General features: G+C 41.1%; 1 protein-coding gene and 1 non-coding gene across 3 annotated transcripts; both read left to right on the top strand.

The window, feature by feature from the left end:
• Positions 1-19,667: 19,667 nt before the first annotated feature.
• On the top strand, positions 19,668-19,744 carry Trnas-cga. Its single transcript has one exon. It is a non-coding gene; the product is annotated as a tRNA-Ser (tRNA).
• A 16,289-nt stretch (positions 19,745-36,033) lies between these two features.
• Positions 36,034-117,705, top strand: LOC124551253 (GILT-like protein 1). 2 transcript variants are annotated; one of them, XM_047126251.1, is made up of 7 exons: positions 36,121-36,188; positions 42,793-42,872; positions 77,269-77,460; positions 95,861-96,034; positions 96,467-96,613; positions 106,275-106,337; positions 117,404-117,705. In XM_047126251.1, the coding sequence occupies exons 2-7, from the start codon at positions 42,828-42,830 to the stop codon at positions 117,452-117,454; spliced, it is 672 nt and encodes a 223-aa protein (XP_046982207.1). In that variant the 5' UTR covers positions 36,121-36,188; positions 42,793-42,827; the 3' UTR covers positions 117,455-117,705. The 2 variants fall into 2 exon arrangements, with proteins under 2 accessions (XP_046982206.1, XP_046982207.1); XM_047126250.1 differs by lacking the exon at positions 42,793-42,872 and having other exon boundaries at positions 36,034-36,188.
• Positions 117,706-124,773: the final 7,068 nt, after the last annotated feature.

Here is a 124,773-nt window from a genome sequence, read left to right as displayed (position 1 = left end):
CCAGCCCAGTGTGCAGACGCAGAGGGTCACGCAGCTGACCAGAAAAAAAAGAAGACCAAGGAAGAAGTTTCAAATGTGTGTGGATTCCTAAGGGACCAAACAGCTGAGGTCATCGGTCCCTAGATACTAGTTAAACTAACATACGCTAAGGACAACACACACACACACCCATGCCCGAGGGAGGACTCGAACCTCCCGCGGGAGGGGCAGCGCGAATCGTGTCATGGCGCCTCTAACCATGCGGCCACTCCGCGCGACTTAAAGGAAGAAGGCTTAACAATGAAGTGGGAGAGGTGCATTATCTGGTCAACAGTACCCAGAAACCCCATGTTAAGCGGAACTGGCAGGAACGTACCTACAGCTTTTGGATGGGGGGGGGGGGGGGCGGCAACACTATCATTTAGGAAAGTAAACCTGTCTTCGCCCACTACATAAAAGGTTTTTGCTGTTAACGCCAATACAGTCAATCAAGCAGAAATTAAAAACCCCACAAATACGTTAGCATCCATATTACATGCGGGTAAAACTATAGAGAAACACTAATTGATCCAAGCGTCTTTAAATAAAACATATGTATTGTAGCTGTTGAGGTATTTATTTATGAAAAAGCAGCTAATTGTAAGCTAACATTGGAGGTAATTATATATTTCTGAATATCATTATTTAATCATTTACATTGAGCAATAATATTACTATATTAGTCTTTGCATTTATATTGTGACACTTTGGCAATTTGCTGTAACTTCAGGTCGTAAGTTAATTTAAAAATAAACATTAATTACTTTAATTTAAAGTATTATATTTAGCCTTTTACGTTTTGCTGCTAACTTACTAATAATTTCTTCACAATTAAGTTGCACCGCCAGGGGTGCAAAATTTTTTATCCGCCACTGTTTGTCACATTTACTTTTCAGCCAATCAGCAGTCACCATTTTTGCTGGCAAAAAAGCTACTTCAACATGGACAAAGTTGCAACCATTATTCAATATTAAACTTCATAAAATTATATCACACTGTACAGTCTCAGTGATCATAGTTTCAAGATTAGGTACCACAAAAAGAGCGCTCCAAAACAATCACACGCGTTCTATGTTTATATTGGCCATGGAAAACTTATTTTAGAAAAATTATAAGAAACTTTCAATAAGTGATTGAATAATTCCGTAAGATGAGATTTCACTGCCAATACATGTGCCTGTAACCACATGAAATTTCATTAACATCAGACTAACACGTTTCAAGAGTTTTGAAGTGAGTAGTTCCTAGGGAAAACGCTCACAATCTAGGCTGTTGTTACTATAAATATAAATAGAAAATAGTTATTAAACATTATAACCAAATTCTCTCATATAGTAGCCTAACGCAGAACTAAACTAGAAAAAATTGGTGTAACGTATTTTGCGATAGACCCATTTGTTCACTTGTAATTAAATGTTAAACTAGAAGGTTCTTCTTTATTTTTTACAAAACTGCGGCTCAAAATCATATAACTCTTTTTACAATGGTAAATAGGAGGCTCACCCTTCTTTGCTTCCTCAGTTTTCCTGCATGGTCCCGCTTCTTCATGCTGGGATTCCGCATCAAGTGGTGACATGCCATTCTCTTTCGCAACAAGTGCATCAGAATTCTGTCTCTTTTTAGAAAAAAAACAGAAGGGATTTCTGTCTTGTCCGTTTCATAGTTTTTTTTTTTCAAACACGACTCTTTTAACAACTAAACACACGCACGCACAGTTTAAGCTGGCTTAACACACGACGCCCGAAACTTCGTCACTCTAATTGTGACTGCCCAAGGGCAAGCGACAGAACACACTGGATTGGTTCCCTTCAGTGTGGAGTATCGGATTCTCAACAAAGCCATACTTCGGCCAAACCTAATTATGTAGGTGGAAGGCCGCTTCCACGGCTGCTCCAGTCGGACAGCAATCCACACATACAAAACATTCATACGACCCGTATTTGTTTTTAATTGGTTACTTTATTAGTTTCACGTTTGAGACGTAACAGTCCTTTGAAACCCATTTAAAACACGAATTTTTCGATCCAATTTGAAATAAATAGGAATCACTGATGTAAACAAAAGGTAGTGGTATAGGTAAACCTATACTTATAAAACTGTTACAATGAAATTATATAGGCCCTGTAATTGGTAGGAATATATAGGATTAACGTAATCAGGTGAAATGATCGAGTACAATGGTCAAAGTCATATCTTTGAAACTGAGATGGATTTGTGTTAAAACAGTATCTCAACTAAAGTCTGTGGTATTTAAAGGAAAAACCAACTAAGAGAATCAAAATTCATTAGAAAATTAAAATGTAGTTAGCGAAAATGTTGTAAGTGGCATGTAAACCTAGGCAGTTCTTTAGGTGTTTTGTCAATAATAAATAAAAGACCTATTATGCCACATTCATTGGGAGACTTGGAAACATATACATTGGTAGTAACATTTTCCGAATCATGTATCTTTTGTATTTAGTCAAAATAGTAAAAATACTTCATATTTTGAGCATTTGTACACTCTTCAAATGTTATACTCTTGAAAATTCATCTATGTATTTGCTCTATAAGAGCTAGTGCAACTGTTGAAATGAGTCATTAATTTTGAGGTAACATTTTTAATTGCAATTTTATTAAAAATAACTTTATAACAATACCGAGGATTGTTCGAAATTATATATAAAAGGGCAGCCATGTTGGCACTAGGGGTCAGTACTTCATGATCATTCGATGGAGTAAGATGTGCATCAGTGTCTTACGGGATTTTGTGCAAGAAGCATGTAATTGCTTGCGTGAGTACTTTATGTAAATTCGTGCAGTCAGCATGTCAGACTTGGCAAACTGTATGGAATATGTAAGAAGACTGACCTATCATTACACCAGTGTACATAAAAAGGTTAAAAACTAGGTGATATAATAAAAAGAAGTTCTGAAACATAATGTTCGATTTGGTCATTCTTGGCATAAAACACCAAGTTACAGTGGACATACAGTAACTCAGTGATTGTTGCAGCAGCGGATCGACAAAAAGGAACTGAAGAGTACACCCCACAATATTATATGAATTTTAATATTTAATTTTGCAGTATTTCGTTTGACAATTCCTTTTTTTGAGCTGTATTGAAGTTGCATTATTAGCAAATAGTAATCGAAGTGAAAGAAATTTCACATGTTCCAGGGATAACTGGAATGATAAATCGGAATGGTGTGGAACGAGTCAGTTTACATTCACAACGCAAATTAGTTTATAAATATTGTCACCTGCTGAACTTTTTTATTTTTTTATTTAAGAAAATACATAAAAGTGAGTTAGTAATTCTTACCCACTACATTTTATACACTGAAGCGCCAAAGGAACTGATACAGGCACGCATCTTCAAATACAGAGATATCTAATCAGAGTATGGCGCCTATGCAAGACATGTGTCTGGCGCAGTTTTTTGGATCGGTTACTGCTATTACAACGGCAGGTTGTCAAGATCCAAGTGAGTTTGAACGTGCTATTCTAGTCAGCGCACGAGCCATGGGACACAGCATTTCCGTGGTAGCGATGGATTTTGCCGTAAGACTATTTCACGAGTACACCGTGAATATCAGGAACCCAGTAAATATAAAATCTCCGACTTCCCTGCGGCCGAAAAACATCCTGCAACAACGGGACCAACGACGACTGAAGAGAATCGTTCAACGTGAGAGAAGTGCAGCTCTCTCGCAAATTGGCGCAGAGTTCAAATGTGTGTGAAATCTTATGGGACTTAACTGATAAGGTCATCAGTCCCTAAGCTAACACACTACGAAATTATCATAAGGACAAACACACACACCCATGCCCGAGGGAGGACTCGAACCTCCGCCGGGATCAGCCGCGCAGAGTTCAATCCAGATCCATCAACAAGTGTCAGCGTGCGAACCATTCAATGAAACACAATCGATATTGGTTTTCGGAGCCGAAGGTCCACTCGTGTGCCCTTGATGACTGCACGACACAAAGGTTTACGCCTCGCCTGGGTCCGTCATCACCGACATTGCACTGTTGATGACTGGATATATGCTGCCTGGTCGGACGAGTCTCTTTTGAAACTGTATCTAGCGGATGGAGTGTACGGGTATGGAGACAATCTCATGAATCCATGGACCCTGCATATCAGCAGGGGCTGTTCCAGCTAGTCGAGGCTCTGTAATGGGGTGGGGCGTGTGCAGTTGGAGTGATAAGGGCCAGCTCATACGTCTTAGATACGACTCTGATAGGTGATACGTACTTTAAGAATCCTGTCTGATCACCTGCATTCATGTCCATTGTGCATTCCGACGGTCTTGGGCAATTCGAGCAAGACAATGCGACACCCCACACGTCCAGAATTACAACAGGGTGGCTCCAGGAACGGCCTACACGATATTACGCACGTGTACCAGTTTCTTTTGCTCTTCAGTGTACATTGCAATAATAGAGATTCTTCTATGGAACAGAATGAGTTGTCAAGGAGAAATTTTTCAACTTGTTTCCAAATTTTACTTTGGTGTCTGTCAGAAATTTTATATTACTGGGTAACTCATCAAAGTTCTTAGGTGCAGCCCCAGTCTAACATAACAGTCGCGACATTTCGTCTCGTTTTTGTTATCTCAGCGATAGCAGTGCCCCAAGCGGCCAGCAAGCGACACTTCTGAATACGACACTGCATTGAGTGCGAACAATAACGTTTTATATATAACGTAGTTCTTACAATAGGAAGTGTATGGAATGCCGCAGAAATCAACAACAGGTAAGAAATTACGCCACATTTCTGATCATTTAGTCCCTGGGAGATGCGAAACAGTGCATTACGATTCTCTTGTAACGCACAGACATTTACTGAATAATGTCGCTTTCCATTAATAACAAAAAATTGCTAATGAACACTATAAGATCTGACCTTTTACAGAAAGTCGTCATGTATCTATCTAATAAAGCAGAGTTTTGTTCGCTATACTTTCAGCCAAATTGGTGAATGTGGAACGTAGGAAACCTATATGGAATGTAATACGTACATTATTTAACGTATTAAAAGAGACACCACAATTGCAGCTTAAGGAAAGATCACACTGACATGATAATAAATCGCCAAAAACAATAAAACTGTTTCCCAATGCACGAGAAATAAATTCCATAATTGTTACTAAATCTGAGTCACTAACAGCAAGAATCTTCAAAACATTTGCTTTCGAAGCAAACGTAATTACTTTTACAAAAGTACTCGTGTATTAGAAAGTCGAGTGATACGTAGGAAAGGGCGAATCATAGGACTCCACAAAAAAATTTTAAGTGTCACGGAAAGTGCCTATTATAATAGCAACATACAACAACAGAAATATCTATGCTACTCATGCATGAAATGTGTATATATTCTCTTGCTTTCAGCGGAATAACCTCCAAATAAAGACAGATTCGAAAGTATTTCTTCATGAATGAGTTGTAGCTTATGTAACTGAATAAGTGTTGTTTGGCTGTTTTCACTTGTATTTCACGTCTCTTGATAAACTATTAACGCATGGAACGCAAGAATATAACAACTACTCCGTTTAATAATTAAAAACAAACATGATCCTTACGACGCGTGTAACTTCTTTCTCACCGCTTAGAACGCTCCATTAATTGCAGTGTTGTGCACCATTTTTTGCGCTAAAGCCAACCTTAATGAGGAGTACGAATGTAATTTTTCTTTCTAGCACCGTAATAATTATTTACATCATTGTTTCTTTTGAAGTGCATTTAATTGTGTACAACAAACCTCATGAGGGAATAAATACAGGGTGTTTATAAATGAATATCGGGGTTTTAACGCTTCATAATATTTATTCTATTTAACTTACAGTTATAAATGATATGTCAAATGAAAGAGCAACTCAAACAGATTTACCAAGAACCTTATAAATGTTAAATAAGAGCGAAGTACGCGATTGGTTGAACTTCATTGTACCCAAGCGCTGGATAGGCCGCAAAGGGCCTAATGATAGGGCTTGCTTTGCATGGCCTCCACGTTCACCCGACCAAACGCCATGCGATTTTTTTCCTTCGTCAAGGATCGTGTGTACGTGCCTCCGCTACCAGCAGACCTCCCTCAATTAAGAAACCGGATTGAAGCAGCTGTTGCTACAATCACTGAAGATACACTTATCAACGCTTGGGAAGAACTCGGCTATAGAATTGATGTGTGGCGTGTGACAAATGGTGCTCACGTTGAACATTTACAAGGTTCTTGGTAAAGCTGTGTGAGATGCTCTTTCATTTGACATGTCATTTATAACTGTACGTTTAATATAATAAATATTATAAAGCGTTAAAACCCCGATATTCCTTTTTAAGCACCCTATATACTGTGACGTACTAACCAGAATGCGCAACTCCTTAAACAGATGTCTATAAGATGATTGTGGGTGAGTACCACATATTATTCTTACAGCACGTTTTTGAGCAACGAATTCTTTCTCCCTTCTAGTTGAAATACTTCATTACATTCTTCCTCGTGACATTATTGAATGAAAATATTTCAACTTCTGATTTGTTACCCCCCACGATTTGCTATTATTCTAACAATGGAACCTCCCCATCGCACCCCCCTCAGATTTAGTTATAAGTTGGCACAGTGGATAGGCCTTGAAAAACTGAACACAGATCAATCGGTAAAACAGGAAGAAGTTGAGTGGAACTATGAAAAAAATAAGCAAAATATACAAACTCAGTAGTCCATGCGCAGGATATGCAACATCAAGGAGAACACGAGCTTGGGTGCGCCGTGGTCCCGTGGTTAGCGTGAGCACCTGTGGAACGAAAGGTCCTGGGTTTAAGTCTACCTTCCAGTCAAAAGTTTTATTTTTTGTTTTCAGACGATTATCAAAGTTCAGGCACTTACACATAATCAACTTCGCTCTCCAAAAATTCCAGGACATGTTCAGATTTGCTTGGACATATGCAGGGATGGCCGGTCTACACACGGAAAAATTTGAAAACGTTAAAAACATATGTTTTGACAGAGCACAGGGAAAACTGTGCGACTGTGAAACTGTTGCAATCATTTGTTGCAGTTTATGTGACAAACTCTTATGTTTTCATCACTTTTTTGGGAGTGATTATCACATCCACAAGAAAACCTAAATCGGGCAAGGTAGAAGAATCTTTTTACCCATTCGCTAAGTGTACAAGTTAGGTGGGTCGACAACATATTCCTGTCATTTGAAGCACATGCCGTCACCAGTGTCGTATAGAATATATAAGACGTGTTTTCCTGTGGAGGACTCGGTTGACCTATGACCTTGCGATCAAATGTTTTCGGTTCCCATTGGAGAGGCACGTCCTTTCGTCTACTAATCGCACGGTTTTGCGGTGCGGTCGCAAAACACAGACACTAAACTTATTACAGTGAACAGAGACGTCAATGAACGAACGGACAGATCATAACTTTGCGAAAATAAAGAAATTAAAATTTTCACTTTAGGGAAGAATTGAACCAAGGATCTCTCGTTCCGCAGGTGTTCACGCTAACCACGTGACCATTGCGCTCCTGAGCTAAGATTATGCTTGATGTTGCTTATCTTGCTCATGGACTACTCAGTTTGTATATTTTGCTTTTTTTTCATAGTTCCACTCTACTTCTTCCTGTTTTCTCGATTGATCTGTGTTCAGTTTTTCAAGGCCTATGCGCTGTGCCAACTTATAACTAAATCTGAGGGGGGTGCGATAGGGAGGTTCCCTTGTAAGTGCAAATGTGGCTGAAGAAAGCTGTTTTGGGAGTGTAAATTCTCGTCAATATGAACACCTAATATTTTTGAAGTTTCCGCCCTATTTATTATTTCCTCACGATGTATTACACTTATCGCTGGTGTAGTCGCCCTGGATGTTCGGAACTGAATATGTTGTGATTTTTGTTTTTAATTGAGGGAGAGACCATTCGCAGAAAACCAGTCAATAATACAAATTTTAAGACCTCTGTTTACCATTTCTTCTGTCTCTGCACGTGTGCTTGCATTGATTTCAGTACTGGTGTCATCTGCAAAAAGAACTAATTCTACTTGTTGTATATTAGATGGAAGATCGTTTACATATGTGAGGAACAATTGTGGACCTAAACTGAGCCTTGGGAAAACGAAGCATAATTTCTCCTCAGTTGGAATAATGTCCACAGACTACATTCGTTTAATAACTAAGTATAATTTTGTACATTCTTTCAATTACCTCTGATATTATCCACTTGTCAGCTATACCATCAATACCACAAAACTTCAATTTCTCTAGGGGAATACTGTGATTTGCACGCTCAAATGCCTTAGATAAGTTGCATTATTTAATGCTCATAAAATTTTGTGAGTATAAATGTAAATGGCACATGCCAATGCCCATCTGGCTCGCATACCCAAATCCTACACGCAAAAACTGTACATCACAAAACGGCGCTTATTAAAGAGCATTGAAAAATTACACCCACTGCTGACGTCTATGAAACAACAAGAATTGAACCAACCTGAACTTGCGTGCTGAGACTAAGAACGAGATATGGGAGGCACATCTTATAAAAACAGAGGAAGCATGGAAGACATTATCAACACACCACTGGCTACACACAGATGTCCAAACTACAAATTCACATAAACAGCTAAAACTTTAGTTCAAATCACAGCACTCACTAAACGAAACAATATCACCATACTTACTCATAAGAAAGTGAGCCAACACTCAGTGCATCCAGACTAACAAAACCACAAAACTAATCTTAAGAACAAAAACCCTACCAATCGAACAAGATTCTCAAGCATTGTTACTCCACATGCAGTGAATGTCGATGAAGAGTCAATAAATACTTACCGCCTTTTGCTAACCTCAATCTCTCCAGCTCGTATATCCCACCCATTTATGTAACCCCGCCAATACCTGCAGCCGTAGTTTTTCCTTATAGGTCTTGTCAAGATAGATTAACTCACTACGACATAAATGTTAAGTGTGAGTCCACTTATACAAGTATATACAAGCTTACAAACTACTGATGTGTGTAACTCTCTGGCTACCCTTCCACTTGTATCTGTGTCTGTAAAATTATCCCATACACGTATGACAAGTGTAACTGAAATTCAAATCATCACCCCCTCCTAACAGCCGGCCATAGTGGCCGAGCGGTTCTAGGCGCTACAGTCTGGAACCGCACGACCGCTACGGTCGCAGGTTCGAATCCTGCCTCGGGCATGGATGTATGTGATGTCCTTAGGTTAGTTAGGTTTAAGTAATTCTAGGTTCTAGGGGGCTGATGACCGCAGAAGTTAAGTCCCACAGTGCTCAGAGCCATTTTGAACCCCTCCTAACAGTCAAATAGCTCAATGCCTCACATCGTACCTACATGTATATTTGCACAATATAAGTAAAGTAACAACACCAACAGCATTATCTGTTAACATACAAACCATCAACACACTCATAGCTAATTGTGTAAATCAAATAATACTGCCTATAATCAACAGCAGAATTAACAAAAACGTTTTCAGACTAAGAATATAAAATATGTATCAAAACAACTTACTTACACTTGAATCAACCTAAAAATGTAAATGAAGAACCAAAAATTGAAAACTGGAAATGGGAAATGCTGAAGGTGCAAAAATTGTTCTATAGATTTTTCATTGAAACCATTGCATGTGCCAAGACGAATAACATGGAAAATGTTGGAAGTACCACAAAGGTTTCCTTTTAGTTCACAAGACGTTCAATAGATGGAGGAGAATTGATGTTCGATCGCCAGCAGCCCGGTGAACGCGAAATGTGCCACACCCCTAAAGGCAGTGACTGTTGTAACCTGTGAGTGCTCTGAGCTCTACCATTGTAGTACTTTGAATACTATGTGAACTCATTTTGTGGTGTGATAAATGGCGGCCACAGTTAGAGTAAAAAAACCTTTTATGGTGTTCAACATGGGTGAAGGTGGTTTTTAGGATCTGGTTTATTTAGCTAATACGAATATTAACACCAGCAAACTAAAGATAACCAAACCTTCACTAATATATTTCACTTCAGATAAGAAATTATTGAACCAGACTGGACTGATTTCTCTGTGTTCAAAAAGGGACAGAACTTCAATGATCATCCTTAGGTAATGTACCTCAACTTCGACTGTCAAGCAAACTAAGTCTACCTCTATGTATCTACGTATATACTTCGCTAGCCACCAAGCGGTGTGTGGCGGAGGACACAATTCGCGCCAAAGTCACATTTCCCCCCGTCTGTTCCACTCGCGGATTGAGCGAGGGGAAAACGACTGTCTGAACGCCTCAGTACGAGCTCCAATTTCCCTTATCTTTGAATGGTGATCACTGCGCGATTTGAAAGTTGGTGGTAATAATATATGCTCTGCATCCTCGGCGAATATCGGATTTCGGAATTTAGTAAGCAGCCCCTTCCGTTTAGCGCGTCGTCTATCTACAAGTGTGTCCCACTTCAAACTTTGTATGAAATTTGTAACGCTCTCGTGATGGCTAAATGTACCAGACATGAATCTTGCCGCTTTCCTTTGAACCTTCTCAAACTCTTGAATCAGACCCAACTGGTAAGGATCCCATACAGAAGAAGAATACTCTAAGCCTGCACGAACTAACGAACTGTAAGCTATTTCCTTTGTTGAAGGACTGCATCGCTCCAGGATTCTACCAATAAACCGCAATCTAGAGTTTGCCTTACCCGTTACTTCTGTGATCTGATCATTCCATTTGAGATCATTGCGAATAGTCACACCCAGATACTTGACGGATGTACCCGCTTGCAAAGACCGGGTGTTTATTTTGTACTCGTACATTAATGGAGATTTTCACCTTGTTATACGCAGTAGGTTACACTTACTAATATTGAGAGATAACTGCCAGTCATTATACCACGCATTTATTTTCTGCAAATCCTCACTGATTTGTTCACAACTTTCGTGTGATACTACTTTCCTGTAGACAACATCATCGACAAACAGTCTGATGCCGCTTTCAATATCATCAACCAGATCGTTTGTGTAAATCGTAAAAAGCAGCGGACCTATTACACTGCCCTGGAGCACACCTGAAGTTACGCTTGGTTCTGTTGAAGTCAACCCATTCAGGACGACATACTGCCCCCTCTCTGTTAGAAAACTAGAAGTGAAGAAAAAGAGGACCTACTTGTTATGGTTCTTTTCTTGATGTGAAATACACTCCTGGAAATGGAAAAAAAAAACACATTGACACCGGTGTGTCAGACCCACCATACTTGCTCCGGACACTGCGAGAGGGCTGTACAAGCAATGATCACACGCACGGCACAGCGGACACACCAGGAACCGCGGTGTTGGCCGTCGAATGGCGCTAGCTGCGCAGCATTTGTGCACCGCCGCCGTCAGTGTCAGCCAGTTTGCCGTGGCATACGGAGCTCCATCGCAGTCTTTAACACTGGCAGCATGCCTCGACAGCGTGGACGTGAACCGTATGTGCAGTTGACGGACTTTGAGCGAGGGCGTATAGTGGGCATGCGGGAGGCCGGGTGGACGTACCGCCGAATTGCTCAACACGTGGGGCGTGAGGTCTCCACAGTACATCGATGTTGTCGCCAGTGGTCGGCGGAAGGTGCACGTGCCCGTCGACCTGGGACCGGACCGCAGCGACGCACGGATGCACGCCAAGACCGTAGGATCCTACGCAGTGCCGTAGGGGACCGCACCGCCACTTCCCAGCAAATTAGGAACACTGTTGCTCCTGGGGTATCGGCGAGGACCATTCGCAACCGTCTCCATGAAGCTGGGCTCACGCCCCAACATCGTGCAGCCCGCCTCCAGTGGTGTCGCGACAGGTGTGAATGGGGGGACGAATGGAGACGTGTCGTCTTCAGCAATGAGAGTCGCTTCTGCCTTGGTGCCAATGATGGTCGTATGCGTGTTTGGCGCCGTGCAGGTGAGTGCCACAATCAGGACTGCATACGACCGAGGCACACAGGGCCAACACCCGGCATCATGGTGTGGGGAGCGATCACCTACACTGGCCGTACACCACTGGTGATCGTCGAGGGGACACTGAATAGTGCACAGTACATCCAAACCGTCATCGAACCCATCGTTCTACCATTCCTAGACCGGCAAGGGAACTTGCTGTTCCAACAGGACAATGCACGTCCGCATGTATCCCGTGCCACCCAACGTGCTCTAGAAGGTGTAAGTCAACTACCCTGGCCAGCAAGATCTCCGGATCTGTCCCCCATTGAGCATGTTTGGGACTGGATGAAGCGTCGTCTCACGCGGTCTGCACGTCCAGCACGAACGCTGGTCCAACTGAGGCGCCAGGTGGAAATGGCATGGCAAGCCGTTCCACAGGACTACATCCAGCATCTCTACGATCGTCTCCATGGGAGAATAGCAGCCTGCATTGCTGCGAAAGGTGGATATACACTGTACTAGTGCCGACATTGTGCATGCTCTGTTGCCTGTGTCTATGTGCCTGTGGTTCTGTCAGTGTGATCATGTGATGTATCTGACCCCAGGAATGTGTCAATAAAGTTTCCCCTTCCTGGGACAATGAATTCACGGTGTTCTTATTTCAATTTCCAGGAGTGTATATAGCATTTAATGAATTTCTGTGTAAATGGTGTCAGAGTGTAAGAACTTGAGTGGACATTCAGCGTTTACTTGACTATATAGCGTGGCACATTCAGCCTTACCAAAGTGTTACGTTTTGTGATAGTCCGTGCTCAATATCAAACGCTCCTTTTTCAAATGTGGCCGGCCGTGGTGGCCGAGCAGTTCTAGGCGCAACAGTCTGGAACCACGCGACCGCTACGGTTGCAGGTTCGAATCCTGCCTCGGGCATGGATGTGTGTGATGTCCTTAGGTTAGTTAGGTACAAGCAGTTCTAGGTTCTAGGGGACTGATGACCTCAGAAGTTGTCCCATAGTGCTCAGAGCCATTTTTTAAAAATGTGTTTGGTTGGAATGTTAACAGTAATGTCAAATATCAGAATTTATGTTTCATCAAATACAGATTAATTGTAACTGAACTTCCATAAGGTTATTTTCCCATTTTCCTAAACATTTGTTTTCTGCACATTCAGCGTTTCCCACTTCCAGTCTTCAACTGTTAAAACTCTGTTGGCTGCAAAGGGCACACACTAAGCCTTCAATCAGTCTTCTCTCCTCCATAAGAGGAGGAAATGAAAAATTAAAAAAAAAATTTTTAATAAGAAAGTTGTTTGGTAGCAGAGAAGTAGTAATGGCAGAATTACGGTTAGGAGAGCTCAGTGATTTCGAATGTGGACTAGGCTCTGGATATCACCTTGTAACGGTACTCTCGCGTTCTCGTCAATACGGTAGCAGAACGTTTGTTATACCACTGTAAAGACAGAAGATCCGCGATTCGGATTGTAAGAACTGTGTAGTAAGTAGTGGCAGGAACACCACCACAAAATTACGTAGCACTAACACTCCAAACCATCGACTCTCGGAGAGATTTTAACCGTGTTCAACCTAATGGTAAAGTATCGAACTATTTTTCTCCGAATCATACAGTATGGGGGAAAAGCAGTGAGAATAATTACTTTTGGAAACCTTTTATCAGAGAAAGCCTGTTATAACAATAAACTGTTTCGCTTAATAAAACGGCCGCCAGCTCAAATCGGCCACAGTGTCTACACAAAAAGATGAAGTCAATTTTCGACACTGGATAAATAACTACTTTCGCTTACTCCGTAATTTTAACACAAACACTTAATTTCCATTTACTACGGTCACTTGGCAGTAAGTACTATTAATTCCACTTTCTGTTACTTATGGAATTTATCACTATACTTCAGTTATTATTTAAAGAAGACACACATATGTTTCAACTAGGATACAAAAAAAATATTAAACTTATAGCTATCATTCATATGACCTAAACTATTATTTAACACGACTAAATTTCATTTCTTTAGGACTGTTATTTGTTAACGTTTTACTAACACCAATATTTGTCTGGCTTTCTTTGACATGGAGAAGCAACACGAACAATTACTGTTAAGACTGTTGCAGTTAAACAATTATGTTACTTTACTTTCAGAAATACTATTGAAAACTTTTCCTCATGGTCAGGCAAAGCGGTGGCCCTTAAACTGATACGTGCAAACTTTAGTATTTAATAATGATTTTCAGAATTTACTACCAAAACAGTACTATTGCCAGTAATTTACTATTATTCAAGCTTCAATAAACATCGTTTAGGTAAGGACCCAAAGAGGTAAATCAAATAGGAAAATTACGGTTAATCACAAAGGCACTGATTGAAGATGGATGGTTTATACTGAGATACACTTCTAAATAAAGTACTTTGCCTGTTACTGATGTCGAAGGTGGCGTTAGGCGGTGCTGCGTAGTAACATTGCGCAGGTACGGCTCTTGATGTACGTAGCTCTGTCTTCACCTCGGTGGCGACGATAAAATTGCAAATTTCTGAGCTATGAATTTATTGCCGTACTGCGCCAATCATGTAGAACACGTCCGAGGGCAAAACCCAGTGTTGCAGGTAAATTCGGGGCCTCTAGTGCTTGACAACGTAATGCGTGTTCACCACTTGCAGGTCAGCTACCGACTGTCTCAGCCACTTGCGCGCCAATTCTCACTCGCGCGCCTCACCACCTTTTCTATTCCACCACAGAACGGAGTTCCGTTCTACCTATGATCCCTACACCTTTCCAATTTACACTTCTGCTTACAAAAACCGTAAGCATGAACCATCTACAATTGCATGACAGCATATACATACGAAATTGACGTAATTAATTACAGTTGTACTAGAAATATTACATAATTATTTACAAAATATGTTTTGATACATTTATTCCAGCTACGTCTAACAGGTTATTTTAAACATATAAACTACACTTAACAAAAGCTTACTCTCGTTATAGTATTTGCTTAATTTTTCAAAATTATTACGGAACAAAAACTTTTAAAATATACAGATTAATGGCAGTATTATATTTACAATAGCATTACAACTTGCTTAAGAGATCCATCAGAAACATGTCAACCCTTCTAAAGCTGCTCAGGTCGACTGTTTATGATGTGGTTCTGCAGCGGAATCGCGAAGGAACAGCCGCAGCTAAACTGAGACCAGACAAACCTTACGTACTAAAGGGCAGAGGCCGCCGAGTATTACAGTGGGTAGTTGTCAAAAATACCATAAAATCAGGATAGTAATCACTCTCGAGTTCCAAAGTGCTATCAGAACTCCAGCTAGCACAATGACTGTGCGTGGGGGGAGTTGAAAAGTGTGGAGTACAGTCGTCGAGCAGGCACTGTAGTAAGTGCTAAGTGGTTCTCGATATGGTGTAAAAAGCGACACCACTAGAACCGAGTGATCTGGAGTGATGACTCACTCTGTACACTGTGTCAATCCGATGAATCGGTCAGGGCTTGACAAGTGCCTGGGGAACATCACCTACCAGCGTGTGTGATGCCAACAGCGAAGGATGATGGACGTGGTGTAATGATATGGGGTGTTTTTAGTGGTTACGGTGTGGTCGACTTATTGAACTTAACGAAACGGTAAATGCGGAAATATATGAAGACATTGTATAATGAGTATAGCATACAGGAACAGTTTGGAGATGATAACTGACTGTATCGCTATGAGAGTGCACCCTGTCATAAAGCATCGACGGTCTGTTGTTGTCATTGTGGTCTTCAGTCCTGGGAGTGGTTTGATGCAGCTCTCCATGCTACTTTATCCTGTGCAAGCTTCTTCATCTCCCAGTACCTACTGCAACCTACACCCTACTGAATCTGTTTAGTGTATTCATCTCTTGGTCTTCCACTACGATTTTTAGCCTCCATGCTGCCCTCCAATACTAAATTGGTGATCCCTTGATGCCTCAGAATATGCCCTACCAACCGGTCCCTTCTTCTAGTCAAGTTCGGCCACAAATTTCTCTTCTCTCCAATTCTATTCAATACCTCCTCATTAGTTATGTGATCTACCCATCTAATCTTCAGCATCCTTCTGTAGCACCACATTTCGAAAGCTTCTATTCTCTTTTTGTCTAAACTATTTATCGTCCACGTTTCACTTCCATACATAGATACAGTCCATAAAAATACTTTCAGAAATGACTTCCTGACACTTAAATCTATACTCGATGTTAACAAATTTCTCTTCGTCAGAAACGCTTTCCTTGCCATTGCCAGTCTACATTTTATATCCTCTCTACTTAGACCATCATCAGTTAATTTGCTACCTACATAGGTAAACTCATTTACTACTTTAAGCGTCTCATTTCCTAATCAAATTCCCGCAGCATCGCCCGATCTAATTTGACTACGTTCCATTATCCTCGTTTTGCTTTTGTTGATGTTCATCTTATATCCTCCTTTCAAGACACTGTCCATTCCGTTCAGCTGCTCTTCCAGGTCTTTTGCTGTCTCTGGCACAATTACAATGTCATCGGCGAACATCGAAATTTTTATTTCTTCTCCATGGATTTTAATTCCGACTCCGAATTTTTCTTCTGTTTCCTTCACTGCTTGCTCAATATACACATTGAATAACATCAGGGAGAGGCTACAACCCTGTCTCACTCCCTTCCCGGCCACTGCTTCTCTTTCATGTCCCTCGACTCTTTATAACTGCCATCTGGTTTCTGTACAAATTGTAAATAGCCTTTCGCTCCCTGTATTTTATCCCTGACATCTTCAGGATTTGAAAGAGAGTATTGCAGTCAACATTGTCAAAAGCTTTCTCTAAGTCTACAAATGCTAGAAACGTAGGTTTGCCTTTTCTTAATCTATTTTCTAAGGTAAGTCTAGGGTCAGTATTGCCTCACGTGTTACAACATTTCTACGGAATCACAACTGATCTTCCCCGAGGTCGGCTTCTACCAGTTTTTCCATTCGCCTGTAAAGAATTCGTGTTAGTATTTTGCAGCCGTGGCTTATTAAACTGATAGTTCGGTAATTGTCTCATCTGTCAACACCTGCTTTCTTTGGGATTGGAATTATTCTATTGTTCTTGAAGTCTGAGGGCATTTCGCCTGTCTCATACATCTTGCTCACCAGATGGTAGAGTTTTGTTAGGCCCGGCTCTCCCAAGGCTGTCAGTAGTTCTAATGGAATGTTGTCTACTCCCGGGGCCTTGTTTCGGATTAGGTCTTTCAGTGCTCTGTCAAACTCTTCACGCAGTATCATATCTCCTATTTCATCCTCATCTACATTCTCTTCCATTTCTATAATATTGTCCTCATGAACATCGCCCTTGTACAGGCCCTCTATATACTCCTTCCACCTTTCTGCTTTCCCTTCTTTGCTTAGAACTGGGTTTCCATCAAAGCTCTTGATATTCATGCAAGTGGTTCTCTTTTCTCCAAAGGTCTCTTTCATTTTCCTGTAGGCAGTATCTATCTTACCCCTAGTGACATGTGCCTCTACATCCTTACATTTGTCCTCCAGCCATCCCTGCTTAGCAATTTTGTACTTTCTGTCCATCTCATTTTTGAGACCTTTGTATTCCTTTTTACCTGCTTCATTTACTCAATTTTCGTATTTTCTCCTTTCATCAATTAAATTCAATATTTCTTCTGTTACCCAAGGATTTCTACTAGCCCTTTACCTACTTGATCAACTGCTACCTTCACTATTTCATCTCTCAAAGCTACCCATTCTTCTTCTACTGTATTTCTTTCCCCCATTCCTGTCAATTGTTCCCTTATGCTCTCCCTGAAACTCTGTACAACCTCTGGTTCTTTCAGTTTATCCAGGTCCCATCTCCTTAAATTCCCACCTTTTTGCAGTTTCTTCAGTTTTAATCTACAGTTCGCAACCAATAGATTGTGGCCAGAGTCCACATCTGCCCCTGCAAATGTCTTACAATTTAAAACCTGGTTCCTAAATCTCTGTCTTATCATTATGTAATCTATCTGATACCTTTTAGTATTTCCAGGGTTCTTCCATGTATACAACCTTCTTTCATGATACTTGAACCAAGTGTTAGCAATGATTAATTTATGCTCTGTGCAAAATTCTACCAGATGGCTTCCTCTTTCGTTCCTTACCCCCAATCCATATTCACCTACTATATTTCCTTCCCTCCCTTTTCCTACTCTCTAATTCCAGTCACCCATGATTATTAAATTTTCATCTCCCTTCACTACCTGAACAATTTCTTTTATCTCAGCATACATTTCATCAATTTCTTAATCATCTGCAGAGCTAGTTGGCATATAGACTTGTACTACTGTAGTAGGCGTGGGCTTCGTGTCTATCTTGGCCACAATAATGCGTTCACTATGCTGTTTGTAGTAGCTTACCCGCACTCCTATTTTCTTATTCATTATTAAACCTACTCCTGCATTACCCCTATTTGATTTTGTATTTATAACCCTGTATTCACCTGACCAAAAGTCTTGTTCCTCCTGCCACCGAACTTCACTAATTCCCACTACATCCATTCCCACTTAAACCTATCCATTTCCCTTTTTAAATTTTCTAACCTACCTGCCCGATTAAGGGATCTGACATTCCACGCCTCGATCCGTAGAACACCAGTCTTTCTCCTGATAACAATGGCCTCCTGAGTAGTCCCCGCCCGGAGATCCGAATGGGGGAGTATTTCACCTCCGGAATAGTTTACCCAAGAGGACGACATCATCATCGGTTAATCATACAGTAAAGCTGCATGCAACGGTCTGTAGCCAACAAAATTCCTGAAGTGTACTGGCCTGTCTATTGTCCCGAACTGAACCCAACGGAACACCTTTTTTGATGAGTTGGAACGCTCCAGACCTGAGGATCTTGCACCACTTCCTTCTCTGGTTTTGGCTCTTGAGGACATTCAGACTTCTCATTGAAAGTGACCCCAGCATAATGCAAGCCATCATTAAGGCAAAGGATGGGCACAACCCATTTGACCTCCATTAACAGGTGTCCACATAGTTTTGATCAGATTGTGTAAACCCGCTAACGAGCCTTTTGTAAAATACATTCTGTGATCGAAAGTATCCGGACACCTGGCTGAAAATTATTTACATGTTCGTGGCGCTCTCCATCGGTAATGCTGGAATTCAGTATGGTGTTGGCCCACCCTTAGGCTTGTTGACAGCTTCCACTCTCACAGGCATACATTCAATCAGGTGAGATTTCTTGGGAATGGCTGCCCATTCTTCACGGAGTGCTGCACTGAGGAGGGGTATCGATGTCGGTCGGTGACGCCTAGCACAAAGTCGGCGTTCCAAAACATCCCAAAAGGTCTTCTGTAGGATTCGTATCAGGACTGTGCAGGCTAGTGCATTACACTGATGTTGTTGTCGTGTAACCACTCCGCCACAGGCCGTGTATAATGAACAGGTGCTCGATAGTGTTGAAAGATGCAACCGTCATCCCCGAAAGGCACAGGAACCAATGGTATAACAGTTGTAAACTGCCGTAGCTTTGTTGGGAAAGTACCAGAACTCCAAGCGCTAATAGAAAGCACTGATTCTCAAATCATTATAGGCACTGAAAGCTGGCTGATACCGAATATAAGCTCAGCCGAAATTCTTGCGAAGAACGGTGTTCCGAAAGGATAGGCTAAACGCGGTTGGCGTGTTTGTTGCTGTCAGACCTGGCAGATTAAACTTCTGTGAAGTTTGGAAGGTAGGAGACGAGGTACTGGCGGAATTAAAGCTGTGAGGACGATGCGTGAGTCGTCCTTGGATAGCTCAGTCGGTAGAGCGCTTGCCCGCGAAAGGCAAAGGTCCCGAGTTCGAGTCTCGGTCCGGCACACAGTTTTAATCTGCCAGGAAGTTTCATGATTATTACTGTAAATTAAATTAGCTTTTTACGAAAATACCGTGCGTGTTTATGTCTTGTTTATTTTTTCAAAGCCAAAAAATGTGTCAGGCTTGTCGAGTTTCCCTGAGTGTCGAGTTATGGACAGTGCAGTTTTCGGGGTTCTAATGTTGAACATATGACTCTATAATGCTTAAAAGAAAATATGCCCCCCCCCCCCCCAATGTTTTTTATAAGTCGGCGCTCCTGAGTGTGCCAAAGTGCAGTGCCACGCCTCCTTACACAGCATTCTTCTGTGGTACTTCCCTGTATTTCGCTCTGTAGAATTCAAAGTTGTAATTTTGTAATGGAAGCCACAAAGCCTATTTTCAGGACAGTGGAAATTAAAATTTCTTGTGCTGTCTCTCCAGCGTCAAGTTGGCCGGTTTGACACGCAACCAAAAAAAAAAACCTCACAGTTAATACTGGGCGGAATTATTTGTGACTGGGAGAATAAGAACTCTTCAGAAAAATTGCACACTTTATTGCCTATTAGCAAATAACTTTCTCTTTTGTGTGACATAAAATTAAATATAGGAGACATAAAACTAGTAAAGAAAGAGCCAAGGAAGACAGTACACGTATCTTCAATCCTTAGGTCCTATCATTTTTTCTCTCTAACCTTGCTACAACTTTACACGGTGTGCTCTCCTTTCTGCTAAATAATCTATTAACTCATTAAAATCAAAATGTCGTCGCCTAATACTGAAAATGCTGTTAATAGGAATAGTTTTGAATGTTGGGCTCCACAAGGTTCCCCTTCTGTGCAGCGATCGTGGAATATAAAATTATAAGGAATGTAGCGGCTGAAAGCAAGGGGAAACTACAGCCGTAATTTTTCCCGAGGACATGCAGCTTTACTGAGCATGGAGAGCTGCATCAAACCAGTCTCAGCACTGAAGACCACAACAACAACAACAGGAATGTAGCAACCAGTCGCGGAACCATAATTTATTTATCTAGTTGCAAAGCGACTTCGACTGATGATGACTGATATCAGTCGAAATCGATTTCCAACAAGATAAATAAATTATGGTTCCGCGACTGGTTGCTACATTCTTTATAATTTTAATACGAATAGTACCGAAGAGCTTAGAGTTTTCTCGATTTGATTACGTCTATTTTGTCATTGTTTGCTAGATAAAACGAAATAGGCCTTTCTAATATTGCAGCAATTGTAACAGACGCCAAATATGCGAGACTGTTTTGCCACAAATGGTCATTTTTATGTACCTCATTTACATAAATAACAGGACAGAATATAATTCACAAAGTACCAACACCAAATGCCTTTTGGACCTATTAGAAAAACATGTTTTATGTTAGGTAACAATTTCACATTTCATTCATACGCTCCAGTTTCTCGAGAATGAGACTGAAAAGTAGCCGTACGAAATTTTTAAATAAATTTGGAATCGCCATATTCTTCCGTGTAATTTGTGTGATGCTCCCGTTTCTTCTGTGTCCTCGTTCTAACATACAATCTCGTCCGTGACAAATTCTTCAGCAAACTGCCATTGTCAAAAGTTATTCTCCGGTTAACTTCACTAACCCTACCAGAATCACCAGTTAAGTTGTCCCGCGTCTATTCTCCGGTTAGACGTTACTACGCGTCCGTACAACGCCGTTCCACGCTATTCCGAGAACAAAACGTCAAGCGGCTGCTAACCAGGAACTGTTACAACTGGCCCTCAGTAACATAGCGATCTGGCAAAAGTTTCCTGTCAACATTTCATTTTCTTAGGTACACCGAGAGGATAATATACGAGTTTTCTTATCTGTTATTCCTATTAGTCGTTTATTTCCACTCTCGTAGTCTGAATCTACGGATTTCGCTAATAATTATAACAACGCTTATCGTTCGCTCACCTCATCAAACAAATAAACAAACAGCAATTGGTATTCACCCGTTCTAGTTTATTCGGTTCAGCTCGTACAGCCACGTTCCCTTTTGTCTGCGGGAAAGTTGTTTTTTTTTTTAATTTATTCCTTGATGCGACGTGGATTCCCTTGGTAGAGGCATCACGTACACTATGCATGTAAGAAACTCAATTTATGATTCGTTTAGGAATCAACTTAGAATGTGTTCAAAAATGTTCAAAAATCACCAGGATGCGTTTCAAAATCATATGAATAATCGGTAAAACGGCCGCAGTGGCCGAGCGGTTCTAGGCGCTTCAGTCTGGAATCGCGCGACCGCTACGGTCACTGGTTCGAATCCTGCCTCGGGTGTAGATGTGTGTGATGTCCTTAGGCTAGTTAGGTTTAAGTAGTTCTAAGTCTAGGGGACTGATGACCTCCGATGTTAAGTCCCATAGTGCTTAGAGCCATTTGAACCATTTGAATGAGAGCCAATTCTTCCTCAATAGCTGAAACTGGAGGAGGTTGTGATGATGCGCATTGAGGTCTGGAGCGAAGTTGACGATCCAACTCAGCGCAAAGGTGTTCCACAGGGTTCAGATCAGTACTCTGGGCAGGTCCGTCCATTTCTGGGATGTTACTGTTCACGAAAAATTGCCCCTCATGCAGTATGCTGCTTTAAGATTGGCTACATTGCAGAGCTGATACAATTGTCACCTTCGAACTGTTCCTCTACTATACGCAGTGCACAATGCTGTTAAATGTAGTCATATCCTTACGCATTTGCCGTTTTGTGTAAGTGCGACATGGGGACCGCAGCTTAACCTAGAGAAACACCACTACCTCCGTACTTCTCTGTTGACACTACAGGGTGGTCCATTGATCGTGACTGCGCCAAGTATCTCACGAAATAAGCGTCAAACGAAAAAACTACAAACAACGAAATTTGTCTAGCTTGAAGCGGGAAACCAGATGGCGCTATTGTTTGCCCGCCAGATGGCGCTGTCATAGGCCAAACGGATATCAACTGCGTTTTTTAAATTGGGAACCCCCATTTTTTATTACCTATGCGCCTGTAATTCAGCGGATTACTCCTATTTCCCTTTTTGGGTATAGGTGTGACTTGAGCAATTTTCCAGTCTTTAGGTGCGGATCTTTCTGTGAGCGAGCGGTTGTATGTAACTGCTAAATATGGAATTATTGTATCTGCATACTCTGAAAGGAACCTGACTGGTGTGCAATCTGGATCGGAGGCCTTACCTTTATAAAGACGGTTTAATGCCGCGTCCGGCCATCCTTATTTAGATTTTCCGTAATTTCCCTAAATCACTCCAGGCAAATGCCGGGATGGTTCCTTTGAAATGACACGGCCTACTTCCTTCCCCCTCCTTCCCTGATCCGATGAGGCCGATGACCTCGCTGTTCGGTCTCTTTCCCCAAACAACCCAACCCAACCAACCTTCATAAAGTGATTTAAGCTGCTTTGCTACACCGAGGATATCAACTTCTATGTTTCTCATCTTGGCAGTTATCTTGATTGGAATTCAGGAATATTTACTTCGTCTTCTTTGGTGAAGGAGTTTCGGAAAACCGTATTTAATAACTCGGCTTTAGTGACACTATCATCAGTGACTTCACCGTTGTTATCTCGCAGTGAAGGTATTGAGTGCGTCTTGCCACTGGTGTGCTTTATGTATGACCAGAATCTTTTTGGGTTTTCTGGCAGATTCAGAGACAGAGTTTCGTTGTGGAAATTATTAAATGCATCTCGCATTGAAGCACGCCCTATATTTCGAACTTCTGCAAAACTCCAAATTATTCGTTTCCAGTCATCCACTGTGCAGTGACTTTCTTTTTACACCACTTCGTGCGTCGCTTACGGCTGACTACAGAAATGTCTGGTTTATTCTTTTTAACTCCCGGCGCACAGTCATTGTGCTAGTAGGTCTGCTGACAGAGCTCTGGATAATAATTGGCAACTAATGCTGCACAATCGCAATAAAATCATGAGATGTTCGATTGACTCTTTTATTAGAACATGTTACGCGTTTCGGGATTTCACGTATCGTCAGACATCACGAACTTCAACTCCTTGCTAACCAACCAGGCGTAGAGCCTTGATAACTCAAAGAAAGTGTCCAATAACATATGACTATAACTGCGACACAAGCAGTCTTGAAGCAGAGCTCTTTATGTTGTTGGGCCCATCTGTTCCGTGCTGCATGGTGTCTTGGTTGCAAAGATGGACCCCGCCATGGACGTTGGAAGTGAAGTTGCGCTTCATGCAGCCTGTTGTGCACAGTTTGAGTCGTAACACGACGTCCTGTAGCTGCACATAAAGCGTAGGCAGCGGTCATCCACTGCAGTAGCAGCCCTTGTGCGGCCTGAGCGAGGCATGTAATCGACACTTCCTGTCTCTCTGTATCTCCTCCATGTTCGAACAGCATCGCTCTGGTTCACTCCAAGACGCCTGGACACTTCCCTAGTTGAAAGCCCTTCCTGGCATAAAGTGACAATGTGGACGCGATCGAACCGTAGTATTGACCGTTTAGGCACGGTTGAACTACAGACAACACGAGTTGTGTACCTCCATCCTGGTGGAATGACTGAAACTGGTCGGCTGTCGGACCCCCTCTGTCTAATAGGCACTCCTCATGCATGGTTGTTTACATCTTTGGGCGGGTTTAGTGACATCTCTGAACAGTCAAAGGGACTGTGTCTGTGATACAATATCGACAGTCAACGTCTGTCTTCAGTTCTGGGAACTGGGGTGATGCAAACCTTTTTTCGATGTGTGTTTATCGGATTCACAGTGTTGCGTGTTTGCATAGCGTTTTACGTGCACTATTTTGACAATTTACGAGTCGTTTGCATGTCTGTACATCAGTGTACTGCATTATTTCGGTAATCTACGAGCAGTTTGCACGTCTGTAGGCTACGAAATGCATTATTCGACATTTTAAAATTAGTGAGCGTGTTTGCAGAGCGTTGTACATGCATTATTTTGACAATTTACGAGTTGTTTGCGTGTCTGTACATCAGTGTATTGCATTTCGGTGATTTATGAGTAGTCGGCAGGTCTGTGGCTGTGTATTGTGACCCCAAGCATGTCAGAGCGAGCATTTTTGTATCAGTGTAATATATAAACTTTTGTATCCCGCCTGGAAGGCGGCGCGTGGGTCTGCTCCTGTAAACGGAATGGGTAGGCCGAATGTAGGAAGGGAGCAGGAGCAGGTGACGTAAGATTCTCGGTACAGCTTTTTACGTGAAAGTGCATTTAATTATTTGTCAATGAGATACGTAACTTTACACTGAAGAGCCCGTAGGTGCTAAACCGTATTCCCGTCGTAAGTAGATACATAGTCTCAATAGCAAGCTGAGGTTGAAGCGATGTTTCCAGGCCGTCTGCTCTCGATGAAATGGCTGAATCTTGAGCGGAGCTCGTAGAGCTCCACAGCACCGTCTAGAGGGCGCTGTCGTCAGTGTCTCGTAGTGCCAACTTTAGAAGTTGTATTTACGCCGTGGCAGCGTAGCTATCGACACCACATAAACTGTGTGAAATCCATCCCTAAATAAATTAAATAAAGTACACTCCTTCCTCTCCAGCAGCCCAGCACAGGCTGAGTTATTTTCCCGCCAATTCGAAGGAGGAGGTGGTGTTCGGATGACTTAGGTTAGTGGAGACAGACCAAGTGACCTTTTTCCCGCCAAAATTTGAATTTCAAGAAATGGTTAAAATGGCTCTGAGCACTATGGGACTTAACATCTGAGGTCATCAGTCCCCTAGAACTTAGAACTACTTAAACCTAACTAACTTAAGGACATCACACACATCCATGCCCAAGGCAGGATTCGAACCTGCGACCGCAGCGGTCGCGCGGTTCCAGACTGAAGCGCCTAGAACCGCTCGGCCACACTGGCCAGCTTGAATTTCCAGTCATGACGTCAGTGCAACGTTGCCACATCTATCGCCGCCATCTTGAAGAAATTTCGCAACAGTGCAATGTGGGGCGACACGTAGGTCGCCCTACTGGCGGTTTGTTTGTGCGTTACAGTGCAAGCTTGTCGTCTTCCCTACCGTAGCCTGTTGGTCAGCTGTGACAGCAGCTGGCATATCCAGTCAACATTGCTGATTTGCAGGGGCTTGCCGATGATATCGCTTGTGAGCATGTTAGGTGGTCTTTGGCCACTTATGCTTCCTCCTATGCTTGTCACATGTAGTGGCGAGTTCCGCTTTACATAGGGTGGCCAGGTATCTTCAATCACATAGTGTATATCTTCTACCAGCAAAAAAAAGATACTATCATGGCACAAAAATGGCAAATATGCTCATCTTTAAATGAGTGACTAACAATACCTTCAAAAATTTTCCCGAAAATTTTGGCATGCGAAGATATCTGCACTCTTTTTAATATGCAACTTACCTCTCATTGACACAAGCTCCCCTAACTGCAACTCACACCCACTAATCCATCACTGTAAGTCGCTCATACACATCCACTCCCACTTGCCCCTTCTCACTCACCATTCAGCCCATTTCATTGACATTATGTCTTTACATCCCTCTAACTGTCACTGTCTCCCATGTCACAGTCACACCTTCCTCCGTTCTGTCCTTCTACTAATGTCCCCACTCATATGCCACTGTCTCTCTCTTCCACTCTCTTCCTGCTACTAAGTCATTCATTCCTGTCCACTGATTCTCTCTCTTCTCACTGTAACTATTTCTCTCTTCCTCACTGTAATTGCCATAGCCTCTGCCTCTCGTTATCACTGGTATTATCTCCTTCACTCTTTCTATACCAGAACTACTGTCTACTATCTCCCAGTATTTATTACTTTTCTGTCTCTTTTCCCACTTCCACTGTCTCCTTCTCTCTCATCATGAATATGTTTGCATGCCAAAACATTTGTGAAAATTTTAAAGTGTTGAGGAAAGTACAATGAGGCTGCGAGTACCCCACTTTTATGTCAATCTTCTAAATAAGCAGGAACATATTAGCATTTTTAGTGCTCTGATAGGATCATTTTTCCACTTGTATCCGCCTTTTCTCTGCTAGAGCGGGGCATATGTGAAAGGAAATGTACTGGTCAGTAAAATTTTGATAGTTCACTTATGTGAAATTGAAAGAACGCAAAATTAATTTTACACCTCACACCAGATTTTACGTGCACAAAGAGTTTGGTTGGTTGCTTGATTTGGGGAAGGGGACCAAACAGCGAGGCCATCGGTCGATTAGGGAAGGAAATCAGCCGTGCCCTTTCAAAGGAACAATCCTGGCATTTCCCTGAACCGTTTCAGGGAAATCACAGTAACCTAAATCAGGATGGCCGGACGCGGGTTTGAACCGTCGTCCTCCCGAATGCGAGTCCAGTGTGCTAACCACTGCTCCACCTCGCTCGGTCAAAAATTTTGCATGTGTTTGAGTACTACAACATGGTGTTCCCGTATGATAACAGAGATACTTTACTGTACGTTTCTCCGTGCTACGTCAGTTTATAAACTACATTTTCTCCCCACACTGGATTTTACGAGCGTATGTTACGTGTGCAAGTAGAGTAACTTTGAACCTTGTATTTCGGAAACGGATAAATATATCAAGAAAATTTTTACGGTCGTTCGAGATCTGGATCTTAGGTATACATCGACAAAATTTCAGCCATTTGCTCTGCGTAGCCGTCTCGAAATCCGCGGCTGTGTTTTGGTAGCGAAAAAACAAGTTTTTGGGGTGTTTCTCGATAACGCAAAAATTTTTTTGAAAACGGAGGGATAGCTCCTCTAGATAAATGCCTAAATATACTGTTAATATTTTAACAATTTTTGGCCGTTATTTATTATTTACATTTCGTCTCATACCGGATTTTACGTATATAAGTTGGGTGATTTTCAGTCTCTGTATCTTGGAAACGGATAAGGATGTCAAGAAAATTTTCAAGATTCTTCGAGATAGAGATCTCAGGAATATATTGTAAAAATGCAGTCATTTACTCTGCGTAGCGGTCTTGCAATCCTCGGCTGGGTTTTGGTCCGCTGATGACGGCGAAAATATAGTAAAAGGACCCTTTTCCAGCGGTTTTCCAACGAACGGACCATGAACTAATGGTCCTCCATAAGTCCCATCAATCTTATCGTAAGCCGGCTGGGGTGGCCGAGCGGTTCTAGGCGCTACAGACTGGAACCGCGCGACTGCTACGGTCGTAGGTTCGAATCCTGCCTCGGGCATGGATGTGTGTGATGTCCTTAGGTTAGTTAGATTTAAGTAGTTCTAGGGGACTGGTGACCTCAGAAGTTAAGTCCCATAGTGCTCAGAGCCATTTGAACCAATCTTATCGTAAACCACATCAAATGCAAAAAGGACAAACCCATTTTCTCCATTTGCCTAAGCGGAAAGAAGTGTGCAATATTAATACTTCGACCATGTACTGTAGGGCAGTGAAACTAAGACTATTCTTCTACTGGGTACACAAATAGTCTCTAGCTCAAGGTCAATCCAAAACACTTGACGCTACCTTTTGATCACCAATAAAACACGAGGTATGAACACAGAAAGATCCCATTTTTATTAGCTGCGTGGTGGTACTTGGGTGGTAGGCATGCCGTCGCATGCATACCGATTCCTATATTTCTGAGAAACGTAGGAAAATCCACTTTTTCGCAAAATCACTTACGTATCTTCTGTATTTTCTTCTTGATTAGTATTATTTTGCCGTGTTATTTCTCTTTCATACATCTGAAAATACATGTTTTAACTATAGTTGAGCCACGAGCGAAGGCGGTCGAGTTTAGGCTACATCACGCATCCTCCCACAGCCAATGAGCGTTCTGTAGTGTTCGGAGCGCTGTGCTGTGAATGTCGTATCCAGTGCGAGCATTAAACGTGGTCGTAATGAGTTTAACGAATTTCTATTCCCTTTGTTGCGAGTTATCATCGCTGATGGTGGGGGTAAATGACAAATCCCGCATAAGGAAGCGAGAGACATAATTTGCAGGATATACACTTTTTTCATGCACAAAGCACGCGCATGCATATACCGCAACTCGCTTGGAATCGCCAACAACGATCCTCGTACTTGCCTCGACATGTATGAACCGCCATCGGTCGTGGATCGTACACTGAAGCGCCAAAGAAATTGGTATAGGCTTGCGTATTCAAATACAAAGATATGTAAACAGGCAGAATACGGCGCTGCGGTCGGCAACGCCCACTTAAGATAAGTTTCTGGCGCAGTTATTATATTGGTTACTGCTGCTACAGTGGGAGGTTATCAAGATCTAAGTGAGCTTCAATGTGGTGTTATACTCGGCACACGAACGATGGCACACAGCATGTCCGAGGTACTGATGAAGTGGGGATTTTCACGAGTGTACCGCGAATATCAGGAATCCGATAAAACATCAAATCTCCGACATCGCTGCAGTTGGAAAAAGACCCTGCAAGAACGGGACCAATGACGACTAATGAGAATCGTTCAACGTGACGGAAGTGCAACCCTTCCGCAAATTGCTGCAGATTTCAGTGTTGGGCCATCAAGTGTCAGCGTGCGAACCAGTCAACGAAACGTCATCGACATGGGCTTTTGGAGCCGAAGGCCCACTCGTGTACCCTTGACGACGGCACGAAACAAAGTTTAACGCCTCGCCTGCGCCAGTTAACACCGACATTTGACTGTTGATGACTGGAAACATGTTGCCTGGTCGGACGAGTGTCGTTTCAAATTGGATTGAGTGGGTGGAGGTGTATGGGTATGGAGACAACGCCATGAGTCCATGGACCCTGCATGCCAGCAGAGGACTGTTCAAGCTGGTGGCAGCTCTATAATGATGTGGGGCGTGTGCAGTTGGAGTGATAAGGGACTCATGATACATCTAGATACGACTCTGACAGGAGGCATGAATGTAAGCATCCTATCTGATCACCTGCATCCATTCATGTCCGTTGAGCATTTCGATAGACTTGGGAAAATCCAACAGGACAATGCGACACGCGAAACGTCCTAAATTGCTACACAGTGGCTCCAGGAACACTCTTCTGAGTTTAAACACTTCCACTGCCCACCAAACTCCCCAGACATGAACACTATTGAGTATATCTGGGGTGTCTTGCAACGTGCTGTTCAGAAGAGATCTCCACCCCCTTGTAGTCTTACGGATTTGTGGACAGCCCTGCAGGATTTACGGTGTCAATTCCCTCCAGCACTACTTCAGTCACTAGTCGAGTCCATGCCACGTCGTGTTGCAGAACTTCTGTGAGCTTGCGAGTGTCCTACACGATATTAGGTACGTGTAACAGTTTTGTTGACTCTTCAGTGTAGTTTAGCAGAGGTCAATAAACAACAAATAAGTTAAGACAACAATATATAGATCAACTGTAAACTTCTAGAGTCTGACAGCCACTATCATACCATTACGTTATTACTAGACACCGGATTATATAAATCATAAAAACCTTAAAATATTCATGCAAATATGCATAAAAATGCATGTAAAGTGCCGAAATATGCAAGATCATATAATAAATAAACATGGTAGATACTGCGTGCATTATATCTGAAAGTCGAACCTTATTTAGAATGCTGGTATCATTTTCTGAACACTTTCTGGTAGAGATTAGGAAGGGGGCCTTTCTGGGATTATTTTCTAAAAATTTGTAAAATGGGGAAGCATATCGCGTTTAAAGAATTGTTCCTTCTTTGCTATTGTTGTCGGTAACAAGCGGATGCGATGCGAGTGAGTCGCAGCGAAACGATCGATACGTAGAGGAACAACTTCGAGATAAATCGCACGCAGAGGGACACGCTCAAAAACTCCGCAATATTGTGTAGTCAACATACAATCATAATTTTTTTTGAACAGCATTAACTTTTAATTAATAGTATTGGACTAAAGCATCATTTGCAATTTATTTTCAGTTTTCTACTATTGTAAACATAAACAATGAAGTACTGTTACTAATTTTCCGTAGTAAGTTGTGTTTTCGATCACTCAAACCGTTTTTAAAAGCATAAAAGGACCGTTCTATATCAACTGAGGTAACTGGGCAGTTATTGTTTCTAGTAAAAGTTCACCTGTCCCAGCAATAAAAGTATCAATTTGGCACAAGGGTTCAAAGCCTGGGTTATTGTTTAAAATGTTTTCAAACTTTTCTTTATGCTTTTTTTGGGAATACCTCCGGCAATGCGGAGTTCACTAGAATAATTTTATTCATTAACTGAACAGATTCATTCAACTCCAAACCTTGAGTTTCAAGCTCGCAGGAATATGGGAAAAATGAGTGCTAATTACAGCAATGCCTTTTTTAATACAGTAATCATTAAAAGCTTCCTTGCACTGTCAAACTGCCAAAGCCTCTGCACTATCGAAGTCGTTTACTGCCCCTCTAATGGTCTCGAAATGTTCATTGTAAAACAACACAGCTTCGACCCACATACGTCAACGAGTTACAACTGGTTCTAGATGTAAAGGCACATTTAGTAGTTTTTCTTTGGCGGTCTTACTGCGAGCAGGAGCCTTTAAAAACACTTTCTTTGTGGATGAAATCAGTTTATTTAGATTCACGAACTTGGAACGTATTCCTTCAGCGAGGCGATGTAGCCTACTCCATGAGCAAATCACGTTACATGAATCAAATAGGGATAAAATGCTCGGAGGGCCTTCCCTGCTTTGATCATATAAGGAGCAGAATCTGAAATAAACACAAACACTCTTTCATCGGCAGTTTCTAGAAATATTTTTCTAATACCCATATTCACAAATCTGGCGATCGTAGAATGATTTACTTTTTTAAGTTCTTTGCAGGCGGCTACTGGGAAGAAGAAGGCCTTTATTTTAAAATACTAAGAATTAAATTTTCAATGTAACGGCTACAAGTGTCTATAGTTTCGTCAACAGAAATCCAGGTAATGCTGCCCTTTAGTTCATTGCGTATTTCTGCAAAAACATTTACGTAAATTGTCGGTATGTAATTTTTACGCAATGTTGATTCAGCTGGTATATTTTGATTCAAGCAATATTGTGCGCAGAAAGCCTGAGGATAGAATTTGTAAGGTTCTGAAGAGGAATATTGCTTGCAATGAATGCTTCACATAGATGCATGTTAAACCGACTTTTTTGGTTACCTTTGGCCAAGTCCCGGATATCATCGAGTAAAACAGAAGTGATTTCTGGCGTTCCCCAAGGTAGTGTTATAGGCCCTTTTGCTGGTTCTTATCTATATTAACGATTTTGGGGACAATCTGAGCAGCCGTCTTCGGTTGTTTGCAGATGACGCTATCGTTTATCGACTAATAAAGTGATCAGAAGACCAAAACAAACTGCAAAACGATTTAGAAAAGATATCTGAATGGTGCGAAAAGTGGCAGTTGACCCTAAATAACGCAAAGTGTGAGGTCATCCACATGAGTGCTAAAAGAGACTTGTTAAACTTCGGTTAGACGATAAATCAGTCTAACCTAAAAGCCGTAAATTCAACTAAATACCTAGGTATTACAATTACGAACAACTTAAATTGGAAGAAACACATAGAAAATGTTGTGGGGAAGGCTAACCAAAGACTGCGTTTTAGTGGCAGGACACTTAGAAAATGTAACAGACCTACTAAGGAGACTGCCTACACTACGCTTGTTCGTCCTCTTTTAGAATACTGCAGCGCGGTGTCGGATCCTTACCAGATAGGAATGACGGAGAACATCGAAGAAGTTCAAAGAAAGGCAGCACGTTTCGTATTATCGCGAAATATGGAAGAGCGTGTTGCAGAAATGATACAGGATTTGGGCTGGACATCATTAAACGAAAGGCGTTTTTCAAAAAAAATGTTCAAATGTTAGTGAAATCTTATGGGACTTAACTGCTAAGGTCATCAGTCCCTAAGCTTACACACTACTTAACCTAAATTATCCTAAGGACAAACACACACACCCATGCCCAAGGGCCAAGGGTGGACTCGAACCTCCGCCGGGGCCAGCCGCACAGTCCATGACTGCAGCGCCTAAGACCGCTCGGCTAATCCCGAAAGGCGTTTTTCGTTGCGACGGAATCTTCTCACGAAATTCCAATCACTAATTTTTTCCTCCGAATGCGAAAATATTTTGTTGACACGGACCTACATAGGGAGGAACGATCACCAAGATAAAATAAGGGAAATCAGAGCTCTCGTACGGAAAAAACATTGGTGTTTATTCTTTCCGCACGCTATACGAGATTGGAATAATAGAGAATTGTGAAGATGGTTCGGTGAACCCTCTGCCAGGCATTTAAATATGATTTGCAAAGTATCCATGTAGATGCAGATGTAGCTACTGCAACTTGCTGTTGTAATAAGTTGTTGTCGTGGCACGTCTTCTGCATTCCTGTGGTATGAAGACTTGTCTTGACATGCTGGTTTATTTGAAACATTCTTCTGCACGAAACGTTTTTCTCGCAGACTCGACTACAAAAACAATTCCGTCATATGTAATTGTTCCAGCATGGTCAGCTAGCCATGAAACGAAGTTATTTTTCTTCGGGCGGCATGGCGCACAACACGTTACACACTACACGTCACAAACACGGTCAGCTGTGTACAGGTGAATAGGAAGGTAAACTGAAACAATGGGCGTGCGACTAAAAGCTTGCGTAGTTTAATTTCATTGTTGCCGACGCTTACGGGACGACGGTGGAGGGGATTAACCGGGAGGCGCGGGTGCATTCACTCTGCCTGTTCGTGTTCCTCATCTGTAATAATTTCGCTATGCAGTGGCCTCTCGGTTAGCGATTGCACTCATTTCTAGGTCGCGATCAATCTGCGAGGCATCGAAAGCTAGAGACCGGCCGTCAAAATTTTTAAAATATTATAAACATAGAGCGAAAATATGCATCGTCACTGATTTTTAGTTAAAATTTGCAATAACCGGTGAAAGGAGCCAAATATGCATAAAAAACTTCGTGTTCTGCCTTACGGCAGCTCTTGTCATTTGGGAAGCCTCGTCGGAGAGGTCCACCGCATCACCGTCTAGGGAAATGATTCCAGTGGTGGTTTCCCGTTGCCTTCCACTGATGATGATGATGAAATGATAATGAGGACAACATAACACCCAGTCCCCGAGCGGAGAAAATCTCCGACCCAGCTGGGAATCGAACCCGGGCCCCTTAGAGTAACGGACCGCCGCGGTGACCATTTTTTTATTTTTTTTTGAAATCTCATTTTGCTCTATATTGGTTGATGTATTTGTTCGTGGCGAACGTCCGATGACAGCTGTTCAGGTTCTTCGTCGATCCGTTCACTCAGTTCTTTTTATAACAGAGGGTAGCTAACCCTCTGACCGAGCACGCTGAGCTACCGAGACGGCAAGTATGTTGCTTCGACCGTGACTCGAACCCGGGATCTCCTGCTTACAAGGCAGACGCTCTATCCATTTTATTTTTTTCGTTGTAGTTCGTTGTATTTCGTCGTAGCGGACGTCACATGACCTCCGTTGAAGTTCGTTGTCGATTTTTTCACTCAGTTTTTTTTATTTTTTATTACAGAGACCAGGTAGCTCTCTGACCGAACACGCTGAGCTACCGTGCCGGCTTAACCTGCGGACCGGATAGGGATGAAATGATGATGAAGGCAACACAACACCCAGTGCCTGAGCGGAGAAAATCCCCGACCCAGCCGGTAATCGAACCCGGGCCCATTGTGACGGCAGTCCGTCACGCTGACCATTTTTTGTTTTTTTGTTTTAATCTCATATTGTTCGCATTTGTTCGTTGCATCTGGTCGGGGCGGACGTCGTAAGACATCTGTTTAAGTTCGGTGTTGATCGATTAACTCATTTTTTTTATTACAGAGGGCAGCTAACCCCCTGACCGAACACGCTGAGTTACCGTGCCGGCTTTTGAGCAGATATTTTCATTTCAGTACAGATACAAGGATAAATAGTGGTAAGAAACCGAAGGAAATGTAATTGTTCTGTAACGAGTTATCGGAGGCTGTAGCTTCCTTATAGTAAAATACTCAAAAAACGTCCCTGAAGAAAGTAAGAAATGTCGTCGGCAGAGTTTGGCTTCGTCCTATATATATTAACAATAAACAAGAGATATTTTCATGCCTACTCCGTTCACCAACAGTCTCACATTCTGATAATGAGTTATATCACCTCTACGAGAACTTACATAAGCTGATAAGTGACAGAAAATTCCACTAGATCACAATGGGGGATAAAAACTAAATTACAATTTCTCACAAGCAAACTTTGGATATTGTAACGGTACAGGAAGGGTATGCCCTGTCACTTAGCAATCTCTTGTCAATCGACACTTCCTATAATGATGGATAAAGCATTTTCTGGCTTTGAACTGTGGTGTTCAAAGGCAAGTGTTACGAGCTGTGTTATGTTCCCTCACTTCCTTCCCAACACAGGTTATCGCTAAACGCCAGCTCTAACAGCCCCGCAATAACGCATCTGAAGTATTACCCTAATTAGTGATTCCAATTCTAAGGTTTTAAAGATTGTTAGTATGTGATAAATATGTTGTGGCCTTTCTCCTGCATTAACCAGACTACTAACTGTGACAACAGCACTTGCCGTAATGATGGCTTTAGCTAGTCCTTCGTGCCAACTTATGGAATCAGCACATCCCACATAATGACATTACTAGATAACGAATTTATATTCCTGACTCTGAGTATAAACTGAACACAATAATCTCCACATTAAGAACCTTGAAGAACATACGCTTTAACGTAAGCTAATATACAAAATGTTCACTGAATTTTACTGATTTACTTGCTTATTCATGTTTCCGCAAAACTAGTACCATTCAGCTATCCGGGCGGATAATGATGATGATGAAATGATAATGAGGACAACATAACACCCAGTCCCTGAGCGGAGAAAATCTCCGACCCAGCCGGGAATCGAACCCGGGCCCCTTGGCGTGACGGACCGCCGCGCTGACCACTCAGCTATGGGGGCGGACAGAAATATGCATATGCATATAATCCGGTGTCTAGTTATTACGATGTCGTGTGATACCAGTTAAGTGATTCCATTGATCGTTGCCCTCGTCCTCCGAAGCCGCCTGCCCGCCTTGCTGCGCCTGCACGGTCGCGGAATGCTAGCGTCAGCGTGCGCTACAGTCAGCGGGTAGTCATTCAGCAAACACGGCTGAACAATGCGGTCACAATGCCCGAGCAGCGGCGTATGTTGTTCTGGGAGTATTTGTTAGCCGCGGGACAATGACCGTTATAAGGACAACGGACTTGGCCCTGTGGACGTCCAGCACCTGTGCACACACTTCCGACTTACACGGTGGAGCGGTGGACCTTATCGGAAGCACCCGGCAGTGGCGCGGCGGTTTTGTGACTTCAGGCATAGACGCGGGGCTAGTTGCGCCATTGGTCGGCGAGGCTGAGCCTTAGTCAAGTGTACCCAGTCGCTGCGCACCTGCCGATAGGTAAACCTACCTGGCGACCAGACGTAACACAGGCGCGTGTGTGTGCGCGCTGTACTTGTCAACATGTGGGCACTGCCGATCGGTCTGCTGCTAGCTACCGCACTGAGTGCCTCTAACGAGGAGGTAAGTCGTGGGCTTTATCCAGCTTATTACAACACAATTTTTTATATACCAGAACCCCCCTCCCTTTATTCTTTTACCCTCAGACAGGCGCACCCTTTTCTTCCATCCGTCGGCGTCCTAAGCTAACAGGTCGGCTTATGGAATATCGTCTCACAAGGGGAGGCCGCCAATTGTGAAATTCAGATTCGATTCATACTGTGCATAATAAAAGCTCATGGCCAGAGGTGTAATGTGGCAAAGCACCAAGATGCACTTCTCAGCCGTTGTCGAGAAAATCGACAGTTAAAAGAAACCGTTGCGGTGAAATACTCTCTACGATTAACGATTTTCTACAGCGTCGTGGCGCAGCGGTAAGCGCTCGGGTTCATAATCCAAAGGTCGCCGGATCGAATCTCGCGCCTTGCAATTTTTTTTATTATTAGTTTTTTGTAATTCATATATATTAATGAATTGCTTATGCATGTTGGTGAAGGCGGATCGCTCTCCAATTGTTCCGCCTCCATTTTTCCGTTTTTTTTAACAGGGTGTACCAAAGCTCTCCCGTCCGCACTGATTTTCGACGATGTTATAAGTTGCGCTAGGGACCGCATCTACCTTCTTTCGAAGTTAGCAGGCAACTACGCTGTTATGCGGCGGCTCGTTTCGGCCCATTCGACATCTGTCCTCCAAGTGTAACGCGCGAGTAACGGAGTTTATATTTCATACCTGCCACAGCAAATTTGTGTTCGTGGGATCTCTACTCTAATTCGAACGTTTGACTTACGCTATAAGTATTCGTTTCGGAATATCGTTTCTACGTCTTCCGTTAACTATACGTGGTTAACATTATGAAGACAATTAATAACATTTGTGATATATATATATATATATATATATATATATATATATATTTGAATTACAAAAAACAAATGCTAAAAAAAAAGTTGCATGGTGCGAGATTCGATCCGGCGACCTTCGGATTACGAACCCGAGCGCTTACCGCTGCGCCACGACGCTGTAGAAAATTGTTAATCGTAGAGAGTATTTCACCGCAATGGTTTCTTTTAACTCGATTTTCTCGACAACGGCTGAGAAGTGCATCTTGGTGCTTTGCCACATTACACCTCTGGCCATGGGCTTTTATTATGCGCAGTATGAATCGAATCTGAGTTTCACAATTGGCGGCCTCCCCTTGTCAGTTATGTGACTGGATCTGTGATTTCCTGTCAGAGAGGTCACAGTTCGTTGTAATCGAGCCCCTACCACGCCGTAGCGGAGAAGCGAGGCAACTGTCCCCCAATTGAAGCAGCTGGTCGCCGCCATTTGCAGGGATGAATCCTGGTACTGGGGTTGTGATTTGAAGTACATGAGACGCAACAAGAGCAAATTGAAGTACAAATTAAACACATGTTCGTTTAGAAAAGTACTGAGCATTCGAGTCTATTTTTAAAGTATATTTAAACGAACGAAGTTTCCTAATTTCCGAAATACGTCTGCATAGAGACGCGAAATTTAAGAATGTAAGTCTCTCTCCTGACAAGGTGCAGCGAGTTTACATCGAGTTATTTGGATTAGATAATTACAAGAAAATTTTAAAGTAGCAGACAGTACGATTATTATTTAATTCACGTAATTTTCCTGTCAGGTCCTGATTGCTTTTTGCCGACTACTGTGTACATTTTGCACGCTTACTTTTGTTTAGCGCAGTGTGGTCTACACTCGAATTTTGGTATGATTAATTGTAATAACCCATATCACTTTAAATACCGTAGGAATTTCATTCGCACATTAGTTTTTAACACTGATAGGACTTCTGAAAGTGGTTGAGTTTGTAACATTTGATCAAATGTTTGACCATTTACGAAGTATAATCACCACCTGACAATACATGTTAAATATCTAAACGCAATTATTCGACCTACCTCTGATTCATACTTAATATATATTTGATTGCCTTGGTAACCTGGAAAAGGAACGTTCAAAATTATACACACTGACAGTATTTCCACACTATTCGACCTAGGCCTATATTGCACGATTTCCAGGAAACTATACCTTTTTCAAATGAGTTGGAAATCCAAATACTGTCGGTATAGCATCGTCCTTCAGTTGACGTCTATTTACATAATTTTCCATGTAACAATTCTCTCCAAAATGAAGAGAGCACAGCAAATGATTTGCTGTCGGTTGGAATTTCTCTCTGCGAGTAGCAACTATCCATTTCCGATTTAGAAAATCATTTGTAAGGGGAAACCTAAACAAAAACAAACGCTCATGATGTATTATTTATCCATGAAAATACTATATACAAGTAACATTAAGTAACAAACAACCAGAAATGACTGACCTGTGAAATGTAACGTTGTTTCCGTCTTCGTCTTTGCTTTCATTATACTGCTACAATTAAAAGCAGCACACGAACGAACCATTTTTACGCAGTTTCCCTGCAAATGGCGGCATCTATCACATTCAATGAGGGGACGCGACACTAGCGCCAATGCGCGGTCTAGTTTTTTATTTAGTAAGTCTGTGGTTGTAATTGACGGAAAGTCATGGAGTAAAACAGAAGTGATTTCTGGCGTTCCCCAAGGAAGTGTTATAGGGTTGGGTTGTTTGGGGGAGGAGACCAAACAGCGAGGTCATCGGTCTCATCGGATTAGGGAAGGACGGAGAAGGAAGTCGGCCGTACCCTTTCAAAGGAACCATCCCGCCATTTGCCTGGAGCGATTGAGGGAAATCACGGAAAACCTAAATCAGGATGGCCGGACGCGGGATTGAACCGTCGTCCTCCCGAATGCGAGTCCAGGGTGCTAACGACTGCGCAGTGTTATAGGTCCTTTGCGGTTCCTTATCTATATAAACGATTTGGGAGACAATCTGAGCAGCTGTCTTCGGTTGTTTGCAGATGACGCTGTCGTTTATCAACTAATAAAGTCATCAGAAGATCAAAACAAACTGCAAAACGATTTAGAAGAAATATCAAAATGGTGCGAAAAGTGACAATTGACCTTAAATAACGAAAAGTGGGAGGTCATCCACATGAGTGCTAAAAAGAACTCGTTAAACTTCGGTTACACGACAAATCATCCTAACCCAAAAGCCGTAAATTCAACTAAATACCTAGGAATTACAATTACGAACAATTTAAATTGGAAGGAACACACAGAAAATGTTGTGGGCAATGATAACCAAAGACTGCATTTCATTGGCAGGACACTTAGAAAATGTGTCTCCCACCCATAAACTATGAAGTGTGTGTGAATGAGTGACGGTCCGAGGGTGAATGAGTACATCTGTGCCGAAATGGATACACTGTTGGCATAGCCTGTGGAGTGTGTGTGTGTGTGTGTGTGTGTTTGTGTTCGTGTGCATATGAATGACGCTGAGTGAGTACGTTTGTACTGTGTTAACAGACCTACTATGGAGACTGCCTACACTACACTTGTCCGTCCTCTTTTCGAATACTGTTGCGCGGTGTGGGATCCTTACCAGATAGGACTGACTGAGTACATCGAAAAAGTTCAAAGAAAGGCAGCACGTTTTGTATTATCGCGAAATATTGGAGAGAGTGTCACAGAATGATACAGGATTTGGGATGGACATTATTAAAAGAAAGGCGCTTTTAGTTGCGACGGAATCTTCTCACGAAATCCCAGTCATCAACTTTCTCCTCCGAATGCGAAAATATTTTGTTGATATCGACTTACATAAGGAGGAACGATGACAAAGATAAAATAAGGGAAATCAGAGCTCGTACGGAATAATATAGGTGTTCGTTCTTCCCGTGCGCTGTACGAGATTGGAATAATAGAGAATTGTGAAGGTGATTCGATGAACCCTCTGCCAGGCACTTAAATGTGATTTACAGATTATCCATGTAGATGTAGATCTGAGTGCCAAGCAGCGGGTCCAGGTTCGCTTCTCGCCCGGGTCGGAGACTTTTTTCCACTCGGGGCCCGGACGTGTGTTGTCTTCACCATCACCGACACACAAGGCACCCAACGTGGCATCAACTGTAAATTTCCTCAGATGGGGACTTACTGCCATTAATGCCATTCATCATTTCTTTTTTTTCCCTCCTGTGGTGCTTTATCAATTTCTACGAATAAACATACTTCCCAAGCGTCGGGACACTTTGTACACGGGTGTCACCAGCACTAAATTTTTGGGGAGGGGACTCAACAGGGGACTATAGATCGCAAAGGATCCAAACGGGCGGCTCCTTTGAAAAAGTAGGAAAAATTAGGACCTAAAACTACTTTTTCAAACATTTTCCCTATACAAAGGTTTTTCTCCAACATAACAAATGACCGGAAATTATTACATCTGTTACGTAAGATGTTAATTTATCTCCTCAGTATGTCCCTTCATGTGTCCCGTTCTTCTATATCTTCTTCCTCTGCGCCAAGTCTTCTCATTGTTAATAGTACATTTTTGAGCCAGGTGGTCTTCTAGGGCGTCCTCTTCTCTTCTTTCCCTCCGGTTCCCATTCCAGGACCATTTTCGGGCCGGCCCATGTGGCCGAGCGGTTCTAGGCGCTACAGTCTGGAACCGCGCGACCGCTACGGTCGCAGGTTCGAATCCTGCCTCGGGCATGGATGTGTGTGATGTCCTTAGGTTAGTTAGGTTTAAGTAGTTCTAAGTTCCAGGGGACTGATGACCTCAGAAGTTAAGTCCCATAGTGCTCAGAGCCATTTTTTGAACCATTTTCGGAGTACTGGCTTCCTCCATTGTTCTTACGTGCCCGTACCATTGTAACTTTCTTCTATTCATCACGTCATGCATTCTTTCTCTTACTTCCATTCTCTTTATTATTTCGTCGTTTCTTACTTTCTCTTTCCTACAAATTCTTGCTGGCCTTCTCCAGAAGTCCATTTCTACTGCTTGCAGATTTTTTTTTTTTTTTTTTTTTTTTTTTTTTTTTTTTTTTTTTTTTTTTTTTTTTTACGTGTTAGTAGACTAAGTCTCCACTCCATACGTAACTATGCTCTCTAGTACCGATTTATATATGATTTTTTTGGTTCGGCTTATTATATTTTATGGTCCATAACATTGAGTTGAGCATCCCAATGATCTCCCTACCACTGCTAATTGTTTTATTAATTTCTACCTCTGAATTTCCTTCCATCCCTAAAATGTATAGTTTCCGTTATTTGGGATCCATTTTAGGGATGGGAAGTAAAGGTGGATTTAAAAATATCTAAAAGCAGGAAATCCCTTGGGGAAAACAACGTCAGTGCGCAATCATTTAAATAAGCTTCGGAGTTATTACTCGTAACGCTATTGAATTTTGTAAATACTTGTTGGAAATACAGCAACACATCAGAGATCTGGCAAACAGCAGTTGTTATCCCATAATTTAAAAAAAGGGAACCAGAGAAAATGTGATAGTTAACGGGGAATTAGTCGTGTGAACTTTGGTTACAAGATACATGCGAAAGTAATAACAAATAAACTAAAGATACTTTCGGAAACGTTTCTTACTGAAGAACAGAACCTGTTTCGGATGGGAAGATCTTGCTTAGACAGTGTTTTTCCAGTCTGCCAAAGTATTTTTAAAAAAACACACATAGAATACAATCATCCCACATACATGGTCTTTAATGACCTTGAGAAAGCTTTTAATACAGTTAATAGATTTAAATCATGGGAAATTTTGGCAAAGATTGGTATCAAGTGGATTTGTATGTGTTAATATGACATGTGTGTGTTGTGTTACGACGTTGAGAGTAATCTGCGGCACTGTCTAATGGAGAGAAAGAAAACGCCGTTATCTGAACGTGGCTACTTTCAGTCATTAGTCAAAGATCTCCACAGGGCATTCATAGTTCTGAAACAGTGTTCTGTTTTTCTTCATTAGACAGTGCAGCAGGCTACCCCAAAGTCGTAACACAACACACATGTGCCATATAAATACACACAAAGCCACCTGATGGTGGAGGTTTAAAACTTTGAAACGCGTTGTGGAAATAAAAAACAATGACTGGTAACAGTGCACTTGTTTTCTTTCCATTTGAAATGAAGCAATGAATCAAAATATAAAAAGTGAAAGACCTTTACCTTTTATGTTTTTTTTTGGGGGCATGTAGACAAGGTGGAAAAGTTTCAAAGAGGCTTGAAATTGTTTGTGAGGTCGCTAAGTCTCAAATACTGGCTAGTATTTGACTTACTGTGTTACACTTTTAACGTAAGACCGATTAATTAGAAGAATGTGACAGCATTTTAAATTTTTAAATTCGGCAATAATTTGTAATCAACAGAAGTAAAACGAACCGCGACACAGCTGTAATTGATGATTTCTTTAATGTCACAACCGGTTTCGCTGCATTAAAACAGCATTTGCAGATGAATTACATAGAATAGAAAAGACCCCATATAATACATATGATCAAAATACTACTACAATCTTTTAAAAAATTTTTAATTTCGAGAATTTTAAGAAAAAAATTTACAATACTTTTATAGATCCTATGCAAAGTATTTAAACAGCTAGAAAACAAATCAAAATTAAAACGTACTTACAACAGTGCCACATTAGCGCACCTACACGCCTCTTAAGTGCACACCTTCGCGAAACGGGACGTACAGTTGATAACCTACACTCCAATTTACCTGTTTCCCACAGTCAAGAAAAACACATCCTCGAGGAAATTGGAGATCATGAGCTGCAGGAACACCCTCCCATTGCACACTCTGCGTAACCAGGTAAAACTAAGGCACTCTGGTATTTTGAATACTTTAATCGCCTAAAAAGTGGATTTTCATTTCATCTACTTTAAGATTTTAGTTATTTCTAGGTGTATTGTTTTTTTTTTCATCATTATATTTACCTTTCCTGAGCGATTCATATATCTAAAAAGTGGATTTAATCTCATCTGCTTTGTGATTCTACACTCATGCTCATAAATTAAGGATAACTGCAGAATGTGGTGCCACACAACGTGGCACTACACAAAACTGGCGCTAATAGCGTAGGCACATAGGGAACACACACATCACAGATTTATAAGTCCATGGTATTGGTGATAAGATGAGAAAACCGTCACTGTTTCCTGCGCATGTACCCCGACGTCAATATGGGACATGATCACCATTCACACGTACACAGGCCGCACAACGGGTTGGCATACTCTGGATCAGGTAGTCGAGCAGCTGCTGGGGTATAGCCTCCCATTCTTGCGCCAGTGCCTGTCGGAACACCTGAAGTGTCCTAGGGGTTTGAATACCTGCAGCGATACGTCGACCGAGGGCATACCAGACGTGCTCGATGGGGTTTATGTCTGGAGAACAGGCAGGCCACTTCATTCGCCTGACATCTTCTGTTTCAAGGTACTCGTCCACGATGGCAGCTCGGTGGGGCTGTGCGTTATCATCCATCAGGAGGAAGGTGGGACCCACTGCACCCCTGAGAAAGGCGGACATAACTGGTGCAAAATGACGTCCCGATACACCTGACCTGTTACAGTTCCTCTACCAAAGACATGCAGGGGTGTACATGCACCAATCATAATCCCACCCCACACCATCAAACCACGATCTCCGTCAGGTCCCTTTCAAGGACATTAAGGGGTTGATATCTGGTTCCTGGTTCACGCCAGATGAAAACCCGACGCGAATCACTGTTCAGACTATACCTGGACTCGTCCGTGAACATAACCTGGGACCACTGTTCCAATGACTATGTACTGTGTTCTTGACACCAGGCTTTACGGACTCTCCTGTGGCCGGGGGTCAGTGGAGTGCACCTTGCAGGTCTCCAGGCGAATAAAACTTGTCTGTTCAGTCGTCTGTAGACTGTGTGTCTGGAGACAACTGTTCCAGTGGCTGCGGTAAGGTCCCGACCAAGGCTATCTGCAGCCCTCCGTGGCCGTCTGCGGGCACTGATGGTGAGATATCGGTCTTCTTGTGGTGTTGCACACTGTGGACGTCCCGTACTGTAGTGCCTGTACACGTTTCCTGTCTGCTGGAATCGTTGCCATAATCTTCAGATCACACTTTGTGGCACACGGAGGGCCCGTGCTACAACCTGCTGTTGACCAGCCCCCAGTCGCCCTAGTATTCTACCCCTCATAAAGTCACCAGTATGTGTTCTTTGAGCCATTTTCAACACACAGTCACCATTAGCACGTCTGAAAACGTCTGCACACTTACTCGCTGCACCGTACTCTGACATGCACCAACACACCTCTGCGTATGTGGACTGCTGCCAGCGCGACCGTGCGACGACCGCAGGTGATTTAAACCCGCAAACCGCCCACCAGAGCGTTTTTATACCACGTATCAGCATTATCCTTAATTTATGAGCATGTGTGTATTTATTGTCACGTTGTCACGTGTATTGCTTTTTTTCATCATTATATTGACTTTTCCTTGAATGAGCCATCGTTAAGTTTAACTTTTTTATTGTTCTGTCTTTGGATACATTCTTTCACTGTTGGGACACTCCCCACCCTTCCGTGTTCAAGTGTCGCGGTCTTACCACCGCTCGCTAGCGCCCGCCTAGCGTGTGTCAAGCTTCCGTGCTAATACATAGCTGACCGCCTTCCATGCTGTACCCTTGCAGCCACTACAGGGTATGTATAGATAACTTCAAGTTATCTTAGCACTTTGATATCTTATTTTAAATTTCTGCCGTGGTTAGGTGTCCTTTCACTTGATACAGCCCACCTGACAAAAAATTTTATATGCACCAATCTACTTCTACATGGATACTCTGCAAAAGCACATTTAAATATCTGCCAGTGGGTTCATCGAACCACCATCACAATTCTCTATTATTCCAATCTCGTATAGCGCGCGGAAAGAACGAACACCTGTATCATTCCGTACGAGCTCTGATTTACCTTATTTTATCGTGGTGATCGTTCCTCCCTATGTAGGTCGGTGTCAACAAAATATTTTAGCATTCGGAGGAGAAAGTTGATGATTGGAATTTCGTGATAAGATTCCGTCGCAACGAAAAACGCCTTTCTTTCAATGATTTCCAGCCCAAATCCCGTATCATTTCTGTGACACTCTGTCCCATATTTCGCTATAGTACAAAACTTGATACCAGTCTCCTTAGTAGGTCTGTTGCATTTTCTAAGTGTCCTGCCAATAAAACGCAGCCTTTGGTTAGCCAGACCCCACAACATTTTCTGTGTATTCTTTCCAGTTTAAGTTGTTCGTAATTGTAGTACCTAGGTATTTAGTTGAATTTACGTCTTTTAAATTAGACTGATTTATCGTGTAACCGAAGTTTAACAAATTCCTTTTAGTGCTCATGTGGATGACCTCACACTTTTCGTCATTTCGGGGCAACTGCCACTTTTCGCACCATTCAGATATTTTTTTCTAAATCGTTTTGCAGTTTGACTTTCTGTCAATTACTACGAACTGTGACCTCTCTGACAGGAAATCGCAAATCCAGTCACATAACAGACGATTTTCCATAAGCACGCAATTTTACTACGAGCCGCTTGTGTGGTACAATGTCAAAAGTCTTCCGGAAATCCGGGAATACGGAATCGATCTGAAATCCCTTGTCAATAGCACTCAGAACTTCATGTGAATAAAGAGCTAGATGTATTTCACAGGAACGATGTTTTCTAAACCCATGTTGACTGTGTGTCAATAGACTGTTTTCTTCGAGGTAATGATTATGTTCGAACATAATATATGTTCTAAAATCCTGCTGCATATCGACGTTAACGATATGGGCCTGTAATCTAGTGGATTACTCCTACAACCTTTCTTGAATATTGGTGTGACCTGTGCAACTTTCTAGTCTTTCAGTACGGATCTTTCGTCGAGCGAACGGTTGTATATGATTGTTAAGTATGAAGATAATGCATCAGCATACTCCGAAAGGAACCTAATTGGTACACAGTCTGGCCCATAAGACTTGCTTTTATTAAGTGGTTTGAGTTGCTTCACTACTCCGAGGATATTTACTTATACGTTACTCATGTTGGCAGCTGTTCTCGATTCGAATTCTGGAATATTGACTTCATCTTCTTTTGTGAAGGCATTTCGGAAGGCTGTGTTTAGTTAATCTGCTTTGGCAGCACTGTCTTCGATAGTATCTCCATTGTTATCGCGCAGAGAAAGCATTGATTGTTTCTTGCTGCTAACATACTTCACATACGACCAGAATCTCTTTGCATTTTCTGCCAGGTTTCGAGACAAGGTCATAAGCATCTCGCATTAAAGTCCGTGCTGAATTTCGAGCTTCTGTAAAAGATCGCCAATCTTGGGGATTTTGCCTCTGTTTAAATTTGGCATGTTTGTTTCGTTGTTTCTGCAACAGTGTTCTAACCCGTTTTGCCGGCCGAAGTGGCCGTGCGGTTAAAGGCGCTGCAGTCTAGAACCGCAAGACCGCTTCGGTCGCAGGTTCGAATCCTGCCTCGGGCATGGATGTTTGTGATGTCCTTAGGTTAGTTAGGTTTAACTAGTTCTAAGTTCTAGGGGACTAATGACCTCAGAAGTTGAGTCCCATAGTGCTCAGAGCCATTTGAACCATTTTTTCTAACCCGTTTTGTGTACCAAGGAGGATCAGTTCCGTCGTTTGTGAGTTTGGTATAAATCTCTCAATTGTTGCCGATACTATTTCTTTGAATTTAAGCCACATCTGGTCTACACTTACATTATTAATTTGGAATGAGTGAAGATTGTCTCTCAGGAAGGCGTCAAGTGAATTTTTATCTGCTTTTTTGAATAGGTATATTTTCGCTTATTTTTCGAGGATTTTGGGATTACAATATTCAATCTCGCTACGACAACCCTGTGGTTCACTAATCCCTATATCGGTTTTGATGCTGGTTATTAACTCAGAATTAATTGTTGCTAAGAGGTCAATTGTGTTATGTCAGTACGTTGCGGCTTTAATTTAGTGTTCCCCATTTCATGGGTGCACACCGATACGCCTATCGGCTTGTTGCTCAATAATCATTCCCGTCTTCACATTTATTCATAATGGTGTGATGGTGCGTGAGAGGGGAGGAGAGTAGTTATTTACCTCGTTGATATTTCCTTATATATGTCTTTCGTTTTCATTCGTAGTAATTATATGATGTTTTTTTTCTCGTAATGCGCCACCGCACTGTTCGCCCTGATGTCCAGTTTTATTTTGATGACTTCCCCTCTTCAGGGATTTGATTTTTGAGTTGTGGGAGTCTTGATGCGCTAATATGACACTGTTATAAGTAAATATATTTCGATTTTTTTTGTGCATGTTCAAATTTTTTACATAGATTTTATAAAAATTTACTAAAATCTTTATTAAAATTCTCGACAATTATTTTTAAAAAATTTAAGGTTCACATAGTATTCTGATCATATGTATTACATGGGATTGTTTCCTTCTTATGTAGTTAACCTGCAGATGCTATTTAAATGCAGCGAAACCGGTTGTAACAATGAAGAAACCACCAACTACACCTGTCTCGCGGTTCATTTTACTTCCATTCATTATGAAGTTCAACGGCAGCGGCTGCCCGCACTACGAAATTCTGTGCCATCAAGAATTGCATTAAACACTGCCAACAAAATTTTTGTTGCCCCTCGAAGGCTTTACGTATTCAGTCTGCAACTGTGGTAGGTTACCCTTTTAGCTGTTTATGAATACTGCCCAGTAAACCTCCGAATCTAAGGAATCGCAAGTATAAAACGGTTCAATCGCCTGAATACAAATAATTTAATGTGCTAGCACTTGACGTTAAGCACGTAAGCGAGAAAAAGTTATGTAAAAGTTTGAAATTATGTTTGAAGTTTGTTGCAAGCTGCTAACTACTCTCATTACCAGGCAATGGGTAAGCGTAGTGCCGGTAATTAGAGCTGTTATTTCAAGCAGAAGCCGGTTTCCCACGCATCTTTATTTATGACGTCATATCTGCTGAACTTAGTGTCATACAATGATACAATCTTGCAGGTACATTCAGTGGTACTGTGGATATTGTCTGCAAAATGTGTTGCTGAAAGAATTGGTCGTAAAGAAGTTATGAATTAAAACGTCTTGCGTAGTACTGAATTTTTACTGAATGGACGCGAAAATTTAGTTAACGATAAACTTTTTCATTTCATTGTTCTGTGAGGGCTGTCAGCGAGAAAAGGTTTGAAATTTTTATGGATTTCGCTAAGCGCACTCGCCCTCAACCACTGGAAGAATATAGTCTGGGTAAAGTGCGTGCCATGAGTTACAGTGCTGCAAAACTTATACACAGTTTCTAACTTCAGTACTTTACTTAGGCCCTGCTGTACTAAAACCTTGGCGTAAGTTTATACCTCTTAATGAGTAGATCACGACAGCATTGTAAAATTTTTAAATTCGGCCAATAATTAGATGAAATACTAGAAAACCAAATTTTTGTTACCTCTGGGAGCCTTTGAACAGCGTAAGCGTTTTAAGTTTAGTAATACAGATGATTTCTTTAAATTTTGACCTTGGCCCTCTGCGTAAGGCACGTCAGACTAAATGTTGACTAGGAAGACACAATAGTTCGCGTGCAGCACTAATTACCATCACATCGTTTGATCATATAAAACATGCCAGTATTGTTGCTTTTGATGCTTACTTTCAATCCAACAAGGTTTGAGTCTGGGGGTGTGAATGTCTTTACAATTTGTAACCTTCCCCCCCCCCCCCCTCCTCCCCCCCCCCCCCCCGCTCCTTCCACCCCATCAGCCACAATATCTTTCCATCACCCACTCTTAACATGCCAAATGTGTCGCACATGCATGACTAACATAGCAGGGGTAATTTGCTTACAGCAGGTCTTACTACATCGCCTTAGCATAAGTTCTAAGAAATTGCAAATCAGAGATGTAGATCATTTGAAGAGCATTAGTCTGGAAATCTGACAATCTTCTACATAACCACGCCAAAAGCCATGGTCAAGTTCATGGGAGATGGTATGAAAGGGTATGAAAGACATGCTATACGAGGCGCTGCAATACAGTAATGAGACTAATTTTCTTTGCAGGATGTGACAACCCTGCAGGCTTGCGTAGGCACAATATCTTTGACCTTGGTCTATAAGCTGCTTCAAGTGGCACATCGATGCAACTGCTCCGTCGTGAGCTGTGCTGTAATAAGTTAACACGTGTTTGTGTCTCTCGTCACGCAAATGGAACCGCATGATATTGCGCAATGGTATGCCATTTCTTTTTGCGTTAAATTGGGTGAAAACGCGACGACAACTTACGGTAAGCTTCGGAAGGTTTTTGGAGAGGAGGTTATGTCAAGAGCTTAAGCTGTTCGTTGGCATAAAATGTTTAGTGAAGGCAGAACGAATGTTGAAGATGAAGACCGCAGTGGATGACCATCAACCTCATGAATGGATGTCAACTTGGTCAGGGTGTGTGAACTCATACGATCTGATCGAAGATTATCCCTGAAAATGATCGCAGAAGAAATGAACTTCAATCGAGAAACAGTTCGTCTAATAATAACTAAAGATCTTGGTATGAGGAAGATTTGTGCAAAAATGGTCCCCAAAAATCTCACATCACAACAGCGAGAAACACGGAAAAGTGTGGCAGCCGATCTGTTAGAACAAATGGAAATCAATCCAGAATTCTTGAGCCGTGTTATCACTGGTGATGAAAGTTGGTTTTTTCAGTACGATATAGAGACAAAACGCCAAAGTTCGCAATGGTGCTCAAAGGGATCACCCAGAGCAAAAAAAGCTCGCATGTCAAAGTCAAAAGTGAAATGCATGCTTGTGTGCTTCTGTGATTCTAAGGGAATTGTTCATAAAGAGTGGGTGCCTCCTGGACAAACTGTTAACCAATATTACTACAAAGCAATTTTAGAAAAACTTCGTAAAAGAGTTCTTCATGTCCGTGCAACATTGCTGATGATTGGATTCTGCATCACGATAATGCCCCATCCCATACTGCTCTGTCAGTACAGCAACTTTTAACCTCAAAACAAATTTAAGTACTACCACAGCCACCTTATTCACCAGATATCGCTCCGTGCGACTTTTTTCTATTTCCAAGAGTCAAAACGGCGGTCAACACAAACAACACAAGATGTCCAAAAAGCTGTGACGAGGATCTTGGAGGATATTACAGAAGACGAGTTCCAGAAATGTTACCATCAATCGCAGAGGCGCTGGAAAAAGTGTGTGCAATCAGAAGGGAACTACTTTGAAGGAAACAACACTAAACTGGACTAAAACAGTAAGCAACATTTTTTCACATCAGTCTCATTACTTTATTGTCGCACTTCGTAGTTAATCTCTGTTCCAATCGCGTATATATCGCTCGAAGATGAGTTTAACCCTAACTATCATATTTTTCGGAATGAAAGACATTGAATGCTTATTTTCATTAATGTTGTAGTCGGAAGTAGTAATATGAAACAAATTTCTCGCCGTTACTTTTTCCAATGGGGTGGGGGGAGGAGACGCTTGTTCCACTGGTAGTTTCTGTCCAGAAATCACCACGAAGTGGGAAAGCATCGCTGGTGCCTTAGCTATATGAACATTGTATCTGTTCTTTCGGACATGTCAGATACTATCCGTGACCATGCAGCTGTCTTTGAATGAAATTAAATCAAGACCCTAAGCTGTCCACAGGCGCTGATACACACCAACAGGGACAGTTGAAAATGTGTGCCCCGACCGGGACCCGAACCCAGGACCTCCTGCTTACATGGCAAAAGCTCTATCCATCTGAGCCACCGAGGGCACAGAGGATAGTGCGACTGCAGGGATTTATCCCTTGCACACATCCCCGTGAGATCCATATGCCCAACTTAATGTGCACACACTACATTCTTAGTGCTCTTGCCCATTACACTCATTACTCGCACCAGACAGTCTTACCGAGTCCCATAAGAGTTCGGGGCAATGCGTGTGCATCCAGCACAGGAGGAGGTCGATGGCCGGTTAGCCTTAACTATATGAAGATGGTATCTGTTCTTTCGGACATGTCTGTGAACCATGGATTAAGGGCAAAGCAGATACCATATTCGGAGATTTCCGGAAAGCATTCGACACGGTGCCCCAGCGCTCATTGTTAACGAAGATACAAGCATACGGATTAAGTTCCCAGACATGAGTGGTTCGAAGACTTCTTAAGTAATAGAACCCAGCACGTTTTCCTCGACAGCGAGTGTTCATCAGAGTGTGTTCGGTAGTGGCACACAGAAGTGTGACACAACCCTCCTTATTCTCTGTACAAATAAGTGATGGGACGATTAAAATGAGCAGCAATTGACGGCTGTTTGCTGATGATGCTGTGGTGTGTGGGAACGTGTCATTGACTGTAGGAGGGCACAAGATGACTTAAACAAAATTTCTGATTGAAGTATCGCTTTTATCTCGAGCATAGAGTATTTCAGATAGAAACCGACAACCAAGCATTAAGCTGGGTGCTAACCAGGCCGCGTAAAACTGGCCGTATCGCCAGGTGGGCAGTGCGCATTTCAGCGTTTCAATTCGAGGTTGAACACATTAAGAGGACTGAGAATGTGCTCGCGGACGTCCTTAGCCATATGTCCAATGAACATCCATCTAGTGAGCGCGCCCAAGAAACGGAGGGCAATCTTACACTCCTGGAAATTGAAATAAGAACACCGTGAATTCATTGTCCCAGGAAGGGGAAACTTTATTGACACATTCCTGGGGTCAGATACATCACATGATCACACTGACAGAACCACAGGCACATAGACACAGGCAACAGAGCATGCACAATGTCGGCACTAGTACAGTGTATATCCACCTTTCGCAGCAATGCAGGCTGCTATTCTCCCATGGAGACGATCGTAGAGATGCTGGATGTAGTCCTGTGGAACGGCTTGCCATGCCATTTCCACTTGGCGCCTCAGTTGGACCAGCGTTCGTGCTGGACGTGCAGACCGCGTGAGACGACGCTTCATCCAGTCCCAAACATGCTCAATGGGGGACAGATCCGGAGATCTTACTGGCCAGGGTAGTTGACTTACACCTTCTAGAGCACGTTGGGTGGCACGGGATACATGCGGACGTGCATTGTCCTGTTGGAACAGCAAGTTCCCTTGCCGGTCTAGGAATGGTAGAACGATGGGTTCGATGACGGTTTGGATGTACCGTGCACTATTCAGTGTCCCCTCGACGATCACCAGTGGTGTACGGCCAGTGTAGGAGATCGCTCCCCACACCATGATGCCGGGTGTTGGCCCTGTGTGCCTCGGTCGTATGCAGTCCTGATTGTGGCGCTCACCTGCACGGCGCCAAACACGCATACGACCATCATTGGCACCAAGGCAGAAGCGACTCTCATCGCTGAAGACGACACGTCTCCATTCGTCCCTCCATTCACGCCTGTCGCGACACCACTGGAGGCGGGCTGCACGATGTTGGGGCGTGAGCGGAAGACGGCCTAACGGTGTGCGGGACCGTAGCCCAGCTTCATGGAGACGGTTGCGAATGGTCCTCGCCGATACCCCAGGAGCAACAGTGTCCCTAATTTGCTGGGAAGTGGCGGTGCGGTCCCCTACGGCACTGCGTAGGATCCTACGGTCTTGGCGTGCATCCGTGCGTCGCTGCGGTCCGGTCCCAGGTCGACGGGCACGTGCACCCTCCGCCGACCACTGGCGACAACATCGATGTACTGTGGAGACCTCACGCCCCACGTGTTGAGCAATTCGGCGGTACGTCCACCCGGCCTCCCGCATGCCCACTATACGCCCTCGCTCAAAGTCCGTCAACTGCACATACGGTTCACGTCCACGCTGTCGCGGCATGCTACCAGTGTTAAAGACTGCGATGGAGCTCCGTATGCCACGGCAAACTGGCTGACACTGACGGCGGCGGTGCACAAATGCTGCGCAGCTAGCGCCATTCGACGGCCAACACCGCGGTTCCTGGTGTGTCCGCTGTGCCGTGCGTGTGATCATTGCGTGTACAGCCCTCTCGCAGTGTCCGGAGCAAGGATGGTGGGTCTGACACACCGGTGTCAATGTGTTCTTTTTTCCATTTCCAGGAGTGTAGATGTGTCGTGTTCGGCGGTATTCCTCATCTGTTTAGTGACGTTGCCGACCATCAGGATAAGGACCCCACTTGGGGATCGGTTAAGGAACTGCTGTCGGCGGGGGAATCTGGATGGATACGTCATCAGGAAAGGCATTTTGTGTAAAAGGGTCGGACGTGCCAAAGAGTTGAAGATCTGTCTACCAGCCCTGGGTGTTGTGTGATGTCCTTAGGTTAGTTAAGTAGTTCTAAGTTCTAGGGGACTGATGACCATAGCTGTTAAGTCCCATAGTGCTCAGAGCCATCTGTCTACCAGCCGCCCTGGTACGCCCCGTTTTCCACTACTTTCTCAACTCGTTGATTGGCGGGGATTTAGGAACCTATCAGACCTTGCAGAAAATTAAGGAGCATTTGCTTTGGCCGTCTATGGACCGAGACGTTAGAGAGATGGTTTCCCTGTGTCGGTTGTGTCGTGTGGCCAAGCCTAAGAACGCTCTTCAACAGGGCTACTTGAGTTCTGAGTGCGAATCCTGCCCCAGGGACAAACTCTATATCGATTATGTGGGGGACTTACCTCGCACCAAAAGAGGCCATCGGTACGTATTGGTTATTATGGATGCGTTTTCGAGGTTTACCTGACTTCTTCCGAGTCGTAAAGTGACTACCATCGCGCATTTAACTGACGTATTTAGTGTTTTTGGACTCCCTAAGCAAATCGTTAGTGACAATGCGCCGGCCTTTATTTCCGCTCCCTTCAAGGCTTTCTGTTTTCAAAGCTGTGTGAAGCACGTGACTACCACTCCGTATTACCCGCAGGGTTCTTTCGCGGAGAGGGTCAATCGTAATCTCAATTCCGCACTGATTATCTTCCATCAGAAGACGCCCAGTAAGTGGGAGTCTAGTCTCCCTTGGCTTAGTTTTGCCTTCAGTACCGCCGGCCACGAGGCTTTGAAGGCTACTCCGGTTTCCTTGATTTTTGCTTATCCTGTTAATTCCCCCCTTTCGAACTTATGGGGAATTCAAGATCAGTAGTGTCACAGGCAAGTGTGACACAACCGTCCTTATTCTCCGTACAGATAAGTGCTGGGACGATTAAGATGGGCAGGAATTGCCGGCTGTTTGCTGATGCCGTGCTGTGTGGGAACGTGTCATTGGCTGTAGGAGGGTACAAGATGACTTACACAAAATTTCTGATTGGTATGATGAATGACGCCTAGTTTAAATGTACAAAAATATAAGTTAATACAGATGAGTACGAAAAGCAATCCTGTAATTTTGGAATACAGCGTTAGTGGTGTGGTGCTCGACAGTCAGGTCGATTAAATATCTGGGCGTAACGTTGCAAAGCGATATGAAATGGATCGAGCATGTGGGGATTGTGGTAGGAAAGGCGAATGGTCGACGTCGGTCTATTGGGAGAATTCTAGGATCGTGTGGTTCATCTGTAAAGGAGACTGCGTGTAGGACGCTGGTGCGACCTATTCTTGAGTACTGCTCGAATGTCTGGCATCCCCACCAGGCCAGATGAAAGGAAGATATCGAAGCAACTCAGATGCGGAATGGCTAGATTTGTTACCGGACGGTTCGATCAACATGGGAGTATACAGAGACACTTTGTGAACTCAAATGGGAATCCCTGGAAGGTAGACAACATTCTTTTCACGAAACGTTATTGAGAAAATTTAAAGAACCAGCATTTGGAGTTGACTGCTCAACTATTCTACTGTTGCTAACGTACATCTCTTGTTAAGTTCCGCGGAGATAAGACGCGAGAAATTGTCCTGTAGGGAGACATATGGGCAGTAGTTTTCTTTTCTGCCTCGCACTATTTGCGAGTGGGATAGGAAAGGAAATGAGTATTTTGATTCTTCAATTTCTCCCGGCGTATTTGTTGATCGTACAGTCCACGGGTATACTGCCGGTTCATAGCGTGCAACGGGCACAATAATTCGGCGATCAGACATGTCGCCATCGTCAGGTGCGCTGACGAACTGAGTTGAGGGCGGGCGGCCGATATAAACCCCCTCCCCCCGCGGGCCGCTCTCTTCGCCGTCCGCACCCGCGTGCCGGCGGTCGCGAAGACGTGAGCGTCGGAATCTGTCGTAGCGTCGATGTGCTTGCTACGTCCGCCCTGGTCGCCAGTTCGTACTTCTTGCTGAGAGTCTTCTTAATTACATTCAATGCCGGGCCCCAAGCCTTGCTGAGATTGTAGCCGCAGTCTCGGTTGATAAGATCTTCCCTGGTGCGAATTTCGATAGCCTCCCTTATAACGCTGTCCCAATATTTAGAGGTCTGAGCCAGGATCTTGGTACGCTCATAATCCATCTCGTGTTTCTCGGACAAACAGTGCTCTGTTACTGCCGACTTATTTGGATATTTCAGTCGAGTGTGCCTTTGATGTTCTCGGCAACGATCTTCGATGGTACGTACTGTTTGTCCGATATAAGTCTTGGTTCAAATGGCTCTGAGCACTATGGGACTCAACTGCTGAGGTCATTAGTCCCCTAGAACTTAGAACTAGTTAAACCTAACTAACCTAAGGACATCACAAACATCCATGCCCGAGGCAGGATTCGAACCTGCGACCGTAGCGGTCTTGCGGTTCCAGACTGCAGCGCCTTTAACCGCACGGCCACTTCGGCCGGCATATAAGTCTTCCCACACTCTCAGGGAATTTGGTATATGCCGGCCTTCCTCAAACCGAGGTCATCTTTCACACTTTCCAGTAATGCCCGTGTTTTATTGGGCGGCCAAAAGACGGTTTTAACTCGGTGTTTCTTTAATATACGGCCGTTTTCTCCGATAGTGCGCCATTGTACGGAATAAAGGCAGTGGCTACCTCTTTTTCCGTGACTTCATCCGTCTCCACAGGTTGTGCTGTGGTGGTGGGACAGAGAGCGCGTCTAATCTGCCATTCCGAGTACCCGTTTTTTCGGAACACGGTCTTGAGGTGCTCCAATTCCTGGGGCAGATTCTCTGCGTCTGAGATGCTGCGCGCCCTGTGTACTAGTGTTTTTAGTACCCCATTCCTCTGAGAAGGGTGGTGGCAGCTGTCTGCATGCAGGTACAGGTCAGTGTGCGTTTTCTTCCTGTACACACCGTGGCTTAGGGTACCAACAGCTCTTCTCTTGACTATGACGTCCAGGAATGGTAATCTTCCTTCTGCTTCGGTCTCCATAGTGAATTTGATGTTTGGGTGAATGGAGTTTAGGTGTGTAAGGAAATCCAAGAGCTTGTCCCTACCATGGGGCCACATGACGAACGTGTCATCGACATAACGGAAGAAACAAGTATGTTTCCAATTGGATGACGCCAAGGATTCCTCCTCGAAGTACTCCGCGACCACCGGCGAGAGTGGGCTGCCCATTGCGACTCCATCCGTTTGTTCAGAGTATTCCCCATTAAACAGAAAATACGTTGAGGTCAAGACATGCCTAAAGAGTTCGGTGGTCTTCTCGTCAAATTTCTGCCCAATAGGCTCGACTGACTCTCGTAGAGGCACCCTGGTGAATAGTGAAACCCCGTCGAAGCTCACTAATATATCAGTGTCTTTCAGTCTGTAGTTGTCGAGACGTTTCACGAAATCCACGGAATTACGGATCTGGTGAGGGCATAAACCTACATAGGGGCTAAGTAATTCAGCCAGATATTTTGCAAGCAAGTAAGTAGGTGACCTAATGTTGCTGACAATGGGGCGCATAGGTACCCCCTCTTTGTGGACCTTAGGGAGTCCATAAAGTCTTGGTGGTACAGGTCCTTGAGGTGACAATTTCTTGGCGTCCCCCTCTGGTAGATCCGCGTCCTTGAGTAGAGCCCTGGTCTTGTTCTCCACCTTCTTCGTGGGGTCAGCGTTGATCTTCCTATAGGAGTCGTCATCTAGCAGGCGCAGCATCTTCTCAATGTAGTCCTTACAGGAAAGAACAACAATGGCATAACAATCTCAGAGCACTCTTTTAGGTCCCAGGAACTATTTAAACTTCATCTTAAACTGGCCAATCAGTTTAATTCGTGGACCTGGGACTGGGTAACACGGGCATTACTGGGAATTGTTTGAGGAAGGCCGGCATATACCAAATTCCCTGTGAGTGTGGGAAGACTTATATCGGACAAACAGTACGCACCATCGAAGATCGTTGCCGAGAACATCAAAGGCACACTCGACTGAAATATCCAGATAAGTCGGCGGTAGCAGAGCACTTTTTGTCCGAGAAACACGACATGGATTATGAGCGTACCAAGATCCTGACTCAGACTTCTATATATTGGGACAGTGTTGTAAGGGAGGCTATCGAAATTCGCACCAGGGAAGAAGATCTTATCAACCGAGATTGCGGCTACAATCTCAGCAAGGCTTGGGGCCCGGCATTGAATGTAATTAAGAAGACTCTCAGCAAGAAGTACGAACTGGCGACCAGGGCGGACGTAGCAAGCACATCGACGCTACGACAGATACCGACGCTCACATCTTCGCGACCGCCGGCGCGCGGGCGCAGACGGCGAAGAGAGCGGCCCGCGGTGGGAGGGGGTTTATATCGGCCGCCCGCCCTCAGCTCAGTTTGTCAGCGCACCTGGCGATGGCGACATGTCTGATCGCCGAAATATTCTGCCCGTTGGACACTATGAACCGGCAGTATACCCGTGGACTGTTCGAGCAAAATGAATATTATTTCTACGAGGGACACTCCGCCATGCGCCATGCGGTGGCTTGCGGAGTTTATACACTGAAGCGTCAGAAAAACTGGTATGGGCATGCATGATCAAATACAGAGCTATGTAAACAGGCAGAATACGGCGCTGCGGTCGGCAACGCCTATGCAGGGTGGTTCACGGAATTATGCAAATATTTTAATTTTATTCTACAAGTAAAACTAGAGAAAAATGTTCATATAAACACAGGTCCGCAAGTGTTCAGTTACTGAGTTACGGCTAATACAAGATTTTGCCTGAAATTTAGCAACTTTGCTAACATGAAGCCATAGCAAAATTGTACGAGGTTAAAGTAAAGCACGATTTCCATTTATTTTGTTGTTGGTGGTCTGACGAATGTAATGAAGCGTGTCCCACACGTGTATCTGCAGTAGTTTTGCAAGCATCCGGAGAAGCAACGATTATTATACAAGTAAATTTGTTTACTTTCCATTAAGAATGGTTCAAATACCTCCATGTTCAAATGGCTCTGAGCACTATGGGACTTAACATCTGAGGTCATCAGTCCCCTAGAACTTAGAACTACTTAAACCTAACTAACCTAAGGACATCTCACACATCCACGCCCGAGGCAGGATTCGAACCTGCGACCGTAGCGGTCGCGCGGTTCCAGACTGAAGCGCCTATAACCGCTCTGTCACCACGGACGGCCATTAAAAATGTAGAAACGTTTGTCATGTTTAGCTGTTTACGTGGTTGTGGTCTCCTACCTTTACCTGCAAAATTCTCGAATAGAGTCCTTGCAAATAGGATGCGCAGTGACCAGTTTCCGCCCCATGCAGTGGGCGAGTTCATTCTTTTGTTCAGTGTTTGACCCCCTTCGGTCCGTCGGCGACGACATCATCGAGGCGCACACCCAGCGATCTCTCAAGCGATTTCACACAAACTGTTCGGGAAAAAAATTTAGTTTTCGCGTCACTTATAGCTTTATATGTCAACTTAATGAAGATGTGCCCATCATTTCGTTAATTGTCGTAATTATTGTGATGTTTGCACGTAAGCAAGACACCACGCGAAATTCGAAAAAAGTTTACACTGAAAAAGAGGAATCGCTATGGTTTAGTGTTTGGTGCATCTTAAAAAGTATCTTTCTGTATAAGAAATTTAGCTACCATACTGAATTTTCTTTACAGTTGGGTAAAGGTCTCTGTCACGAATCTCGAGAAAACTGATCTGATGTACTATACTTATTTGCGATCGCGCGCCCCAGTGATACAGAGTGAAATATCCACAACATTCCTCATATTTCATAAACGATTTGAGATATAGGAATGAGATTTTGGCAAATAATAGTATGCAAAAAGGAGAGTATTTCACCATATGATTGTTAAACAAAACTTAATAGTTTAATTTGTACCGAGGATGTGCTGTTTCATAAACTATTAACCTTACTGTTCCTCAATTCCTGACTTAATAAAGTTTACATACCACCGTTTCAGAATTCTCTCGCAATTGCATCTGCTCACCATCTTAGTGAAGTGAGACAGTGTGAACACCCTAGCAGCTGCCCCCCCCCCCCCCCAGAAGATATTCGCAGTTTTTTAATAGTTCACTGTTTCATTTCATAATAAATGCTGCATGTTTTCTCGGATTGTACAAGTGCATTCTTGTATTTAAGATGTTTATTAATAGCAGTTTTCCACTAGTTTACTGTTTTATTTAATAAGAAGTGCTGTATGTTGTCTCGAGTCCTTGTTTCCTGACATTAATATGACCTGCCCCCCCCCCCCCCCCCAGCTCAGATCCTGGGTACGCCCTTGAGCTCCACTTAATATTTACAGAACTGAAAGTAGATCTGCAAGTGTTGGCGTTTAGGAGCTCCACTTAATATTTACAGAATATATGAGTGTAGGCTTCGGTTTAGAACGGCATTTCCCCTACAGCGCCTTCCAGTAAGATTGCAGTCACAGTGGCTCCCATATTGGTGGATTCCGCCGGTCTTTTCAAATCATTACGCAAGCCTATAGCCGATCTTATCCTCCGAACGTATAGACTTCGGCCGACAATCAGTGAAATTCAAATCAGTTTGTTTTCTTCGGTCAAATCGATTGATGTTCTCGCACACGAAATATGGAGCATGAGAAACTGACAGGTTTAGTCCAAGAAAGAGCGAGTTTGTGGCTTACTGAGGACGAAAATATCGTCATCGGGATATAACTCAAAATCTATGGACTGAAATCGCAGGTTTATTCGAAACCTCAAATAGGCAAAATCTTGATTGGAAATCTTAGGCATAGACTATAACCTCAAGAAATAATTCGTTCAAATGAAAATGGTGGTGTATTAAATATGATTACAGCTACTGTACCGGATCTTTTTGTCATAGGTTGTCATTAGTTGTCTACAAATCATTACTGCTGCTTACTGGCGTTTTAAGCCAGTAGGTAGTCACTCTGTTAATATGAAAGGGTTTGTAAATATGATGTACGGTATTTCCGCTTTCAAGTGCTTTAGGTTATCAAAGAATCTTACGTTACGCTTTACACTTGTCTATCAATCATGTGCTATATGACGGCCGCTGAATGTTAACTGACGTACAGCTGCACATATTTAAGCAAATACAGCGAAACAGTATGTTTATAACTTGCTTTACAAAGTCGTCATGAATTGTCTCGATTATGAAACAGAACGTTTTTCCAGTCATTTCATATACAGTAGAGTACCGTTAATCCGAACTAATTGTGACCGGACCTTGTTCGGATTAGCCGGAATTACGGTGACGAGTTTCAAGAATGAAGTATACCAAGCAGATAAGTAGGTACACCGTGGTAACAAATGGGAACTAGTGTGGGAACAATGGCTCACTCTCACTACCTGCCCTTGTTGTTGTGCATTGTTGAGACCTTTGTAGTGTCTGAAGTCAGTGCACTGCCAGTTGGCTTGCAAAGCGCTTGGTTATGTTAGTTATCGATCGCTTGCACGCGCAACAGTTGTATTGTATTCGTTCACGTGTAGTGGTGTACATATTTTCGTCTCTTTATTACTATATCTTCGTCGTTTACCAGCCATGGCTGAACAGACTGCGTCACAAATACAATGTTAATCAACTAACATTTATACAACACCATATACAAAATTTATATTACAAATAAAAGCAAATATTTATGCAGTGCATAAAAACACATAGAACATAGAGAACATGAAATATAACTAAACAGGAAAGTAAAACTTCATAGCAGCAATTGAAAATACCATAAAGCAAAATGTTTACAAAACCATGTAGATCACACACACAAAGTTTCGTTTTGGCAAAATATGTACTTTAAGTAAACCACAAAATTAAATGTGAAGTTAGCTGAGAACATAAAAAGAAGATTAAATTTAGGCAAAATTATATATAAAACATAACAATATTTATTTTGTCCATTCACTAGAACCACTGTTGAAAAACTCTTCCAAAGAATATAGTGCATGTTGTTTCAAGTCCTGAGCAATTTTTTTCCAACATAATTCAGGTGGCAGGGATTTCACTTCTGAAGGCACTCGATTGTACATTTTTAGGGCGACTGTTGGAAAGCTGTCTTGTGTGCTTGATAGGCGACACCTTGGCACTTCAATGTTCCTCTTACAGCGAGTGTCATGATTATGTATTTCTTGTCTTATGCTAAAATCCCTTTGATTTTATTTTATATAAATGAGGCAGAAAAACATATACATTATGCCTAGCCTGGTGAAAATAGGCTTACAGTGGTCCAGTCTTTTGCTAGAGGATATGATCCTGATGGCTTTTTTTTGTTGTAATAGCAACACATCTTTGTAGCCTGAGGAGTGTCCCCACAACAACAGTCCATAGCTAATGTGGCTGTTGAAGAGTGCATAATAGACTATTGTGAGAAACTGGTCAGTTATTACCCTCTTCAGCTCCCTCAGGAGTTAATATCGCACGAGAAAATTTGGTGCATACATATGCAGTGTGATCATTCATGGAGAGTTTACTGTCAATCTTGAAGTCCAGTAGTCTGACAGTCTCCACGTTTTCTTGCTCTTAAATGTTGGTTAGACTGCATATCAAATGTTGGGTTTTTCTTCGTTGATCTTCATTTTATTTATGATGAACCATTCTTTTATTTCTTCAAACATCAAATTTGATGCACCAAGAGCTTCTGTGGCTGTATGTCCTTTGGCAATAAGGGTAGTGTCATCTGCAAACTGCAACATTTGACTATTACAGCTCGTACCATTGACATATATGAGGAATAGGAGAGGTCCTAAGACTGATCCTTGGGGCACTCAATGTTCCATTTTTTGTTCAAGAGAAGTTGCTCCGTGCACTGATACTACCTGCTTTCGGTTTTCCAAATAAGATTGGAGTGTTGATAGAACAACACCTCAAGCACCATATCATCTTAACTTGGCTATTAGTGTTGTGTGTGAGATGCAGTCAAAGGCTTTGCAAAGGTTACAGAGTGTCAGTGCCACACACACTCTCTCTCTCTCTCTCTTCAAAACTCTGTCGAATCGTTTTTAATAAGTCCAGTGTGGCTGTCACTGTTGATCTCCCTTTGTGGAATCCGTGCTGTGTGTTTTGGAATAAGTTGTTTATCTCAAAGTAATTCAGTACCTGGCAGTGTATCACAGACTCAGTAACTTGGGCTAGTACTGGTATCACTGAGATTGGTCTGAAGCTGGACACCTCGCATAGATCCCCCTTCTTACATATATGGGATGACACCAGAAGATAGACATTTGTTTATTACTATTGCTAGTGGCTGAGCTAATTCTGCAATAATTTTCTTTAGCAGTGTGCAGGACATGTCATAGACGTCTACAATTTCTGAGTGTTTGTAGGAGTTCACAATTTTCATCATGTATTCAGGGTGTACTTCCTTCCAGTTTTTAATACTGCAACTGTCTGCATTTCTTATGTTTGCAGTTGGATCTAGGTCAGAGTGTTGAATTTCACTCACTGTCTTTTCCACTATTCTGACAAAATATTCATTGAAGTCATCAGGGCTGCATGAATTCAAGCAGGAGGTAGTCTTCTTTCTGTTCTCATTTTCAAGATTCCAGGCAGCTTTACAAGGATTTTGGGCCTCTTTAATGTATGTATCATTATATTTCTTTTTTTGCTTCCTCTACTGCCTTCCTATAAGCTTTTTTGGCTTTTAGGTAGCTCTGGTGATGTAATTCTTTAGCTGGAATATCTAAAGCTGATTTCATTCGGTCCTTGCACATTGTTACAATACACTTCAATTTATTGAGCTCGGGTGTGTACCATTGTTTCACATTGATAACTTTCTGCCTGCCTTGTGATTCGTCCACAGAATTCTTTACTGGTCTTACCGGAAACATGTCATCAAATATTGCTTTTAAGGTTTGGAACAGAGATAAGAAAGAATCACTGCCTGCTAACTCTGCAATTTTCTGCTGCCAGTTTACACAAGACAGAGCTGCTTGAGATCATTTAGTCTCTCTTCTTTAACAAATCTTCTTTTGAATGTGTGGTTTGAATGCCATGTGCTTATCTGCAGTTTGCTCCTCATACTGGGTCCCATTACTAGCGCACAGTGATCTGCTGTCATAGGTTCAACTACACTGAGTTTATAGTCCCAGATGTTGAGGTTGGTGATTATGGTGTCAAGGCATGCACCCTCCCTTGTTGGGAGCTTATTTGCAATAAACAACCCATAACTGGTAATTAATCTCATAAAGACCCTCTCTCTGGTATCTCCATCACCTATGTGTATGTTGAAATCTCCAGACAGTGTGATTTTTTACTTCAGGCGTGTTGGGTAACACAAACAGTTCTCCATATGTCCAATAAAGTTCTCAAAGTTACCATCTGGTGAATGTTAAACAATAACAAGTAAATCAATATTTGCTAATAACAGTGCAGCTAATTCAAGATCACAATCCTCACAAAAACGGCTTAAATCAATTTCCTTGATGCTATAATCACTGTTGGCATTGACAGAGACCCCACCGTGGGTTGCAGTTCTTCAAAACCAAGCACTGGCCATGTCTAAGTATTCAACAGATTTATAGGAATCACCTTCTGCTTCAGCTAGCCAGTGTTCACAAATACATAAAACATCTGGTTTAATTTCTTCTATAAAAAATGATAGGAGATCCATTTTGGGTCTTATGCACTGCACATTTACACTTGCAATGATTATAGGGGTATTGTTTTCAGTACTAGCAACATTCTTGTACAGTGATCCTTGCTTTTAACTTCATAATCTATTTTATTGGCATATTGGTTGGTCTCCATTAGCTTGCCTTTAGATGAAAGTCTACACCAATCTTAGAACTACTATTTACACCCTTAGATTCCAATTTCTCTACGTGAAAGTTGCTATGACCTGGTAGGATTTTCTTCAAAAAGTTAATTACGTTTTCTGCTGTCGTTCCACTTTTCACATTTCCCAAATGAAACCATACTCACGTTTCCCCATACAGCATTCTGTGGTCATCACCAGTGCCTATTATTATATTTTTCCTAACACTTGAATTTCCAACTACTGAAATGGCATTGGTTGGAGGAGTTGATCTGATAGTCACTGTCTGTGGCAGTTTGCATGGTGCAGCTGTATTTAGCGCTGTGTTATTTGTTTCTTGTTCAGCAGAAGTTGTTGGGGTTTTCTTGTCCCTATGGCGAACATTTCTTTTCCTAGAACTTACTACACGCCACTCTGTATGGGGTGAGAGTTTATTTTCTGACGAATCTGCAGAGTTGTAGAGACAATTTTCGTCTTTATTAACACCTGATCCTGTTTTGTTGACCGATACATTGTTTACATCAAAACACTCGTTTGATTCCATGATTTCAGTTAGATTGCAATTTACGGTTGGAGTTTTTTCGTCTGGAATGATCTGTTTTCCTTGTTGTAGAAAGAGATTTGAACAGTTTCTGTCACTACTTACATTATTACAGCATTCATCAGCGTCGTTTTCTCGATCACTGACAGTTGTTTTGGATGTGTGAGTCGGGTTGCACAGCACATTAACCACAATATGGTGTTTATGTTTATCTGCCGCCAAAACCGTTTGTTTACCGTTTGCAGTACCAATGCTTTCCTGTACAAATTCACTTACTTTGCTATAACCACTTTCCAAGGAGTCAGCACCGTTTACAAGTGGTTTTTCACATATGTAAACGGAAACATACAACGTTAACTCTATTAAAAAAAAAAAAAAAACTGTATGCTTTGAAGCGGATAGACAATGGTGAGAATGTATCTGAACTGGCAACAGAACTGGATGTTCGTAAATCAACCATTTGTGATTGGAAGAAGAACCGAGTGAAGCTTGAACAGACCTGTGCAACGTTTTCGGGAAAAACACTCGAAATTCGGCAGACTTTGAAACAGTCCCAGTACGATAAAGTGGATGAAGCTCTTTTCGTTTGGTTTACGCAAGAAAGAGAAAGGGGAACTCCTTTGAGTGGAGCACTGGTTCAAGAGAAGGCTCTTTACCTGAACAAGTTAATGAATGGTGATGAGTCTTTTAGTGAAATTGCAACATGAAGTCCCTGCCCGTATATTATCGCAACCAGAAAGAAGCATAGATGGGTGGTAAGCTGTTCTAAGAACGGTTTCACGGCCAGTTTGTTCCCTCTGTTCGATGACTCTCTAAGGAAAATCTAGTGTCTCCCCTTGCAATCCTTTTGACTGATAACACGCTATCTCATCCCAGCACTAAGGAATTATGTGATGGAGAAATTGTGGCGAAGTAATATAAAGGACAATAAGGGATCCAAGACTAAACCCTGTGGGACACCATTCTTGATTGATTTTTTTTTTTTCAGAGTATCTGTACTGTTAATTTCACCCTGCTGCATTCTTCCATTTAAATATGAATTAAACCGTTTGTGCACTGTTCCACTCATACCACAATGCTTGAGCTTATCTACAAGAATTTCATGATTCACACAATCAAAAGCCTTTGAGAGATCACAAAATATCCCAGTGGGTGATGTTCGGTTATTCAATGCATTTAATATTTGATCGGTGAAAGCAAGGAGGAGGTCGGACGCACTATGACCATGCTGTCGACCGATGATATCGGACGACCTCTGATGATGGTTCCCCTGTGAACGCAGCATAAACCACACCATTACCGCTCTCCCCACACATGCCTTGCCGATTGCGCATCTACCAGCCACATAATTCTCCATCCACTCTACATAGTGTGCCATAAGCAATTCCATGCTACTGTCTTTATACAGTTTCAAAAATTTGTATTCCCAACAAATAGAGATAAAATGAACAAAAACCTGTAGACAAGTTATTTCACACACGATAACAACAAACCCATTACCATAGTTCAGTGGCATAGCTAACATAACTGGCGCTTGGGGGACAACGCTTTGTTGTGGTGGCCTCCACCCACCTCTTTCGGCACAACACTTCATTGGGCTACCTTTGCCCGCCCTCTCCTTGGTGCCTGGGGTACAACACTAGACTTTATTGGAACCCCCTCCCCCTTAAGAAATGCATGTAGTGATATATAGAATCGACTGTAATAATTATTTCCGGAAAAGCTTGTCTATTTGAAGACCATTTGGTGCCCGTCTGCAAGTGGCACCTAGGGCATGATAGACTCCCTCACCTCCCTCTCACTATGCCCCTGCCCCAGTTGTGTTGCCAAATGACTATCTGTGAGTGTAAAGTTGTGGCCAAAATGACAGCCACACCACCCCATTGATGTCGGTGCTCCATGGCTGGCTGAGAAAGGGAATATTTAAAAATGTGATATCAAACATATAGGTCTAAAATTTAAAAAAAATTCGTGCAAGTTATAAAATTCTTGAACCTCACTCATTTTTACAACTTCTGACTGCACTAAAAATCCAGGGCTGTCTGGACTAATCTCAGATGTATGGTAAGCCTATGCTTTAACTGTACATTTTACAGATTGATCACATATGATGTTCTGCTACCAACATTTCCTTCTTTCTCTGCATTTAATGTAATTTTATTGTTTGCTTCAGTTTCTCTGTGAGTTCAGATCAGTTCACAGTATCCACCCTAGAGAGTTATTCAGTGATAGTCTTCTCATTGAGTTCTAAATATTTGGAACCAGTCCAGGTAATCTTGGTTACTCTTGTCCATTTCCTGTTGGTAACAATTTGGCCTTGATGTTTGAGATAGTGATGGTCTGATTCGAAGAAGCTTTACCTGGTTTTTACATTGGGGACTTCATTGATGTTCCTCCTGTAGATATCAATGTGGTGAGTCTCCAATTCTTAGTTTTTCACTGTGGATTTTCCATGTGTCTTGTTTATGAGTGGGTTTCTGTAACTGTGTGGACATAATGTGTAGATTAAAATTTTGGCTGGAGCTTCTGAGGGGTTTGCCATTTTTATTGGGACTGTCATGGGCAGTGTATGGTCATGTGATTCTGCTTTGTTTTCATTCCGTAATGGACCATTAAAATCACCTAGCAGAATCTTGGTCTGATGTTTGGGAATTCTGTCTTTCAGAAGTCTTGTAACCCATGGGTTTTTAGAGTTGTAGTCATCTCTCGGCGCATGCATGTTAATCAGTGTGTATGTCTTGTTCCTTATATTATTGACAGTGCTGAGAATTTTCCTGAACGTGAGGCATAGGTGCCCGCAAGGGGCCATATTACAACAATTGACAGCCCTCTAGTGGTAGAGGGTTGCAGCTTGGGTCATGCATGACAGTGGTAGGCCTCATCCAACATAGAGAGAGAGGGAAAAAAAAACCAGAGGCATTACTTGTTGGCACACCCTCGAAATGTGTAGACATTGACTCATCCTATATTAAACGTACGCTCTGTACATGTTGTAATCCGATGGGACCAAATAAAAATCAGTTGATCCGCTAAGTGTTTGAAAATGGGAAATAATTCTAGAAAATTATGAGACATGTTCAGTACAGTGCCCTTCCCAATTGCTTGCCTGAGAGCCAGGCCACATGTGTGGGCTTGCAGCATCATTAGCTGAAAGAAACATTCCAGTCAGGTAGACGCAGCTACTCACAGGATGATCATACCTGCTGGCAAGATCGAACCTGATACAGATTGAGAGTCCACAGGTAGAATCGACAAACTACAGGAAGCTGAGTAAGGCATGACAGAAAGGGTAAGAACCTCAACTAAAAGAAAAGAAGAAGAAGAAGAAGAAGAAGAAGACAAATTTCCGAATGCAGGCAGAAAGGTCTGAAAGAAACGGCATCCCACTATTTACATGCTAACATAGCTGTAGTCTGCCGACATGTATTCACGTGCATAGTGTTAAGTGAAATATGATAATTGTGACTGTACACTTCGATTTTGTATCATGTAAATTATATTTTCAATTTTGAGAGACTGTCGCAATTACAGTTCTTCAGTAAATAGAATTACATATTTTCAGATGCATATTTTTGTAATTATAATAAAATGTATATCTCTTTACTGCAATTTATTTGTATATTTATCCTTCCAGGTATCATATCACAATGAATAGGGTTTGTAATCAAAAACATGCTGCTGTCTCCCTTGCACTAACTCCAGTCTGTTTGGAAAACTGACTCCAGGCCCATAAACATGCAGCTGTGCCCCACACACATCTTCATGTCCTCCCCTCAATCCACCTGAAAAACTGAGACAGCACCCCCCCCCCCCCCCCCAGATGATGAGTGAGGTGTTGAACTCAGGAGAATGATAAGATATTAAGATATTACAACCATGCTCTTTGCATCTGGGTACATGATTTTCTTATAAAAGCATTACACTGCACTCGTGTATTGTAACATGATAAGGTACTTAAGTTGTCCCTCTTCATTACCTATTAACTCTACATTGGCATCTGCATCTGAGTCCTCTAAGTAATATCTGTGTAGTATGCATCACTTATGAAGAATGTTTTAGCTACCTTTTTAAACAGCTGTATTTTAGTAATCTTGGTAATCTCCTTGGGCAGTTTCTTATACAATCTTCTTCTCTGATAGAAAATGCTATTTTGAGGTTTTTAGTTGGTTTTCCTTGGTAATTATGTATTTCCTAACTGGCTGTTGTTCAATGATTTCCATGGCTATATATAGAAATATTAGCAAAATACTTAATAATGTTTTTTGCTGATATGTACTACAGCTCTTGGTCTTGCGGTAGCATGTTCGATTCCTGATGGGGTCAGGGATTTTCCCTTCCTCGAGATGACTGGGAATCGTGTCGTCTTCATCATCATAATTCATCCCCATTACGGTCAGAGGAAGGCAATGGCAAACAGTCTCTGTTAGGACCTTGCCTAGTCGATGGTGCGAGTCTCCCGCATCGTCCCCTACGCTCCTTGGAGTATAGTACATCATCATCATCATCATCATCATCACCATCATCACTATCATGACTACAGATTAATAGATGCACACACTTTATGCAGTAGGGATACCAAATTTTTTAAATAGTTCTCTACAATGAGACCAATAACTCTTTCTAGTTGGGTCAGTTCTGCAGTTTAAAAATTATGTGCATGTTTTGTGCTTTTGATACCCACAAAAGAATATAATAGCTATGAACTGAGTGTACATAGGAATATTATGTCACTCCAAGACACTGCCTGTTACAAACTGGTGGTAGAACTTTAAGAACATAACATGCTGATGACATTCTTTTTATCTTTTTGACTCTGCGTGTTCATTCAGTGTTAAATGACAACCCGTATTCATCATTAAAAACTTGGTGTTTGGTGTACAGTCTATAGATTTACCATCTACACTTAAAGCAACAGTCATTTTCCTTCTTTATCATGAAGTATGTACAGTTTGTTTTCTTTATGTTCAATGTTAATTTTTTACATACTGATTAATTGTGAACACTGCTGCAGATTTAATTTCATTTCTCTGATATCCAGTTTCTTTGAAAGTTATACTAAAGTATTATACTAAGCCATGATGTAAACAAATTCTTACTATATTAAATCATTTTATGTGGTTTGATGCTCTTATTATTAAAATCCTAGATATGGCTATGGCAGGAAGTTATGTTTGGAGCGGGGTGGAAGGAGGGGATATTAGGAAAAGCTGGATCTGCATGAGCATGAGGGATTTCCTCCTATATACGTGGACAGCAGATAGGATATTATCCATACAATGATGTTTTCACATTTATTTTATATGAAATTTATGTTCTACTACAACTACTTTAAAAAAGAGCACACACATAGTCATGAAGTGTCAGTAAATCTGATTATTTTATGTACAGTACTAAACAATGAAAGACAAACAATAATTACATTTCTCCACTTGTCTAAAGACCTATTCAGCAGCATCATAGGAGATGGCACAACATGGTGTAAATCATCAGACAAGTTTGAGAATCATAAAGCATAATATAATACTCTGGCACAGAATATTGCCCAAATCCTTATTTTCATCATTTGTAATATTGTTTTTTTACTTCCCCCCATGAACCATGGACCTTGCCATTGGTGGGGAGGCTTGCATACCTCAACGATACAGATAGCCGTACTGTAGATGCAACCACAACAGAGGGGTAGCTGTTGAGAGGCCAGACAAACGTGTGGTTCCTGAAGGGGGGCAGCAGCCTTTTCAGTAGTTGCAGGGGCAACAGTCTGGATGATTGACTGATCTGGCCCTGTAACACTAACCAAAACAGCCTTGCTGTTGTGGTACTGCGAACGGCTGAAAGCAAGGGGAAACTACAGCCGTAATTTTTCCCGAGGCCATGCAGCTTTACTGTATGGTTCAATGATGATGGCGTCCTCTTGGGTAAAATATTCCGGAGGTAAAAATAGTCCCCCATTCGGATCTCCGGGCGGGGACTACTCAGGAGAACGTCGTTATCAGGAGAAAGAAAACTGGCGTTCTACGGATCGGAGCGTGGAATGTCAGATCCCTTAATCGGGGAGGTACGTAAGAAAATTTAAAAAGGGAAATAGATAGGTTAAAGCTAGATATAGTGGGAATTAGTGAAGTTCGGTGGCAGGAGAACAAGACTTTTGGTCAGGCAAATACAGGGTTACAAATATAAAATCAATTAGGGGTAACGCAGGAGTAGGTTTACTAATGAATAAAAAAATAGGAGTATTAGGAGTATGGGTAAGCTACTACAAAGAGCATAGTGAACGCATTATTGTGGCCAAGATAGACATAAAGCACACGCCTACTACAGTAGTAAAAGTTTATATGCCAACTAGCTCTGCAGATGATGATGAAATTGATGAAATGTATGATGAGATAAAAGAAATTATTCAGGTAGTGAAGGGAGACGAAAATTTAATAGTCATGGGTGACTGGAATTCGACAGTAGGAAAAGGAAGAGAAGGAAACGTAGTAGGTGAATATGGGTTGGGACTAAGAAATGCAAGAGGAAGCTGCCTGGTATTTTGCCCAGAGAATAACTTAATCATAGCTAACACTTGGTTCAAGATTCATGAAAGAAGGTTGTATCCATGGAAGAATCCGGGAGATACTAGAAGGAATCAGATAGATTATATAATGGTAAGACAGAGATTTAGGAACCAGGATTTAAATTGTAAGACATTTCCAGGGGCAGATGTGGACTCTGACCACAATCTATTGGTTATGAACAGTAGATTAAAAATGAAGAAACTGCAAAAAGGTGATGGGACCTGGATAAACTGAAAGAACCAGAGGTTGTACAGAGTTGCAGGGAGAGCATAAGGGAACAATTGACAGGAATGGGGGAAAGAAATACAGTAGAAGAAGAATGGGTAGCTTTGAGGAATGAAATAGTGAAGGCAGCAGAGGATCAAGTAGGTAAAAAGATGAGGGCTAGTAGGAATCCTTGGGTAACAGAAGATATACTGAATTTAATTGATGAAAGGAGAAAATACAAAAATGCAGTATGTAAGGATGGAAAAACTGGTAGAAGCCGACCTCGGGGAAGATCAGTTGGGATTCCGTAGAAATGTTGGAACACGTGAGGCAATACTGACCGTACGACTTATCTTAGAAGAAAGATTAAGGAAAGGCAAACCTACGTTTCTAGCATTTGTAGACTTAAAGCTTTTGACAATGTTGACTGGAATACTCTCTTTCAAATTCTGAAGGTGGCAGGGGTAAAATACAGGGAGCGAAAGGCTTTTTATAATTTGTACAGAAAGCAGATGGCAGTTATAAGAGTCGAGGGGCATGAAAGGGAAGTAGTGGTTGGGAAGGGAGTGCGACAGGGTTGTAGCCTCTCCTCGATGCAATTCATTCTGTATATTGAGCAAGCAGTGAATGAAACAAAAGAAAAGTTCGGAGTAGGTATTAAAATCCATGGAGAAGAAATAAAAACTTTGAGGTTTGTCGATGACATTGTGATTCTGTCAGAGACAGCAAAGGACTTGGAAGAGCTGTTGAACAGAATGGACAGTGTCTTGAAAGGAGGGTACAAAATGAACATCAACAAAAGCAAAATGAGGATAATAGAATGTAGTTGAATTAAGTTGGGTGATGCTGAGGGAATTAAATTAGGAAATGAGACACTTAAAGTAGTAAGGGAGTTTTGCTATTTAGGGAGCAAAATAACTGATGATGGTCGAAGTAGAGAGGATATAAAATATAGACTGGCAATGGCAAGGGAAGCGTTTCTGAAGAAGAGAAATTTGTTAACATCGAGTATTGATTTAAGTGTCAGGAAGTCGTTTCTGAAAGTATTTGTATGGAGCGTAGCCATGAATGGATGTGAAACATGGTCAATAAATAGTTTAGACAAGAAGAGAATAGACGATTTCGAAATGTGGTGCTACAGAAGAATGCTGAAGATTAGATGGTTATATCACATAACTAATGAGGAGGTATTGAATAAAATGGGGGAGAAGAGGAGTTTGTGGCACAACTTGACTAGAAGAAGGGACCGGTTAGTAGGACATGTTCTGAGGCATCAAGGGATCACCAATTTGGTACTGGAGGGCAGCGTGGAGGGTAAAAATCGTAGAGGGATACCAAGAGATAAATACACTAAGCAGATTCAGAAGGGTGTAGGCTGCAGTAGGTACTGGGAGATGAAGAAGCTTACACAGGATAGAGTAGGATGGAGAGCTGCATCAAACCAGTCTCAGGACTGAAGACAACAACAACAACAATATTGTTTTAACATAAATATATGGAGCTGCTCAATGTTAGCTGGATCTAAATGCTATGCACATGATTTGACATCTTCAGCATTTTGTTCATACATTCCCTTGACTGTTGTGAGTGAGGTTTGTCTACCAGTGCTACTATATGGTGGTACATGAAATGCACTGCTTTGTTTTTGAATGAACAGTTTACTGTCAAGACAAACTCAGTGGAACAAATACTACCGTGGCAAACGATTTATGAAGTACTGTTCTAACTCAGCACGTGTTCAGTATGTCCACTATTGATTCGTAACTTCCTTAACACACACACTGATTTCAGCAATAATCCTATGGCACATGTATTCTGTGATATCATTGTGAACTTGAAGAATTAGGCATCTGAGCACCATTATATCATGTGGATGTTTCAGGAAAATTGTTTCATCTAGGTATCCTCAAAGAAAGAAGCCACATGGATTGAGGTCCCATCTGTTCGTGGACCAAAATTGTCTTTCATTGAAGTGACCTGGAAATCTGAGTGAAATGATCCACATGTCAAAATGCTCATATGAGAAATAAACATAGTGTTTGCAGTATCTGGCCTTGCCCCGTCTTTCATGAACCACTGTGTGTTTTTTGAGGGGCGATGCAGTAGCAAGAAGCTGTGGAACATGGTTGTTGTGTAGCACACTCAGATAACGCGCACTGTTCAGTTTCTTCAAAGATAAAAGGGCCTGTAACTCTGTGACTGGGAATTGCAACTCACACAGTAATCCTTGGAGCATGATGTTGTTGTTCATGAAGCACTTGTGGTTTTTCAATAGCCCAAAAATGTACATCTTGTTTGTTAACCACACCATCCAAATTAAAATGTGCCTTTTCTGAAAAGCCTATCCTCTGCCCAGCAGGCAAATGACACGCTTTGCTGCTTGTGTTATGCAGTGAGCTTCCGAGCAGAGATTACCTTATACAGGTACATTTGGAGTTCACTTTTAAGAATCTGTTGAATGGAGCATGTAGGTATACCCAGTTACAATACTGCCTTTCTGCATGATTTGCTGAGGTTTGTCTGTAGAGTAACTCGTACTACTTTAATTTTGTCTAGTGAACAAACAGGCTTCAGCTGAGCTAACTTTGCTTCCAATATTGATTTTTCCCATACAAATTGACCATACAGACTGTGAATGGTTTTTCTGCAAACCGTTGTCGAAACTGTCTGTCACAACAAGACTTTTTGTTTTGTGAAAAATTAACACAACTCCCAATCGTTGCTGCAGTGTGAGTCATCCATTGTTGACCACATTGTAAACACTGGTCTCATAGCAACAGTATTGTGAATTACATGTCATTTTGTAACTCCTTTCTTTCTCCCGGTTTTACTACTATTGCTGTTGAGGAGGTCAACGGGATATTGAGTGCAATCATAAATTTTGTATGAAACAAGTGGTAACGCATTTCATACACCACCCTGTATATGTCACTCTTCAGCCACCAACATGTATGTTAGTACAATAAGTTTCAAATATTAAAACTGGTAAAATATTTACAAGTGAGTTTAAAATGATGGCTACAATACTAGTAAAACTGGTGACAGAGTTCACTTCATCAAGAAGAACTAGCACTGGTAGAGGATAATTCAGGAGCAAAGAGTTTGAGTGGTTCCGATGGTGTAAGGTGGGGAACAGCAATAAAGCACAAGGACTGGTGATAGTGGATGGGTGGATGATAGGGAAACATACTATATGGGATAGCTGTAATTAGGATGTGGGTGATGGTACAATAATGAGGGAAGAACAGTAGAGAGTGAGAAGGGGATGGGGAACCCTGATGTGGCAGAGGGTAGAGTGCAGATTACATCTGATAGTAGAAGTAAAGGTCAGGGAAAATTATGTTGTCTGGGAGAGGGAACCTGTTAGAATGGCCTAGGGAGAGGGTATACAGTGTGTGGATGTAAGTAGGGTTGGTGAGATGTGTAAGTGAGAAATAATTTCCTCACTAACCTTGCACACACAGCCCTATGTGCGCTAGTACATATAGGTTTCAGTGGGGAAAATAGTAAACAGGACATGGAAAGTGCTTTGGATTTTTAAATTCCTCCATTGGAACAGGCCACAATTACATAAAAATTAACAGGGGAAAATCATCACAGTAAAATTACATTGCGATAAAAATGGACACAGTGGAAATAATTTGTATAGCACACAGTAGCCTCACAGAACTGACGGCTCCAGCAAGTGGCAAGTAGTGATTCACAAATGTCATAAATTATACTCAGCGATTCCGTACCTAGAAAATATGAGAGAGGAAAACTTGCATGCACGCACAAGGTACACTTCAGCTATTGGGCAACATACAGCACACTATCCACTATGATACAACCACTACTAAGAATTCCAATCTCGTGAAACTGCTGTGGGCGGAATCAGAAACAGCAGTCTCAAATTGATCAATGTGAACAAAATTCTAAGAAAACACCATTAGTACTCATCGGGGTTTTATAGATGTCAGCAGCCAAAGCTCGCGGTATAGACCCACTGGTTTCATCTTCTTTACACCCATGCATGTCCAGAATACCATTACTGGACCTTGTGGCAAGTCCGTTCTTCAAGCTCACACAGGACAAGAAACACTCACTATCGAACACTGTATCACTTGGGTAAGCATGTCAATCATTTGGCATTGGTGCGGGAAGTGCTGGTAAGGAAGATCTTTCCATTACCTGCTTCTCTCCTGGAAAACACCAGGGCTGCCACAAGGTAGTGTGTGGTGGAGTACACTTTGCTTGCGTCCAATCCATGTTTTCTGCTGAAGCAGATGTGTGGCAGGTGGGCATGCACTGTAGCATGTCACCACACCAAATTTGGAAAACAGATGGTAAACAGTAGGTCTGTTGGAACAGAGATTCAATCTGCAATTCATAACCAATAGATTGTGGTCAGAGTCCACATTTTCCCCTGGAAATGTGTTACAATTTAAAACCTGGTTCCTAAATCTCTGTCTTCCCATTACATAATCTATCTGATACCTTTTAGTATCTCCAGGGTTCTTCCATGTATACAACCTTCTTTCATGATTCTTGAACCAAGTGTTAGCTATGATTAAGTTATTCTCTGTGCAAAACTCTACCACGCGGCTTCCTCTTTCATTTCTTAGCCACAATCCATATTCACCTACTACGTTTCCTTCTCTCGCTTTTCCTACTCTTGAATTCCAGTCACCCATGACTATTAAATTTTCGTCTCCCTTCACTACCTGAATAATTTCTTTTATCTCATCATACATTTCATCAATTTCTTCATCATCTGCAGAGCTAGTTGGCATATAAACTTGTACTACTGTAGTAGGTGTGGGCTTCGTGTCTATCTTGGCCACAATAATGCGTTCACTATGCTGTTTGTAGTAGCTTACCCGCACTCCTATTTTTCTATTCATTATTAAACCTACTCCTGCATTACCCCTATTTGATTTTGTATTTAAAACCCTGTATTCACCTGACCAAAAGTCTTGTTCCTCCTGCCACCGAACTTCACCAATTCCCACTATATCTAACTTTAACCTAACCATTTCCTTTTTTAAATTTTCTAACCTACCTGCCCGATTAAGGGATCTGACATTCCACGCTCTGATCCGTGGAACGCCAGTTTTCTTTTTCCTGATAATGACGTCGTCTTGAGTAGTCCCTGCCCGGAGATCCGAATGAGCAACTATTTTACCTTTTTACCCAAGAGGACACCATCATCATTTAACCATACAATAAAGCTGCATGGCCTCAGGAAAAATTACGGCTGTAGTTTCCCCTTGCTTTCAGCCGTTTGCAGTACCAGCACAGCAAGGCCGTTTTGGTTAGTGTTACAAGGCCAGATCAATAAATCATCCAGACTGTTGCCCCTGCAACTACTGAAAAGGCTGTTGCCCCTCTTCAGGAACCACACATTTGTCTGGCCTTTCAACAGATACCCCTCCGTTGTGGTTGCACCTACAGTACGGCCATCTGTATCGCTGAGGCACGCAAGTCTCCCCACCAACAGCAAGGTCCGTGGTTCATGGGGGGGGGGGGGTTTAATGTTAATGATATTCTAACTAATATAATGTTTTCAAGTGTGTTATTTGTATTATTTGCAACAAACAAACAAAAGTACACAAGTATGTATTTGTCAAAAGTCCAAAAATGGACACAGTCCATCTTTTTATTCAAGCATCCATTTGCTCTCGTATGTTTGTGTCACCTATAACATAAACTGCATTGACAAAAGACTACCATCATTATGTGCAATACAACAAAAAACAAAGCTAAATGTTCAATGGATAGATGTGGTAGAAGGATACTATTGGCTAGTGTGTGTCAAGTGGTTTACTTCCCCTTGCTCCTGTATTTTACACTATCATCTACATTGTTAAGAGCACACCATTGCAGGAAGGTTCTGAAATTTTTATTCCAATAGAAAATGGTACACCTTGTAATTCATTAATTATATTTCAGGAATGGTCTCCAGTGCATAAATACCACTACACTCACTGGAGGAGGACATACACAACACCAGTGGAGGTGGGAGTTTATTATGAAGCACAGTGTCCAGACTCTCAGGACTTCATCATCGACCAGTTACTTCCAGCATATGAAAAAGCCCCAAATCTGATAAGACCTATTTTCATCCCATATGGGAAAGCACATGTAAGTAAAAATACATTCACATACACATTTTAGTCAAGTATTTCTCTGTGTACTGTCTTTCCCAAAATCAATGACTGTGATGTGATGATGGAAATTATTTCTTGTAAATACTAAGCAGTCTGTCATAATCTCCTTCATACATAGAACCTTCAACTGCATAATTTAGCAGAGTGATATACTTGAAATTTACATATGGTCCAATATCCCGTAGTGAAATTAATACTGAAAAAGTTTATGTAACTGAATGTGCAATGTGGATTTTGTAAGGTCAAAGTACCAGTTTGAAGCCCGTAAATGTTATTTAAATAAAGTGTAGTATAACAATGCAGCATATCTGGTCATCAGAATTATGCATATTTCATCGTCTGCTCCATTCCTGACATTTCTGTAATTGTCATCTGCCATTTGTTTATCATTTTGGTCAATTATCATAAGGTGACCATCAATGGATTTCCCTCTCATTTTCACTTGTAGTTGCCTTGGCTGCTTCACAGTCCATGCCACCTGGATTCTTCCCAACAACACCAGCTTTTCTGAATTGCTGTAAACCCGGAACTGATGTCAGTCTTCACTACTCCCTGTCCTTCACTTGCCTATACACCCTTCCCTGCTCCCACTCCAGCTGCAGACAACTACTGTCTCCCTCTTCCTCCTCCCCTCCCCCCCCTCTCCCCCCCACTGCACATCTCCCTAGACCCTCCTCTCTTCCTCCTGCCCCCCTCCAACACAGCCTCCTCGTGCAGCACCTGACAGGCTACTACCCTGTTTTTGCCATGTCCCTGATTGCTCCCAAAAGCAGCACAATAGCTTCTTCCCCCAACCCTATCTTGCTATGCCTCCCTACACGTCTTCATAACTCCACTACCCACCCTAGCAGAAACTGCTAATAAAGTCAGTCTGGTCTCAGCCCCAAGGGCACTCATATGCAGGGGAAAAGGGAGTCAAGCTGCCCTCTCCGCCCCCACCTGTCAAGGAAAGGAAAGAATTATAATGCAGTCAGGTAATTTTCTTTCATAAAAATCATTTAAAAGTTGGTACTTGCAGGTACAATGTTAGAACTGGAACCTTTCATGGCTACTTAAGTTGCGATTTGTCTTCCATAATATTGGGTTGGTGCATAAGTTCATAGCATTTTTCTCTAAGTTTAATAAACACAACAGATACATATAACAGAAACTTTAATCATCAATAATATATTCTCCTTCACCATTTACAACAGTACAACTATAGATATCCCATGAATTTGAAACAAAGAACTTGTTAAGACATGTTCAGAGCACATTTTCATCCAAATGTTCCTTGAAGGCTGCAGTGCACAGTGATGTCACAACCCAATTCTTGTATAGCATTTTCTGTCTTTCTAGCAGAGTGTGGGTGGGCATTATCATGGAGTAGCATCACTTCACGGAGTCTCCCTAGTCTTGTTCTTCACTGCATCTGCAAGACGTATCAGTTGTTCAAAATAAGTGTCAGCAGTGATGGTTAAACCTTCGGGAAGCAATTCGTAGTACACCACAGCACTGCTGTTCCATCAGTTGCATAACATTATCTTTTCTGGGTGCACACAGGTCTTTGTATGGGAAATTGCTGATTTGTTGGGCTCAACCATTCCTTTATATTCCTCATACCAGCATAAAGACACAATTTTTCATTAACAGTAACAATACAGCATAGGATTTTCAGGATTGTTCATGACCAATTGATGATGATGAAGCAGAGATGCACACATGCCACTGGCTTATTTTTCTGATTTTGAGTTAGAGCATGCATAATCCATACACACGATTTTTGAACCTTCCCCAGTGGATGAAAATGTCGCACGATATTGGCACAATCATATTTATCAGCTCTCAAATACACTGACATGGGTCATTGTGGATTAATGCACCTAAACTATTTTCATCAAACCCCAAAGGTCTTCCTGAATGCAGAGAGTCACTAATGTCAAAATGATCCTCCTTAAAACAAGAAAACTATTTTCTTGCCGTGCTCTGTCCAGTGGCATTACCTCCATGCACAACGCAAGTGTTTCTGGCTGCCTCCACTGCTGTCATGTCTGTATTGGACTCCAATATAAGAATATATCAGAAATGTTCAGATTTCTCCACTTGGCACTCCATTGTCTTGAATCCACAGCTCCAGTCACTAACTCCAAATGGCAAAATGAGAATATGTAAACTCAAATAGAAACAGTAAACTACAAATGAAAATGACAATCAATAAATAAACCCTTAGCAATCAGAATACTAGCATAAAAAAAAAAGCCATGAAAAATGGACCAACCTCCTATTAAAAATACTCCATACCCCTAGGTCTAGACCCAGGCCCCCTATTTAAACAATGTATGGTGTGGGTGCCCTTATCATCTGGGGAATACAGCATTCAGTCTCTCAACTGTCAGAAATTCAGAGACAGGTAATGATCATGACCCAATCGTCAAAGTTCTTCATATTGACAAGAATCTTATGTGGACTGCTCATATTCTTCATGTTGATCTAGTGTTGAATATCTGAATGTACGAAACTCAGTTTGGACTCTTATACTATCCATATAGTTGCTTCTATTTCGATATTGATGTCAGTACTGCATACTGCAGTCACTTCCACTCTCTTGGCTTTATAAAGCATCACATAAGCTGCTTTTGTAGATGCGAGAGACAATAAAATACTACCTTGCAACATGATATCTTGGGAGAACCACATACTGGAAACAAAAAGTTTTCACTGCTAAAAGGAGGCAGTAATTAGAGTAAAATGCTGGATACAGCATGGGCATTTGTATAGGAACATGCTTAGAAAGCTAGGAATTCTGACAAAAAGATGCACACATGCACAGATTATTTTATTTGTAAGTTTAAATTTCTGTACAAACAAAACAACTCAACATCACAAATACAACATAAGAAAAAAGTTTGACCTACACTGTGAGCTGAAGAACCTCAGCATTGTGCAAAACAGACTGCATTACAGCAGTGCAAAAGTGTTCAGTGTTGTCACTCCTCAAATTATTTATTTTTATTTATTTATTTATTTATTTCCATGTTGTGAATATATCTCAGGATATGGAATGTGTCAGTTTTACAAATTTGTTATGGTGTTATGTAAGTAGTACATTATTCTCATGAAAGTATCTGCAGCTTAGATTCTATAACAGAAAAATAAATTTTGCTGTTAAATCAATATTACAGAAAAAAGAAATATCAAAGAAAATGTATTATAGATAAATAAGTATGTTTACAATAATAAATAGACAGGTTCACAAATAAAGATTTTTAACCCAGTACTCATTAACTACTAAACACTTAATTCATGGGAGGGCATTAAAAATCTTACAGCCACTGAAATGGGCCCCCCTTTTCAACCATAGTCATGTTTGCATGGCCATAGTGGATAGTCATTTCTTCTAGTATCATGTCTATGATATGCACTATTAGGTTTGAAAAGCAGCCTTTAAAATGATTCCTACATGTGGGTCTAGGATGGACTGCACTCATGGTTCTTATGGCTCTTTTCTGCACCCACAGCACTTCCCTAGCAAGTGACTAACTTCAAAATTCAATTCCCAAAATGCCATGAAAATAATTGTAACAAGCTGATTTAATATTTTCCACATTTCTATAAGAGCATAAGTTGCAGAAATCATGCTTTTGCATAGATCCAAGATGTGGTTTGACCAGTTTAGCGTGCTATCAGTATGTAAGCCCCAGGTATTTTGAACTTTCTACCTTAGCTACCATATCTGCAGGTTGCCAAGTTTTTGTCCTATTTCTTCATCTTTCAGGTTTGTGCAAAACTGGATATAGTTTGTTTTACTGTAATTAACAGGAACTACTTATGTTAAACAAGTTCACAATATCCATAAAAACATAATTAGGTGACTCAAGGTCATCTGTTAAATTATCAATAAGCAGCATAGTGTAATCAGGAAAGATGCTGAATTTACAACATTCTGTAAAAATAGGAAGATTATTAATAAAAGATAATAAAAAGTGTTGGGTCCAGAACAAAGCCCTGAGGCACTTAATGTGTGATGGTAGCCCAGTCCAAAGATGAGACACCTTCTCGACTATCCAGTACAACTTTACTTTTTGAAAGATAGGAATAAAGCCACTTCCCTGATGCACCATTTATTTCTAGATACTTTACATTAAGTATTTGGTGACTGACACAGTCAAAAGTTTTTGATAGGTTGTAAAATATTACAAACATCTTTATCTTTTTGTTGATGGATTCCAAAACATTGGTAGCAAATGCAAATACTGCATCTTTTGGTGATAACCTCCTCTGGAATTCAGACTGACTTTACCTGACAATATTATGTTGACTGAGATGCTTAACAAATCTAGAAGGCATTAGTTTCTCTAAAACCTTGCAAAAGCTTGTCAGTACAGAGGTTTCACAACTTCATACTGAAGCCTTTCAGGAATTACACTGATCAGCCACAACATTATGATCATTGACCTACTATAGAAATAAACCTGTGCAGGCGATGGCAGCATTACATAGTGAGGAATGACTGCTAATCAAACGCAACGTGCATGTAGTATCAGTGAGCATGCTATCTGTGTGTAGAATGGGGAGTTTGACTGAGGGCAGGTTGTTATTCTAGTAACTTCCGCTGCGGAAGTCGAACACTTGGCAGAACAAATGGACGTGGTCAGCCCATAGAGGGCTCCGCCTCTGCGGCGGCTATTCTGCGCAGCGGCTCTCACGCAGCGAGGGCGCCACCGCTAAGCCACGTGCAGACAGTGGCCAATAGCCGCTCCCTCCGGTTTCATATATAGGCACCCGCTCTGCCCTAGTCCAGCCAGTCTGGTACTCGCTCTGTATTTCGTTTCTATCTCGGCGGTACCGCGTTCTGGTCATTGCTCATTGTTGACATTTGCCTGGCTCTGGTTCCGAGTGGATTACGTTTGGTGTTTGATGTTGTGGTTTCCACAAGCCTCCATTGTTTATCTCTTCCTTGTTGTGTCGCTCATAGTCGGTCGTGGTTGGTTGTTGTCAGTTGTCGTTGGTCTGTCGTCCGACTCATCCTGTGTTTACCCGGTGGTGCGTGCTCCACTGCCGGCAGCTTCCCCGCCTGGCGGTTCCGATCCGCAGCCCAAGGCATTCCCGCTGTTGGTTGTGGTTACTACAGTTATGGTCCAGAGGCTCGACAAGGGGATTTTGGAAACTGCACAACTTGTCAGGCATTTGAGGAGTGCTGTTGTGAGTGTCTTAAACACATAGTGAAACCACGCCCAGACATTGTAGGGTTGGGTGGCCATTTCTCATTACAGATGTTGGACATCATAGGCTGGGCAGACTGGTAAAACAGAACAGGCAGTGAACCGTAGCAGAACTAACATTAGACTTTAATGCTGGACAGAGTAAAAGTGTGTCTGAACACACGTAACAGTGGGCCTCTGCAGCCGATGACCCATGCATGTGCCAATGTTAACACCGCGATATAGGCAAGTACAACTGAAATAGGCACGTGACCAATGGCAGTGGAAGTTGGTGCAGTGGCACAGCATTGCATAGTCTGATGAATCCCAATATCTTCATCATGCCGGTCTGAGGGCGCAAATCTGTCATCTTCAAAGGGAACACCTATACTGCGAGACATAAAAAAGTTGGCAGCAGCTCCATTATGCTCTGGGGAACATTCACGTGGGCATCCATGGATCCAGTAGAGCTTGTGCAAGACACCATGACAGCCATGGAGTATTGTACACAGGTTGCAGTCCACGTGCACCTGTTAATGACAACCTTGTTTCCCGAAAGCTGTGGCATTTTTCAACAAGACAATGCACCATGTTACAAGGCCAGGAGTGTGACTGAGTGATTTGAGGAACACAGTGGCAAGTTCCAATTGGTGTGCTGGCCTTTCGAACTTGCCAGAATTGAACCCGATTGAACACATCTGGATGTGATTGAATTTGACATCAGAGCTCATCATCCCCTCCCTAGATTTATGGGAATTATGTTACTTGTGTATGCAAATGTAGAGCCAGTTTCCTCCCACAGTCTACCAAGACCTCATTTCCAGAATGAAATTTTCACTCTGCAGCGGAGTGTGCACTGATACAAAACTTTCTTGCTGATTAAAACTGTGTGCCGAACTGAGATTCGAACTCGGGACTGACCTACCCAAGCACATCGAGTGCAGTTCGAGTCTCGGTCCAGCACACAGTTTCAATCTGCCAGGAAGTTTCAACACCTCATTGCTTTCATGTCGTGATGTGCCGGTGCTGTTATCCATGCTAATGGTGGACATATCAGCTATTAGATAGGTGGTCATAATGTTCTGGCTGATCCGTGTAAATCTGCTGTCAATGAAACTACAACATTTAAACATTGACTGATTCTTAAGCATTCCTAATAGAAAAATCCATCTCTGTTTCAGATTAATATCTAAACTAGCAGGCATAATTTCTCTTTCTTGTTGATAAATCTGCAGCAGTTTTGTTTTCTTATTTGAATGTGTGAAGTTTGAACAGTATTATGCCTTTTGACTGTAACCCACACAATTGTTTAATGCAACACAGTCTACTGGTACTCAGTAAAACTTGCACCCATCTCTATAGCGGGACTCACTAATGCATGACTGTGGGGTAGGGCTGGACTTGGATGTAAGCTGTTTCAAATCCTGGTGCCGGAAAATTTTCACTGCCACTTTTTGGCTGGTGGGGAGAGGCAGTGGCATAAAGTTCCTGATCATAGTCTCTCATGTAAAGAGGGCATTTGACACTGTCAATGGTGAACTGGAAATCCACTGAGTATATTAAGCTGTGCGGCCCAATTGGAGCTGTTTGGCAGGAGTACACTATGTGCCAGCATTGGGTTTCATTCTGTTTTATCATCATCATCATCATCATCATCATCATCATCCAACACAAATACAAACATCCACTATACAAACATACACTATACAAACATCCATTACACTCACCTTCCCTCTAAAAACACACAAACAACACAACCTTCACATATCCACAAGGAAATGGGTAAATGATAATCGAGTAAGGGATTGACATAAGATATGGATGAGAATTCTCAACATCTATCATGCAATCACATAAGTGACAGGTATGGCAAATTTGCTATGAACAATATATCGTGCAGGGTGAGTTTAAGGATTTAGTTTACTTCGTGTTAAATTTTCACGCATGCAGCATGTTAAGAAACTGACAGTATGAAGAGTAAAATTACTGAAGTTGCATGTATTACTTCATTGTCAGTTGCAACAGTTTTTATGGGAATGAACGAAAAGTATGGAGACTATGATCCATGAAAAGTATGTTGGCAAAGTTAAGGAAAATGCCTGGAATGATGTTTTGATTGCAAACTCACTATTGTTGAATTTATGGAGGAAAAAGGAGAACAGAAACAAAAATTAAAAAACCCAGAGTGGTTTGCAGACCTTGCATTTAAAGTGTGCTTGACTGCACATGGCACACAGTAAGACACTGAGAAATGACTTCTTTCTGATTTTACGGGAATGCATTTAAAAAGAAAATCACATTATAGAAGACCCACAGTCTAACAAACACAGTCCTGTCCCATAAGCTCACAGCTGTTAAGGAAACTGGGAGGTCTGAGGCTTTCATTGTAGTCTTGAAAGAATTAAGAGGATAGTTTCCTAAACGTTTTGAGGATGCTGTCAATCTTACATCCACTTTTGAGACAGTTTACTGTTTTGCTTGAAAACACTCCTATGCATGTATAGATGGAACTGATTGACCTGCAACATAATTCTCATTTTAATGACAAGTTCTTTTACGTTCAAACTGTCCAGGATGTTTACAGTACTTTCCTCAGGTAGAGTGTCCACGTCTCCGTAATGAAATTGCAAAAGTGCTACAGTATTTCAATTGACATACTTGTGTGAAAACTGTTTTTCCAAGTATGAAACTAAGTCAGTGACGATTATGTAGCAACTTGAGTGCGAAAATGTGTGAAATGGTCTGCGTCTGTCCATATTCTGATGGTTTGTACCAGATAAAAATTATAATGCTTCCTCAGTACACTGAAAATAATTAAATAATACTGAAAATTAGTTTTCTTTTTGAAATATGTTTTTGAAAAATGTGAAATATGAAGCAAAATCATACACAGTGTTACTGCATTGACATTTAAATGTGATGCATTCAGTTCCTCGTCCTCCTCCTCGTCTGTCAAAGTGCTTGGCAGTGGGGTAAACATGCAGTGAGGCTGTGCGCTTTGGCATTTGCGGCAGAGTGCAGCCTGAGAGCCAAAATTTTGGACAGCCTTGCTTTAGAGGTCCCTATTTTCTTGGAAATATCTTGTAATTTCTCTTAATTACTCATTTTGCTTTCAGTATTGTACTAGCATTATGTTAACAATCTTCAACAAATATAGTTCTGCACTGTTATTGCCTGAATAGTCCTTATATATTACTTCCTATATTTCATATCACCTTGTATCACTGTAATAATTTTTGAAAATGTATTTTTTTTTACTTGTCCTGCATCCTAGTGAATCTTAACAACTGGATTTATGAAACTGAAGTACACAAATGATCTAAATTAACTCTCAAGTCATTTTTAGTACCAAGCAAGGTGGCACGATGGTTAGCACACTGGACTCGCATTCGGGAGGACGATGGTTCAAATCTGCGTACAACCATCCTGATTTAGGTTTTCTGCGATTTCCCTTAATCACTCCAGGCAAATGCCAGGATGGTTCCTATGAAAGGGCACAGCCGACTTCCTTCCCCAACCTTCTCTAATCCGATGGGACTGATGACCTCACTGTTTGGTCCCCTCCCCCAAATCAGCAACCAGCCAACCAATCATTTTTAGTCTACTAAAAGCATTTAATATGTAGAACTGTGCAATAATAAAATTGTGTAAGTACCGCACAGAAGCCTCTCATGAACTTTCACTGGGATGACAAAAGTTGTGGGATGCCTCCTAATACAGTGTCGGTCCTCCTCCTTCCTGGTGTAGGGCAGCAACTTGACGTGGCGTGGACTCGACAAGCTGTTGGAAGGCCCCTGCAGAAATACTGAGCCATGCTGCCTCTATAGCCATCAATAATTGTGACAGTATTGCTGCTGCAGGATTTTGTGCAAAAATTGTCCTCTCGAGTATGTTCCACAAATGTTCGATATTATTTGGAAACATATAGTCCTTGAATGGTTGAAAACGGTTTCAAAGTAGCTGAACACAACCATTTCCAGACAATTCTCAGTTCAGTTTGACCCACACCATTATGTAGCCATCATGAGCTTGCACAGTGTCTTGTTCACAACTGGGGTCCGTGGCTTCGTGGGGTCTATGCCACACTCAAACCCTATCAGCAGCTCTTACCAACTGAAATCAGGCCACCATTTTGCAGTCGTGTAGGGTCCAACTGATATGGTCACGAGCCCAGGAGAGGTGTTGCATGTGGTGTGCTGTGCTGTGCTGCAAAAGGACTCAAGTTGGTTATTTGCTGCCATAGCCCATTAGCACCAAATTTCACCTCACCATTCTAACAGATGCATTGATCTTACATCTCACAATAATTTCTGTGGTTATTTCAACAGCGTTGCTTGTCTGTTAGGACTGACAGCTCTAAGCAAATGTTGCTGCTCAGTTGTTAAGTGAACGCCATTGGCACTAGGTTGTCCATGGTGAGAGGTAGGTAATAGCCAAAATGAGGTATTCTTGGCACACTCTTGACTCTGTGGATTGCAGAATATTGAATTTCCTAATGATTTCAGAAGCAGAATATCCCATACGTCTAGCTCCAACCACTATTCCGTGTTCAACATCTGTTAATTCCTGTCATGCGGCCGTAATTATGTGGGACACCTTTTCACAGGTATCGTCTGAGAACAGACGTCAGCGCTACCAATGTGTTGCACTTTTATACCTTGTTTATGCAATACTGCTGTGATCTGTATATGTGCACTTCGTTATCCCATAACTTTTGTCACCTCGCTGTAGAATGAGCTGTTATACCAGCAATAGAGTTACCATATAGTAATGTTGGAGAACTGGGGGATTTCAGACAATGTGATTTATTTTATGTATTTTTTCTTTTCCTTGGATCTCTTTTAGGGAATCTTTTTTACTGAAAATTCTGTCATAGTAGTGAACACATTAAATTTTTCATGTTGTAGACTACATTTAACAGCAGATTTAAATTTTCAAAAGTGAGCTTATTGCTTTCATCCATCCACTGAACATTTAACAGCAAAAATATTCTGTATACAGCTGCATTACGTGTAGGTATGGCAAAACAGTACAATGCCACTTTCAAAAATTGAATGCAATCAACACTGCTATTCATGCATTGGTACCATTTCACTTTTCTGTACAAAAGTTGCAGAGTTTGCCATGTAGTATGTTCATAAAGCACGTATTTCGTCAAAGCAGAGTCATATCTAGGATCCTGGTCTGTCAGAGAGTTTCTAAGCTCATACAGGTTGTCTGTCATCATGCCATTTCCAAATTCTCTGAGTAAATGGAGGTGTTGTCTTAATGCATTATCCTACCAATTACTGTAGGCACCCCCCACCCACCCACATCAAAGAGAACACAGACATCTATAACAATGCTAACACCTCTTAAATTAAACAGTTTTTTGCACTGCTTCTCACTTACAAATTACTCATTTGCACAGTGTGCATTTTGCTTCTACATCTGTTGTACCCTGGTGCAGAAAAGGAAAACAAGTTTATTATTTAAACTTGTTCTTATAGTTATATTTTTGTATCCTGATTTGTATAATATATATTGTATAGCTTATAATAGAGTACTTGGTTGAGGGTCCAGAATATTTAAGTCCACTGAAAATGTTAAAGTGAAGCTTCTCTTGTTTACCACATTTCCACATATATGGAGAGAAAAAAAAGAATAAAGGTATGCAGTGTTGTTAACTTTCAGCAGAGTTCAGCAAAGACCAGCTATAGAGCAGATATGTCATATAAAAATGTATTTACAAAAAAAAAAATGCTAACAATATGATACATTTCCTGGGTGACTGTTGCCAGAGCCAGAGTTCAAAATAAGCGGAAGTGATAAATAAATAATATAGTTTTACTGTATACTAAAAACGGGTGGTTTTGCAAAAATTTCCAAAACTGAGTGGGGTTGGGGCAGGGTCTCAAACACACTTGGTCCCTCGTAAAAATAGGTAACCCTAACCCACACTCACAACAATAGAGGTAAAAATAATTTCCATACAGGCTATGTATTCTTATCTAGGATTCAGAATGGAGTAAATTCTAATTAACACTAATGTTCATATTACATTTTCCCAATATGTAGACAGCTTGCAGTATTCTATGGAAAGAAGGAAGATTAGTATTTAATGCCCCATTGACAAAGAGGTCATTAGGGATGGAGCACAAGCCCCGATTAGCCAAGGATGAGAAGAAAACTGGGCATGTCCTTTCAATGGAACCATCCCAGTGTTTGCCTTAATCAATTTAGGGAAACAACTGCAAATATAAATCTAGATAGTCAAACATGGATTTGAACCACTGCCCTCCTAAATGAGAGTCCAGTGTGCTAGCCACTGCACCACCTTTCTCAGTCACAAATGCTTTGTTTGAAGTATTTGACAAAAGCAGCAGCTGAGTCGTGTAAGTAAAAGAGCAGTGGCTATTTAAAGTAGCCGTTTTTTGCTAACATGGGGACTATCAAACCTTTTAATGATGGATGGGATGGAGTCTTAGGTATGTTGTAGAGGGGCTGTCCTGAGTGCCTGGTTAGCGGCTTTTCATGCAATGGCCCCTAGTTCCCAAGGCAATCACTGTCGAAGTTTTATGCGTACCTCCTACACCTGCAACTTTGTTTGTGTTTCAAGCATGCAAGTGTAGTACAGTGTCCAAGTTTTGCGGTTACCATGCTGTTCCTACCTGTGTAAAGTTGTTGTTGTTAATTTCCTGAAGTTGTACAAAATATCATTAAATAGTATATGTCATGCAAAAATATTCAAAATAGCTGTTTTCGCTGTAATAACAATATTATGAAAAGGATTGATTGCCACTTGCCACACAGTGGAGAGTTGAATTGCAGAAAGGCACAACAAAAAGCTACTAAGCGCACAAGCTTCCAGCAAGAAGGCCTTCTTCCGAAACAGACACCCCTGCCCCGTGTGTGTGTGTGTGTGTGTGTGTGTGTGTGTGTGTGTGTGTGTGTGTGTGTATAGACATAACCTTGCCTCTTTTTCTCATCTCTCCCTCATGGACTGTTAAAAAGTGCTGCAAACCACAGACTGGCATTTATTAATGAAATTACTATGTGAAAATGACAATTTTCGAGTAATTTTGAATGACATATAGTTGTTGTTGTGGTCTTCAGTCCAGAGACTGGTTTGATGCAGCATTTAATGAAATTCTGTAAAATGAAATTGAGAAAAAAAAGTAATATTCAGTAGGGTTCGAACTGTACCATCAGGATGGTAGCCATGATCCTTGGCTGCTGCACTACATACACTTGATTAATACATGACCAATGGTACAGGTATAGAAGAGATGCATAAAATTTCAACATTGATTTTCTTGGAAATGAGGGGCCATCACATGAAAAGCAGCCAGCTAGGTACTCAGGATAGATCCCTCTCCAACATACCTAAGACTCATCAAAATTTGTGATTCACTGGCCTGGTGGTCCCCTCGTGAATATATAGTACTACAGTAATCTAAGAGGGCATGCTTGCAAGTAATCCCTCCAAATTTTTTATGTGTAAACTCATAAAGTTAGGTACATAAAATATACTTTATTATCATTCTACTACATTATTCTTCATGTCTAAACATTTATTTCTTAACTTAGTCATCCCAATGACAAACACATTTCTCCCAATGAGTGACCAGTTTGCTGATACTGTCACTGTATAACATTTGACTTTGTTGACAGAGCCACAACTTCACCTTTGTTTGCATCATTTCATCACTACCAAAGCAAAGTCCTCATAGGTGTTCTTTAAGTTTTGGGAACATTCTGAGCTCTGTCAGACAAGCTGAGGTTAGCACCACCATTCCCTACATTACAAGCACAAACAACCCAATGTTGCTGGCCGCTGTAGCCGAGCGGTTCTAGGCGCTTCAGTCTGGAACCGCGAGACTGCTGCGGTCGCAGGTTCGAATCCTGCCTCGGGCATGGGTGTGTGTGATGTCTTTAGGTTAGTTAGGTTTCAGTAGTTCTGAGTTCTAGGGGACTGATGACCTCAGATGTTAAGTCCCATAGTGCTCAGATCCATTTGAACCAACCCAACATCGCACGTAACTGATTTAGATACAGTCCTCACCGTACACAGCTTTCATTCTTCTGTGCATTCAATGGAAGGCATGTCTTCTGTGGTCAGAAACTCGATTGCAGTATGCTGTTTCTCACACATCGACATAGTTATGTTACACAGCACAATTCGGAGCTCTATTTATCCTAATGACAAACGATCTACCATCTTACATAAATACTCACTCCATTCTCTATGCAGATGATACCACATTTTTCAGTATCAGCTCAGACATGGATATGCTTCAAACTGTGGCAAATGACACAATGTCACAAGCATCAGTCTGGTTTCGAGCTAATGGGTTCCTGCTTAGTGAGAGTAAAACTCAAAAGATTCTATTTAGTTTAAGAGATCTGCCAGTATCAGACTTCATGGATAGTGTTAAGTTCTTGGTATTGTTATAGATAGTAAATTGACTTGGGAGCCACATATTAAATACATTAGTGCAAGGCTGTCTAGAGTGGTGTATTTGTCAAGGAATTTAAAAAAACCATGTCCCTGTGGCATATGTAAGATCGGCCTACTTTGCTTTTTTCAAAAGCATTATATCTTATGGGCTTTTAATATGGGGCAATAGCTCACACCTTCAGGACATTTTGGTACTTATAAGAATACCAGTGTAGAAGAGATGTACACACTCATGGAACCAGAAATAGTAGCCATCTTGACATACCTTACTACAAATTATCCAAGTCACTGAACAGCTACGAAGTGGTGGGTATGAAGATGTTTAACAATGGGTAGAATGGGTAGAAGCTCCATTTGATTTATTTAAAGACAAATTATTCAGTTGGTTAGCTGCAAATCCTTGATACTCACTTCAGGAATTTTATGACTGTAAAATATCATAGTGGTATCGGTTTGGAGAGTACAGCATAATTTCTTTAACTGATTAATTTATGATGCAATGTTTTCATATTATTTGATTTTAAATATAGTATTTTATGAAAAAAACCAATAGTGACATATTAATCTTCAACCCATGCATATATACTGTATAACTTGTATGTATGTAACTTGACTTTGTCAATTGCTGTAATAACTAAACAACAATAAAATTTCATTCGGTTCAGTTCAATTCTGTAGCAGCAGAGCTTTGCAACTTGCTTTAGTGAAGGGGAACGTCAACCAAATAATATGTATGACATGTAATATCTCAACTGATATTTAAAACAAAATAATAAACTTGGAGGAATTACTTTTCAGGACACCCTCATAGAAGCACACTTCACTATTATCAGAAAGAGTTGATTTGGATAAATATTACTACACTTTACAGAAGCTGACTACAGTGGTTGCTTCAGCCAGTTAACATATAGGGTATTTAAGCTGGAGGTGTAAAAAAAAATAAAATAAAAATAAAAATAAATGCTTGTAATGAAAAAACTCAACATTTTATGTTGTTGGATAAACATGCAATCGATAGAAACTGTCCAAAATATTGTCCTCACCATTTCATTCACAGTGCATAGTATAGTGCTTACGTGCACATGTGCACAAATGTTTATTATGCAGAGGCAGACATACTCCTGACAGTAAAGATGTGGATGCCACAACAAAAGATACAGAGTGTGCTACAGTTTGCATAGCTAAAAATCTGCAATATGTGCTCAGCAGTGTGCAAGAAGAGAATGGAATGTGGATCCCCCCCCCCACAGATAAATCCATTTAACAGTGCGGACAGAACTCTTTGAGAAACAGGATGTTTGATTTCAAATGCTGGAAAACAAACTTCTTAGGAAACGGGAAGTTGGATTCCAAATGCTGGAAAACATCCTGAAATGCACTTGAATGAAGACTGTAGAATGTGTGCGTGACGCATTCACCAGAAACCCATGTAAATCCATTAGACAAGCTAGCAGGGAACTAGCAGTCACCTATTAGATGGGCACGACAGTGTGCAAAAATGTCTCCAGTTATGTGCTTATAAACTCTAATTTTTGCATCACATTAAGCCTGAGGGTAACCGCATATGTGATTTTGCTGTTGTGACGTTGCATCATATAGACAAAAAAATGACTACATCAATGCACTGCTGTTCAGTGATGAATCTATCTTCTACGCATGTGGCAAAGTTAGCTGAAATAACTGTTGACTATTTGGAAGTAAGACTACAGGAGAAGTTATTGAATACAAAAAGGAACACGCCAAAAGATAATCTTTCGTGGGATGGCATAACCATGGAGTGGTAGGTCCATTTGTTTTATGGAGGCTACAGTGACAGGGCACACAAGTCTCGACATATTGGTAAACTATGCAGTTCCACATATGCCTCCTGATGTCATTTACCAGTAGGATGGTGCCCCACTATTATGGGGATGTTACCCCATTTCTCCACGAGATGAATCCTGAGCTTTGGATCGGAGGGGCAGAGGGCAGAGGGCAGAGGGGGGCAGGGGGGTTGGCCATATTGCCTTGCTATCTGACTCTGCTGCTCCATCTGACTCTGCTGCTGGGTTTAAGTGCATGGGGGTTTATCGAGGACACTGTTCACAGAACAAAGGTTCGAGATCTGGTAGATTTGAGACAATGGAGATATATAGCATTGGGGACCATAACACCTGTCGTGCTTATGAATGCTTGGTGAGAAGTGGAGTACTGTTTCAATATCTGTTGAGTTACAAACTGTGTCCTCACTGAACTGTACCAATGCACACCAAAATGTTTACAATGCTCGACAATAAAGTTATAAACAGTAATACATACTGAAAGATAAACAAATATTTTTATATATCTCTAGCCCAGGCCCCCTTATGACTTGACTCCTTTCATATCCCCAGAGGCTTTTCCCACTTGTTTTACAGAACATGTTGTGTCAAGGAATACGCTATGTCTTGACTGTAGGTTGGCCATTTGGCTGCCTATATCAGAAACGGTAGAAGTCAGAAGGCTTTGTCTAGTACTCCTTTGTTTTTGGGCAAAGCCAAGATTACCTAGTTGACAGTACTTAGTGAGTTAGCCAGTGTTGTCTGCCATGTTACACTGTTTGATACATCTCTGTATCATGCTGTTTCCTGTCCTTCTAATTAGTGTTTGTAATAATTGCAGTCAAGATATTTATTAAAGTTGTCAATATTTAAGACGGTTTCACTCTGGATTACAAAAATTATTCACGTGATTTTTACCTCTGTGCATGACATCTGCTTTCGTGAAAGCATGAAGTGTGGGTTAAGTGTGCCTAATACATTGGGAGATTGGGGGGGAGGGGGGAGGGGGTGTAAGAGACACCTGGTTTATTTTTACATAGGACCAGAATTTTCTATAATTGTTGGCATGCACTTTCACTAAAATTTTATAAATATGATGATAGAAGTTATTGTATGCTTTATGCATTAATTTTTCATTTAGTCAAGAATTTCTATTAACATTTGCCTGTCAACATTTTGGTGTTCTGTTTTGAATTGAGAATTTAACAATATCCATTTTCTCAGCATTATCTGACATTTGTGTTTAAATCAGTTGGTGTCCTTCATCCCACTTCCTTTCTTTTCCACTCTTCTGCCAGGAGGAGGAGCCCCTGGCTCCAAAAGCTTACACATTTCTGTAACTTTTATGTGTTTTTTTTCTCCTGCCACAACTTAGTAAGTAGATTTTTATCCATCCAATTATATTTTCAAAACTGGATTATTTTCATTGAAACAAAACTGTATGTATCGAACTTTCAGCTCACAACCGCAGTCATCTAACAGCTCAACAACTGATTCCACTTGGACACCACTTTCACCTTGGTTGTTGGTTCTATATATTTTTTTCTAAGTTGAGCATATTTACAACAGTTATTCAAAAATTCGTTAAACAGGGTTCTTTCATACAGTTTATGAAACTATTAGTTAAACTTACAGCTCTCAGCAATTCATAAACATTTATAAGTATAAATTAATTTGGTCTTATTTCCTTGAGGTAAAATTTAAGCAGTGTTCATGATTACTTTCCTATATATACAATGAATACTTTAACTTTAGGTAGCTTCCTAATTATTTGCATATGGTGGTATAAGATGGAGTGAAAACACTTTGCCACATATAAAACACAGCTGTGTTGCACATAAAAACTCATTAAGGTTTCCATTTGTTGTTGTTGTGGTCTTCAGTCCAGAGACTGGTCTGATGCAGCTCTCCATGCTACTCTGTCCTGTGCAAGCTTCTTCATCTCCCAGCACTTACTACAACCTACATCCTTCTGAATCTGTTTAGTGTATTCATTTCTTGGTCTCCCTCTACGATTTTTACCCTCCACACTGCCCTTCAATACTAAATTGGTAATCCATTGATGCCTCAGAATATGCCCTACCAACTGATCCCTTCTTCTAGTCAAGATGTGCCACAAATTTCTCTTTTCTCCAATTCTATTCAATACCTCCTCATTAGTTATGTGATCTACCCATCTAATCTTCAGCATTCTTCTGTAGCACCACATTTCGAAGGCTTCTATTCTCTTTTCGTCCAAACTATTTATCATCCATGTTTCACTTCCATACATGACTACACTCCATACATATACTTTCAGAAACGACTTCCTGACACTTAAATCTATACTCGATGTTAACAAATTTCTCTTCTTCAGAAACGCTTTCCTTGCCATTGCCAGTCTACATTTTATATCCTCTCTACTTCGATCATCATTAGTTATTTTGCTCCCCAAATAGCAAAACTTTTTTACTACTTTAAGTGTCTCATTTCCTAATCTAATTCCCTCAGCATCACCAGACGTAATTCGACTACATTCTATTATCCTCGTTTTGCTTTTGTTGATGTTCATCTTATATCCTCCTTTTAAGACACTGTCCATTCTGTTCAGCTGCTCTTCCAGGTCCTTTGCTGTCTCTGACAGAATTACAATGTCATCGGCGAACCTCAAAATTTTTATTTCTCCTCCATGGATTTTAATTCCTACTCCGAATTTTTCTTTTGTTTCCTTTACTGCTTACTCAATAAACAGTTTCAATTTATATCTCTTATTTATTTATATTTGATGTAATTGTGAGTGTTAGCATTAATACAGTATGATGTTATTATGCCCACATTATATTTATGTACCAAGTAATGATACAAAGATCAGATTCATAAAACCTCGTACCATGTCTGTAGTATTCATTTTGATTCATGTTTTGAGTGAAAGAAATGAGTTGTTTCATTATTATCAATAATTTTTATTCTCCACAGACAATACGAACACCAACAGGGTATGAATTTGTTTGCCAACATGGACCATCCGAGTGTGAGGGCAATAAAATACATGCTTGTGCTATTGATGTTCTGCAGGAAATAGATATTCAGCTCAAGTACATAGGTTGTTTAATGAGTGACTATGATTATCCTGAATTAGTCGGCCAAAAGGTAAGATATTTAAGTATGTAATAACCAGTTCGAAGTCAATATGGAAACAAATATGTAACATTACAGATACTTTTGTGTCTTTTGCTGTGTAACTGACTTGTTTTTATTTGGGCAAAAGGTGTGGAAGCACTGCAGCGGTTCATAAATAACACAATGTTAACATTTCATCATTCCTTTTTATGGGCAAAAATTGTAAGTGCTGTGAGAGGTCCAAGTTTGACACAACTGGTCCCTATGAGGAAACTAAAATCTTTTCATGTTGTATGTTTGTATTTTACCAGGAAAAAGCTGTAAAGTGAATATTCAATTTCTTCCTATAAGCTTTACAAGCACATCTCATTCTTTACCAGAACTAAAGTTTTCCCATCAGCCAATGCATATAATTCAAATGATTCTCTGATTGTCTACTTACTATATTTGCTTCTTTCTTAGTGTGCAAAACAGTTGGGCATCGACTGGAATCCAATTTTATGGTGTTCGAGAGAAACCAAAGGCACTGAGCTCCTGCGAGCATATGGAGAAGCAACCAAAGCTCTGGATCCACCTGTATCTTTCATTCCAACTGTCACATTAAATGGAGTAAGTACCAGTTACACTCAATAATATGCAATTCACACAATTAAAAAATTCTTTAGCGCTGTTGTCTCTCTGTCAACAACACACCAGCATTATATTAACTGCAAGCGGGATTCATGTTTGAATTAAAGAACAGCATATTTTTCACTGAATACACCTGATGGAGCTAGTCACTAATTCTCATGATTGTTCAAATTAATAGAATGGCAGTTAAACTAATGTAGAGGAAGTGGGGGTAGTAGTTTTATTGATGATGCAAATTAAGGGTAAAAGGAGGCTATTAAAGAAAGATTACAAATGTTAGACTTTTCATCCTACTAAGCACAAAATTACTCTTCAGAAAAAAGTCTGCAGCTCGTGGCCTAGTGCCTAGCTTTGCTGCCTCTGGATCATGGGGTCTCGGGTTCGATTCCCAGCCAGGTTGGGGATTTTCTCTGCCAGGGGCTGGTTGTCTGTGTTGTTGTTGTCATCATCATCATCATCAGCATCTCATACATGACAGTGAGTAGATTGGACTGTGTAAAAAAATTAGACTGTGTAAAAATTGGGCACTGATGACTGCGCAGTTGAGTGCCCCCAAACCAATCATCATCATCATCTCTTCAAAAAGGCAAGTATTCAGTGCAGTGAGACATGATCAGAGGACCTACACATATGAGAAACTGCACAATAACCCTGAAAGAGTGGTTCGGTGTGGGGCGGCGGAGGGGTAAAGTGGACTACGTCATGGTGTTGTGGACCACTGCAGTTGCAGTGTGGTGAATTCTTTCCTGAATGCCATCTTTCCTTCTTGAGGCATAACTATGATAGAGGAATGTAAATTACAGGAGCAATAAAATCAGATTACATCCAAGTGATGTTCAGAAAGTGATAACTTCATACTTTAAAAGCACGCTAGATAAATATGATTGCTTGCTCATTTTATCATTCTTCAGACTTAATTTTTAGCAGGCTATAATATAAACTGTAATTAGCAATTTACAGTTGGCTAGTCGGCTACAGAGAGCTAATGATAAATGTAAATAGTAACCATGTTTAGCAAGCAGTGAAGGAAACAAAAGAAAAATTCGGAGTAGGTATTAAAATCCATGGAGAAAAAATAAAAACTTAGAGAATATAAAATGTAGACTGGCAATGGCAAGGAAAGCGTTTCTGAAGAAGAGACATTTGTTAACATCGAGTATAGATTTAAGTGTCAGGAAGTCGTTTCTGAAAGTATTTGTGTGGAGTGTAGCCATGTATGGAAGTGAGGCATGGATGATAAATAGTTTGGACAAGAAGAGAATAGAAGCTTTCAAAATGTGGTGCTACAGAAGAATGCTGAAGATTAGATGGGTAGATGACGTAACTAATGAGGAGGTATTGAATAGAATTGGGGAGAAGAGGAGTTTGTGGCACAACTTGACTAGAAGAAGGGATCGGTTGGTAGGACACGTTCTGAGGCATCAAGGTATCACCAATTTAGTATTGGAGGGCAGCATGTAGGGTAAAAATCGTAGAGGGAGACCAAGAGATGAATACACTAAGCAGATTCAGAAGGATGTAGGTTGCAGTAGGTACTGAGAGATGAAGCTTGCACAGGATAGAGTAGCATGGAGAGCTGCATCAAACCAGTCTCAGGACTGAAGACCACAACAACAAAACAGCCATGTTTCAGAGTTTGTATAAAAACACCAGAATAATTTTAGACACTGGAAAGCAGGTAGTGCTAGACACTTACATAGGCCATGAAATTGGGCAGAAAAACATTAGGTTTCCATTGCTATTCAAAATCTGTATAAATGACTAGGGAAGAATCTGTAGAATGGACACTGCTTTGTTAGGACACAAATTTGGACATAAAAAGTGGGTGAACTCTATGGTGATTGTCAAAAATTATGCAAGGAACTTGAGACAAACTTTAAAGGAAAGAATATTGAAAGATTTCAAAAACTAAGACTAAGGTAATGAATCAGTGAGATGTGTATCAGTGCACTAGAGTCTACATCTACTCTTAAATCTACATACATTCTCTGCAAGATGACACACGGTGTATGGCAGAGGGTACCTAGTACCACTACTTGTTGCTCCATTTCCTGTTACACTTCGAAATGAAGCAAGTGAAAAATGGTGGTCTATATGCTTCTGCATGAGTCCTGATTTTTCTTGTCTTGTCTCCACAGTCCTTATGCAAAATGTATGTTGGTGTCAGTAAGGTCATTCTGCAGTCTGTCACAAATTCTAGCCCTTGTAACTTTCTCATTAGTATGATAGTGAATACAGGCCAAAGCAATGAATTAAAATGTGTACCAAGGCCGGGATTTGAGCTTGGGTGTGCTGCCTGGCAGGCAGGTGCACTAAACCACTGCGCCACCCAGTCACTGCAGCTAATACAGCTGCATGGATTACCTTAGTACACCTTTCCCCTACTACAAACTACAATTCAAACCTCAGCCCACCTTGATGTTGCTCTTCTTAACTTTTATCAGTATTACAGAGGCTCTCCAACATTGGAATAGTACCACAGCAGAGAGCAAAATGGAGATAATTCTGGCTGTACCTCAGTTGTGGGTCACATATATTAATACATGCAATTAATGGAAAATCCAGGATGAAGTGAAACAATATTATGAGAAGGAAAGTTGCTCAGTTGTCTGAGACTGCAGTCGCGCACGCGCGGGTGTGTATGTGCGCGCGCGCGCGCGCGCGCGTGTGTGTGTGTGTGTGTGTGTGTGTGTGTGTGTGTGTGTGTGTGTGTGTGTGTGTCAAGGCCAATGGTCGATAGCTTTAATTGTGAGAGTCTTTCTGTTGTGCCTATCTGCAACTCAGTATATAAAATTATTATTATATATCAATATATCCAATTATTCCAGAGACATATTAAGTCTTGATATCAAGATGGGCTGATGCCTGAATTGGATTTTGTATTTGGGTGAGGGGGTGGGGGACATACTTGGGCAATCTGTGCAGCTGTTTTAGCTGCCATGCCAGGGTGGTGCAGTGGTTAGGGCATTTGGCTGGTGAGCAAGAGACCTGGGTTCAAATCCTGGCCATAGTACAAATTTTAATTGATTGATCTGAACTGTGTTCATTATCATAGGTGAAGTTGGGGCTTAATATGTCTCTGTAAGATATAATTTCATATGATTAATTTCTAATTAATGTTTCCCAAAAAACTAATATCCTTTCATCCACATGGATTCCCATTTGAATTCACAGAGCATTTCTGTAGCATTCACACACTGGTCAAATTTATGACCAACAAATGTACAAACAATGGCTTGCGTTTGCTCATTCAGGTTAATGTGAATATGAACCAGGATGCTTTTTTTCAACATTCTTTGTGACCAAGTCTGGCCCTTCCTTCCATATCTGCATGAAGAGAAGCAGTGGACACTCATGTCTTCCAAGGTGACAGCAGCCATATTTATAGGATTTGGGCAGCTAGCTCACTAAATCACCCATATCTAAATTCAGCATAAAATGTCTGGGACTATTTGGAACAGCAGGTGAAACATACAGTCAACATCACTGCAATTTGGTGGATCTATGGGATGTATTCATCAGTAGGTGGCTTCAGTTTGATCTGAAACTATAACTACATGATTACTCTGCAACTCACAACGAAGTGTGTGGCAGAGGGTTCATCGAACCACCTTAAAGGTATTTCTCTACCGTTCCACTCTCAAATGGCACATGGAAAAAAAAATGAGCATCTAAATCTATCTGTATGAGCTTTGATTTCTCTTATGTTATCATGATGATCATTTCTGCCTATGTATGTGGGCCTCAATAGAATATTTTTGGAATCAGAGGAGAAAGTTTGTGATTCAAATTTCACACCAAGATCCTGCCACATGGAAACGTCTTTGTTTTAATGACTGCCACCCCAATTCATGTATTGTCTGTAGCACTCTCTCCCCTATTTTGCGATAATAGAAATGATCTACCCTTTTTTGATGTCCTTTGTCAGCCCCATCTGACGTGGATCCCACACCACACAGGTATACTCCAGAAGAGAGCAGACAAGTGCGGTGTAAGCAGTCTCTTTAGAAGACCTTGTGTACTTTCTAAGTGTTCTGCCCTGTCTTTGGTTTGCTTTCCCCGCATCATTATGTATGCGAGTGTTCAAATTTAAGTTATTTTTAATTGTAACCCCCAAGTATTTTGTTGAATTTACAGCCTTTAGCTTTGTGGGATTTATCATGCAGCCAGAGTTTAGCAGATTTCATGTGGATGACCTCACACTTTTCATTATTTAGAGTCAATTCCTTCTGTCCACAGCATACAGGTGTCTTGTATAAATCACTTTGCACTTAGTTTTGATCATCTGAGTGAGTTTACAAGATGGTAAATTACAGCAGCATTTGCAAATAATCTAAGAGGTCTGCTGAAATTGTCTTCTATGTCATTTGTGTAGATAAGGAACAGCAGAGGACCTGTAACGCCTTCTTGGACAATTCCAGATATTACTTCTGTTTTACTCAATTACTTTGTCAGTTACTACAAACTGTGATCTTTCTGACAGGAAATCTTGAATCCAGTCACACAACTGAGATGATGCTACATAGGCATGTCATTTAATTAGAAGTTGCTTGTGAAGAACAGTGTCAAAAGCCTCCTGGAAATCTTAAAATATGGAATCAATTTGACATCGCCCGTTGATAGCACTTATTACCTTGTAAGAATAAAGAACAATATTTTCTGAATCTGTGCTAACCATTTTTCAATAAATTGTTTTCTTCGAGGTAATTAATAATGTTCAGACATGGTATATGTTCCAAAATTTTGCTGCAAATAGATAATAGTGATACGAGTCTCATGCAGCAGATTACCCCTATTTCCTTCCTTGTGTATTGGTGTGATAGGGCTTAAAATAAGGACAAAGTTTGTGGTTCAAGCCTCCAACTGGACTATTGGCCTGACTGTAGGCAGGGTGCAGCCCTTCCATCCACACTGGGATTAAGTCTCTTGCCACACCTGCCTTTTATTCCTGGGAAAGATCCCTGGTAGACATTTTGACAGCATGCCGAATGGACTTAGTGCCATTATGGAGAGGTTGGAACAAGGAAAAATGTCCACCCCCATCCTGGATTGAAGCTGGGACATCCAGCACTGGAGTCTACCCACTAGATGACTATGGCTACCTGGATTAGCACTGTGAAAGAAACTTGACCATTCTTTTCTCACCACTTCGAAGTCATTATCAAAGCAAGATGTGGTGTCACACTGCCAAAGTCCTTGCCACCCTGATAATATGGGTTCCCATCAGATCACTGAAGTTAAGCGTTACTGTGCTTGCCTTGCAGTTGGCTGGATGATTCTGGTCTGTTGAATGCTGTTGGTAAGCAGGGTGCACTCAGCCCTTGTGAGGTCAATTGAGGAGCTACTTCACTGGGATGTAGTGGCTCTGGTCACGAAAACTGGTAACAGCCAGGAGAGCGATATGTTGAAAACCTGCCCTCCCATATTCACATCCAGTGACACTTATTGCTATCAGCCGAGGAAGACACAGTAGTTAGTTGGTACTGTTGGGCCTTCCAAGCCCTGTTAGGACACACAGAGACACGCACTCTGTCTTCCAGCTCATTAAGACACTGGATTCTCATTCAAGAGAAGCAGGTTTCAGACATGCCAATTGATCATCCAGATTTAGGTTTTCCATGGTTTCTCTAAAGTAAATGTCAGGATGGCCCTGTGAAGGAAAAGGGCTTATTTTCATTCTAGCATTACACTGAGGTGACAAGTCATGGGATAGCAATAAGCACATATACAGGGTGTTACAAAAAGGTACGGCCAAACTTTCAGGAAACATTCCTCACACACAAATAAAGAAAAGATGTTATGTGGACATGTGTCCGGAAATGCTTAATTTCCATGTTAGGGCTCATTTTAGTTTCATCAGTATGTACTGTACTTTCTTGATTCACCACCAGTTGGCCCAATTGAAGGAAGGTAATGTTGACTTTGGTGCTTGTGTTGACATGTGATTCATTGCTCTACAGTACTAGCATCAAGCACATCAGTACGTAGCATCAACAGGTTAGTGTTCGTCACGAACGGGGTTTTGCAATCAGTGCAATGTTTACAAATGCGGAGTTGGCAGATGCCCATTTGATCTATGGATTAGCACGGGGCAATAGCTGTGGCGTGGTACGTTTGTATCGAGACAGATTTCCAGAACGAAGGTGTCCTGACAGGAAGACGTTCGAAGCAATTGATCGGCGTCTTAGGGAGCATGGAACATTCCAGCCTATGACTTGAGACTGGGGAAGACCTAGAATGACGAGGACATCTGCAATGGACGAGGCAATTCTTCGTGCAGTTAACGATAACCCTAATGTCAGCGTCAGAGAAGTTGCTGCTGTACAAGGTAACGTTGACCATGCCACTGTATGGAGAGTGCTACAGGAGAACCAGTTGTTTCCATACCATGTACAGCGTGTGCAGGCACTATCAGCAGCTGATTGGCCTCCACAGGTACACTTCTGCGAATAGTTCATCCAACAATGTGTCAATCCTCATTTCAGTGCAAATGTTCTCTTTACGGATGAGGCTTCATTCCAACGTGATCAAATTGTAAATTTTCACAATCAACATGTGTGGGCTGACGAGAATCCGCACTCAATTGTGCAATCACATCATCAACACAGATTTTCTGTGAACGTTTGGGCAGGCATTGTTGGTGATGTCTTGATTGGGCCCCATGTTCTTCCACCTACGCTCAATGGAGGACGTTATCATGATTTCATACGGGATACTCTACCTGTGCTGCTAGAACATGTGCCTTTACAAGTACGACACAACATGTGGTTCATGCACGATGGAGCTCCTGCACATTTCAGTCGAAGTGTTCGTACACTTCTCAACAACAGATTCGGTGACCGATGGATTGGTAGAGGCGGACCAATTCCATGGCCTCCACGCTCTCCTAACCTCAACCCTCTTGACTTTCATTTATGGGGGCATTTGAAAGCTCTTGTCTACGCAACCCCGGTACCAAATGTAGAGGCTCTTTGTGCTTGTATTGTGGACGGCTGTGATACAATACACCATTCTCCAGGGCTGCATCAGCGCATCAGGGATTCCATGCAATGGAGGGTGGATGCATGTATCCTCGCTAACAGAGGACATTTTGAACATTTCCTGTAACAAAGTGTTTGAAGTCACGCTGGTACGTTCTGTTGCTGTGTGTTTCCATTCCATCATTAATGTGATTTGAAGAGAAGTAACAAAATGAGCTCTAACATGGAAAGTAAGCATTTCCGGACACATGTCCACATAACATATTTTCTTTCTTTGTGTGTGAGGAATGTTTCGTGAAAGTTTGGCTGTACCTTTTTGTAACACCCTGTAGAGAGGGTTGTAGTATCACTTACACAAGGGCGGTGCATTGGCAGAGCTGTCATTTGTACTCAGGTGAGTCCTGTGAAAATATTTCTGAAATTATTATGGCCGCGCTATGGGAATTAGCAGACTGAACGCAGAGTGGTTGTTGGAGCTAGTTGCATGGTACATTGTATTTCAAATACTGTTACAGAATTCAATATTCAGAGATCCACAGTGTCAAGAGTGTGCCAAGAACACCAGATTTCAGGCATTGCCTCTCACCACAGACAACACAGTGGCTGACAGCCTTCACTTAATGACAGAGAACAGCAGTATTTGCATAGAAATGTCAGTGATAACAGACAAGAAAAACTGCATGAAACCACTGTGCAATGTATCCATTAGGGCAGTGCAGCGAAATCTGGTGTTAATGAGCTATGACAGCAGCCTTTTGCTAACAGCATGACATCAACTGCAGTGCCTCCTCTGGGCTCGTGACCATATCAGTTGGACCCTGGACAACTGGAAAACTGTGACGTGGTCAGATGAGTCCTAATTTCAGTTGCTCAGAGCTAATGGTACGGTTAGTGTGATGTATGGCCCCAAGTTGTCGACAAGGCTCTGTGTAAGCTGGTGGTGGCTCCATAATGTTGTGGGTTGTGTTTACATGGAATGGACTGGGTCCTCTGGTCCAACTGAATTGATCATTGACTGGAAATGGTTATGTTTGGCTACTTGGAGACTCTTGCAGCCATTCATGGACTTCATGTTCCCAAAGAATTGTGTAATTCTTATGATGACAATGCTCCACGTCACCAGGCCACTATTGCTCACGATTGGTTTTAACAGCAATCTGGACAATAGAGTGAAATATTATACCAACCAGGTCACTCGATACGTATCCCATCAAACATTTATGGGTCATACTCAAGAGATCATTACATGGACAGAATCCTGCACTGGCACACTTTTGCAATTATAGATAGCTAGAGAGGCAGCATGGCTCAATATCTGCATAGGGAATTTCCAATAACTTGTTGAGACCGTGCCACGTTGTGCTTCTGCACTTTGACTGTCAAAAGGAGGTCAGACAAGACATTACGAGGTATCCCATTAGTTTTATCACCTTAGTGTACTGTACAATAGTTCTAAATAATAAATAGGATTATTTGACATTAGCAAATGTGAGGGGCATTAAATAAGTACTGCAACGCTCCAATACACCATACCCAAATCAGTGGCCTTACACCACCTTACTGGGAGGGCATGTATACCTGCATTGTATCACTTTACCGGTTGATGTCACAGCCAAAATGGTGCTGCATCAATAATCTCCCCATCATTCGTGTACTGCTTCCTGTGGAGTGCATCCTTCATTGGGCCAAACAGGTTGAAGAGAATCGCAACCATTTCAATTGAACCTGATACTGACACACTCTTTTACCAAGTTCAAAGTCAAATGTCACATTAATTGTATGAGTTGTAATTATTTATTGCACACAAAGTAACAAAATCTCATATATAAAATGTTGAATTAATTCCATTTTTTTTAAATAAAGAATCGGAAATTCTAAATTACTTAAATGTGTTAACTTTATGACTCTGACTGTGTCCATCTCCCCCCCCCCCCCCCTCCCACTTTTCTTTTTAATCAGGGATGATTTTTAGTGTTAGTGTATTATGTTGGGCCCAAAAATACTACACTATCTTCTATCACTGTGGTGTAGGTAAGCTCAGGGGTTGGTCACCCCTGCTTTACAACATACACAAATATAATTGAAACAAGTGCACTTTTAGTCAGAGTGCATTTTGTATACAAAAATACACATAAAAGATTTGTTGAAAAAGTATTTCCAAATAACTCCGAATAAAATTTTAATAATTAACATTTTTATGTGATGTCATAGAATGGCTAAATAATTTAGTATAACTTCTTCTTCCAGTACTTTATCGGGTAGGTGTAGACATAGATACCTTTAAACTGATTCAAAAAGCAAATCTAAATAAAATAATTATAATGAATAATACAAATAATACACTCTTTATGTTTAACACCATTTACACTCTCATACAGCACCGAATAACAAGTGACAAAATACGAACAACAGTTGTAAATTATTTCTATACTTGCGACATGGTATTGGATACTGCATTGTAAGTACAGTTTGTGTTCTACACGAGCCTGTTACCATCCTTATTCCTGTGCAATCTGAGCTTCTGCTCATGTCTAATTGGCCTCATTATTGGTGTTATGTCAAGCCTTAATCTTAGCTCTGTAAGTGATTGTTTTCACTTAGTATATATGTTGAACCTTCTGTTTTACATGTTGTGTAATTTTTTGTGTGTTTATTTTCAGAAACAGGGTGACCAATCTGCCATCTTATATGACCTGTGGGGAGAAATTTGCAAAATGTTTGAAGTAAGTAGTACATTTCCAGCCATTGCTCACAGATTTTAGGGACTATCCTCTAAATCAGTCCTGTTTTTCATAGATTTTCTTTTTTGGGCACAGAATCAAGTCAAAACTCTCATTAGTAGTGAACTAGAATTCTTTGTTTTTCTTGTTTCCCTTTATCACATCAACTGCATTACGTGGCTAACTTGTGTAGTTCCTGCTAAAATAAATTAGTCTCAGACTTTGATAACTTTGTTAGTATTTATTTTTCTCCAGTTTTTCATCAAAACTAATATCTTATTAGCAGCATTCCTGTTTATAATAGTTTACTTATTGGACAATGGTGCAGTTTGCATAAATGAAATTTTTGACAATTTGGATCTCACACTGGAAATGATTATGCATTGAAGAAAAATGAACTCCTCAAGCTAGTTCAGTGGGTCATACTTAAAAATAAATATATAAACACACAAATACATTTGTCTCTGCATGTATGCACACAAACAGCTCACATGGGTACAGAAGCTCCAGTGTCATTGTTATTGGGTTTTAGTTTGTTACCACTACGAGTCCATCCATTCATATGACTGCTTAGTGACAATAATGCTAGTGTAAAGGCAACTGGTATATAATGGTATGTAAAATCAATTGCTCACAGATGACAGCTACTAATGAAGTATGTGGAGACTGCACAGTAACTGGTAGTCTGATGCACGGTATAAGTCACCATGATATGATTCATGAGGCAAAGCAGTGAGATGAGGATACTGTGACAGTGGAGCGGGCAGTGGGGGAGGGGAGGTTGCCAAAATAAACTCTAAGACAAAAAGAAAATATGCACCATGAAGGCATTATTCAAGTGGGACAGAAATTCGTGGATGTGATGTACATGTACAGGCAAACAAATGGTTTGGCAAGCTTGATGATAAGCAATATAAACTCTTGACATGTATGGGTGAGCATTAACTTGCTAAAATGTAAGCCCAGGATGGCTTGCAATGAAGGGCAACAAAACAGGGCATTGGATATTGTCAACATACTGCTGTGCTGCAGAAGACAACCAAATGGGTCATGCTGTGATTCCCATGTTGATGATTGCTTCATCAGAGGCTCAACTTTTGACCAATACACTCACTCTGCAATCAAACTTTTTTCCTTCTACTTTTACTGTTATGTATGTAAACAGATATTGAATACTCATGACGCGAAGGTATTTGGAGGGTCCAGATTTCTGCTGAGGATGACTGCAGCCTTGAAATTAAGAGATGCCTTTTATTTGGCAGAAAGGCAGTGTCAAATCTTGTCAAAGTTTTGAGGACTAGCAATATAGCTTAAACAACAAAGACCCATTTAGTGAAGGCTACAGTCTTTCTGTTGCGATGTTCATATGTGAGACCTATATGAAAGGCTGAACGGCATAGGAAAGACACCTTTGAACTTTGGTGTTGGAAGGCATTCCTTAGAGTTCCATGCACCACAAACAGAACAAACAGGTCATTATTACAACAAATAAAACCAGACTGCAGCTTGGAAAATCTGTTACTGAAACAAAAACTGATTTACTTCGGGCACATCATGAGAAGGACCTTAAAGCTGGGGAAGATGAAAGGCACAAGAGAAGGGGTTGTCAAAGATTATGTGGATTGATGTCATAGAAATAATGAATTCTAACCCATGAAGTCTGCAGGAGAAATAGGCATGCTTTAGCTCATGGGACCAGAGTTGAAATTCACAAAACAAATAGAGGGGAGGGAGAGGGATTGATGAAAGGGGCCTAATAAATAATTTAATTTTTTCAATACTTACAGGTGTACCTAGTGAACTGCCTTTATATTTTAATACAAAAGCTCATATAAACATTTACAAATTTATGCCCTGGCATTCAGAGCTATAAACAAATGTATTTTTTGTGCAGCCCAGGATATAACAATAATATGGAAAGGAGAGATAGCTACTCATTGCACAGAGGTTATGTTAAGTCACACAGGCATAATGAAAAAGAATAGTAGAAATCTGATAAAGTGTACAAATTCTGGAGCAACAATGGGGGAGAAAATCTAACTTGTTGGTATAAAAAAAAAAGTAAAGGATTAGCATAATTTACTAGTGAATGTCTTCAGTCCTTTTCAAGAAAGCATCAGCAAGTTTAAATACCTGGTTCTGCAATGTCAAAATTTCCAAGAATGTACAATTTAAGATAATTCGGAATTTAGTAACAAATAGTAAAATGTAGTAGCGGTAGTTGCTATTGTTGTTGTGATTCTGTCTGAAGATTGGTTTGATGCTGTTCATCAAGTGCAAGTTTCATCATCTCTGCATAAATACTACATCTACCTAAACTTTACATTGCTTGCTGCAGCCAATTTCTTTTTTCCCCAATTTTGATTCACTACTTCTCCATTAGTTGTCCAAATTATCCATCTAATCTTTACTTTTCTCCTGTAGTACTAAACTTCAAAAGCTTCTTCTTTTCAGAACTGTTCATTGTCCACATATCACTTCCATATAGTGTTACACTTGAGACAAATGTCTTCAGGTATGACATCCTAAAACTTACTTGTATTCAATGTTAACAGTTCTCTCTTTCTCAGAAATGCTTTTATTACTATTGACAGTCTGTGTTTTATATCCGCTCTGCTTCAGTCATCATCAGTTATTTTGAGGAACTCTTAGACAGTTTTTATAATCTCTCTTCCTAATACAATTTCCTCAGCTTTATTTGACTTAACTAAAGTACATCCCATTACCCTTGCTTTACATTTATTGATGTTCATGTTATAACCACTTTGCAAGACGCTCCATTACATGCAGCTTCTCTTCCAAGTCCTTTGCTTCTGCCGTTTGAATTACAATGTCATTGGCAAACTTAAAAGTTTTTCTTTCTTGATCTTGAACTTCAATTCCAATTCCGAATTTCTCCTTGATTTACTTCACAGCTTGCTCCACATACAGATTGCATAACATGGGGGATAGGCTCCATCATTTCTCACTCCTTTCGCAACTACTGCTTCTCTTTCATTCCCATCCCATTATAACATGTGATTGTGAAGTGTAAAGCATTAAGTAATCCAGATGATGCTTGCATAAAATACTATACCTTGACAGAAACCACAATTGGCTATCACATGTATAGTTTTAGATGTCGTTTAACAACTGAAAATGCTGTATTCTCTTTTCTCTGTGAGGTACTGGATGGGTTAAACAAAAGGTTTCGAACACAAGGCATATTTTTTTTATTTAACTATGGCATTTGATTACATTAATCACAAAATGTTGCTCCAGAAGTTGGATCATTATGGAATACAGAGAGTAGCTCATAATTGGTTCACCTGTTGCTTTAGCAACAGACAGCAAAAGGTAATTATTCACAGTATTGAGAATGGGTCTGAGTGGGGTACAGTCAAGGGGCACCCCAAGGATCAGTGTTGGGACCACTCCTGTTCCTTATTTATATAAATGATATGCCCTCTAGTACTATGGGTAACTCTAAAATATTTCTGTTTGCTTATGACTCTAGCTTTGTAGTAAAGGATGTTGTGTGCAACATTGGCTCAATTTCAAATAGTGCAGTTCATGACATAAGTTCATGGCTTGTAGATAATAAACTAACACCAAATCACAATAAGGACCTTGGAGATTTGCTCTGCAATTTGGTCCTACGGAACTTCATGTAAATAAAAAATAAATGAAACTCTGGCATGTGTTGATAAACTTCCTCCATGACAAAAAGTTCTGTGAAGGTGTGCTGAATAGTAATGCCTCGAAATTTGTTATGTTAAAACACTTAGTTTTTAAATAAAACAAATGTTATGCCCCATCCAATTTTCATTTGTTTCTAAAACTTAGAAACACCTTTGAGGACTTCACTTTGATAATGGTGAAGCACAAGCAGAGGTGAGATTGCGGTTCTGTCAACGAAGTCAAACATTCTACAGTGACGCTATCAACAAACTGGTCTTTTGTTTGGGGGAAATGTTTGCGCCAGGATGACTATATTGTGAAACTAATATGTAGACATGAAGGATAAAGATGTAGAATGTTAATGCAGTTTGTTTTATTTCACTAGATTTAAAAGTTTTCACATAAAAAATTCAGAGGCATCACTTTTCAGCATGCTCTCGAATATTATCACTATTCATCCAGTCATGAAATGTGGGGGAAACATTCATCTCATAATATTAAGAGTTAAGGAATATGTAGAGTGACTGAGTGGTTCTAGGTGCTTCAGTCCGGAACTGCACTGCTGCTACGGTCGCAGGTTCGAATCCTGCCTCGGGCATGGATGTGTGTGATGTCCTTAGGTTAGCTAGGTTTAAGTAGTTCTACGTCTATGGGACTGATGACCTCAGATGTTAAGTCCCATAGTGCTTAGAGCCATTTGAACCATTTTTGAATGTGTGGATATACCAAGCAGGAAGTTAGCAAGGGCTAGAAATTTTCATTAACTGAATTGACTTTAAATCTTAAATCAATTACCACTCTTTGCTTGGTGTATACCAGTAACATTTTTCTAAGTTGAACAAGATGCTCACAATGTTAATGATTTTCTTGATATGCTTAATGGCGACATTAGCTTTTAGTGTTATTACTGTTCTGTGGTTGACTACTGTATTAACCCCTTAACTGCTCTGGATGTGTTAACATGCACACCTTTGTATCTGACCCTGTATGCTCTGAATTGATTCTTGAAACTTTTCTCTTCCCACTGGGCAGTTGCCTTCCATAACAACAGAATACCATTTGAGGTGATGCTTGCAAACCCTGTGTTTTCTGCGCAGGTGTGGATACAAGAGGGAATGGGGTGAGGGGAGCAGTCAGTCATTACAGCCTCCCATCCAAAGAGCAGTTCCAATTTGGTTTTAGCAGGAAGACAAAACGGCAGTAGTGTTAATCCCCTGTTGCCCACACCAAAACTAACTTTATTGTCCAGTCTTTCTTCCTGTCATTCTAGCAAAGTTAGGCAGTCCTCTAGAAGAGGAGTGAGAGGCCCTTTACTGGGGTTTATTAGACCCAATCTCTTCAAGAATTAGTGACCCAAGTATTTTTGGTCTTTTGATCTCCAGGGCTTTGCAGTGGAAGATTAAATGTGGTGTGGTTTCATCCCCCACACCACACTGTTACACTTAAGGAAATCTTTATCTATTCTCATTGTGTACACGTGTTCCTTGAGCTTTCCATGGCCAGTCATTGAACTTGACGTGAGTTTAATCTGCCTCCTCTTTAAGCCCAGAATGGCAGAACTTTCACCATCATTAGCATGCCAAGTTTCTGTTTTTGGGTCTTAGTATAAAGTTCTGTGTGCTGCCTACTGATCCAGATGCATAGTTAAATTTTGTCACCACCTTACTGAGAGGATAGGTTGTGGTCCAACTCAATAAATGGGATTGTTGTGACTAGCTTGTCAGCTTGTTTGTTCCCATAATACCTGTGTTTACACTGTTGCTTTCCCCTAGCCTCACAAGGGATTCATGGCATTCTGGGATGATTTTCGATGTTTTTGTAGGGCCTGATAGAGATGTCAGAGCTTCTTGGCTGTCTGAATGAATGTGTGAGGGCCTTTTCTCCCCCCCCCCCCCCCCCAACCTCCAATATTTTATAAATAAAAGACAAGTTCATAGAAAACAATTATTTTACTATCAAAAGTTTTGTACATTTATGGTTACTTTCCAACACAATCACCGAAAAGATTGGGACATTTGTCATATCTGTGGGCAAGCTTTGCAATACCCTCTTCAAAAAATGTTGCCGCCAATGATTTCAAATGGTTGTGCCAGCAGTGTGTGGACCAGTGTTGTCATGGATCAACACAATTCCTGAATTCAGCATTCCTCTTTGTTTATGCAGCCTGGAACCACTATCATTGCAGCTGCTTATTGTGAAACTTTGTCGTTTCCCGAGAGCCATTCAAAACAAACGAAGAGGAATGCTGACTTCAGGAATTGTGTTGATCTGTGACAACAATCGTCCACACAGTGCTGGCACAACCCAACGGCTCTTTGAATAATTTCAATGGGACATTTTCGATCATCCACTGTACAGTCCTGACCTGACACCCAGTGACTTTCACCTTTTCCCTGAACTGAAGACGTGGCTTGGAGGGCAGCACTTTCAAACCAACAAAGATCTTCAAAACAACATCAATGTTCATTTGAAATCATTGGTGGAAACATTTTTTTAAGAGGGTATTGCAAAGCTTGTCCACAGGTACAACAAATGCCTCAATCTTTTAATCTTTTTGGTGATTAATTTGAAAAGTAACCATAAGTGTAAAAAAACTTTTGGTAATAAAATAATTGTTTTCTATGAGAGGTTGAAGAGAGAGAGAGAGAGAGAGAGAGAGAGAGAGAGAGAGAGAGAGAAAGAAAGAAAGAAAAACAACCCTCGCAGATGCTATGATTCTTGTAACGCCTATGTGGGTTCTCCTCTGTGCACAGCCTAATAGCAAATACCTCCACCTGGAATATAATGCACAGCTTCTTTGGAGAGACTGCACTCTCCAGTCAAGGTTGCACCTGTACACCCTGGCAACAACACTTTCATCTGTTTTCCACTAGTCAGTAAACCACTCTGTCACAACCCTGCACCCTACTTTCAATTGTCTCATTGAAAGGTTTATTCAAACAGTTGGAAGCTATCACATAGTGAACCAGAATTTTCCTGACCATTTCTATATTTACCACATGCATTATATGTGAACTACAAAGCGAAAAGCAGCCTTTTGTTCGAGAAGTAACATTTTCAGTAAAAGCAAACATGTTCAGTAACATCAACAATGTCCATTTTCATCTGTTTGTTTATTATAACAACTTGCTTTATTCTGCATGCCTATATTGATTTGAAAATTGTTTGAATCCAACAGGAATCAATGTCATTAAAAGCAATCAATATCAGTCTTCTGAAAATGGACCTCTTGATGTTATGGGGAAATAACATTGGTCTGACAGGATGTCCCTTTTCAAAATCTCGCAGCTGTGTATGCAGTGCTTCAGAAAATAACCCCTCAAATTTTAGAAGCATTTTAATGAGCTCAGAGTAGGTTTCTATAAAAGAACACTACTTTGTGATTACAGTGAAACCAAACAAGACAAGTGGTCCCTTTTTATATGAGAGTTATAAATATCTACTGATGTTGCCAATTTGCAGTTGGCCATAACATGGAATACAAATGCCAATACTCTGCCAAAAGAAAACCGCACACAGTTCACTCATTTCTCTCAATTTGCGACAAGTTTACTTGTTTTTAAATTTATCTACACTGCATTGTGCGATAGGTCGTGTGTGTGTGTGTGTGGGGGGGGGGGGGGGGGGGGGGGGAGTGGCGCGGGGGTGCACTTTGGTGTGTGTGTGCATGCACACCAATATTCCACCTGTAACTCACTTCAATTTAGAGATAGAAATCTAATTTTTTACTTTTTTTACAAACGTTCAGAGTTTGTCTGGATGTATAAATTACAGCAACTCAAAATCCAAAAGTTTTGACGTGAGGTCCCTTTTCACTTTCCATCTCACATAGATATCCTAAAGATTTCCAGTTTTGAACCTGCATGCACTTGCCACTGCCTCCATTTTGATCCACGGGTGCAATGGGGGCATGGTCTCCAACCCAACAGTGTGTGTGCTGCTTATTCTGCCATTACCCTTCATCCATACATTGGTACCAATGTTTACAGAACAGCATCCACACATTCAAGCCAACATCCAGTTGAATTCATGTAGAGACAATTTAAACATGTCTGACGCACAGATCGAAGTAGGTGCCTGACGCACAGATCGAAGTAGGTGCAGTTGCGTTTCAGAGTGTGAATAATTGATTATCATTGCATAAAGAAAAAAAATTTAAAATAAGATACTGGACTATAATACTTCACACATTTCAAAACCAGTAAGTTTTAAATAAGGTACAAGACTGAAGACAAACCATATGGATATGTGTGTGTGTGTATGTGTGTGTGCGTGTGCGCGAGTGTATACCTGTCCTTTTTTCCCCCTAAGGTAAGTCTTTCCGCTCCCGGGATTGGAATGACTCCTTACCCTCTCCCTTAAAACCCACATCCTTTCGTCTTTCCCTCTCCTTCCCTCTTTCCTGATGAAGCAACGGTTTGTTGCGAAAGCTTGAATTTTGTGTATATGTTTGTCTTTGTTTGTGTGTCTATTGACCTGCCAGCGCTTTTGTTTGGTAAGTCTCATCATCTTTGCTTTTACATATAGTTATATATATACTTTATCAGTTGAGGCCCCTGAACTGACAGTCTTTTGTCCTCTTCTGTTATGGTTGATAAGCTGACATAAAGACTGTTTATTTCTATCTCTCTCACTGTCTTTTTTTTTTTTTTTTCATTTGACTATAGCACATGCCATAATGAATTTTTGCTGGATGCACTCCATGTGTCCACAGTGGCATTGCGATTTTTGTGGTTGCTTGTAACAGAATTCCACAAATGTACCTCTTGCTAGTAAAGTTGCAATAACTGAAAAATTTCCACGTTACTCCACAGTTCCTGAGACAATGTGATCTCAAAAATCCATCCTAAATATACAAGTGGCAAACTCTGGTTTAGATACAACAACCAAAGCAAACAACAATGGTGCAAATCTGTGGTCGACATATCGATATTGGACCCAACGTCCTTTGATATACAGTCAAAATACCCACAAGCAAGAGATGTACTAACATTGGGGCCAATGCTATTTTGTTGCTCCACACACTGGACCAACTAAAAAATTACAAGCTTAAAGTTTTGCACAGGATACTTTTCAGTTGCTTGTCTGAGGATGTGTACAGGTTTGTGGCCTGACTGCCTGCAGAAAAGATGCCAGGCAGATAAAGATGCCCATTTGCAGACTAACTGTATCTGTTGTCAATAACAAATCCAACAAGGGTCATAAGCCCACAGGTAGAACAAGCAAATCACAGTAAGTTGAAAAAAGCAATATGGAAAGGGAATGACTATCCACTGGAAGTGACAGAAAGAAATGTCATTCCTCCCCCACCTCTTATATGTTTGCATACTCATAGATTACAGGCCTGTATTCACAAGCATAGTACTAAAAGACTTACTGATAATGATATATGCACACTTTGATTTCATATCATGCATATTATGATGATAAATTTGTGAGAGTTTGTTGCCACTGCATTTATTAAATCAGAACAATATTGCAGTGCCTGTGTTGTTAAGAAGAATAATGGAATGCACCTTCAGACATGCATGCGTACATGAAATGTATTTGGAGTTGCGAATATGAACAACCAACAGCTGTATAAGGGAATTAAGACACTGAAAATCTGTGCCGTACCAAGACTCAAACCAGGATTTCCTGCTTTACGCAAGCTGTTGCCTCAAATGGTTGGTCTATCTGTGCATGACTCCTGGCCATACCTAAACTTCCATATGTCATTGTTCCTGCATTACGGCATGTACTAGTACACACATTATGTAATTTCTGTATAAGGGAGGACATTTTAATTGAAAGTTGCTGCCTGGTATCAGTGAATAAATACGATACTGCAGTGCCTGTGTTAAGGAGGATGACACAACGTTCGTTTGGACATGAATGCATCTGCCTATATCATGCAGCGACTTTCAATTAATATGTCCTCCCATGCATGGGAATTACATAACGTGTGTACGAGTACAGGTTGTGATGCAAGATTGATGATTGTCTTGGGTCTTGTCATTAGTCATGCATTGATAGCCGAAGCGTTTTAAGGTGATCACTCACACAAAGTGGGAAATCTGTGTTCGAGTCCAATTCCAGCACAATTTGCATTTTCATCATTCCCTGACACAGCTGAAGGTTGTTCGTATTCACAACTGTAAATACAGCGTGTACATAAAGTCCGGGAACACTTTCACTTATTTATTGCACAAGAACTAAACATTGTACAGATGTCATACATATTGCATTTTGAAGGGAAACTATGAAAGTTTTTTTTACAAACATTCAATGTGCAAACCACGAGTGACCCGACAGACATCAATACAGTAATCAGATTCTTGCCATACCCATCCCAACATGGCATTGTCGTCTGTGGCAGTCACTTCCCGTATTCTCTCCCGGACCTCTGCTACATCACGTGGTAGAGGCGGTACATACACCAGATCTTTACTGTTCCCCTACAGAAGAAAGTCACACGGAGTGGGATCTGGTGATTGGGGAGGCCATTTCATGAAACAGCTCTCCCTTTATGTAGCATGGCCGAGCCATCTATGCAGCAGCTCTGTGTTCAGGTAGCCATGAACTTCACGATGAAAGTGAGGTGGAGCCCCATCCTGCTGAAAGATGAATAGAAAGTCCGATTGTATTTGAGGTATCAGCCATTGCTGCAACATGTCCAAGTAAGAATATCCTTATGAATGTCTCTTGTACGTGCTCCACATTCACTTCACTCACACTGGGATGTCCACTTCTCTTTGCCGGGCACAAGCAACCTGTCATAACGAATTTGTTGTGCCAGTGGTAAATGACCTTCTTTGTTGGTGGCTTCTTACCGTACTTGGTTCTAAACATCTGTTGAACAGCTGTAGCACACTTGCTTTTGCCGAACTCCGACACACAAAAAGCTTGCTCTGCACCCTGATCTCACCATGTTTGCGACTAGCGCAGACTATCAGCAAATTACCAAACTATGCTGTGGGGGTATACTTCAAAATGACATATGTATGATATCTGTACAACATTTGGTTCTTGTACAATAAATAATTGAAAGTGTTCCTGCACTTTATGCACACCCTGCATTAAATGAAGAGCCTGAAACATACCTCTGAAATTTTGGGATGTATTTCTCTGAACTGGATTTTCTTGGAAATTATGCTAAAGTGATGTATTAAGCTCTGATGCAAATAAAGTAATTGTTGTTGTTGTTGTTGTTGTTATTATTATTATTATTATTATTATTATAACATTAAACATTTTATTTATTTTATTATTGTTATTGAAATCCTAGGTATATTTAGCATGTTAAAAGTGGGTTAACAGCAAGTTTGTTTGTGTGTGTGTGTGTGTGTGTTTTTGTTTGTTTTTGATAAATACTCGTTTCATACAATTACAGAATGTACAAATAATGGAAAAATTGTTTTCTTTTTCAGTCGCCCAAGCCAAGCCAATGTGTCCCTTGGTACTATAGGATATTTGAATAATGTAATTTACATCTCAAAGTGGTTTGGAAATGATTTGACAGGGTTCACTTATGTCAGTGCTGTGAAAAATTAAAATCTGTGGACCATAAATAACAAATATAAATGATTGGACAATGTTTGGAGATTTTAACCTTCCACAAATTCATTTTATATTTTTGTATATAATGTAACAACCTGAACAACCTTTGTAAAGTGTAATGTCAGAACACGTGGGAAAGTGTTCTAATATTAAAAAGTAAAGGTATACCTGTGTTAATATTTATTGCTTTTTAAGTAGTGTTACAACTGGAAAAAGCACTGTTACTCAAACACCAGAGCTTTGTGATATACATAAGTTTTTTTATTTTTATTATTATTTTTTTTAATTAGTTGCATTTCATATTGGGCAATATTGAAAATACCAGAGAGACTAAAAGGATATGTCTTATTTGTGAAAAGTCAAAGCAGAAAGGGATAGTTCCATTCTCTCCCACACTTTTCCTGACAGGACGTTCTGGAGTCTCATTGTTTTTGATGATGGTTTCATTCTCAAAGATTTGCCATAAACAGTACTTATTGCCATATTCTGTTTTGCCCCATTTTAAGTGTAAGCTAGCTTTGTGCTACGTCAAATTACAATTATTTATTCAATCAAAGAGCAATGTTTAATGTTCAACTTGTTTTAAAAATTTCCTGCCATTTGTGTTATTTATTTTCAGGCAAAAATACCATGGTAAGACTGAACTTTTCCCATTCAACACACTTTTTCAAATACAGTGTGTATTACATAAATAAATATGTTGTAGAGTTCACATACTGAACTGAAAGTCCATACTGTAAATGCAAAAGTGCGTTTGTCCGTTTCCTTTTCACGACTAAACTGTTCAACCAATTTGGATGAAATTTGGTATGCAGAGGTATGTCCTCATGAAAACTATTGAGGGGCGGGAAGAGCAAACTGGGGGTCTCGATCCAGGTAATTTTCTAAATTTTAGATGAAAAACAGTGAGTTTTAAAGTATTTTTAAGCATTTTAGGGTCATATGATCAACATTAGAACCCAGAAAACTGGTCTCTTGATAACTCGACACTCCGGGAAACTCGAGAAGCCTGACACAATTTTTTGGCTTTGAAAAAAAGAAACAAAACATAAACACAGATGTAAAAAGCTAATTTCATTTACACTAATGATCATACTTATAGACTATTACAGAACAGTGAATATATAGCTCTGAAAAGACTGAAATTATATTTAAAGAAACCCTAAAGTATCATTAAAAGACTAAAACATAAAATATTGCTGTTGCACAGTAATAGCACTTTGATTAATAAGTGAAATAACTAAATTAAGCTTACTTTGAATAAGGCTCAGGGTTCATTAAATAAAAACGATATCTCAAAGTTAATGCTTTAATACAGTTAATAAAGTTAATACAGTATGCCTAATACTTTGTCAAAAAGTATGTAAATAGCAGGTTTCAACTGGGTCTTACGACCTAAAAATATTTAAGTATTTGAAAATAACTAATACAGTGCTATAGTAATATAGTAATACAGTACTACACTAGTATTAAAATTGCAAAATTGAAAATTTAACATTATGTATGTATTAAATCTTTATAAAGATTTTTAATATTGCTCTAAATGCCACTATTACGGCTAGAGTGTCTTTAGAAAGGTGCAAACGTCGACCATATGACTGGATTACTGAATATGAAGTCATTTTGATGACTAGTCGGATATCCAATTCATCCAAAACATCTCGGTGGGCATGAAGAACAGCCAAGCTATTCAGTCGCTTCTGTCCCATTGTTGATCGGAGGTATGACTTCAGACATCTAAGGGTGCTAAATGACCGTTCTGCTGTTGCTGTCATAATTGGGACTACTTGGAGAAGCTTAATGCACTTCACTACTTCACATAACATTTCTCCAACTGCAGGCTCTTGTGTAACATACTTTTTTTACATCATGCATGTTTTTTTAAGACCAGTTACTTTTTATTGGCCAACATATACTAATGTAAGTTGTCTCTCAATGTCTAGGTCATTTTTGAAAAACTCAGTTGATTTTTCCAAATTTGTTTCATCTCTGTTTACTAAAAGCAAGCACTATTGTTCAACTGCAATGACCTTTGTAAGTCCAGTTGAAGCAAACTGTTTCCAAACTTCAATGTAAATAGCTTTGTAGTATTCCTTTGTGGTTTTGAAAGTGTGTGATGAGCTGGCTTCCGTGTTTTCATACTTCTTTGGTATACTTCCTCCGAGGAAGCAAAGGATCATCAACTTCTGAAGGTTTTTCTTTTAAACACGATTCCCAAAAGTGTTCAAAACTGTCACGCCTTCCATTCAATATGCAAACCAAGTCCTCATATATTTTTTTCCAAATCAGCAACACTTAGATGAGGGCATTGAATTTTTTCATTGACATCCTCTACTGGGTCGTTGAAATAAGTCTTGAATTGTAACATTGACTCAAGGTAGCCTGAACATTTGTAACCTGCCTCTGTTTTGTCATCTGCAGAAAATGTTTCAAAAACCTCTACAAGTTCTTCAAAGTTTTTCAATATTCTCAAGATACTAGACGCTCACATAGTCCATCGAGTCGGGCAAAGGGGTCATAGACCAGCTTGGTCGCTGGTGCTCTCACAGCGTATGCTTCTGAAAAGTACTATCCTTTTGTTGGATTTCCTTACGGTGTTTATCAAGTCCTAGGCTAAAGCCATAATATCCCTCATAGACATAAGATGGCGAAGACTGTCTACAACTGCCAAGTCTAAACTGTGAGCAGTGCAGTGCACATGACGTGCTTTTGGTTGTATATCCAGAAATAACTTTTTTAGTCCTTTGAACTTACCTCTCCTATTCGAGGCACTATCATAGCACTGTCCTCTTAAGTTATCCATTGACAAATGAAGATGAGCAAAAACACCTTTTAAAATACTAAACAGAGTTTGTGATTGACTGTTGGGGGGTCTCGTATAAGTCAATAAAGTTTTTGTTGATGATTAAGGAATCATCAACAGTACAAATACAAAATGATACTTGTTTGTCAATCGAAGAATCACTTGTTTCGTCAACCATAATAGAAAAATATTCAGTCTTCTTGACTGAAGCCAATACCTTTCTCAACACAGACTTTCCTAGTAGATCAACGATCTAGTTTTGAATATCGTGGGATGTCTAGTTATACCCCAAATGCCCAATCCAATCTTTAAACTCAGGTATGTCATTCTTTCGAAGTTCCAACAATTGAAAAAAAATTTACTTTACATCTTTGTGCCCTAATTGCTACTCCTAGTCAGCACAGCAATTGCATGGTAGTAAAAACTGTCTCAAGAGCTAAACGGCCTTTCTTCATATCTCTACCTAACTGTTCATTCAATTGGGAAGCCACACTTCGGTTAGTGATAGAATTTAGTTTCAAAACACCTTCTTTATGCATAAATGTATTTTCATGAAGACAGAATTTTTCCAAAACATTTTTCCAGTTAGAAAACCCTACAGAAGTAAATGCATCTTCTTTTTTTGAAGAAAATTGTAATAGATTTTTAGCATCTGCCTCTTTGAGGGTTTTGCAAAAAAACTTTTACAGTAGATGCTTCATATTCTAGCCATGTATATTTGAGCAACCAAGACTTAGGAAATGATCTTCCCTTACTGGATTGTCCAGGTTTCAGTTGTGAGCGGTTCTTGCCTGAAGACGACGAAGCAATTGACAACACAATAGTTGTTGGAGGTTGACTTGCAGTATCATCAACTTCCGAGCATGCCTTTTTGGTAACAAATTTATCCATTGCAAACTTAATTCACAATACACTAAGAGACTAAAGTAAATAAATAAAATATAGTCATATAAAATAGTCCACTAGACACTAAAGTGGAACACTAAACATGTCTGCAACATGGACTGAACGAAACTATCCACACTGAATTTGTGGTGTCACTGCCAGACACCACACTTGCTAGGTGGTAGCCTTTAAATCGGCCGCGGTCCGTTAGTATACGTCGGACCCGTGTGTCGCCACTATCAGTGATTGCAGACCGAGCGCCGCCACACGGCAGGTCTAGAGACACTTCCTAGCACTCGCCCCAGTTGTACAGCCGACTTTGCTAGCGATGGTTCACTGACAAATTAAGCTCTCATTTGCCGAGACGATAGTTAGCATAACCTTCAGCTACGTCATTTGTTACGACCTAGCAAGGCGCCATTACCAGTTACTATTGATGCTGTAAAACATGTACCGTCAAGAGCGATGTTCATCAATTATGGATTAAAGTTAAGTATTCCAGAAGCTATGTACGTTTTGTGCTAGTCTCAATTCCTTGTTCTGTTCCAGACCTCACGCCAGCCTGCGTGAGCTTAAACGCATGCCTTTCGGCTTCCTCATAGTGGATTGGCTGTCTTGCCAATCCACAACAGAATTACTGCGTTTATAAATGAATATCGAGGTTTTAATGCTTTATAATATTTATTATATTAAACTTACAGTTATAAATGATATGTCAAATGAAAGAGCAAGTCAAACAGTTTTACCAAGAATCTTATAAATGTTCAATGTAAGCACCATTTGTCACGCGGCACACATGAAGTGTTAAGTGTGTCTTCAGTGATTGTAGTAACAGCTGCTTCAATCCAATTTCTTAATTCAGGGAAGTCTGCCGGTAGCGTAGGCATGTACACACGATCCTTGATGAAGCCCCAAAGGAAAAAATCACATGGCGTTAGGTCAGGTGAATGTGGACGCCGTGCAAAGCAAACCCTGTCATTGGGCCCCTTGCGGCCTATCCAGCGCTTGGGTACAGTGAAGGTCAACCAATTGCGTACGCTCTACGCCAGTGAGGTGGCGCACCATATTGCTGGAAAATGAAGTTCTCTGGCTCATCTTCTTCCAACTGAGGGAAGAGCTATTGCTCTAGTGTATCAAGGTAAGAAGTGCCAGTTAGAGTAGGTTCACCAAAAAAGAAAGACCCATAAACCTTCCGCCGGGATACGGCACAAAAAACAGTCACTTTATGGGAATGTCGTTGCATTTGTACCACCTCGTGAGGACTTTCTGAGCCCCAGATGCACACATTGTGAGTGTTAACATGTCTACCAAGGTGAAAGGTCGATTCATCACTGAAGATAACATGATTCAGAAAAACTTCGTCACGAAACAACATTTCGTTTGCAAAGTTGGCACATAATCCATGGTCTGCCGGCTTTAGAGCCTGTAATAACTGTAAACGGTACGGACATAGTTGTATGCGTTCTCTTAAAACTTTCCAAACAGTCAACACGGGAACTTGTAATTCACGACTAGCCTCCTGGACTGATTTCTTTGGGCTACGGTAAATGACTCTCTCAGTCGCTCAACAGTCTCTCCACTGACTCTTGGTCATCCTGTGCTCTTCCCTTTACAAAGGCTGCCGGTATCTTCAAATTGATGATACCATCTATAAATGTTATTATCACTTGGAGGATCTCAACTGAACTTCGACCTTTGCAAACTGCAAAACACAAAACACTTTTTGTTCACTAGTCACCATCTTCGTTACTACAGCTGTCTAGCGGACTGCGGCGGAAACATTGCATGCTGCACATGTGCACTGTTGCCCAACACAACTGTTTTAGTTGCTCTTTCATTTGACATATCATTTATAACATTTTTAATGTAATAAATATTATAAAGCATTAAAACCCTGATATTCATTTATAAACATCTTGTACTACATGTAAAACATATGAAAACATTATGCACTACTGTGTAATGTGTGCAGCAGAGTAATGGTTTAGAGAAAATGGTTGATTGTGTCACCTTGACAATGCACCCTGTCCTGAAATGGTGAGGCCTGCCCAGAGGACTGACCTGAACCCAATGGAACACCTTTGGGATGAGCTAGAACAGGGCTTCCCAACGTGTGGTCCGCAGACTCCTTAGGGGTCCGCCATTTCTTTCTAGGGGGTCCGCGGCCACCTTTCACGAAATCGTGTAAAATAATGAGTAAAATTATTGAATAAAAATGTGAAAATCAAATTCATCACTATTTTTTTTGTGTGTGTGAAAAACGTGTACTTTTACTTCAGGTCCTATTCCCAAGCAGCCTCTGCGGTTCCTAAGTGAGAACGCATACACAGTTTAGTGCCGAAGAATGTGGCTTCTCTGATCTACTGTTTCACAGGAATACGGGAGTCGTTTGTGCGCCGGCTCACTGCACTAGATGCACTGAAACCTTTTAGGCGTGCGCGGAGCGAGCTTTGTCGACCAATCACAGTGCTCGCTGGCACGTATGCGGCCCCAGGCATCATTAAATGTTAAACTTGCTTTGTCAGTGCACTACCTATTTCGTAAGTCGATTTTTGACCAGTTTATTACTTATAACATGGATCGGTGGCTGAAGTCAGGATCATTGAAGAAGGGTGCAGTTTCTCCATCGCCTTCACAACAAGGAGTTTCCAGTTGAAATGAATGAGGAGGGAGGACGACCAAAAGAACAACAATCACAAGAAGCTCCACAGCCGGATTTATTATGTGAAAACACTGCAAGTACTCCATTGGTTGCAATATCCTGTGGAAGTGGGATAACCAAGAAGTGTAAGTACAATGAAAGCTATTTAGAAATGGGCTTTACGGAGACAAAGGAGGGTAAAACTCAGTGTGTAATTTGTGCACCTGTCCTTCCGAACAGTTCAATGGTTCCAGTTAAATTGCGCCGTCATTTTGAAGGTACTCACCCGGGCTTCCAGGCTAAAGACATTGATTTATTTAAAAGGAAGAGTGCTGAACTAGCTGCTTCTCAGCATTGCATGAAAACTCTTGCAAAAACAATTATTGAAAATTCATTAAAAGCTTCTTTCTTGGTTAGTTATCGAGTGGCAAAAACAAGCAAAGCTCATACCATTGCAGAAAATCTCATAATTGGATCGTTAATTTCAAGTTGTTTTCATTCATCTCTAAACCAAAGACTATTGATACTTCGGGAGACAGGGGGTGGGGGGGGGGGGTGTTATTCGGAACATGGCACTTGCATTAAGAAGCTTTCAGTTCCCATGGGTTTCACTCTGAAATTTAAAGTTACTGTACTCTTGACTGACTAGGGGTCCGCCATGGATTTTCAACTGAAAAAGGGGTCTGCCAGCTGGGAAGGTTGGGAAGCCCTGAGCTAGAACATCAGCTTCACTCCAGACAGCAGAGTCCAATATCACTACCATCTCTGGTTTTGGAAGAATGGGTTGCCTTACCCCCAAAGACATTCAGACACCTCACTCAGTGTCCTCACCTCCATCATAATGGCAAAGGGTGGACACACTCTGTGTTCATGTCTACTAGCATGTGTCTAGATACTTTTGATCAGAGAGT

The sequence above is a fragment of the Schistocerca americana genome, chromosome 9 (genome assembly GCF_021461395.2).
Source record: "Schistocerca americana isolate TAMUIC-IGC-003095 chromosome 9, iqSchAmer2.1, whole genome shotgun sequence".
NCBI classification, from domain to species: Eukaryota; Metazoa; Arthropoda; class Insecta; order Orthoptera; family Acrididae; genus Schistocerca; species Schistocerca americana.
This window is presented reverse-complemented; position numbering and strand designations above follow the sequence as displayed.

What these genes read in the sequence shown, in the direction of transcription:
- LOC124551253 (XM_047126250.1), top strand. Translation starts at nt 36,129, where the DNA reads ATGTGGGCACTGCCGATCGGTCTGCTGCTAGCTACCGCACTGAGTGCC. An exon ending in TGAGTGCCTCTAACGAGGAG is followed by an intron (nt 36,189 to 77,268) that starts GTAAGTCGTGGG and finishes ATTATATTTCAG; the next exon opens with GAATGGTCTCCAGTGCATAA. An exon ending in CTGAATTAGTCGGCCAAAAG is followed by an intron (nt 96,035 to 96,466) that starts GTAAGATATTTA and finishes CTTCTTTCTTAG; the next exon opens with TGTGCAAAACAGTTGGGCAT.